Source organism: Somniosus microcephalus, chromosome 8 (assembly GCF_052327205.1).
Source record: "Somniosus microcephalus isolate GS21.2 chromosome 8, FLI_Smic_1.0, whole genome shotgun sequence".
Taxonomy (NCBI): Eukaryota; Metazoa; Chordata; class Chondrichthyes; order Squaliformes; family Somniosidae; genus Somniosus; species Somniosus microcephalus.
Window position 1 is genome coordinate 130,529,696 of NC_140994.1, and position 144,179 is coordinate 130,673,874.

Consider the following 144,179-nt stretch of genomic DNA (forward strand, 5'->3'; position numbering starts at 1 on the left):
CAAAAGGCCTTCCGACCTCCCGCTGGCAGGAAGTCCTCCCAGACATGCTCCACTCCATAAGGTCTCTGTTATGTACTGCCACTAACGCTACCCCTCGCGAAAAGATGTTCGTTTTCCCCCGGAAATCCACCTCGGGCATATCTCTACCCGCGTGGCTGACGTCTCCGGGGACAGTACTATTGCGGAAACACGTGAGAGGCCATAAAACGGACCCCCTTGTGGAAAAGGTACAGCTCCTCCATGCAAACCCTCAGTACGCCTATATCGAATACTCTGACGGGCGAGAGGACACTGTTTCTATAAAAGACCTCGCTCCCTCGGGGAGCGGAGAGAACGATGGGAGACTACCCGATGAAGACCTACACTACAAAGAGACAGGACGCCCAGAGGTATCAATACCCAACTTTAACCTGGAGGACACTGCAGATAACCTGGAAGACACTGCGGAGGCCCGGACAGCGGAGGAACCAGAATCCACTCCCCTAGAGGCACCCCAACCGGCTTTGCGCCGATCACTGAGAACTGCAAAACCTCCTGACAGACTCACTTATACCAACTTTTAAGAAACATCACCCCGATGGACTAAATCTATAGAAGGGGTGAATGTAATGAAATCTGTTTGTCTTGATCCTGTATTCGTTTTGCACTCATGTATATTACCCTCCCCCACTGTGTATAGTTTCACTTCCTCTTTCCCGACTAACCTGGGAGGTTCCAGGTCTTGGCTCTTGGCTCCGCCCCTGACTTCTCTTACATAAAGATCCCAGGATCTGTATGACTCATTCCTGTGAACCAGTCGGCGTGTTGAGATGTTAGCTCTGATCTTAGTGATTAAAAGCCAACTTGTTTAAGTCTATAACTTCTAGTTTTGTGGTTATGGAAGGCCCATCACAAGGGTAATTAAGGATAGTATTCGACTAAAAACAAGGGCATATAAGGTAGCCAAATCTAGTGGGAGGATAGAGGATTGGGAAAACTTTAAAAGACAGCAAAAAATAACTAAAAGATTGATTAAGAAAGGGAAGATAGATTATGAAAGTAAATTAGCAAAAAATATAAAAACAGATAGTAAGAATTTTTATAGTTATATAAAAAGAAAAAGGGTGGCTAAAGTAAATGTTGGTCCCTTAGAGGATGAGACCGGGAAATTAATGGTGGGAAATATGGAGATGGCAAAAACACTGAATGAATATTTTACATCAGTCTTTACAGTAGAAGACACTAAGAATATCCCAACACTGGACAAACAGTGGGCTATGGGGGCGGGGGGGGGAGGAGCTAAACACGATCAAAATCACTAAGGAAGTGGTACTCGGTAAAATAATGGGACTCAAGGCGGATAAATCACCTGGACCTGATGGCTTACATCCTAGGGTCTTGAGGGAAGTGGCGGTAGGGATTGTGGAGGCATTGGTAATAATTTTCCAAAACTCCCTTGACTCGGCAAAGGTCCCGGCAGACTGGAAAACTGCTAATGTAACACCCTTATTTAAAAAGGGCAGCAGACAGAAGGCTGGAAACTATAGACTGGTTAGCCTAACATCTGTGGTAGGTAAAATTTTGGAGTCCATTATTAAGGAGACAGTAACAGGACATTTGGATAATCATAATTTAATAGGACAAAGTCAGCATGGTTTTATGAAGGGGAAGTCATGTTTGACAAATTTGCTGGAGTTCTTTGAGAAAGTAACGTATAGGGTGGATAAAGGGCAACCACTGGACGTAGTGTATTTAGACTTCCAAAAGGCATTTGACAAGGTGCCACACAAAAGATTATTGCTTAAGATAAAAAATCACGGGATTGGGGGTAATATCCTGGCATGGATAGAGGATTGGCTATCTAACAGAAGGCAGAGAGTTGGGATAAATGGTTCATTCTCAGACTGGCAATTAGTAACTAGTGGTGTTCCGCAGAGGTCAGTGCTGGGTCCCCAACTCTTTACAATCTATATTAACGATTTGGAGGAGGGGACCGAGTGTAACATATCAAAGTTTGCAGATGATACTAAGATGGGAGGGAAAGTAGTGAGTGAGGAGGACATAAAAAACCTGCAAGGGGACATCGACAGGCTAAGTAAGTGGGCAGAGATTTGGCAGATGGAATACAATACTGGAAAGTGTGAGGTTATGCACTTTGGCAGGAAAAATCGTAGAGCAAGTTATTATCTTAATGGCAAGAAACTGGAAAGTACTGAAGTACAAAGGGATCTGGGGGTCCTGGTGCACGAAACTCAAAAGGTTAGTATGCAGGTGCAGCAAGTGATTAAGAAGGCCAATGGAATGTTGGCTTTCATTGTTAGGGGGATAGAATATAAAAATAGGGAGGTATTGCTTCAGTTGTACAAGGTATTGGTGAGACCGCACCTGGAATACTGCGTACAGTTTTGGTGTCCATACTTAAGAAAGGACATACTTGCTCTCGAGTCAGTACAAAGAAGGTTCACTCGGTTAATCCCGGGGATGAGGGGATGGACATATGAGGAGAGGTTGAGTAGATTGGGACTCTACTCATTGGAGTTCAGAAGAATGAGAGGCGATCTTATTGAAACATATAAGATTGTGAAAGGGTTGGATCGGGTGGATGCGGGGAAGATGTTCCCGATGATGGGTGAAACTAGAACTAGGGGGCATAGTCTTAGAATAAGGGGCTGCTCTTTCAAAACTGAGATGAGGAGGAACTACTTCACTCAGAGGGTGGTAGGTCCATGGAATACGCTGCCCCAAAAAGCTGTAGAAGCTACATCATTACATAAATTTAAAACAGAAATAGACAGTTTCCTAGAAGTAAAGGGAATTAAGGGTTACGGGGAGCGGGCAGGAATTTGGACATGAGTCTAGGTTCGGATCGGTCATGGCCCTGTGGGTAGCGGAGCGGGCCCAGGGGCCGTGTAGCCTGATCCTGCTCCTATTTCGTGTGTCTAATTCTGTTAGATTCAGGAGATGGTTCTGTGATAGTGGATTGGCGGTTAGGATCAGATCAGCCATGATCTTATTGAATGGCGGAGCAGGCTCGAGGGGCCGATTGGCCTACTCCTGCTCCTATTTCTTATGTTCTTATGTTCTTATGTAATGTGGGCCCTTTGAAAACAGATGCAGGTAATATTGCAAATGAAAATAAGGAAATGGCAGACTTGTTGAATAATTACTTCGTGTAAGTCTTCACAGTAGAGGAAGAGGATAATATACCTGACATTCCAAGGGAACTAATAATAAGTGCCAACACAAAATACACATTCCAACCCAAATTTATGAATGAAATCATGCCATATTGCATACAAACTTAAACTAATCACCTTAGCGCCTGTCTTCCATTTACCTTTGCCTGTGCTAGTGCTCCTACGCAGTTATACCCCAGTGGCTGCAGCATGGCTGGTGAAAGGCTGCTGACTTTCAATGGAAGAGACTGCAGATGGCCTTGGAGGATGACCTCGAGCAGCTCTGGGCCGAGAAGGCCCGGCTTCAGACTGCACCATCTCGACAGCAGTCTGGGCTGGCCGGCTGGCTGATGGGCAACACCAAGGGCACTGGGAGAGTGGCAGAGGTGGCATCACAAATGCTGTCATTCTGAGAGAGGACACCGGATTCGTGCTCCAGGGAGCCACTGCCAATCCCCCAGGGCAGCGCCTCTGCTATCCTATTAATCTGTTGGAGGAAAGATTGCTGGACTGCTGTGACACCCTGCAAGTCTCTTTGAACAACCATGTTGGCAGCAGTCTGAGCTTGCATGGCAACAAGCTGACTTTGCATGACAGCAGTCTGAGCTTCCACTACAGAACTCAGACTTTTGGTAGAAGCTACTTGCGTTGCAATGGAAGCTGAGACATCGGCCATCAAATGCTGCATCGTGGTTGGGTCCACAGGTGTGTTGATGGTGTTGGCCATCAGTTCCATGCTGGAAATGATGGGCTCAAAGCTCTGCGTAAAGTCCTGTGCCAAGTTGGTGCCGGATTCCTCCATGCTCCTTGACATTCAACGCAGTCTTTTTGACAGGCTTCCTAATGCACCAAGCATTTTGTTGTGTACACCCATCGGCCTTCTTCTGTAGCCTGGCCCATCGGAGTGCTCATCTGAGTCCTCTGCAGCAGAACTAGTGTCCAACATTGCTCTCCAGTGAGCTACTACCTGTGCTATCCTTGCCTTCTACCCTGGCTACAGCGCACTTGTGCCCGGTGTCTCACCACGTTCAGATCCTGCCTCTATGCTGTCCTCTAAGATATGCGCAGTGTCAGTATCTGAGCTGGTGGCTCCGAGTGTGAAATCAAGTGATGGTGTGTCTTCATCAGCACTGTCTTCTTGGTGTTTATCCACTGCCTTGGCAGGTTGCAATTCTTGGGTACCTGAACAGAAAAAGGAACAAGGGAGAGATTGTGGTGAGGGGAGAGGGGGAAATTAAGAAATGCTTGCTTACACCACCTGCAGCTTGTAAGTCCGAAGAGATTATGGGATGAGGGGGAAATGGGATGTGAGAAGGAGGATTAGGTATGAGGATACCGTTGTCTTCAATGGATTCAGCCCTGCCCCTGGCCACGGCCTCAGCAATGACTCTTCCCATAATGGCCAGCACCGTCTCCTCCATGGGGGTTAGAACGTGCAGGTTCACCTCTCCCCCTCCAGTTAGTTCCTGCTGTCTCTGGTTGTGCACCAGCTTCTCCTGCAAGACAGAGGGAAGTGCATCAGTGAGTGTCATGCAATATGTTTTGGTGATGTGGCTGTCAGGATTGAATAGCTGGCAGTGTGTGCGAGCTGTGAGATGTGGGTGTGAGGCTTGCAACAGTGCTAAGTGTGTGAGGGTGAGGTGAAGCATATGAATGTTAGGTATGACTCCTGATTGATAGATTGTTGGTAGGTGAATGATGGGGGTGTGGTGAATTGAGCAGTGGCTGAGGCTAGTGGCACAGTTGATAGGATATGGCATTTGAAGATGCTTTCACTGACCTTGACCACTCGTGGAAGGTCATTAAACTTCTTGCGGCACTGCATCCAGGTCGTCAGGGCTAAACTCCTGGCATTGACCTCCACGGCTGTCTACTCCCACTGCCTTCTCATCCTGCGGATACAGGACATCTCTCCTCCTTTCCACCTCCTCCACCAAGACCTCCAGTGCAGCATTGGGAAACTTTGGTGCATGCTCTCTCACGTGGTCAGCCGTTTTTGATTGTTGCACAGCACTATTCCGAATGATCTCATCACCTGCTGCAGCCACAATGCACCTTCCCTTTAAGAGGTGCAGGCTAGCTTTAAGCAGTGCAGGTTAGCTTTAAGTAGTGCTAGCAAGTAATGATATTGGGCCTCCTGCTGGTATATCTAATGACAGCACGATTAGCGATGGCTGCATGCAGCAATCATTACAATGAGCAGGCAGTAGGAAGTTGGCATGCTGGCTGCATTACATAGAACGGGTGCAGGGTAGTCGCGCATCGCGATCCCCATGCCTGTTTTCGGGGGCTATCCAGTTTAGCCAATATTCCAAAAGAGGTCATGGGCACTTTGGATCCCATTCTTCTGGGCCCTTTCCCCACAAGGCTGCTAGACCTTGCCTCAATTACTGCAAGATCCTAAAGCGCCCCCATATGCTGCCAGACATTGACTGTTCCTCTACCCCCACCCCAGTTCCCAATGTACCCAAACCCCCTGCCCAAACTTGCTGGAGCCCAGGAGCTGGGATTTTCACACACACTCCCAGATCCAAGGACCCCTTCCCAGGGCTCACAAACACCTCAGCTGCATTCCAACCACTCCCAAATCACAGGAACAATCCTAATGCTCCCAGTCCCTGGGACCTTCCTCATCAATGAGCCCAGATCCTAGGACCACTCTCCCATTGACTCCAGAACCAGTCGCAATTATCTCAGAACCCTCCTCTGCAGTGCACCCATCCCTTAGTATTCACAGATCCTAAGCCTCCCCCCGCAAAGTACTGTTAGACCCTGGGAACTCACCTCAGTACTGTTAGACCCCTTCCCAGGGTTACCCCAATGCTGATAAATTATTGGCGCTGGTATTACTACTTGGCATAGCACTCCAGTTCTTACTAAACCTCTGACTGTCAATGACACAAATATATATACACACCCAAGGGACCTGTATGTGGTTGAGAAGTCAAAGTTACAATGATGGATATTGTTGAAGCTATTGTGGGAGGAAGAACAAATTATCAAATGTTCCTCCAATTTTGTCTCTTCCATCCTGCTGCCTTGCTGAGCTATAGAGGCACAGATCCCCGCAACCTCCTACTGCTAACATTAACCTAGGCAGTAAGCAGTGGATGGCTATTTGACCACGTGGGGCATAACATGCCAAGCCCAATCCTAACCTCGTCTGAGGCCCAAACTCACCAGTTGTAGCAAAGGGCAATCAGGAGCCGAGGTTTCACTTGTTTCTCCTTCTCCTAGCCCAGGGCGCTGAAGCCGAAGGCCAAGCCTGGGCCGTGCCTTTACCCGCTGATGCAGCAGGCCACTTGTTTTTCTAATCATTTGCAGTCAGTAGTGTATTCTGGAGATTATGTCAGGAGAAAAATAAAATTCTGCTGTGTTTATACCGTACCAATTTTGTTCCAATCTAAACCAACATTTGTCCCAATAAACATCCCACATGATGGATGTTGTCATTTAAACCACTAGCCCGATCTCCTGTGTTTTTCCATCGGGGGTTATTTATTGGTGTAGAGAATTGCAGTCTGCTTTGTCCCTTTATTCTGAACCAATATTTCTCTCTCAACCAACATAACAAAAACAGATCATCTGGGCATTTTCACATTGCTGTTTGTGGGAGCTTGCTGTGCGCAAATTGGCTGCCGCATTTCCCACATTACAACAGTAACTCCACTTCAAAAGTACTTCATTGGCTGTAAAGCGCTTTGAGACATCCGGTGGTCATGAAAGGCGCTATATAAATACAAGTCTTCCTTCCTTCCTTCATTAGAAGGTACATGTTGACAAATGGGGTAAGAAAAAAATGATTATTACTCAATTTAAAGCCATAATGAATAAGTACATATGACTCAAAGGAGCAATCTATCCGCAGTGTCCGAATGCAAAGGTTACGGCCTAACACAGGGGACAGTGAGAGAGGAGCCTACTGAAGCATGGCATTGGCTGCATTAATAATCTCCAACGCTTGTCATGCCAGCTCTGACCTTGCTGCGAGTAAATGGGGTGGAACTCTAAGCTCACCAAACCTCCAGAAGTTGCGGCTTCCGCCTCAGTTTCTAAAGCCCTAGCAACGTTACCTCAGGCAGCCATGTTTTTTGGCTGAGCAACTGAGTCAAGCCTACCCATATAGGCCCACAATGGCTTGTATTTTCTTCTTCTTTTGCTAACGAGCCTGAAATCACCTTTGCTAACGATACAGGTAGACTATCCTTTATCCGAAAACCTCGGGACCAGCCGTGTTTCGGTTTTCGGAAAATTTCGGATTTCGGAAGGTATTTTATAAGACTGGGAAATTTGTCAGGGGTGGGGGTCGGCGGTCGGGGGTCGGGGTCGGCGGGGGTCGGGTCGGCGGGGGGTCGGGTCGGCGGGGGGGTCGGCGGGGGGGGTGGGGGTCGGCGGGGGTCGGGTCGGCGCGGGGGTCGGGTCGGCGGGGGGGTCGGGGTGGGGGTCGTGCGCACGACTTACGCTGAACGAAAACACTTTCGGTTTTCAGAGGATTTCGGTTTTCGGAAGTGCAGATAAAGGATACACTATCCCTTATCCGAAAGGGTGGGGGTCGGCGGGGGGTCGGGGGTCGGGGGGGGAGAAAAGAATATCGGACAGGCCGCTGTAGCTATCGGACGGGCCGCTGTATTGTTGGGTTCACTCTCCCGGTACCTCCTTCACACTGCCCGGCTCGGCCTGCAATCTCCTACCCAGGCGGGAACTCAGTGACCCTCTGCCCTGCTCAGCGTAAGTCGTGCGCCACTCTGGTCATGTCGTGCGCACGACTTACGCTGAACGAAAAAACCTTCGGTTTTTAGAGGGTTTCGGTTTTCGGAAGTTCGGATAAAGGGTAGTCTACCTGTACAAGGAAATAGGCCAGAAACAGACACAAATTGTAGCTTGCCATCGACAGCACAAATTGGCATGGGGTTGGCGATCTTACTGACTGAGGCTTAGCACAAGGAGATAATTGGAACAAAGTAAATACCACACAGTGCCACCATTGAGACTCAACAAAGATTGTAATTATACTAACCTCCGCAGCCAATGAAATTGCCTAAATTTCAATACCTGTCCTTTAATACATGTTACTGGTGAGTTTATTCGAATCCAGATATTTGTTTAGCCAACCAGAGGATGCGGATTCCCAGTGGAATCCTGCATTTAAATCCTGATCACTTATTCAACATTCAGAGTACCATCACATTTGTTTAATTTTCTCTTATTTTCTCCACCAGCAACTCCCCGCACCACCCTTCCCCTCCCCTCCCCCGACACCCGCCCCCGCTTCCCTTCTGAAAGTACCAACTTGCCGAGTTATGGTTCCACAGGTGCTGGTGAACCCGTGGAATGGCTATTCTTCATGTGTGAGCCAAGACAGCATGCGACAACAGGCTGTTCAGCTGTGGAAGACACCACACAGCCAGGCCTGATTCTGTCCCCATTGAATGACCTTTGACCTCCTTGGTCAGCTGTGTAAATTCTGACTTTTTTTCCCCCCCTCTTTAATGAAATGTCAGCCATGGCTCAGTGGTAGCACTCTCACCCCTGGATCAGAAGATTGTGGGCTCAAGTCCCACTCTGGACTGGCACTCCGAAGCAGTACTGAGGGAGTGCTGACTTTCGGATGAGACGTTAAACCGAAGCTTTATTTGCCCTTTCAGGTGGACATAAAAGATCCCCAGGCACTATTTTGAAGAAGTGCAGGGGAGTTCTCCCCAGTGTCCTGGCCAATATTTATCCTTCAACTAACATCGCCAAAACAGATTATCTGGTCATTACCACATTGGTTGTAAAGCACTTTGGGATGTCCTGAGGTTGTGAAAGGCGCTATATGAATGCAAGTCCTTTTTTTTCTTTTACCTGACTGGCAAGTCAAGTGGGTTGCTAACTGGTTGGATATCCAGTGCAGCCAAACTCCAATCAGTCACGCCCAATGTAAGCTCATTTATTGGGCAAGATCTAACTGTTGGCATCCATTTTACATGTTATAAACATCTAACAGGCCACACCCACAACACTGGACTGAACTGACCAATCCAGAACCAGACAGGCAACAATCCTGTTGTAAGGTGAAGGACTGTTTAACCTCCATGTTAACTGCAAATCAGTTGGCCTGGAATGAAGTAAGCCAAGAGGATCTCAATGGAGAATGCCTGCTTCTTAACAATGCTGGCAATACCATCAGCTCTTCCCAGCAAAGAAAGTGCTGTCGACCCAATGACAACTTGCATTTATATAGCACCTTTTTAACATAGTAAAACGTCCCAAGGCACTTCATAGGAGCGTCATCCTACATAATTTGGCACTGAGCCACATAAGGAGATATTAAGACAGATGTCCAAAAGGATCGCCTTAAAGGAGGAGAGGTAGAGAAGCAGAGAGGTTTAGGGAGGGAGGGAATGCCAGAGCTTAGGGCATCGGCAGCTGAAGGCACGACCGCCAGTGGTGGAGCGAAGGAAATCGAGGATGCGCAAGAGGCCAGAATTGGAGGACTGCAATGCTGGGTTGTAGGGCTGGAGGAGGTTACTGAGATTGGGAGGGGCGAGGCCATGGAGGGATTTGAAAACAAGGATGAGAATTTTAAATAGACCACAGACAGACTGCCAGAGCAGTTATGCTTACTGTAGTATTATGAAGTGGCTATGCTTTAATGCAATGCCCTTGGCTTCATCCATTCCCTCAGATCATCTGCTGCACAGTTTAGCGGCAGAGGCAACATGCGCAAATGTTTTTTTAACAAATCAACTGACTGCTGAGAACACCAATTACCAAGACTTTACATTGGGTGAGGTACCAGTTATTCTCGCTGCTTAAATGTTCTCTTGTAAAATTGTCATCGTCAGCAGTCAATGTGATTTATTTTTCTCCCACCACCGCTCATTGTTTCCAGCTTATCTTTGGCCTTCTGTGTGGTCTAAGCTTTCCCCGACAAGATGGGAAATGATCCACTCCCTCCCAGCCCTTTCTATCCAGTCTCCTGGCAACTGGTCTCAGTATATTTCAAGCAGTTTCCAAGCATTGGCCGATCTCCTGTGGTGTTGCTCATAGGTAGTCAGGAGCATGGTTTCAAGGTTTAACTGCTAACCTGGCCTGTTGCTAAAAGGTCAGCACTTTAGTATTCCTTGGAGAAACATGGTCTAAATTGGCAAATACAGCACATCACAAGTGGTTATAAACTCTTGAGGCCATTCAAACCACAATTGTTTGCTACATGTAAATTTCAGGCTCCAGATCAATGACCATCTCTCTTTCTCCCATTTTTATGGTTGGTTTTGCATCTGTAACAAAGCATTTAGACATGTTTTATCTGGAGCTTGAAGCACATGAACTAGGCATGACTTTATTTAATGTCTGTAATGATGACCCGAAGTGCAACTGTGGCCATGAGTCCCAGACCATGGAACACATCACATCAACCCACCCGCTACGATCTGTTGCAGAAGGCACCTCATTTCTCCACTCGGCATCTCAGGAGGCTATTGAATGGATAGCCAAACTAGACATCCCATTATAAGCTTATCCCATCATACGAAACAACAACAAAAATGTCTGTAATATGTTGAGTCCTAGAGTTTCCTCTACTAAACCTCTCATTTTCAGATGGTCCTTGAGTGATGCTCCAAGGTAAATAGGGTAGGGAGGCCTACCGCTGAACCTCCGTCCCTAAAACTGGCCTCCAAACTTATTCTCCCTCCCCCCATTGTCACGGATGTCAGCCACCCCCCTCCCCCACCTCCCCCACTGCCTGCCTGTGGCGGTGAAGGGGAGACGGGGGGAATGGGTCTTGGGACCCTGAGCCAATTTCCCGCTCTTCCCTCTTCTACACTGCTGACACACAAGAACAGAAGAAATGGTGTTAGGGAAATTGATGGGATTGAAGGCCGATAAATCCCCAGGGCCTGATAATCTACATCCTAGGGTACTTAAGGAAGTGGCCCTAGAAATAGTAGATGCATTGCTGGTCATCTTCCAAAATTCTATAGACTCTGGAACAGTTCCCATGGATTGGAGGCTAGCTAATGTAACCCCACTATTCAAAAATGGTAGAGAGAAAACAGGGAATTATAGACCGGTAAGCCTGACATCAGTAGTGGGGAAAATGCTAGCATCCATTATTATAAAAGATGTAATAGCAGAGCACTTGGAAAACAGTGACAGGGTCGGACAAAGTCAACATGGATTTACAAAAGGTAAATCGTGCTTGACTAATGTACTGGAATTTTTTGAGGATGTAACTAGTAGAATAGATAAGGGAGAACCAGTGGATGTGGTATATTTGGACTTTCAGAAGGCTTTCGATAAGGCCCCGCATAAGAGATTAGCGTGTAAAGTTAAAGCACATGGGATTGGGGGTAAGGTACTGACTTTGCTAGAGAACTGGTTGGCACACAGGAAGCAAAGAGTTGGAATAAACGTGTCTTTCTCCGAGTGGCAGGCAGTGACTAGTGGGGTACTGCAGGGATCGGTGCTAGGACCCCAGCTATTCACAATATATATCAATGATCTAGACAAGGGAACTAGATGTAATGGGCTCGATTTTGTTAATGGGGAGCTTTTGGAGACGGGACTCCCACTTTTTGGGTTGTAGTCCCGCCTCCATCGACTTGTGACCAACCCACGCTATTTTCCCTTGATTGACCTTGTTAAGCCCACCCAGCGGGCTCAGCAGGCCAATTAAGGGACACCTGGTTACTGGTGACGTCAGCGATTGACATTTCATCTGTCAAGAGCTTTTGACAGATGAAGAATCAACGTTTGACAGCTCTGTGAAGCTGTCAATCACTGACAATCTGTCTTCTAACTTGAGTCCTTCTACTCAGACTCAGTTAGAGAGCTCTCCAGACCAGAAAGCAGAGGCTGCAGCTTTTGACAGTTCAGCGGCCATTCTGCTTTCTGTGCTGGTGAGCTGAGGGACTCCTGAGAACCGAAGGAAGGAAGCCTGCAGGAGAAAGTAAAGGTAAGTAAAGCTTATTAAAACACTTTACACTTACCTCTGCACACATGCACCCATCACTCACCTGCACAACGGACATCTTGACCCCTCCAACCCCTGCAGACCGACGATCCGCCTCGCTAACTTGGCGTGGCTCGGAGCCGTCGGACAGCCCACACTTCAGGGCTAAAAATAGGGATTAGGCAAAAAACTGCCTGTTAACTACCTGTTAACAGGCAGTAAATTGGCACTAATCCCCTTCCCGCCTTGGGGAGGCGGCTCCCAGCACAGGTCGGGTACCCGCCTCCTCGGACATTGGCACGGAGGCGGGTTGGGGGCGGGATGGATTCCTGCCCCCCGATTCTGCAATTTTTCCACCACTCCCGCCTCCAAACCCGCCTCCTCGGGGCTTGGAAAATCGAGCCCAATATCTCCAAGTTTGCAGACGACACAAAGCTGGGTGGGCATGTGTGCTGTGAGGAGGATACCGAGAAACTCCAGTATGATTTGGACAGGTTGGGTGATTGGACAGATGCATGGCAGATGCAGTATAATATGGATAAATGCGGGGTTATCCACTTTGGTGGCAAAAACAGGAAGGCAGATTATTATCTGAACGGCAGTAGATTGGGAGAAGGGGAAATGCAACGAGACCTGGGTGTCCTTGTGCACCAGTCGCTGAAGGTAAGCATGCAGGTGCAGCAGGTGGTTAAGAAGGCAAATGGTATGTTGGCCTTCATAGCGAGAGGATTCGAGTACAGGAGCAAGGATGCCTTGCTGCAGTTGTACAGGGCCTTGATGTGACCACACCTTGAGTATTGTGTGCAGTTTTGGTCGCCTTATCTGAGGAAGGATGTTCTTGCCATGGAGGGAGTGCAGCAAAGATTCACCAGACTGATACTTGGGATGGCAGGAATGACGTATGAGGAGAGATTGGGCCGATTGGGCTTATACTCGCTGGAGTTTAGAAGAATGAGAGGGGATCTCATTGAAACTTATAAAATTCTAACAGGACTAGACAGACTAGATGCAGGAAGGATGTTCATGATGGCAGGGGAGTCCAGAACCAGAGGTCACTGTCTAAAGATAAGGGATAAGCCATTTAGGACTGAGATGAGGAGGAATTTCTTCACCCAGAGAGTGGTGAACCTGTGGAATTCTCTACCACAGAAGGCAGTTGAGGCCAATTCATTAAATATATTCAAGAAGGAATTAGATATATTTCTTAAGGCTAAAGGGATCAAGGGATATGGGGAGAAAGCAGGGACAGGGTACTGAATTTGGATGATCAGCCATGATCTCATTGAATGGTGGAGCAGGCTGAAGGGGCCAAATGGCCTACTCCTGCTCCTATCTTCTATGTTTCTATGTAAAGAAGTTGTGCAGAGGAGATTGGTGTGGTGGATGGGGGAGCTGTGATGACTGGAAGACTCACTGACATGTAAGAAATGGCCATCTCTCTGTTTCGCTATCCATTCAAATACCTCAAGCACTGATGTTGAGCTCATGTTCAAAGCCCCTTCCGCATTTCATTCAGCATTATCTTGGGGACTTCTGCCCCCTTCTTCATTAGCCTCACTCATTTCTGGTGCTGCACTCCCGATGAAGAGCTGAGATACTGACGGGAGCCTGCCCTACTTACATAGTGGACCCTGAGCCAGAAAAAAAGGTGACAGCAGGGTTGGGCAGACAGGCAGAAGTCCTACTCTGATCCAATTCTGATGGGAGGAGAAAAATCCAAGCCTTGAAGTCTTGCAGGCATCACGCACCACTTGTAAGAGTCACACCTACGTCCTGTCACACTTGGTTGATAATAGCTCTATTCATATAAAATAGCATATCCTCTGACTCACCATGAGCAACTCCATGGGCGAGCTGCTAGTGTATAATAGATAGGTAATCTCAAAGAGTGCAAGCCAATGGGTTCACAGTCTATTCCGTGTACATTTTGTGCTGTGCTAGGTATGACACTTCCTCTCTCCACTGCTACACACCCCATTTTATCCCCTCCTTTCTGTCTCTGTCATTGGCTTAATGGATAGATGCACCTTGCGCTGATGTACTGAGCAATACAAAGCTGGAAGGTCCCAGATTTTGGACTGCACAGAGTGAGCTGATCTCAGCTGGGTTGTTGTTGGGTTATATGCCTTATTGCGAGAAGGCGGGATGGAAGGGAGATAGTTAGGATGGAAGGGAGGAGAGAGATAGGGTGTAAGGAAGTAGAGTATCACCATCAAGATCAGTATCCCTTCAGATTCCAGATGACATCATCAGCATGAACAAAAATATTCAATCAAAAAAAATCAAGATTACAAAAAGGATGTTAAAATAAATTAGAACAAAATTTTAGACAAAAGATTTTATTCGTGAGGCTCTCCTAACTTTTATTTAAAATGATCTCTGAAATACAATACAGATGCTGCCTGCTTGTCCATCTGAATCACTGACGGGTTTGAGGCTTGTAGTACAGGACAGATCGTGATCAGGCTCAACAATGTTCCTAAATAAATACAAAGCAGTGCATTAGCCCTGAGCAGTTTCACTTCAGACAGAAACCACAGAATGCTGCGTTATTTATGTCCACAATACAAAGCACAGCACTGAGTGTACATTATGAAAGGGTTTGAAGCTTGTGAAAGACAGTTAAGTATCAGGAACCAGCTACAATACAGTATGGGGACCAGTGAAGCGGAATGAAGCTCTAGCACAGGCTGGTGTCTCATCACCTCTTGTGCTGTCAACAGGCATACCAATCTCTAGTGCTTTTTTAAAAATGTTATATTTTTTTCCTAATTTTTCTCCCTGCTTAAGTGGGTAGCATTCTCGCCCCTGAGTCAGAAGGTTGTAGGTTCAAGCCCCACTCCAGAGACTTGAGCACATAATTTTGGGTGACACTCCAGTGCAGTACTAAGGGAGTGCTGCACTGTTGGAGGAGCTTTCAGGTGAGACATTAAACCGAGGCCCCGTCTGCTCTCTCAGGTGGATGTAAGATATCCCATGTCACTATTCGAAGAAGAGCAGGAGAGTTCTCCCCAATGTCCTGGACAATGTTTAACCCTCAACCAACATCACTAAAAACAGATTATTTGGTGATTACTTCAGTGCAGGACCTTGCTGTGAACGTTTCATACATTACAACAGTGACTACACTTCAAAAGAATTTAATTGATTGTGTAACGCTTTGGTACATCGTTGGGATGTGAAAAGAACAATATTCTTGTAAGTTCTTTCTTATTTTCCTGAAAGCTCTGACTCAGGCTAGGGTACAGTTCCTTTGCATTGATATATTGCCCAAAAGACCATTCTTCATGCATTAGTCTAGACACTGAGGGTTGATTTTACTCCTACCCACCTGGATGAAACCAGGTGGGTGGGCATTTAAAACCACCCAGGTTACTTACTCACCAGAAAGCTGCTAAGATATCGCAGTCTGTGAATTTAACCCGCTCCCCTGAGCAGGCGGAAAGGACATCTGCCCAATGCCAGCAGGCTTCTTCCGAACATATGCATGCCGGGTCCCAGTGACGTCATTGGGACCGGCTTTAATTATAACTCAAGCCTCAGCGAGGAAGCGGTGGGATTTAAATGAGGCCCGGGAGTTAAAATAGCCTGGGCCTTGCTTCTGGACAATAGTTCAGTTTCCAACCAACCCACCCGCCCGCCCAAAACTCACCCGGAATTAAAAACGGGGCCTGAATGTGAAGAGCCTATTTGATCATGGAAGGAACACGTTCGAGCCCGTTCCTGTCTCGACTCAGTGTCCACACATGCTCACTGATTGGATAGTGATCAGAAACAGGAGCCCAAGTTGATTACATTACCTAGTCTAGGAACATGGGAACAGCAGTAGGCCATTCAGTTGCTTGAGCCTGTTCCGCCATTTAATTAGATAATGGGTGATCTGTATCTCAACTCCATCTACCCACCTTGGTTCCGTTACCTTTAATGCCTGGCAAAAATCAATCAATCTCAGTTTTGATTTTTTCAATTGACCCCGAGCCTCAGCTGCTTTATGGAGGGTAGAGTTCCAGATTTCCACTACTCTTTGTGTGAAGGAGTGCTTCCTGACATCACCCCTGACCGGCCTAGCTCTAGTTTTAAGGTTATGTCCCCTTGTTTGGGACTCCCAGAGGAAATAGTTTCTCACTATCTACCCTATTGAATCCTTTAATCATCTTAAACACCTCAATTAATTCACCCCTTAATCTTCTATATTCAAGGGAATACAAGCCTAGTCTAAGCAATCTGCCCTCATAATTTAACCCTCTGAGCCCCGGTATCATTCTGATGAATGTGTGCTGCACCCCCTCCAAGGCCAGTATATCCTTCCTGTGGTGTGGTGCCTCAACATTACAGTAAAAACAACTCAACAGTATAGCACCTCTTGAATCGGTACCTAAATGGGTGGTGGGATGAGACGAATATTAGGCCCCTAAGCCTCCACGTTGAACTCACCTCCTGCCCCCACATGTACAAGCTCACTTTCTTTTTTTTTATTCTTGGGAAGTGGGCATCGCCGGCAAGGTTGGCATTTTTTGACCATCCCTAGCTGCCCTTGAGAATGTGGTGGTGATCGGCCTTCTTGAACCGCTGCAGTCCCATGTGGTGAAGATGCTCCCACAATGCTGTTAGGTACAGAGTTCCAGGATTTTGACCGAGTGCCAGTGAAGCCTCATGGGATATTTTACACACAAAGACTGAAAAACACCTGAAATGCACTCCGGGGTAGAGTCAGAGAAGAAAACCCTGGAATTATTTAAGAAGCATTTGGATAGTGTGATGGGGAAAAGACCGTAGGGTCTTTCTGGATGATTGAGCTAAGATGGGTCTAATGTCCTTCCTCATCTGTGCCCATGTAATCTTGTGAGATGCAATGATTCATCATTCAATACAGAATTTATCCAGTAAGTGAAGGAGAATGAATATTCATAAGGTACTAAGCACTATTTGCGTGGGTTCCTCTCACTGTCAAAATTCCATATTCAGGAACTTCACATCAAGTAATGTGTTTTCAACTCAAAGTCATGCAAAATCACCTTTTACTTTCATTATTAAACTAATTGGCCTAGAAATTAGGTTTGCCTCCGCCAGGGCTTCTGCGCCCGAAATTTTGCGCCCGCGATAATTGCCACTGCGCCCGCCAAAAATTCAGCTGCCCCGCGCCCAGACGGCTGCGGGCGCTAATGGAGGGTTTCAGCGCCTCACTATGGGCGCTGAATGCAGGTTTGCGGCGCTAATCCCCCGCTGCGGCACCCGATGCGGTGCGGCAGGCTGGGGTACTGCAGGCCTCCTCCTTCTGTTAAGGAGGAGCTGCCTGCAGCCGACTGCTGACCGTAATGCCACGGGCGAGGCGGCCGCAACTGAATTTGGGCGTCTGGCCGCGTTACCACGGCAACCGGGACGCTGCGCACACCGATGACGTCATCGGTGCCGGCGCAGCGCTACCGGCTAACGCCGATGGTAGGGCCCAACGCAATTTCGATCGCGGCTATAATTCCGGCACAAGGCCCTCTAACGCCTCTAATTGGGCGCTAACCCCACCGAATTTCTGGGCCATTATGTTCTACTTAGGACTATTATAAATTCAGAAGGTGGCTTAAAATCTTCTGCAGAGAGACATAGAAAGATTAAGTGAGTAGGCAAAACTGTGGCAGATGGAGTTCAATGTGGGGAAGGAAGTGTGAGGTCATCCACTTTGGATTCAAGAAAGACAAATCAGAGTAAGTTCTTAATGGCAAGAGATTAGAAACCTTGGAAGAACAAATGGATTTGAGTTTCCAGGTTCACTAATCACTAAAAGCTAGCACATAAGTACTATAAGGAAGCAGGGTGGATGGTTGAACTACATTTTAGAAAGCAAACATGGGATTAATAAGTTTTGTATGATACAACATTAAATTAGAATAAGTTTCGGTTGATGTAGTCTGAAACCAGTTTGATCACATTGTATGGGCTACTGACCATTTGATCACAACTTGAGGGCTATTGATCAAGGGAAGTAAGGGCAGATGGTAAGATTATGATCTTTACACAATCTTCTTCTTCTTCTTCTTAGGCAGTCCCTCGAAACCGAGGATGACTTGCTTCCACATTAAAAATGAGTTCGCAGGTGACCGATGAGTCCAATGCGGGACCTACAGTCTCTGTCACAGGTGGGGCAGACGGTGGTTGAAGAGGCGGGTGGGTGGGGTGCTTGGGTTAACGTGTGCTCCTTGCGCTGCCTGCGCTTGGCTTCCGCTTGCTCCCGGCGAAGAGACTCGAGATGTTCGGCACCTTCCCGGATGCTTCTCCTCCACTTTGTGCGGTCTTGGGCCAGGGATTCCCAGGTGTCAGTGGGAATGTTACATTTTTTCAATGAGGCTTTGAAGGTGTCCTTGAAGCGTTTCCTCTGCCCACCTGGGGCTCTCTTGCCATGCCGGAGCTCCGAGTAGAGCGCTTGTTTTGGGAGTCTCGTATCGGGCATGCAGACAATATGACCCGTCCATCGGAGCTGATTGAGCGTGGTCAAAGCTTCGATGCTGGAGATGTTGGCCTGAGCGAGAACACTGACGGTGCGCCTATCCTGCCAATGGATTTGCAGGATCTTGCGGAGGCAGTGTTGGTGGTACCTCTCCAGTGCTTTGAGGTGCCTGCTGTACATGGTCCATGTCTCTGAGGCATACAGCAGGGCGGGTATCACTGCTGCTCTGTAGACACAATCTAAAGGCGAGTTGCATATTAATTAAGTGGGTGTGCATACAAAGTAAAGTGAACAATACAAGACGTGATCATGGAGTTGCTGAACCTGAGCCATTGGGTGAACAATTGACTGGGCAGAAAGGGAGACAGGATATAAACTGGGACAAAGATAGGAGTTGTAGTGTATGTACCTTGAAGAAGGAACTATATTCTGCAGCCCCTGTATACTGCAGTACCAGTAGTGACCACCCCTGTATATAAGCCTGTGTAGTAACTTTGTATAGTAGTTCCAGTTTTGTCTCCATTCAGTAAACACCTGTTATAACCAACTTCTGCAGTCCATGTCTCAATTACATACGGACGTTACATTGGTGACGAACGGATCCGAACTTACCTACAGTTCTGCACCACCTCACGGGGATCCATCCCTGAAGCGAAGTTGTTAGAGGTCGAGGCCAGAAGGAAGAAATCCAAAAAAAGAAAAAAAAACAAACAGAAGAAACGGGCGTCGACCGTGGGCAACCGCCCTCTGATTCATCCAATTCGAAGATTTGCAGGAGAGGCTGTCGAGAGCTCGGCTTCGTTCTCCAGTCTATGGTGTTCCAGCTAATCGGGCTGGTGGCAGGTAGTACACTGATCCTTCCTGGGCTGCGGCGGGCTAGAGCTCGATCGGGTGGCTTTTCAACGGGGCCGAGCAGCGTTGTCGGGAAGAGGAGAGAGAGAGAGAGGGTGGAGCACACAGGGCGCGGCCGGTGCTACGAAGCCGGGCAGTGTACAGACCCGAGAAGAGGGAGGAAAGTGTCCCACAGGGTCTGCTCTGACGACGGGAACAGTAATTAAAATTAAAGAAATTAGAAGCGCAGAAAGCCGCGAGGAGCTGCAGTTTGCCACAGGGACCGCGGAGAGCCGCGTTGGCAGCAGTGCGAGGGGAAGTGCGCGAAGACCATAGGGCGTCGCCATCAAGGCATAAAAACGCCAGCAACAGCGCTGGCAGCAGCGGAAAAGACAGAAAGCGCGGGAGGCGCCATCTTAATCCAGCGGGGAAGAAGGCAAAGCGCGGGAGGCACCATCTTAGATCTCCAAGATGCCGAAGACTGGCAATATCACTGCCTTCGATAATGCAATAGAAGACTGGACCACGTATGTGGAAAGAGTCGAAGTATATTGCAAGGCAAATGAAGTAGCCGATGAGAAAAAGGCATCGGTACTACTAAACTTAATGGGCGCAAGAACGTACTGCCTATTGCGGAACCTGATCACTCCAGTCAAACTGATGGAGAAGAGTTTTAACGAAATTGTTGATATCCTACAGGAACACCTAAATCCTACACCGCTGCTGATAGCAGAAAAATTAAAATTCCACAAGAGAAATCAGCATAAAGATGAGAGCAATGCTGATTACCTTACGGAACTACGCAAGCTATCAAAACACTGCCAGTTCGGAGCAGGACTGGCAGATACCCTACGGGACAAATTTGTCTGTGGACTCCTGAGTGAAGGAACCCAGAAGAGGTTACTCTCAGAGAAAGAGCTGCCGCTAGATAAGGCTTTCAGCGTGGCAGTATCGTACGAAGCAGCAGCAAGGGGAGCTGCGGAAATACAGCAAAAGCCACAGGAATACGGCACCCATGAAATGACACGGGGATTTGAAAAATGTTATCGCTGCAGCAGAACAACCCATGACCAGAAGGACTGCTGGTCCAAGGACAAAACATGCAGGCAATGCGGAAAGATGGGACACATTGCACGAGTTTGCAGGTCCGGGAAGAAGACTAACGACAACAAAAAGACTACTAAGGAAAAGTACAGGAAAGTACAAAAGATGACGGACAGTAGTTCCGAAGACCAGAAGAGCGATAGTGAATCCGGGAAAAAGAGACTAAGCTGTCTCAAACTACACAATGTAATCACAAAAGAGGATCACCGAACCATTTGGGTCACCCTCACGATAGCAGGGTCCCAAGTCAAAATGGAATTGGATACAGGATCAGCCCTGACTGTCATGAATCGACGAGACTACGAGCAGCTATTCTCACACATACCCTTGAAAGACACATCCATTGTCTTGAAGACATATACGGGGCAGAAAGTATACCCCAGAGGGAAAATAAGGGTGCCTGTCGAATACAATGGCAAGGAAATACAGAAATTGTATCTGTACATACTGCAAGATGGTGGACCACCGTTATTGGGACATGAATGGATCAGAAAGATAAGTTTAGACTGGCACTCCATTCAGGCACTGACTGTGGCTGGTAAAAAGGATGACGACGTCACATCTGGACGATTGTCAAAAATCTTGGCTAACGCTAAAGAGGTATTTCAACAAGAACTGGGAACTCTTAAAGGCGTAACTGCCTCGATAAAAATAGAAGAGAATGCAATTCCCAAGTTTTTCAAAGCAAGACCGGTACCGTATGCAATTCGCCCAGCCGTCGAGGCAGAGCTGGAGAATCTGGAGAATGCAGGCGTGTTAACTAAGGTAGACTGGAGCGAGTGGGCGACACCCATCGTTCCTGTCATGAAGAAAACGTTAAACAATAAGTCTGAGGAGCCAAGGAAGGTTCGCATCTGTGGGGACTTCAAGGTGACCCAGTCCTTCACACAGTACAGTATCCTCTTCCAAGGATAGAAGATATTTTCACCTCACTATCTGGAGGGAAACGTTTTACAAAAATTGACCTAGCGCAAGCATATTTGCAGATGGAGGTTGAAGAATCCTCCAGGAAATATCTCACGATAAACACTCACAAAGGTCTTTACCAGTATAATCGACTGGTATTCGGAGTTGCATCAGCTCCGGCTATATGGCAAAGAGCGATGGAACAAGTCCTGCAAGGGATTCCAGGGACTCAGTGTTACTTGGACGACATCCTAGTGACAGGTGAAAATGACAGTGAACACCTTGCCAACCTAGAGCAGGTGCTCACTAGACTAAGAGAACATGGGCTACGAGCCAATCGCCCCAAGTGCGAGTTTTTTAAGAAACAAATATCGTATTGTGGCCACGTGATTGATGAAGAGGGGTTACATAAATCCCCTGACAACATTGAAGCGGTAGTTAAGGCTCCAGCGCCTGAAAATGTGTCGCAACTGAGGTAATTCCTCGGATTGGTGAATTACTACCATAAGTTTTTGCCGAATTTGTCCACAATTCTGCACCCACTGAACGCCCTGCTACAAACTGGAGTAGCATGGAAATGGAGCGATGAATGTAAGCGGGCCTTTCAGAAGTGTAAAGGCCTGATCACTTCAAGAGAAGTATTGGCTCACTACAACCCATCACTACCGATAAGACTGGCGTGTGATGCGTCTCCCTACGGCGTTGGAGCGGTACTGTCACATAAATCCCTTGATGGTTCAGAGAGGCCGATAGCTTTTGCGTCAAGCTCGTTAACTGCAGCCGAGCGTAACTATGCCCAGATTGACAGAGAGGCCCTCAGCCTGGTGTGGGGGGTGAAGAAGTTCAATCACTACCTGCACGGACAGAAATTTACTCTACTAACTAATCATCAACCTCTTGTCTCCATTTTCAACCCTAAGAAGGGCATCCCGATAATGACAGCACAACGGCTACAAAGGTGGTCCCTTTCCCTAGGGGCACACCAATATGACATCGAGTACAAAGGAACTAAACAGCATGGGAATGCTGATGGATTGTCGCACCTACCGTTGCCGACGGTGGAAGAAGCACCTGCAGTGGATCCTGTGGAGATATTCCACTCGACCATAGTCGAATGTCTACCTGTGACGAATGCAAACATAGAAAAGGAAACACGAAATGACCCGACACTCTCCAGGGTCTATGATTTAACGGTGAAGGGATGGCCAGCACATGGCGAACCACTGTTGAGAAGAGAACAGCTGTCAGTGTGCCGAGGAACCTTGATGTGTGGATCCAGAGTAGTAATTCCACCCAAATTGAAGGATAGAGTGCTCAATGAGCTTCATGAGGGTCATCTGGGAGGGGTAAAAATGAAGAACTTAGCCAGAGCGTTTGTGTGGTGGCCGGGAATCGATAGAGAAATCGAAGAGATGACCAAGAGCTGTACAGGATGCCAGAAGGTCCAAAACGCCCCACCACAAGCCCCTCTACATCCATGGGAGTGGCCCTCATCTCCATGACAAAGGGTACACATTGATTTTGCTGGTCCATTTATGGACTCGATGTTTTTAATTGCGGTGGATGCACATTCAAAGTGGCCAGAGGTAATAAAAATGTCCTCAACCACCACAGAAAAAACTATCACAGTCTTACGAACCATATTCGCCAGAAATGGGCTGCCTGAACAGATTTGCTCCGACAATGGGCCACAGTTTGTGTCTGAAGAGTTCCGGAGGTTCTTAAAGAACAATGGTGTTAAGCATTACACATCCGCCCCATATCATCCAGCCACCAATGGATTGGCTGAGAGGTTCGTTCAAACATTCAAGAAGGCTATCAAGGCAATGTGTAATGAAGACATACCCCTACAACACAAGGTGGATAACTTCTTGTTTGCCTACCGGAATGCGACACATGCGGTTACCAACCAAACTCCAGCCATGATGTTCTTCAATCGAAGACTAAGATGCTGCTTGGATTTGGTTAAGCCAAACATCAGAAGAAATGTGGAGAACAGGCAGTTTCAGAATATGAATGAAAGGCCAACCAGGAGTTTCAAGATAGGTCAACCAGTTTTAGCCTGGGACTACCGCACAGAGAAATGGCAGCCAGGAACGATCTGCACATGGCAAGGACCTCTAATGTATACCGTGGACGTTGGAGAGAGCATTGTAAGACGCCATGCTGACCAGATTCTAGAGTCACTGGAAAACGTCAAATCTACACCACGATCCTATACACCTGGTGATGAAACCGAAGTACCAATTGCATCTACCTCAGAATCGGTGATATTGGAAGCAGACGAACCAAACAACGACGTTGATCCCGAATCAACTTTGCCAGAAGAACCTGATACCCCAAAGAGGCGTATCCGGACAGAATCAGGAAGCCTCCTCAAAGACTGAATTTATAATTGATTAACTTCAGCTAATGTATATAGCAACTGTAATTGTAAATATGTTATTTAATTATTAATCGAATGTTATGTACTGTTTAGCTAAAAGGGGAGGAATTGTAGTGTATGTACCTTGAAGAAGGAACTATATTCTGCAGCCCCTGTATACTGCAGTACCAGTAGTGACCACCCCTGTATATAAGCCTGTGAAGTAACTTTGTATAGTAGTTCCAGTTTTGTCTCCATTCAGTAAACACCTGTTATAACCAACTTCTGCAGTCCGTGTCTCAATTACACATGGACGTTACAGGAGTCATTGTACAGAATCGCACACCAGGAAGAGGCAGAGTTTCTAGTTCTACCCAGAGGAGTGGGAAATACCATTTTGCTTAGTCCTCTGTACTATTGTGAAAGTGATTGTATTTACTTTACTTATTCCATCATCCAGTAAAGTCAACACATAACCAATATTACCTCGAATGCTTACAGTACGAAAATTAATCAAGAAGGCTAATGGAATGTTGGCTTTTATCTCAAATGGACCAAATTACAAAGGGGAGGACATCATGCTTCGGTTGTACAGTGCCTTAGCCAGACCCCATCTGGAGTATTGCATTCAGTTCAAGGCATAGCACCTCAGGAAGGATCTTCTTCTTCTTAGGCAGTCCCGCGGTGGGGCAGACGGTGGTTGAAGGGGTGGGTGGGTGGGGCGCTTGGGTTGATGTGCGCTCCTTCCACTGCTTGCGCTTGGCTTCCGCTTGCTCCCGGCGAAGAGACTTGAGGTGTTCGGTGCCTTCCCGGATGCTTCTCCTCCACTTTGTGCGGTCTTGAGCCAGGGATTCCCAGGTGTCAGTGGGGATGTTGCACTTTTTCAAGGAGGCTTTGAGGGTGTCCTTGAAGCGTTTCCTCTGCCCACCTGGGATATATTGGCCTTGGAGTGGGTAGAGCACAGGTTCACCAGAATGGTACCAGGGCTTAAAGGATTAAATTATGAGGGCAGGTTGCATAAATTTGGCTTTTATGCCCTTGAGTTTAGAAGATTGAAGGATGATCCAAGTGAGGTGTTTAAAAGGATTCGATGGAGTAGATACAGAGAAGCACTTTCCTCTGGTGAGGGAATCCAGAACTGGGGGCACAATCTGAAAGTTAGAGCTAGGCCATTCAGGAGTGAAATCAGGGAGCACTTTTTCACACAAAGGGTAGAGAAAATCTGGAACTCTCATCCCCAAAAGGCTGTGGATGCTGGGGTCAATAGGAGCTTTCAAGACTGAGATCGATAGATTTTTAATGGGTAACAGTATCAAGGGATATGGAGCAAAGCCAGGTAAATGGAGTTGAGGTTCAGATTGGCCATGATCTAATTAAATGGCGGAACAGGATTGAGGGGCTGAATCATCGCCTCCTGTTCCTATGTTCCTATTCACTCCCATATATTTTAATAAATTGTCACTGGAAATAGTTTAAATTTGTTGTTCCTTGACTTTTTACTTCTCTCCCTATTAACAAAGATATATTTCCACACCAGCATCATTGCCCCTACACATACAGCCAACTCATTCTGTGATTCAATTCACTCCCTGCACTATTAATAAAAAAAAATCGATATTTGCACTGATAAATTGTGGAATAAATATAAATTTAAACCAGGCCTGAAGACAAACTATTATACAAAAAAAGTATTTTTGGAACATGTACTGGGGGATGAGTAGAATTGGGAATTAATCTGTGTCTCAGTGAAAAGACAACAAAACACCTCACCTGTTCCTAATGTTCCTATTGAACCATAGCCCAGGAAGATGACTTCAAGAGAGGAAAGGAATAAGATTGGGTCAGAAATTTATAAAATTAGAGACATACAACCAAACTGGCAAAAGAAAAAGAAATCTCACAATGAAATATTTACCCCAGTGAGTTGGATCACAGATAGAGCTGATTTGATAGATCTTTTCATTGCTAACTGCCGACGTGACATCAGCCGTCTCCATTTCTCTGCTCCCCTCACTCACTCCAACCTACCTCCCTCTGAACTTGCAGCACTCCGTTCTCTCCGATCCAATCCTAACATTATCATTAAACCTGCTGATAAGGGTGGTGCTGTTGTTGTTTGGCGAACCGACCTCTACCGTGCGGAAGCTGAACACCAACTCTCCAACACCTCCTCCTACCTCCGCCTGGACCATGACCCCACTAGCAAACATCAAGCCATTGTTTCCAAGTGTGTCACTGACCTCATCTCCTCTGGAGATCTTCCCTCCATGGCCGCCAACCTCATAGTCCCCCAATCCCGCACAGCCCGCTTCTACCTCCTTCCCAAGATCCACAAACACGACTGCCCTGGTAGACCCATCGTTTCAGCCTGTTCTTGCCCTACGGAACTTATCTCTTCCTATCTCGACTCTATTTTTTCTCCCCTTGTCCAGTCTCTTCCCACCTACATTCGCGACTCTTCCGACGCCCTCCGTCACTTTAACAGTTTCCAGTTTCCTGGCTCCAACCATCTCCTTTTCACTATGGATGTCCAATCCCTCTACACCTCCATCCCCCTCCAGGACGGCCTTCGGGCACTCTGTTTCTTCCTTGAACAGAGGCCCAACCAGTCCCCATCCACCACCACCCTCCTCCGCCTGGCTGAACTTGTTCTCACATTGAACAACTTCTCCTTTGACTCCACTCACTGCCTCCAAATTAAAGGTGTTGCTATGGGAACCCGCATGAGCCCTAGCTATGCCTGCCTGTTCATGGGATATGTGGAACATTCTTTGTTTCAGTCCTACTCAGGTCCCCTCCCTCACCTCTTTTTCCGGTACACCGATGATTGTATTGGTGCCGTTTCCTGCTCTCGCCCTGAACTAGATAAGTTCATTCACTTTACTTCCAATTTACACCCTTCCCTCACCTTCACATGGTCCATCTCTGACCCTTCCCTTCCCTTCCTTGACTTCTCCGTCTCCATTTCTGGCGATCGGCTTTCAACAAACATCCACTACAAGCCCACCGACTCCCACAGCTACCTGGACTACACTTCCTCCCACCCCACTTCCTGTAAGGACTCTATTCCATTCTCCCAGTTTCTCCGTCTCTGCCACATCTGTTCTGACGATGCCACCTTCCATACTAGTGCTTCCGACATGTCTTCCTTTTTCCTCAACCGAGGATTCCCCTCTACCGTGGTTGACACGGCCCTTGACCGTGTCCGTTCTATTTCCCGCACTTCTGCTCTCACCCCTTCCCCCCGCTCCCAGAACCACGATAGGGTTCCCCTTGTCATCACCTTTCACCCCACCAGCCTCCACATTCAACGGATCATCCGCCGCCATTTCCGCCACCTCCAACGTGATCCCACCACCAAACACATCTTCCCCTCACCTCCCCTTTCAGCATTCCGAAGGGACCGCTCCCTCCACGACATCCTGGTCCACTCCTCAATCACGCCCAACAGCCCTTCTCCTTCACCTGGCACCTTCCCGTGCAAGCGCAGGAGATGCAACACATGCAGTTTTACCTCCTCTCTTCCCACTGTCCAGGGCCCCAAACACCCCTTCCAGGTGAAATAGCGATTTACTTGTACTTCTTGCAATTTAATATACTGTATTTGCTGCTCACGATGTGGTCTCCGCTACATTGGGGAGACCAAACGCAGATTGGGCGACCGCTTTGCGGAACACCTCCGTTCAGTCCGTACGGTTGACCCTGAGCTTCCGGTCGCCTGTCACTTTAATTCACCGCTTCACTCCCACTCTGATCTCTCTGTCCTCGGGCTATTGCATTGTTCCAATGAAGCTCAACATAAGCTCGAGGAACAGCACCTCATCTTTCGATTGGGCACTTTGCAGCCTGCCGGACTGAGTTCAACAATTTCAGATAATTATCCCTGCCCCTATTTTTCATGCAGTATGATTTTTGCCATTCCCATTTGCAACATTTTATCTTTCCTGCCTCTTACAAAAGTACAGGGTGTTCTTTCAATTCCTTCCTCCCCTCCTAACCCCCCGCCCCCCCCCCCCCGCCCTCCCCATCTTTGCACCTGATTAATATCTGTTACATCTCCAGCTTTTTCCAGTTCTGATGAAGGGTCCCAGACCTGAAACATTAACTCTGTCTCTCTCTCCACGGATGCTGCCTGGCCTGCTGAGTATTTCCAGCATTTTCTGTTGATATTTCAGATTTCCAGCATCCGCGGTATTTTGCTATTATATTGATAGATCACCTTATTGAGGTGTAATTAACCTTTAAGACTGCAGCTCTCCTAATACATACATGTGCAGCTTAAATCACGAAGGGTGTAGTGATACTTTCTGATGAACAAGATCTAGGAATAGATTATAAATATTCAGAAGATGTGCATCGCCTTGGTAACAAAACTCAATTCCCCGTTTCTACATTTTTACTGTCTGTTTAATTTTGATTCATCAGTACATTTGCACGAGTGCAAAGTGACATTCGATACACAAGGACATTCTGAAATGTGGGAGGCAGCTCAACAGTTTGGCTGTACTAACACCAAGAGATGGGAGACCATGTCAAAGAGTTTGTCTCACACTGCTTGGGTGTAACACAGGAAGCGCGATACCAGCAATCTAGTGTGAACCCAGGATTAGAATTTTAACAGTACGCGTGATCGGATGTTCTTGCTGAGTTGGCTACTAAAATTAGTCACATGTCAGAACTATTAGCAGATAAAACTACAGATGAATAGTGGGAGGTGTTCAAAGAAGTATTTGACGGAATACAAGACCTGTACCTACCCCTAAGTGGGCAAGAGCTCTACTTGTGTAATTAAACAACCTTGGTCAATAAGAGAAGTGAGAGACAGAGTATAAAACTAAAATAAAGGGCTTATACAAATGCAAAGAACAAAGAATGTAAATGGTTAAATTATAAGGACAGGTTGCATAGACTAGGCTTGTATTCCCTTGAGTATAGAAGGCATAGAAGTGGGGTAACAAGGGTCCAGTGAGAATGAGGAACTTAAAGAAATTAGTATTAGTAAAGGAATAGTACTAGAGAAATTAATGGGTCTAAAAGCCAAAAAATCCCCATGACCTGATGGCTTACATCCTAGGGTTTTAAAAGAGCTGGCTACAGATATAATGGATGCATTGGTTTTGATCTTCCAGCATTCCCTAGATTCTAGAATGATCCCTGCGGATTGGAAGGGAGAAAATGTAACCTCGCTATTCAAGAAAGGAGAGAGAAAATAGGTAACTATAGACCAGTTAGCCTGACATCAGTGGTAGGGAAAATGCTAGAATCTATTATTAGGGACTGGTAACAGGACACTTAGAAAATTATAATATGATTGGGCTGAGTCAACACGGATTTATGAAAGGGAAATCATGTTCGACAACTCTGTTAGAGTTTTTTGAGGTTGTAACTAGCAGGGTAGATAAGGGGGGACCAGTGGATATAGTGTATTTGGATTTTCAGAAAGCATTCGATAAGGTGCCACACAAGAGGTTATTAAACAAAATTAGGGCTCATGGAATTGGAGGTAATATATTAGCATGGATTGAGGATTGGTTAACGGACAGAAAACAGAGAGTAGGAATAAATGTGTCATTTTTGAGTTGGCAGGCTGTATCTAGTGGGGTACCTCAAGGATCAGTGCTTGGGCCTCAGCTATTTATAATCACATGACTTAGATGAGGGGGCCGAGTGTAATGTATCCAAGTTTGCTGATGATACAAAGCTAAGTGGGAGAGTAAGTTGTAAGGAGGATGCAAAGAGCCTGCAAAGGATATAGACAGGTTACGTGAGTGGGTAAGAACATGGCAGATGGAATGTAACGTGAAGAAATGTGAAGTTATCCACTTTGGTAGGAAAAATAGAAAAGCAGAATATTTTGTAAATGGTGAGAGATTGGGAAATGTTGGTATTCAGTGGGACCTGCGTGTCCTTGTACACGAATCACTGAAAGTTAAAATGTAGGTACAGCAAGCAATTAGAAAGGCAAGTGGTATGTTAGTCTTTATTACAAATGGATTGGAGTATAAGAGTAAAGGGCCCAGAAATTTGGTGGGCTGCGCCACCAGTTAGCGCCTAAAGAGGGCACTCAGTGGCTTTAGCGCCACTGGCCACGCCTCCCGCGATATTTAGCTGGGGCGCTAATGGCGGCATTAGCCTGTTGCGCTGCGCCGCCACCGATGATGTCATCGGTGTGCGCAGCGCCCCGCTACCGCCCGATCCGATATTCGGTTGCGCCCGCCTCTGTAGCGCCGTTCGCAAATCGCGCCCGGTTCACGGGGCCTACCTGTGGCAGCAGTGGCGCAAATTAAGGTGGAGGTGCGGGGCGGCTGTTTTTTCGGCGGCGGCCTGCCAGCACCTCCGTCCCCGGCCTCCTGATCTCCCCCCGCAGCAGTGCCGGCTGTTTTCCGAGAGCCTGGCACTTCTCCTCGGTGCCGGGCTCTTTTGCCGGCACTCGCAATCTCTGATCGCGCTGGTGCAGGCCCCCCCCCTTTAAGAATGGGAGGAAGGCCTGCAGTACCGCAGCGCGCCATGCCGCAGCGTGTGGCGCTGCGGCACAATGCGCTGCGATATTCAGTTTCAGCGCCCTAAGAGGGACGCGGAGTGCCTCGAGCCTCGCCCCGTGTCCCTCTTGGGGCGTTTAAGCTGAATTTTCGGCGGTCGCAACTGCTCCGATCGCTGCACTAATTCTGGCGCCCAGGCGAGCTTGGCGCCCCGTTTGCGGCTCCACCGAATTTCTCCCCCAAGAAGTCTTACTGCAATTACATAGCGCCTTGTTGAGACCACACCTGGAGTACTGTGTACAGTTTTGGTCTCCTTACCTAAGGAAGGATATACTTGCCTTAGAGGGAGTGCAACACAGATTCACCAGTCTGATTCCTGGGGTGGGGAGATTGTCCTATGAGGAGAGATTGAGGAGACTAGGCCTATATTGCCTAGAGTTTAGAAGAATGAGAGATATTGAAACATATAAAATTCTTACAGGGCTTGACAGGGTGGATGCTGGGAGACATTTCCCATGGCTGGGGTGTCTAGAACCAGGGGTCACAGTCTCAGAATAAGGGGTTGGTCATTTAAGACTGAGATGAGGAGAAATTTCTTCACTCAAAGGGTTGTGAATCTTTGGAATTCTCAACCCCAGAGGGCAGTGGATGCTCAGTCGTTGAGTATGTTCAAGACAGAGATTGATAGATTTTTGGATATTAATGGAATCAAGGGATACGGGGATAGTGCGGGAAAGTGGAGATGAGGTAGAAGATCAGCCATGATCTTATTGAATGATGGAGTAGGCTCGAAGGGCCGAATGGCCTACTCCTGCTTCTATTTCTTATGTTCTTATGTACCAGAGGAACATAAACCCTCAAGTGTCTCACTGTAGTTTGGCTCAGTGGGCAGCACTCACACCTCTGAGTCAGAAGATTGTAGATTCAAACCCCACTCCAGGGGCTTGAGCATGTGACCCAGGCTGACATTCCACTGCAGTACTGAGGGAGAGCCACGCTACTGGAGGTGCCATCTTTGGATGAGATGTTAAACTGACACCTGTCGGGCTTCTCAGGTGGATGTAAATGATCCCATGGCACTATTCAAAGAAGAGCAGGGATGTTTTCCTTGTGCCCTGGCCAATATTTATCCCTCAACCAATACTGAAAACAGATGATCCAGTCATGATCTCAGTGCTGTTTGAGAGAGCTTGCTGTGCGCAAATTGGCTGCCGCATTTCCGACATTACAACAGTGACTACACTTCAAATGTACTTTATTACTGGAAAGCGCTTTGGGACATCCTGAGGTCGATAAAGGTGCTATATAAATGCAAGCCTCTTTCTTTATAATAATTTCATAGAATCATAGAATGATACAGCACAGAAGGAGGCCATTTGGTCCATTGTGCCTGTGCTGGGTCTTTGGTAGAGCTATCCAATTAAACCCATTCCCCTGCTCAATCCCCAATGTTGTCCCTAATTTCCCAAGTAAGTATCCAATTCTCTTTTGAATGTTACTACTTGAAAAGGAAAAATGTGCAGGGCTCTGGTGAAACGGCAGGGGTGTGCGGCTAATTGGACAGCTCTTTCAAAGAGCTGACACAGGCACGATGAGCTAAATGGCCTCCTTCAGTGCTGTAAGATTCGATCAATTTGGCATCGTCAAAGAGGACAGAGTGGGGAATGGTGGTGATTTAGAGTGCAGTACCCTGAATCTATCCCATGCTGCACCTAACCTGGGTGTACTTGTGGCTAATGAATGTAAAAAGACACAGAAAGCTGTTCCATTCACCTTCACAAGCATCCCTTATCATCAGAGAACAGAGAAAGAGAGATAACTGGAGGGGGAAGAAAATTGTATTTTACATGGCTGTAACTAGGAATTGAGAATTCTGGTAGAAACGCATTATTCAAACAGACAGGCATTCTGAACAGTTCTCAATCACATTTCATTTGTCCAAAGTCTTAATCCTTTGTTAACTGTACTATGCTACTCCTAACTTGAATAGGATTGTTTGTGTTGTGAAAGGTTGCAAAGTTTAATCCTTTGCTGTTTTTCTAAACTGGATCCCTGTGTTGATTGTGGATTTGCTTTATTTTACCTAATCCTCTGGTTCAAATGCTCTTTTCCTGCCCAACTACTTTGATCAGTTCTAGCTTGGATTGTCAGACTGGGTTTAAGGAAAGAAGAGGGGACAACAGCTCCTGATAGCAGGCATCAATGCTTTCTTTCTGTTCATAAACGAAAGAACTGGCATTTATATAGCGCCTTCATGACCTCAGGCTGCCCCAAAGTCCTTTACAGCTAATTAAGTACTTTTGAAGCATAGTCACCGTTGTAATGTAGAAAACACAGCAGTCCATTTGCGCACAGCAAGGCCCCACAAACAGCAATGTGATAATAACCAGATCATCTGTTTTTTGTGATATTGCTTGAGGGATAAATGTTGGCCAGGCCACCAGGGATAACTCCCTTGCTTTTCTTCAAAAAGTGCCATGGGATTTTTTACGTCCACCTGAGAGAGCAGACTTCTCTTCCACAAAAAATCACACCTTCGACGGTGCAGCGCTCGCTTAGTACTACACTGAAGTGTCAGCCTACATTATGAGCTGAGGTCTCTGATGGGGCTTGAACCTACAACCTTCTGTCTCAGAGAGGAGAGTTCTGCTACTGAGCCAGGGTGACACTTATGTAAGGAATGAGGCAAAGAGCAGTGGCTCTGTATTTTTTTTGAGTCAATCTCCTGTGAACCAAATCCCAGTCTGATACCCTGTTAAGAATCAATTCCTGCCCCATTCCAGTGGCAGTGTGAATCCTTGTCTCAGTCTAATTTATATCATGTTATAAAAAAAAAACAACTATTAGCACTTTGCCTCTTGTTTAGAAGCTTGATATTTACTGAGCTTCATAGTAACAAGAAGCAAAATTTATAGAGACTTGAAATGTCATCCTAGGTCATCAAAGACAACTATTCTAAATTCAACATGGAGTTCTTTCTTTTTTTCTCTCTCTGGTGGTAGATTGAAAGCATATTGTCCGGCAGCCCTCCCAGCTGTTCATGGTGGATGGCTTGCAGAAACCAAAAAACAACTCCAATCAGAAGCAATGTTTCCTTTAATTTCTTTTGGGTGCGCGGCCATTCAAAATAACGCGCATGCGCGGTTTTCCGATTTAAAAGCCGGTGAGCCGGCTGCACAGCCGCACAGTTTAAAGGGAACATTGATCAGGAGCTTTGTTTTATGAAGTCAGATGATTTTCTCAAGAGTCAGAGAGAGACCTGGAACATACACTGCAGCGGTTAACATCTTGTTTCCATGGCAACACAAAGACCTGATTGCTCTGTGTTGCACTCATTTTTTAAAATGAACTTCAAGCTCTGAACTCCATTTAAAAATATGCTTCTAAAATTTTTCGAATGGTAGTACATAAAGAATCACATAGCATCTGCAGCACAGAAACAGGCCATTTGGCCCAACTGGTGTGTGCTGGTGTTTATGCTCCAAGCCTCCATCCACCCCTCTTCATCTAACCCTATCAGCATATACTTCTTTTCCTTTCTCTCTCATGTGCTTATCTAGCTTCCCCTTAAATGCATTTATGCTGTTCGCCTCAACTACTCCACGTGGTAGCAAGCTCCACATTTTTACCACTCTTTAGGGTAAAGAAGTTTCTCCTGAATTCCCTATTGGATTTAATGGTGACTATCTTATATTTATGGCCCCTAGCTTCTCTACGTCTATCCTATCAAACCCCTTCATAATTTTAAAGACCTAATTTTAAGTTAATTAATTTTACAGTGAGCTCATTGATTCTATTATACTAGAAATTACAAGACAAGTCAGGGGGAGCCTTGTATTTAAACAGAGTTTGCTGGCAGCCTAATTATAAACAAAACAGGAAAAAAGAGCACAGGAAAGAATAAAATAAGGGAGGACATTGATGGCAAGGGAATAAATAAAGTTATAGAACAGGAGTCTGAAAATATGGTTAGACACAAAGTGAGAGGAAATCCTATTAAAAATAAGTTAAACTGTCTGTACAGCAATGCACACAGTGTCCGTAATAAAAGAGGGGAGCTGGAGGCAATCACGCATTGCGAGGAGCCAGACATAGTAAGGATTACTGAGACATGGCTACAAAAAAATCAGGACTGGGAATTAAACATTGCAGGATATAACATATTTAGAAAAGATAGGGAGGGAGAAAGGGGAGGTGGAGTAACTACTTATTAGGGATAACATCATGGCAGTAGAAAAAGGTGACGCAGATATCAGCACGACAAAAATAGAATTCATATGAATAGAGATTGAAGATAATAAAGGATCAATCACACTAATAGGCGTAGTCTATTGACCACCTAATAGTGGAAGGGAGGTGGAGGAAGAAATAGGCAGACAAATTAGGGAAATTAGTAAAAAACATAGAATAATAATCATGGGGGCTTTCAACTACCCCAATATTAATTGGACAGAAGAGGTCGGTAAAGGGATAAGGGAATGAAGTTCCTATAATGTATATAGGACTCCTTTCTAACCCAATATATAAAAAGCCCAACAACGGAAGATTCGCTATTGGATCGAATAATGGGGAATGAATCAGAGCAGATAAGAGAAGTAAAAGTATGGGAACATATAGGCAATAGTGACCATAATATAACACGCTTGAAGCTGGTAATTGAGAAGGACATAAGTATGATGAAAACCAGGTTAATAGATTGGAGAAAAGCTGATCTTGACAGGCTGAGAATAGAACTTGGGGGGAAAAAATGGGCAATAATATTGGCAAACAACGATGTAGAACAGCAATGGGAAACATTTGAAAGTGTTCAACAGAGTGCAGGAAAAATATATTCTGCTAAAAGGAAAGAACAAGCTAAACAAGAATGAGACTCCATGGATGAATAAAGCCATAAGGGAACAATTGAAGGTAAGGAAAGAGGCATACATTAAGTACATAGACAGCAGGGGAATGCATGATAAGGGAGAATATGAAGAGATTAGAAGATAAGTAAAAAAAAAACAATTAGGGAGACAAAGAGGAACTATGAAATTAAATTATCAAGGAACATAAAACAGAATAGTAAAATATTTTATAGGCACATCAATAAAAAAAAGAAGGTTGGGATGGGAATAGGGCCATTAAGGGATAGACAGGATAATACCACAGGTAACGATAGAGAGATGGCAGAAATTTTAAATAATTATTTTGCTTCAGTTTTTATTAGGGAGATCGAACAGGTAGATATGACATTGGATGATGAGGTTAGTAATGAGATAAGTGCATTTAAAATAAAAAAGGGGATATATTAAATAAACTAATCAAACTCAAAGAGGATAAAACCCCTGGTCCGGATGGATTGCATCCACGCATTTTAAAAGAATCTAGGGAAGAGATAGCAGAGCCATTACTATGCATATTTAATAATTTGTTAGAAAAAAGTGTAGTGCCAGAGGACTGGCGGATAGCTAATGTAATACTGATATTCAAGAAGGGAGATAGAACATGTCCAGGGAATTATAGACCAGTCAGCTTAACATTGGTGGTAGGAAACATAATGGAATCCCTACTAAAGGAGAAAATGGAAGAACATCTAGAAACCAAAAATATAATAATGAATAGTCAGCATAGATTTCAAAAGGAAAGTCTTGCTTGACCAACCTTATTGAATTTTTTGAAAAGGTAACCGAAAGTGTAGACAATGGTAATGCAGTAGATGTAATTTATCTGGCTTTTCAAAAGGCCTTCGATAAGGTACCCCATAATAGACTGATGAACAAGGTCAGAGAATGCGGAGTCAGGGGACAAATAGCAGAATGGATTGCTGGCTGGCTTCAGGACAGAAAGCAGAGAGTAGGAGTAAAGGGTAGCTGTTCACAGTGGCAGAAGGTGGGTAGTAGTGTTCCACAAGGATCAGTGCTGGGACCATTGTTGTTCACAATTTACATTAACGATTTAGACTTTGGAATCAAAAACATAATTTCTAAATTTGCGGATGACATCAAATTGGGGGGATAGTCAATACTGAGGAGGACTGCAACAAATTACAGGAGGACATTAATAAACTTGCAGAATGGGCATATAATTGGCAAATGAAGTTCAACACAGGTAAATGTGAAGTGTTACATTTTGGTAGGAAGAATAGGGAGGTCACTTATGACTTAGAGGGTGCGAGTTTAGGTGGGGTCGAGGAACAAAGATCTCGGGGTACAAATACACAAATCAATAAAAGTTGCGACACAGGTTAGCAAGGCCACAAAAAAGGCAAACCAAGCACTAGGGTTTATATCTAGAAGTATAGGATTGAAAAGTAGGGAAGTTATGCTAAACCTGTATCAAACCTTGGTTAGACCACACTTAGAGTACTGCGTACAGTTCTGGTCGCCATATTATAAAAAGGATATAGAGGCACTGGAGAGGGTCAGAGAAGATTTACAAGGATGATACCAGAAATGCGAGGGTATACATATCAGGAAAGGATGAACAGGCTGGGTCTCTTTTCTCTTGAAAAAAGTCTGAGGTGTGATCTAATAGAAGTCTTTATAATTATGAAAGGTTTTGATAGAGTGGATACAGAGAGAATGGGCTTGATTTTCATTGTGCCGTGGAGTCAGGATTGGAGGTGTGCGGGGGGTTAAAATCCCGAAATCGGGAGTCCCGACCCCATCCCGCCCCCAACCCGCCTCCATGCCAGTTTCAAAGGAGAAGGGTACCCGCCCCGCACTGGGACCCGCCTACCCGAGGCGGGAAGGAATTAGTGCCAATTAACTGCCTGTTAACAGGTAGTTAACAGGCAGTTTTTAGCCTGATCCCTATTTTTAAGGTTGAACTGTGGGATTCCCGGCAGCTCCAAACCACGCCAAATTAGAGTCAGGCCGTCGGGTTGAAGGGCTTGGAGGGGTCGAGATGTCGGTGTTCAGGTGAGTGATGTGCATGAGTGCAAAGGTAAGTGTGTTTGGTGTGTCTAAATTGATTAAAGAAGTGTAAATGACCTTTTCTTACCTTTTCAGCCTTCCTTCCTTTGGGTTCCGGTCCCTCATCTCACCGGCACAGAAAGCAGAATGGCTGCGAACTGTCAAAAGTGGCAGCCTGCAGCTTTCTGTGCAGGAGAGATTTCTAACTGAGTCTGTGGAGAAGGACTCAGGTTAGAAGTAAGACTGTCAGTGTTTGACAACTTCAAACAGCTGTGAAACGCTGATATTTCATCTGTCAAAATCTCTTGACAGATGAAATTTCAGTCTGTGACGTCACCTGTTGCCGGGTGGCCCTTAATTGGCCTGCTGAGCCCGCTGGGCGGGCTCAACAAGGTCAATCAAGTTAAAATCACGTGGATTGGCCGCATCTTGATGGAGGCGGGACAACAACCCCGAAAGTTGTTGTCCCGCCTCCAACCCGACTCCTGAATGAAAATCCTGCCCAATCTTTCCACTTGTGGGGAAGAGCATAACTAGAGGCCATCAATATAAGATAGTCACCAAGAAATCCAATAGGGAATTCAGAAGAAACTTCTTTACCCAAAGAGTGGTGAGAATGTGGAACTCGCTACCACAGGGAGTGGTTGAAGTGAATAGTATGGATTCATTTAAGGGGAGGCTAGACAAGCATATGAGGGAGAAGGAAATAGAGTGTTATGCTGATTGATTTAGATGAGGAAAGATGGGAGGAAGCTCGAGTGGAGCATAAACGTCGGCATGGATTGGTTGGGCCGAATGGCCTGTTTCTGTGCCATATATCCTATGTAATCCTTTGTAATGGAATTAGTTAGAAAGGAAGACCATTGAAGCAAACTGTATAAATGGAGTTGAGATCATAAAATGAGTTTCTGGAGCTAGAAGTAGAGTTGCTAACTCTCCCGGATTGTCCGGCAATCTCCAGGAATGAAAGATTAATCTCCTTGACATTGCTGTGAGCAACCTGGAAGAAAAGTCAAAGGGGAATCAAAAATTATATCAGCGATGGGGAAGAAAACCTGTTTGACTGACAGTGAAGAATCATCCAATCGTGTAACAAAGAGTCAGTTCATTTTCCAATTGACGTGGGAAGGCGGTGCGCCCTGAGGATGGACGTGTCGGGCAACCAATGGCATGAGTCTGGGGGTGGGATGGTTGCAGGCTGGAGATCATGTCCAACCAGAGCTGGCAACCCCAGATTGAAAGGATTGATGAATATGCAAAGAAGGTTGGTAGCTGGTGTAGAGATCTATCAGAAATAGACAGGCTGCCTGATTAAAGATAAGATCACAGTGTACCGTTCTGGTCACCACAGTACAAAAAGGATAGTGCGGCTATTGAAAGGATACTGAAGAGAGCAACCAGAGTGATTGAGGGGATTGTATTATGAGGAAGAGATTATGTAAATTGCATATGTTCTCACTGGAAAAGAGAAGTTTGAGAACAGATAACCAGGGTTGGCACTTCAATGCAGAGCAAGCATTGTCTTGTCTCAACCACTCCTATTGTAAAGCGTTCCGTGCACCAACAGACACATTTGTAAGGACATTTTTCCTAATCTCTCTCCTCACTCTCTTAGTGATATTTTAAATCACTTTTGAAGTGCAGTCACTGTTACGTAAGTAAGTAACATTCGCGCCACAAATGTGCCAGGCAATGGCCATCTCCAACAAGCGAGAGTCTAACCACTGCCCCTTGACATTCAACGGCATTACCATCGCCGAATCCCCCACCACTCAAAAAGCTCGACACCATCCAGGACAAAGCAGCCTATTTGATTGACACCCCATCCACCACCTTAAACATTCACTCCCTCCACCACTGGCGCACTGTGGCTGCAGTGTGTACCATCTACAAGATGCGCTGCAGCAACTCACCAAGGCTTCTTCGGCAGCACCTCCCAAACCCGCGACCTCTGCCACCTAGAAGGACAAGGGCAGCAGGCGCATGGGAACACCACCACCTGCAAGTTCCTCTCCAAGTCACACACCATCCTGACTTGGAAATATATCGCCGTTTCTTCATCGTCACTGGGTCAAAATCCTGGAACTCACTCCCTAACAACACTGTTCCTGTGTAGAACAAATAGAATCACTTGAGGTCTAGTATTAATTCGCTGATGGATTAGTTTAATTTCAGATTAATTAGTAATTAATTACTGATTATTATTTATGTATAGCGGATACTTATTTAATGCAAATTGGATCCGTTTACTGCCAGTTTCCTTCACTTACCTTATTTTGCCCAAGAGCAAAGAAATAATACATTTGTACAAGGCAATGGTTAATCTGCAGTTATAATAAGTTTGTAGTATCCCATTATAGAAAGGACATTAAAGCCATAGAAAGCATATAGCGTAGATTCACCAGGATGATGCCAGAGATGGGATACTACAATTCTGAGGAGGCTTGAGATATTAGGACTATTTCCACTGGAGCAGAGAAGGCTAAGAGGAGATTTAAAAGAGGATTCCTCAACCACAGGAAATAGACTTTTGCTATTCACTCTTATCAGTCTTAAAAACCTTGATTAAAAAAGAGTTTAATTGGTTATTTATCGCATTACTGTTTGTGGGACCTTTCTGTGCACAAATTGGATGCCGCATTTTCCTACAGTACAGCAGTGACTACATTTAATTGGCTTTGAAGTGCTTTGGGACATCCTGAGGTTATGAAAGGCGCTATACAAATGTAAGTTCTTTCTTTTACCTTGTGAATAGGACATTTTTCTGCTTCCCACCTTGGCCATCCGGTGGTTCCTCTGCGTGAAATTGCCGATGCAATGCCAGCAAATGCCGAATTACGGGCAGTTCTCTGCTGCGGACTCCTGTCCACTAGGAGCTGGACTGAGACTGACCAAACTCATTTCACATAATTAACCAGCAAAAAGACAGGCTAAGGAAATGTCTCCTTTTGTTTTTAATAACAGAACAAGGTGTTCATCTACCGGGGGAAGGCGTATGAGCGGAGAGAAGATTTTCAAGGACAGTTGATGACCGAGTTTCCAAACTCAGAGAGGATGAACACGACGTCAGCTCCTCCAAGCAACATCAAAAACTCCCCTGGACAGTGTATCCTTTGAGGCTGGTGGTGATATAGGGGGTGTCAACGGCTGGATTACAATCTGCTCCTTACCCTACAGTCGGGTACTTTTGCGGAGAGATGTTCACATGTCCGTTATTGTTCTTTGTTTTTTAAACACTATTGAAATAATTGTTTGGAAGATGTTGGGGTAGATTTTGTGGTCTGAAGCTCCCGGCAAAGGAGCCTCCCCCAAAGGGAGCACCTGATAAAGACAATCTGGCACGGAGGTCAGTGCACTGGATCCACAGCACTGCCGGGATTTCCAGTGATTCCCTTTTAACAAACAGAAAATCAGGAGCTCTGCAAGTTAGACACGCCATCGTCTGCGTGCAATTCTGTTTCCGTTAGCACACTGGAGGACAGCCTTGCAAAATTGACCCTGTATTCTGTTAACAAAATCATCATTATGCAAATACACTCAGGAGAACAGCTCTGAGAGGTCAGCAGGTATATGCACTGCAGTGTGTGGTAACTGACACATATGGATCAGGAAGGTCCCCAGTTCAATCCTCTGGGGTATTACTAACTCAACACATCGCAGTCAGGGCATTAATAGGAGGGCTACATTTGGCACTCAGAGTAAACAGATTGCAGCTTGCTGTGGATATGGAGAAACTGTTTCCACTTATGGGTGAATCCAGAACAAGGGGCTATAAATATAAGATAGCCACTAATAGATCAAATAAAGAATTTTACACAGAGTGCTGAGAATGTGGAACTCGTGGCCACATGGAGTGGCTGAAGCTGAGAGCATTGATGCATTTAAAGGGCAGCTTGATGCATATATGAGGGAGAAGGTAATAAAGCGATTTTGGTGGTTGCAGGGTGGGAAGAGGTAATTAGAGTGGGATAAGACTCGCGAGGAGTATAAACACTGGCATAGACCAGTTGGGCTGAATGGCCTGTTTCTGTGCTCCAGATTCTATGTAATACTCGTTGTGCCAGTCCACTGCAGTTCACGTGGATATACCAGTGAGCTGTGCCAGTGTAATGCCAAAGACCCTTTCCCCCTCCCCTTCCTGGTGAAGAGGAAATAGTAAAGGACTGCAAGACCGTCCAAATCAATGGTATTGAGGTCCCATCAGTTGTCACCCTTGGCAGCCTCATCTCCTGGTCAGCTATGAGATGTTGACCAAGCCAGGATTCAGTGCCCTTCCACTCAAGCAAAGCTGTAGCAAGTGAACACTATTAGGATACAGGAATACCCCAGCTTCTGTACAGTAAGTGAAAGGATCCAGAGCCTATTAAGCTAGACCTCTTGGTCCTACTGTCTATTTTCACTTCCTGTGGGGAGGTGCCAACCTTTCCATTGGGCAACAGCCCACAGTGGGAATGATTGAAATCAGCTGCTTAACCGTGAGGAGAACTGCATGTCATCACTCTGTACGATGTTACGGAGAGCAGCTGTCAGCCAAGACATTGGTTGAGATTGTGGCCCTAACAAAATTACCAGCAACAGCAGACTGAAAGACAAGGAGGTCATTAAGGGGGTAGAATCAGAGAGAGGCTGTAACAAATCAAACAGGAGGAAATTGGTCTCAGCCTTTATAATTGGTTCAATGACTTGTCGCAGTGTTAATTACATGTAAGGGTTGGTCAAAGGTTTCCATTTAGTGCCTGTTAAATTCCAGTTAGTTGTAACTAGTTGAGCACTAACCAGGCTTAACGACTCAGATGAGCTCTGCTATTTTGTGAATTCTGCAATAATAATGACTGTGATGAGCAGTTTTCTGGCACCAACTGTGCAGTTTGGAGAGACAGATCCAGTTCGCTATTTGGCTCAGTTCCCCAGCGGAGCCACGTTGAGCAGCCTGACATCGAGCAAGGCTGTGGTTTCCCCTCTGTTTTCGTGAGGAGGGGGAGGAGACATTAGGATGGAAAAAACAGACCGTGGTTCTCTACCAGTGGTGTTTCCCTCCTAATTATATAGAATGCACATAACAGAAGCAGGCTATTCGAACCAACTGGTCCATGCTGATGTTTATGCTCCACATGAGCCTCCTCCCACCCCTCTTCATCTAACCCTATCAGCACAAACTTCTATTCCTTTCTCCCTCATGTGTTTATCTAGCATCCCCTTAAATGCATCCATGCTATTTGCCTCAACTACTCCTTGTGGTAGCAAGTTCCACATTTTAATCACTCTCTGGGAAAAATAAATTCTCCTGAATTCCCTATTGGATTTATTAGTGACTATTGTATTTATAGCCCCTAGTTTTGGTTTCCTCCACAAGTGGAAACATCTTCTCTACGTCTACCCTATCAAATCCTAAAAACCTCGACCAGGTCACCCCTCAGCCTTTTCTTTTCTAGAAATAAAGAGCCCTAGCCTGTTCAGTCTTTCCTGATTGGTATAACTTCTCAGTTCTGGTATCATCCTTGTAAATCTCTTTTGAGCCTTCTTCAGTGCCTCTGTATACTTTTTGTAATATGGAGACCAGAACTGTACACAGTATGCTAAATGTGGTCTAACATTACGTTTAACATAACCTCTCTGCTTTTCATTTCTATCCCTCTAAAAATGAATTCCAGTTCTTTGTTTGCTAATGACCAATCAAAGAGCACAGGGTCAGCGGTCCAAAGAGGTCTACCCCCATTTATAGTAATTTCAAATGTCAGCTCACCACATAAATTTTACACTAATTTGGGAGTCACATTCAAATAGGCCATGGGGTTGATTGGAGTGGGAAATGGAAATGTCACACTAATGCAGTTGGAGGGTGCTCTTGTGAGACTGGAGTGCACTACTGAGGAAAATTACAGTGAGCTATATTCAAGGGAAGGCATGAGCAGCATTCCCTCCCCAGACATAGGTATCCCAAGTACAATCAATGATGTCGTCATCAGTGAAACACAAGTAATAGACCAGCTAAGTGGACTCAAAAACAAACAAATCACCAGGGATAGATGGTATTTATCCCAGAGTGCTGAGAGAGACTAGGGAGGAGATTTGTGAAGTATTGACAATCATTATTAGGGAGCCATTGGACGAGGAGCTACCAGAGGATTGGAAACAAGCTAATGAGGTGCCTATATTTAAAATAGACATAGGCAACTACAGCCCAACTAGTCTTACTTCCATTCCATGTAAAATAATGGAACTGATCATCACAAGTAAACCTGTACAACAATAGCCCAGTTAGCAGCAGACAACATGGATTCAGAAGAGGAAAATCGTGCCTCATCAACCTCATCGACTTCTTCAAGTGGAGTGTGATAAGCCTTACAAAGTATCTCAACTTCCAAAAGGCTTTTGACAAAGTTCCACTTGAAAAGCTATTAATTAAACTCAAAGCTGTGGAGATTCAGGGTAAAGCCTGGTAATGAACAAGAAGCTGGTTGAAGGGTAGGGAATGATTACTTATTAGAGCAGTTCTGTTATAGTGGGGTGGGGGAGCTTTGAGTGGGGTACCTCAGGCCTCAGTGTTGGGACCACTGCTGTTTCTAATTTACACCAATGATCTGGATTCAGAAAATCAATGTTACATGGACAATGATACCAAACAAGGAGGAGGAGTAGAATTGGAAGAGGCAGGTCAGAAGTTACAGAATGAATTGGAAAAGAATAATCAATCGGACAGAACAGTGACAGATGAAATTTAGTGCGGACAAATGTAAAGTACTGCGCATAGAAAGAAAAAAGGCTCAGCACACACACTCCCTAAATGGTGTTGAAATAACTGAGGATGAAACTGAAAGAGACCGAGGAGTCATCGTAGACTCGATGTTAAACATGTCCAACCAATGAAGAGCAGCATCAATAAAGCCAATAGGATATTGAACTACGTAGTCAAAACAGTAGAATATAAATCAGAGCAGGTAACGATCCAACTTTCAGTGGTCTAGTCAGGCCGCATTTTAAATACTGCATCCAGTTCTGATCGCCAAGAAATGAGAGATATTCGAGTACTGGAGGCAGTGCAGAGGAGAGTCACGAGGCTGATCCGCAGAGCAGAGATCTGAGTTATGAGGAAAGGCAACAAACACTTAGGCTTTCCAGCCTGGAATAGAAGACACTTAACAGGCTTAAATAACTGTTAAACATCTCTATAATTTCTCCAAACTTATCTACAGATAAATCCACAGAGAAAAAGTTAATGCACAATATGGAGTGTACACACAGCCACTAAAGGGACACATCTCATTTACCAAAGTCCAAAGATGTTAGGCAGAGTTTAGCAGAGTTAAGGTGAAGGAAAACTCCCCCCCCCCCCCCCCCCCGCCAAAGTGAATGCAGGGGTTCTGCCTGAGTGTAACCCACATAAGCAGTGCAGTTTACCAGCATGTTACACTAATGAGCGTCCCACTGCTTGTCCAAGTAGGACCATACTACTCTGTAGGGCATTGGCTTGTAGCGTTACCTGTTGCTGTGAAGATCCCAGTCCTCAGTAACAATACCCTTCCAGATTCCACGAGTGAGCCAGGCTGGTCAATTACCAATGGTAGCCTAGAGAACTATCTGCCTGGCACAGGTGTGCAACTACCGTGCCTGCCCACGGTGGGTTGACTCAGTTCCACTTTTTTATTGCCAGCGAACTTGCCCCTATAGGCACCCAACCTAACACCTGAGAAGAGTCAGCAGTTGACCATTTGGTTCCAAGTCCATTTTAGAGAGAAGATATATGGCGTCCTAATATAGTGGGCCAAGTAATATTGCGCACAGTAACTTCTAGTTGCAAGAATCTGATCTGACAGGTTATTTTGAACATCAAGTTCATTACCTGCCCTAGAATTAGTCGTTGTTCACTACCAGAACCCTCAATCACACAGCTGGAGACCAATTAGATCACATAGTCCACTAATAAATCCCACCAAGAGCAGGAATGCTGAGGAACACTAACTACAGCAGTTGCTACATACTACTTACTATATCCTTAACCTGACTCTCATACAGTCATTCAGTGTTTCACTGTCCAACCAGTCCTAGAGGAACAGCCCCGCTTCAAGAACAAGCCAGTGCCAGACCAGGTTATCAAGTAAGTATGACAGCAGTTCAATGGTACTCGTAATATAGTGCAGGGGCTACTTGTGTCCTGTCTCTGCCTTACCTGTGGCCGGCTCTCAACTATCATTCACTTGGATTGAGAAGCACTCATTTTGGTTTATACAAGTCCTCAAGGGGTCCACATATTTAAATGGGCTTGTGACTTGACTCATTCTTTTTGATCATTGTTCATGCCCTGACCATTGCCCCAATGCTGACAGCTCTGTCTTGGCAGGCTTGCTGATCCTCGCCTCTCTGAAGCTTCACTCATGACCTTTTTATGTGTGGGATGGCACCGGAGTTGGGATTCAGTGATACCCCTCTTCTTCTCTTACTGTCTGCTGAGAAAAAGCAAGGGAGTGTTGTTAGGAGGCAGTGGTTATCCATCAGCAGTAGGCTGAGACATAGGGCCCCATTCATTTAATAGAGGGAGCTCTTATGTTGGGGTTGAGGCCCATTGTTGGGGCAGGGTAGAGGAAGCTTTACCCCACACATGGCTGTGCTTTCCCTGATCTGGGGTAATTGCTGATGAATGGGTTGCCTGAAATGTTCCATCCTCCAACACTGACATCCCTCGCTTTTGTGAGTAGAAAAGCTCAAAAACTCTGGTTAAAGCTGGATTACTGGCGTAACTTATAGCAAAGTTTCAAATCTGTTCGGCGGTGTGATATCTATCAAATCAAAAGAGCTTAAAGCCATTGCATTACATTATCAAACCTCCAACTGGGTTGACTAACATCAACAAGAATTAAGCAGGCTGGTTTCATCGTTGACTCTGCCCATATGGTTTGAGTTCCCATCAGAAACACCGGCACAACACACACCTAGATAATCTAATACTACCCACATTACAGTGGCTCTCTCCTGGTCCTGGGGAAATTACCTATGGAGAGTGGCAGGTCAGGGATGAATTTTGCCAAACTGAAGCTGGATGAATGCTCTGATGACCTTTGGGAGTATTTTTTGTGGACTGTTCCCTCAGTAGATTAAATGGGTCGGATGGAGCATATGATGGGTTGAATTGTACATGGTTCACGCTGGTGGGTTTCCGTTTCCCTGGAATCAGAGAATGCGATCCTCAGACACCGCTCAAAATCTTCAATTCCCAAAGTCGGGAAGACCTGAGAATTTGAGCAAGTGTAAAGCAGTTGGACCATACAGGGCAGGAGAATTGGAAATAGAAACAGAAAATGCTGGAAATACTCAGCAGGTCAGGCAGCATCTGTGGAGAGAGAAACAGAGTTAACGTTTCAGGTCGATGACCTTTCACCAGAACTGAGGGGGGGGAGGGAAATTGAGACAGCCGAAGTCACGCCAGCAATTCTCAATGAAAAGATCGAGAGGGGGCAAGAGGACAGAAGGAGGTGGAATGAGAATTCTGAAGACAGGAGATATGGGGGATGCCTCCTGGCCAAAGAGGTGGGCATGACAGCAGAAAAGCTAGGCATCATGTTGAGCTTGGAATTCATTGAGGCGAGGGCTTAAAGGGATGAAGTAGGGTTGCCAACCCTCTAGGATTGACCTGGAGTCTCCAGGAATTAAAGATTAATCCCCAGGACACTGCTGTGAGCAAACCAGGAGAAAAATCATAGAGGCATTAAAAAAAAAAGTGTGTCTTTTTTAATTAACATTAAACACTTTTGTTCATTCGTTATAAAAAATACTGGAGATAGAAAAAATGGCTGTTTTTTCGAATGATAGTCAAGAACAATTCAATCGGATAAGGAAAAGTCTGTTTGCTTTCCGATTGGTGTGGGAATGTGGGGGCCGCGAGGGGTGTGTCAGGTGAACAATAGCGGGAGCATGGGGGCGAGGCAGTGGGAGGTCATGTGATGACGTCTACTGGAATACATCCAATCAGAGTTGGCAACCCTAGGATGAAGCTGAGGCCTTTGCTGAGGACTGATGCTTCGAGGAGGATGGGGTTTGGTGGGTCAGAAGAGCTTTTCTCATTCCATGCTTTTGCATACACCTCCAATCCTCTGTACGTGGCTTCTGTGCCAGAAATTCGACGTAGGCAGGCTTGTTTCTCATGGGCCCTGCCAAAGTAGGCCATCTTAACATTTTGTGCAGCAAGTTTGATCACGGTGTTCATACACACTTTCACCAGGAACGGTTTGAACTTTTAAAGCTGCGCTGCCCCCTTGTGCCCATTCTACAAAATATATTTCAGAACTGTACCTGTTTTACTTCAGGAAAAATCACTGGAAAATGCAAGTATTATGTCCACGTTGCACAGTTTCTGGGGCCCGCAATTTGAAATGCCGCAAGCCCTTTACAGCTGGTTTCTGTGTCGAACTTCACTTAATGGCAGAAGTCACTGCTGTCATGTTACAGAGTCTGTAGAAAGCTTTGTCCAATTTATACAGACCTTACGGGGGCGAAATTCGGTTGGTTAGCGCTGCCCATTTACCGCCCCTGCGCAGCGATCGTAGCACCGCTCGCGATATTCGGCTGCCGGTTAGCGGCGGCGCTAAACAGTAGCGCCACAATCTCCTGTGTCCGGAGGTTGTGACGTCATCCATGTGTGCAGCGCCCTGGATGCGAAATTGAGTCGCGCCCCCTGCTCCAGCGCCTGGCGGCAGGAACGACAGCAACAGGGGGATGGTGTACAGTTGGATGGGAGCTGGGGGAGCACTATTTAAAGGCGCGCACTTCCTGCGTTCTCCTGTCGGCAAACTATTCTGCCTACGCTCGCTCAGAGAGGGAGAGACAGCCTTGAAAATTCCCGGGGCAATGGCCTCCTGCCAGGGTGTGGGAACAGCAGTGCCTGTCACCGTTCGACTGCCACGACCAGAGCCTCCAATGCCTGGTCACCGAAGCGGTGGGCTCTCTCCCCAGGCCTCCAATGCCTGGTCACTGAGGCAGGCTCTCTCCCCAGGCCTCCAATGCCTGGTCACTGAGGCAGGCTCTCTCCCCAGGCCTCCAATGCCTGGTCACTGAGGCAGGCTCTCTCCCCAGGCCTCCAATGCCTGGTCACTGAGGCAGGCTCTCTCCCCGGGCCTCCAATGCCTGGTCACTGAGGCAGGCTCTCTCCCTGGGCCTCCAATGCCTGGTGACTGAGGCAGGCTCTCTCCCTGGGCGTCCAGTGTCTGGTCACTGAGGCAGGCTCTCTCCCTGAGCCTCCAATGCCTGGTCACTGAGGCAGGCTCTCTCCCTGGGCCTGCAATGCCTGGTCACTGAGGCAGGCTCTCTCCCTGGGCCTCCAATGCCTGGTCACTGAGGCAGGCTCTCTCCCTGGGCCTCCAATGCCTGGTCACTGAGGCAGGCTCTCTCCCTGGGCCTCCAATGCCTGGTCACTGAGGCAGGCTCTCTCCCTGGGCCTGCAATGCCTGGTCACTGAGGCAGGCTCTCTCCCTGGGCCTCCAGTGTCTGGTCACTGAGGCAGGCTCTCTCCCCAGGCCTCCAGTGCCTGGTCACTGAGGCAGGCTCTCTCCCTGGGCCTGCAATGCCTGGTCACTGAGGCAGGCTCTCTCCCTGGGCCTCCAATGCCTGGTCACTGAGGCAGGCTCTCTCCCTGGGCCTCCAGTGTCTGGTCACTGAGGCAGGCTCTCTCCCCAGGCCTCCAATGCCTGGTCACTGAGGCAGGCTCTCTCCCTGAGCCTCCAATGCCTGGTCACTGAGGCAGGCTCTCTCCCCAGGCCTCCAATGCCTGGTCACTGAGGCAGGCTCTCTCCCCAGGCCTCCAATGCCTGGTCACTGAGGCAGGCTCTCTCCCCAGGCCTCCAATGCCTGGTCACTGAGGCAGGCTCTCTCCCCAGGCCTCCAATGCCTGGTCACTGAGGCAGGCTCTCTCCCCAGGCCTCCAATGCCTGGTCACTGAGGCAGGCTCTCTCCCCAGGCCTCCAGTGCCTGGTCACTGAGGCAGGCTCTCTCCCTGGGCCTCCAGTGACTGGTCACTGAGGCAGGCTCTCTCCCTGGGCCTCCAGTGCCTGGTCACTGAGGCAGGCTCTCTCCCTGGGCCTCCAGTGTCTGGTCACTGAGGCAGGCTCTCTCCCCAGGCCTCCAGTGTCTGGTCACTGAGGCAGGCTCTCTCCCTGGGCCTCCAATGCCTGGTCACTGAGGCAGGCTCTCTCCCTGGGCCTCCAATGCCTGGTCACTGAGGCAGGCTCTCTCCCTGGGCCTCCAATGCCTGGTCACTGAGGCAGGCTCTCTCCCTGGGCCTCCAATGCCTGGTCACTGAGGCAGGCTCTCTCCCTGGGCCTCCAGTGCCTGGTCACTGAGGCAGGCTCTCTCCCTGGGCCTCCAATGCCCGGTCACTGAGGCAAGCTCTCTCCCTGGGCCTCCAATGCCTGGTCACTGAGGCAGGCTCTCTCCCTGGGCCTCCAGTGTCTGGTCACTGAGGCAGGCTCTCTCCCTGGGCCTCCAATGCCTGGTCACTGAGGCAGGCTCTCTCCCTGGGCCTCCAGTGTCTGGTCACTGAGGCAGGCTCTCTCCCTGGGCCTCCAGTGTCTGGTCACTGAGGCAGGCTCTCTCCCTGGGCCTCCAATGCCTGGTCACTGAGGCAGGCTCTCTCCCTGGGCCTCCAGTGCCTGGTCACTGAGGCAGTGGGCTCTCTCCCTGGGCCTCCAGTGCCTGGTCACTGAGGCAGGCTCTCTCCCTGGGCCTCCAATGCCTGGTCACTGAGGCAGGCTCTCTCCCTGGGCCTGCAATGCCTGGTCACTGAGGCAGGCTCTCTCCCTGGGCCTGCAATGCCTGGTCACTGAGGCAGGCTCTCTCCCTGGGCCTCCAGTGCCTGGTCACTGAGGCAGGCTCTCTCCCTGGGCCTCCAATGCCTGGTCACTGAGGCAGTGGGCTCTCTCCCTGAGCCTCCAATGACTGGTCACTGAGGCAGGCTCTCTCCCTGGGCCTCCAATGCCTGGTCACTGAGGCAGGCTCTCTCCCTGGGCCTCCAATGCCTGGTCACTGAGGCAGGCTCTCTCCCTGGGCCTCCAATGCCTGGTCACTGAGGCAGGCTCTCTCCCTGGGCCTCCAGTGCCTGGTCAGTGAGGCAGTGGGCTCTCTCCCTGGGCCTCCAATGCCTGGTCACTGAAGCAGGCTCTCTCCCTGGGCCTTTGCAATGCCATCACTGTCTCAGTGCAGGTTTGAGGCCCCCTCCAGGACCAGGTCACAAGCAGCAATGAGAAGGGTGCGGCTGTGCAGGATGCTTGAACCTCCCCCGGTATGTCTGATTAGGTGCGATTCACAGTGCCTGGCCTTGGGTAGCGCTCTGAGGTAGTGTCCCGCTCCCCGACGTTAGTGCCCTAAGAGGGGTGTGTGGCTCTTGATTTGGCGCTGCAATCACCTCCAGGGGCATTGGAGGTGAATATCGCGGTGTCCGGTGATAATTCTCCGCCCGGTCGATGTTAGCGCCCCAAATGGGCGATACTGAATTTCTCCCCCTACAGGTCTTAAACGGTAGACTGGAAACATTACAGTTTAAGACCAGTAAGAGTCATAATGGCAGTATCACTACCGCTGTGTAAAGGGTCTGTGTTAGCACTATCCCTGTGTAAACAGGCTGTGTTAGCACTATCCTGTGTAAACGGGCTGTGTTAGCACTATTCCTGTGTAAAGGGTCTATGCTATCACTATCCCTGTGTAAACGGGTTGCATTAGCACTATCCCTGTGTAAATGGGCTGTGTTAGCACTATCCTGTGTAAACGGGCTGTGTTAGCACTAGCCTGTGTAAACGGGCTGTGTTTGCACTATCCCTGTGAAAAGGGTCTGTGTTAGCACTAACCCTGTGTAAACGGGCTGTGTTAGCATTATCCCTGTGTAAACGGGCTATGTTAGCACTATCCCCATGTAAATGGGCTGTGTTAGCACTATTCCTGTGTAAAGGGTCTGTGTTAGCACTATCCCTGTGTAAACCAGCTGTGTTAGCACTATCCCTGTGTAAATGGGCTGTGTTAGCACTAACCCTGTATAAACGGGCTGTGTTAGCACTATCCCTGTGTAAACGGGCTGTGTTAGCACTATCCCTGTGTAAAGGGTCTGTGTTAGCACTATCCTGTGTAAACGGGCTGTGTTAGCACTATCCCTGTGTAAACGGGCTGTGTTAGCACTATCCCTGTGTAAAGGGTCTGTGTTAGCACTATCCCTGTGTAAACGGGCTGTGTTAGCACTATCCCTGTGCAAATGGGCTGTGTTAGCACTAACCCTGTGTAAATGGGCTGTGTTAGCACTATCCCTGTGTAAACGGGCTGCATGGCCTACCCCTTATCCTTAGACTGTGACCCCTGGTTCTGGACTCCCCGACCATCAGGAACATCCTTCCAGCATCTAGTCTGTCCAGTCCTGTCAGAATTTTATAAGTTTCAATGAGATCCCCTCTCATTCTTCTAAACTCCAGCGAGTACAAGCCCAATCGACCCAATCTCTCCTCATACGTCATTCCTGCCATCCCAGGTATCAGCCTGGGTAATCTTCGCTGAACTCCTTCCATGGCAAGAACATCCTTCCTCAGATAAGGCGACCAAAACTGCACACAATACTCAAGATGTGGTCTCACCAAGGCCCTGTATAACTGCAGCAAGACATCCTTGTTCCTGTACTCAGTGTTAGCACTATCCCTGTGTAAAGGGTCTGTGTTAGCACTAGCCCTGCGTAAAGGGTCTGTGTTAGCACTATCCCTGTGTAAAGGGTCTGTGTTAGCACTATCCCTGTGTAAACGAGCTGTGTTAGCACTAACCCTGTGTAAAGGGTCTGTGTTAGCACTATCCCTGTGTAAAGGGTCTGTGTTAGCACTATCCCTGTGTAAACAAGCTGTGTTAGCACTATCCCTGTGTAAATGGACTGTGTTATCACAAACCCTGTGTAAATGGGCTGTGTTAGCACTATCCCTGTGTAAATGGGCTGTGTTATCACAAACCCTGTGTAAATGGGCTGTGTTATCACTATCCCTGTGTAAAGGGTCTGTGTTAGCACTATCCCTGTGTAAAGGGTCTGTGTTAGCACTATCCCTGTGTATACGGGCTGTGTTATCACAAACCCTGTGTAAATGGGCTGTGTTATCACTATCCCTATGTAAAGGGTCTGTATTAGCACTATCCCTGTGTAAAGGGTCTGTGTTAGCACTATCCCTGTGTAAACGGGTTAGTTCAGTCTCCGTTTTCCTGCCCCAACAGAAACCTTCCATTTCAAGTCCCTTATTCACCCACACTGGGGAAAGCACACTACATGCTGGCGACATTGTACGTTTTACCAGCAGTACATTCCCTCGCGATTGTGTAGATGTGCACATAGTCTTTCCACTTAGTAAAATCAAAAAAGCGACTCTCGGCCGCACACAGCCCCTCCCATTTGGGACACCATTGAAGTGGCTGTGTATATTCTCCCTTATGTAATGACACCATTACTCTCAATGTGTTGTACTGGACACAGGGAGAGTGGGAGAGGACACAGGGAGAGCAGGAGAGGACACGGGGAGAGCAGGGGAGGACATGGGGAGAGCAGGGGAGGACATGGGGAGAGCGGGAGAGGACACGGGGAGAGTAGTACAAGTATGGATATGGGGAGAACGATACATGTCTAACACATGGACAAAGGGAGAGCGGTACATATATCATACTGAAGGGATAATTACTTGTCCCTTTAGGGCTACCCCAGATCAGGCCTATTCCCCAGATGTTCACTTTCAACTAAAGTTTGAGGTAGCCGAATCCTAAAGACGCTTAATTGGGTCTAAAGGTCCAGACTATCTCCCTAAAGGAAAGGAACAACCTGAAGATGTTACCGTCCTCCAGATAGCACTTTTAATAAGTTTAGCTAGACTGTAACGTTCCAGATATTATGAAGGTCCGGAAAACTCCCCCAGAATTCTGCAACTCCTCACCAAAGAGCGTACAGAGATTGAGTTCGCGAGTTTGATACAGAAGTACTATGTGAGACAATTCTAAAAATATATAGATTTATTAAAGAACCGACATGTAATTTACAGTTGGTGATTCAATTGCAACATTAACAGTTCCAAATACAAAAAGCTTACAATTCTATTATCAGAGATCCTTATTCTCAAATCTTAACTTCGTTAGTTTTACAGTTCTTAGTTTATTCCAGGATATCCACCAAAATCAAATGCAATACCTTGATCTCCGAGATACAAAGAGTTGAAGACTTACAGAGTTAGCTCTAAAGCCGAGAATTGCTTTGCCCCTTTACAGCGAATCTATCATCCCATTTGAAAGTTCAATTTTTATACCCTTTTGTAGTGGTATTTCCTTTGAAGTTTTCTGCTGATGTAAACTAATTATCTCTATTCATTTTTCTGCTGACCCCTGCTATTTTTTACAGTCAGTTCAGCTGGTAGCATTAAGAATCGTGTCTCTACCTTTAGATGTTCGAAGCTTATCATAAAAACGGTGTGACAGCAGATGTTTCTATTTGATGTCATTTTTACCAAGGTCTTCTATTTGTGTCTTTTTACGACGTGTAAATTAAAAACACCTCAACCGGGTGCACCATTGTCTTCTTTCCAAGGCTTCAGACTTTCAGAAACCTCCAACCTCCTGTTTCAATAAGGTTATTGATTCCGTGTCAACAACTTATCTTATCTCAATAGCCTGACTGCTGTTTACAGCTTCTCCATTGTTAAGTTTTTAGATTTTCAAGCCCAGTTTGTCATGTTACAAAGGCCAGAATTCTTTCATGGACTGGTGTATTTTTCTGAATATAACTTATTCCTTCACAACACATAGAGATTGACATGGAGAGCGGTGCATGTATTGCACATGGGCACTGGTTCCATGCTCCCCTTTCTTTACCACACCTGGCCAATCAATCGTCCACTGCACCCCTTCCCTCTACAACTTCCTTCCTAAATCCTTCCCTCTTCCCAGCTCATCCTGCTTTCAAAGACCTTCTGAAAACAGCCCCGCTCTTTTGTCTCCAATTGCCACTTCCCCTTTCCCCTGACCCTTCTACACCGTGTCCCCCTCTCCTCCCTATAAAGCACTCTCAGCTTTTGTGCTTACGTGACCAGCACTGCGGAGACCTCAGTTATTGCCGTGAGCTCACTCCCCCGTCGTGATAACATTCAGTGAAAGTTGGTGAAGCAACTTTCACCCGCAAAAGCACCTCAAGAGTGTAGACACACCATTAATATTCAACAGGCTCGTATCATGGTTGACTCACTCCACTGCCCCCGAGGCTCAGCTCTGTGACTCCAGATAGATTTGTGATGTACTTTCTCTGTTGCTTTATTCCTCTATTTATCGCAGTAATGAGTTAGTTTGGATGTAGCCGAGCAGCGTTAACAAGCTTTAACATACCATGTGAATCAGAGACAGTAACTCCACAGCTACAGTATGAATGACAGGATTACAGCAGTGTATCAAAATAATGATTAAATTGAAAAGAGAAAAAAAGCTCGAGCCTACCAACATCATGATTTTTCCATTATCATCACATTATGACATGGTTTCTGGCTTTGGAACTGATGGGTTAGAAAACTGACACAGATTATGTTGATAAAATTCAACAATAACAACTTGTATTTATATAGCGCCTTTAACGTGGTAAAACATCTCAAGGAGCTTCACAGGAGCGTTATAAAACAAATTTGACTCCAAGACACATAAGGAAATATTAGGACAGATGACCAAAGGCTTGGTCAAAGAGGTAGATTTTAAGAAACGTCTTAAAGGAGGAAAGAGAAGCAGCGAGGCAGAGAGGTTTAGGGAGGGAATTCCAGAGCTTATGGCCTTGGCAGCTGAAGGCATGGCCACCAATGGTGGAGCGATTAAAATCAGGGATGGCACGGTGGCATAGTGGTTAGCACTGTTGCCTCACAGCGCCAGGGACCCGGGTTCAAATCTGGCCTCGGGCAACTGTCTGTGTGGAGTTTGCACATTCTCCCTGTGTCTGCGTGGGTTTCCTCCGGGTGCTCCGGTTTCCTCCCACAGTCCAAAGATGTGCAGGTTAGGTTGATTTGGCTATGATAAATTGACCCTTAGTGTTAGGGGATTAAATACATGTGGTTACAGGGATAGGGTGGGATATGTGTCGGTGCAGGCTCGATGGGCCAAAATGGCCTCTATCTGCACTGTAGATTCTGTGATTCTGTGATTCTGTGATGCTCAAGAGGTCAGAATTAGAGGAGTGCAGATATCTCGGAGTTTTGCGGGGCTGGAGGAGATTACAGAAATAGGGACGGGCGAGGCCATGGAGAGATTTGAAAACAAGGATGAGAACTTTAAAATCGAGGTATTGCTTAACTGGGAGCCAATGTAGGTCAGCGAGCACAGGGGTGATAGGTGAACGGGACTTGGTGCGAGTTAGGACACAGACAGCAGATTTTGGATGACCTCAAGTTTACGGAGGGTAGAATGTGGGAGGCCGGCCAGGATTGCGTTGGAATAGTCAAGTTTAGAGGTAACAAAGGCATGTTTGAGGGTTTCAGCAGCAGATGAGCTGAGGCAGGGGCAGAGTCGGGCGATGTTCTCGAGGCACTTCCTCCTTGCACTGCGACTCTCCTTACACTCAGGCCCATAGGTGAAAAGATAATACAGCAAGGAGCAAGAGAAGGCCACTCAGACTACAAAGGACAGTTGTGACTTGGTCCATTAAAAATCTACCCTGTTGTGAACTCTACCCTTCCTCAGTTAAAGTTCTGTATGAATGCTCTTCCCCCAATGGTAATCAAACAAGATTCCACAATATTTATCCATCCCCACCAATCAATCATGTCCTTCTGCCAACTACAAAAATACCCAATGCTCTCTAAAGGTTTGATGGGTGACTGACCAACATTTACTATTCTTACCCCTACACTAAAGGGTTAATGGGTAAATACCCCCATTCACTGTATTACCACTACTCTAAAGGACTGAGGGTGAGTACCCCCATTGCCTGTACTTATCCCTACTCTAAAGGACCGAGGGTGAGTACCTCCATTGCCTGTAGTTACCCCTATACTAAAGGGCCGATGGGGTGAATACCCAACATTCACTGTACTTATCCTTGTACTAGTGGTACACCTAAAGTTAAATTGATCTGGTAACCCATCTATTAATGAAGCTAGGCTGCCTGAGTAAGAGGAGAGGGGAGTACAAGGGTTAGTTACTCTATGAGCACTTATAGTGTTGTGCGTCATTGTGCGAGTCACTTTGTGTCTTTGATTTTCCCAGCTTCTACAAGGCAAATTACGTGCAGAAGTTTCAGTACTCGCGGCCGGTCCAGAAGGGAACGATGGATCCAGACAATGAATTTGCCGTAAGATATCTATTAATTTTATTAATCTGAAATGAACAGAGCAGTAAGAAAAGCAATATTGTTGTAATTATTCAGACTGAAGAGAGGCCTTTGTTTGCGGCACCAAATCTGGTCATCATGAGTGGAAAGATTAGATGCTGAGCACAAAGCATTGCAAAGGGAAATGGAGAGGAAAAGATTCTCTCCTCCATCCTATTGGGGGCAGCAGTTCATGTATTTATAATTTTTTAATAGCACTTTTGTGGCTATTATACTGTCATCAGGTGTGATACCCAAAAAAATACATTGCGTTGGAAGTAAAACCAGGGGTGGGGTCACGCCACCTGTCTCCTACGTACTCCATGATCCTCCTCTATTACATCAATGGCCCCCTCGATCTGCTGCTACGGAAACGGTAAAGTAACATTATGGCCTACAGTGGAAGAAACCTTTTTGGTGCTCCATTGTTAGACCATCGTTGGTACAAACAGTACGTACATCATTCTGTCGAGACAAAAGGCATAATCATTATTTGAGAACATGATATTCATTTAGCCCATCAAATTCATTTTTTTATGTCTTACAGTCAATGTGGATTGAGAGGACCTCCTTTATCACAGCTTATAAATTACCTGGTATTCTGCGTTGGTTTGAAGTCAATTCCATTTTTACTGTGAGTACAATATCCCTCAGAATGACACTATTGTCTTAACTTGTTCTTAATATGCACTGTTGGGATTCAACCCTTTGGTTGGAATTTTCCCCAGGTAGGCGGGTTGGGGCGGAACAGTTTGAGGCAGGCAGGAAACCCAGGAGGCCAGGTTTCCCACAGGCCCTGCCGATTTTACCGAGAGGCCTTGGATTCCTGCTCGCAGCCAGCCAGCTTTAGAGGCTCGGGGTCCGGGAACGCAGAAGGGGGTCGAGGATCACCGGTCGGGGGGGGTCGAGGATCGCCGATCCAGGTGGTCGAGGATTGGGGGGAGGGGTGGGGTGGGGTGGGGGGGGTGGGAGGTCCGTGATCAGGGGAGGGGAGGATCGGGGATCGTGGGGGAGGTCGGCCAGGGATCGGGTGGGCAGGGCCGGAGGATCAGGGTGAACCTCCTCATCATTGTAGGGCGGACGGGGGAGGCCTGAGGTGGGTGATCAGAGGCCTCGTGAGGGGTTCTCCGTTCACGGGGGTGGGTATGGTTGGGTCCTGGGATCCAGGGGGTAGATATAAAGCCACTTACCTCTTGGATGCAGCAGTTCCCGCCTTGGTGTAACTGCCGGGTTTGACGAATTGTGTGAAACCCGTCCTCAGGCAGTTAAATTCAAAATGGAGGGGAAAATAGAGGCTTGCAGCCTCATTATAATATTTAAATTGGCGTAACGCACCCTGGGAGAGGGTTGGTCGCCCACCTACCCATCCCATCTCCGGGAAAACCGGAAGTGGGCAAGTTGGGGGCAGGATCAAGTCAGGAATCCCATTTTTAACAATTTAACTGCCCACAAGCTCCAAACTCGCCTGTTTTTTTTAGTGGGAAATACCGGCCTTCATCTTTTGATAAGAAACTCCACACTCAACTGGTAACTGAGCCCCCAAAAACCCCAGAAATGACACAAGGTCAGCTCTGGACTCATTTGAATCCAAGTATACCCATTGTTACCATACCCCTGAGAGAACACACACCAGTACTGTATCAGTGAGAGAACACACACCGGTACTGTATCAGTGCGAGAACACACACCGGTACTGTATCAGTGAGAGAACACGCACCAGTACTGTATCAGTGTGAGAACACACACCGGTACTGTATCAGTGTGAGAATACGCACCGGTACTGTATCAGTGTGAGAACACACACCAGTACCGTATCAGCGCGAGAACACACACCAGTACCGTATCAGCGCGAGAATACACACCAGTACTGTATCAGTGAGAGAATACACACCGGTACTGTATCAGTGTGAGAACACACACCAGTACTGTATCAGTGAGAGAATACACACCGGTACTGTATCAGTGTGAGAATACACACCAGTACTGTATCAGTGAGAGAATACACACCGGTACTGTATCAGTGTGAGAACACACACCAGTACTGTATCAGTGAGAGAATACACACCAGTACTGTATCAGTGTGAGAACACACACCAGTACTGTATCAGTGAGAGAATACACACCGGTACTGTATCAGTGTGAGAACACACACCAGTACTGTATCAGTGAGAGAATACACACCAGTACTGTATCAGTGTGAGAACACACACCAGTACTGTATCAGTGAGATAATACACACCGGTACTGTATCAGTGTGAGAATACACACCAGTACTGTATCAGTGTGAGAATACGCACCGGTACTGTATCAGTGTGAGAACACACACCAGTACTGTATCAGTGAGAGAATACACACCGGTACTGTATCAGTGTGAGAACACACACCAGTACTGTATCAGTGAGAGAATACACACCAGTACTGTATCAGTGAGATAATACACACCGGTACTGTATCAGTGTGAGAATACACACCAGTACTGTATCAGTGAGAGAATACACACCAGTACTGTATCAGTGAGATAATACACACCGGTACTGTATCAGTGTGAGAACACACACCAGTACTGTATCAGTGAGAGAACACACACCAGTACTGTATCAGTGAGATAATACACACCGGTACTGTATCAGTGAGAGAATACACACCGGTACTGTATCAGTGTGAGAACACACACCAGTACTGTATCAGTGAGATAATACACACCGGTACTGTATCAGTGTGAGAATACACACCGGTACTGTATCAGTGAGAGAATACACACCGGTACTGTATCAGTGTGAGAATACGCACCGGTACTGTATCAGTGAGAGAATACACACCGGTACTGTATCAGTGTGAGAATACGCACCGGTACTGTATCAGTGAGAGAATACACACCGGTACTGTATCAGTGTGAGAATACACACCAGTACTGTATCAGTGAGAGAATACACACCGGTACTGTATCAGTGTGAGAACACACACCAGTACTGTATCAGTGAGAGAATACACACCGGTACTGTATCAGTGTGAGAATACACACCAGTACTGTATCAGTGAGAGAACACACACCGGTACTGTATCAGTGAGAGAATACACACCGGTACTGTATCAGTGTGAGAATACACACCAGTACTGTATCAGTGTGAGAATACGCACCGGTACTGTATCAGTGTGAGAACACACACCAGTACTGTATCAGTGAGAGAATACACACCGGTACTGTATCAGTGTGAGAACACACACCAGTACTGTATCAGTGAGAGAATACACACCGGTACTGTATCAGTGTGAGAACACACACCAGTACTGTATCAGTGAGAGAATACACACCGGTACTGTATCAGTGTGAGAATACGCACCGGTACTGTATCAGTGTGAGAACACACACCGGTACTGTATCAGTGAGAGAATACACACCGGTACTGTATCAGTGTGAGAACACACACCAGTACTGTATCAGTGAGAGAATACACACCGGTACTGTATCAGTGTGAGAACACACACCAGTACTGTATCAGTGAGAGAATACACACCAGTACTGTATCAGTGTGAGAACACACACCGGTACTGTATCAGTGAGAGAATACACACCGGTACTGTATCAGTGTGAGAACACACACCAGTACTGTATCAGTGAGATAATACACACCGGTACTGTATCAGTGTGAGAATACACACCAGTACTGTATCAGTGTGAGAATACGCACCGGTACTGTATCAGTGTGAGAACACACACCAGTACTGTATCAGTGTGAGAATACGCACCGGTACTGTATCAGTGTGAGAACACACACCAGTACTGTATCAGTGAGAGAATACACACCGGTACTGTATCAGTGTGAGAATACGCACCGGTACTGTATCAGTGTGAGAACACACACCAGTACTGTATCAGTGAGAGAATACACACCAGTACTGTATCAGTGTGAGAATACGCACCGGTACTGTATCAGTGTGAGAACACACACCAGTACTGTATCAGTGAGAGAATACACACCAGTACTGTATCAGTGAGAGAATACACACCGGTACTGTATCAGTGTGAGAATACGCACCGGTACTGTATCAGTGTGAGAACACACACCGGTACTGTATCAGTGAGAGAATACACACCGGTACTGTATCAGTGAGAGAATACACACCGGTACTGTATCAGTGAGAGAATACACACCGGTACTGTATCAGTGAGAGAACACACACCAGTACTGTATCAGTGAGAGAACACACACCAGTACTGTATCAGTGTGAGAATACACACCAGCACTGTATCAGTGAGAGAATACAATTGTTAAGATTAATTCATATGGAATCAAATGGAATTAAGAGGAAAGTGGCGGTATGGATACCCAGTTGGCTCAGTGACAGGAAGCAGAGGGTGGTGGTGGATGTTTTTCAGACTGGGAGGTGGTTTGCAGTGGGGTTCCCCAAGGGTCAGTTTTGGGTCCATTACCCTTTTAATTTTTAATTTAATTTTTATAAACGACCTAGACTTGGGTGTAGGGAGAAGCATTATAAAGTTTGCAGATGATACGAAACTTGGAAACGTAGTAGATATGGGTGTGGGAAGTTATAGGGCTAAAAATTGAGTGGGCGCTAACTTCGCGGGGAAAAATTAGCACCACCGCGCCGGAAGTTGAGTGGTTGCGCCCCAAGAGGGAAGCGGGGTGCTACTGGAAGTGCCCCACATCCCTCTTGGAGCGCTGCGAGTCAATATCGCGGCGCTATGTGCCGCAGTATTATAGGCCTTCTTGCCCTTAAAGGAGAGGGGCCTTGCGCAGCGCGACTCGGGGCCCAGCTTGGCCCCCGGGGATCGGGAGTGCCGGCAAAAGAGCCCGGCGCGCAAGAGAAGTGCCGGGTTCTTGGAGCACAGCCGGCACTCCTCGGGGGGGGCAGTTCAGGAGGCCGGGGACAGGAGCGCAGGCAGGTGCTGGCAGGCGGCCAGCAACAAAAATGGCCGCCCCACACCTCACCTTTAAATTGCGCCTCCCCGGCCGCAGGTAGGCCCCCCTAACCCCGTCGGACATAGCGTCCAGTGGTAAGTCAGGGGGTGCTCCCGAAGATCGCGGCCGGGGCGTGAGTGGGGCGTCATCGCCGGCGGTGCAGCGCCACAGGGCGCTAACGGTTTTCGCTACCGCTAACCTCCCGCTGAATTTCGTGGGAGGCGTTGGCGGCAGCGCGCCTGGGTGCTAGTTGCTTTGTGTCCCGTTAGCGCCCTCTTAGGGGAGACGCAAAGCAACCCAATTTTCCTCCCATAGATTATAAAAGCAAGGAGATCATGCTAGCTGGAGTATTGTGGACAATTCTGGACACCGCACTTCAGAAAAGGTGTAAAGGTTTTAGAAAGGGCTCAGAGGAGGTATACCAGGAATGTTACCAGGGATGAGGGTCTTCAGTTATGAGGAGAAGTTGGAAAAGTTAGGATTGTTCTCCTTGGAACAGAGAAGGTTAAGAGATTTTCAAGATGATGAGAGGTTTTGATAAAGTAGAGAGGGGAAAACTATTCCCTCTAGCGAGGGGGGTCAATAACCAGAGGTCACAGATTTAAAATCATTGGCAGAAGATCAACAGAGGACACGAGGAGAACATTTTTCACTCAGAGAGTTGTCAGGATCTGGAACACTTTACCTGAAAAGGTAGTGGAAACTGATTCAATCAATAATTTTAAAAGGGAGTTGGACAGGTATTTGAGAATAAGGAACTTACAGGGTTACGGACAAACAGTGTGGGGTGTGGAACTAAGCATAACTGCTCTTTCAAAGAGCCAGCACAGGCATGACGAGCCAAATGGCCTCCTTCTGTGCTGTAAGACTCTATGATCACCAAACCACCAATGTAGACATGGATGACCTTTTTACCTGGTGTTTATGACATGTTAGAAATATGAGGCTGGGCCATTGTTGAGAATCTTTTTTTTATTCATTCATGAGATGTGGCCAGCATTTATTGCCCATCCCTAATGACCCTTGAAAAGGTGGTGATGAGCCACCTTCTTGAACTCCTGAAGTCCATGTGGTGAAGGTAGGGAGTTCCAGGATTTTGACCCAGTGACGATGAAGGATCGGCGTTATATTTCCAAGTCAGGATGGTGTGTGACTTGGAGGGAAACTTGGAGGTGATGGTATTCCCATGCACCTGCTGCCCATGTCCTTCTAGGTGGTAGAAGTCATGGGTTTGGGAGGTGCTTTTAAAGAAGCCCTGGCGAGTTTCTTGTGGATGGTACACACTGCAGCAATGGTGCACCGGTGGTGGAGGGAGTGAATGTTTAAGGTGGTAGATGGGGCGCCAATCAAGCAGGCTGGTTTGTTCTGGATGGCGTCGCGCTTCTTGAGTGTTGTTGGAGCAGCACTCATCCAGGCAAGTGGAGAGTATTCCATCACACTCCTTACTTGTGCCTTGGAGTCAGGAGGTAAATCACTCACCGCAGAATACCCAGCCACTGACCTGCTCTTGTTGCCACAGTATTTATATGGTTGGTCCAGTTAAATTTCTGGTCAATGGTGACCCCCAGGATGTTGATAGTAGGGGATTCAATGATGGTAATGCCGTTGAATGTCAAGGGGAGGTGGTTAGTGTTGTATCCGTGTGTTAATGGAGACACGGAATGCAGGAGTTGGTTTAACAGGTGTTTACTGAACAAAGTCTGGAGGTGAACTAAAAGATACAAGACGCTATACAGGCTTATATACCCGAGTGGTCACTACCAGTATTACAGTACACAGGGGCTCTTAAAGGTACATACACTACAGTTAGACTCTCCCTTGTGGGAAATGGTCATTGCCTGGCACTTGTGTGGCGCTAATGTTACTTGCTGGTTGATGTTGTACAACTGACAGATTTGTTTTTGCAAACTTACATCAGCTGGTCTGGGGAGGAGGTAAGACCTGTGCTGGTCGAAACTCTCCTCCTTTCAGTGTAAACTCTTGTGTCTTTATCTGCCTAAGATTCCCTTTGATTCTCAATAGCTTAAGGGTCTGAAGACAATTGCAGCATACTTCATGCTATTTAGCTGAGATCAGTTAATTCAGCTTTGAACATGGAGTCCTTCCTGATCTCTATGGCTGAACTCCACTCTGCACATTGCATTTATCCAGTGAGGCATCAAGGAGCACCATAACTCCTTTGAGAGTGTACAGTCTACAACACAGTTTCCTTAAACTAAAGGATACAAAAACGATTGGCGTGTGTTAATCTTGGATAATGACTTTCTAGATCTTTCCTTCTTGAGTGATTCATCCTACGTTCCCCAATGTAAAGAGTAAAACCCCAGTAATTATTTGTTTTTGTTATTGCAGAGCACCATCAGCCCCCTGGAAAATGCAATCGAGACAATGGAGAAAACCAATGAGAAGATCCTTACCTTGATTAACCAATACCAGAGGGACGATAAGCTTCCCATCAACCCTCTCTCCATGTTGCTCAACGGTATTGTGGATCCAGCGGTCATGGGTGGATTTGCTAAATATGAGAAGGTAAAGAGGACGTTGATTTATTTATTCATGCCTTCAACAGCTAAGAGTCAAAACCAGCATAGGAGGTAATTCTGACAGGGTCCACTCCAGCTAAGGAGCCTCACTGGAGAGGAGACCAAATCAAGAAAGGGGGAGAACATAATAAGGCCTAATCTGTGATTTACACTCCCATTAAGCACGGCTCCACAACTGTACTGTATCAGTGTAAGATTATACAGCTGTACTGTATCAGTGTGAGAATATATACCTGTACTGTATCAGTGTGAGATTATACACCTGTACTGTATCAGTGTGAGATTATACACCTGTACTGTATCAGTGTGAGATTATACACCTGTACTGTATCAGTGTGAGATTATACACCAGTACTGTATCAGTGTGAGATTATACACCTGTACTGTATCAGTGTGAGATTACACACCTGTACTTTATCAGTGTGAGAATATACACCTGTACTGTATCAGTGTGAGAATATATGCCTGTACTGTATCATTGTGAGAATATACACCTGTACTGTATCAGTGTGACATTATACATCTGTACTCTATCAGTGTGAGATTATACACCTGTACTGTATCAGTGTGAGATTATACACTTGTACTGTATCAGTGTGAGATTATACGCCTGTACCGTATTAGTGTGAGATTATACACCTGTACTGTATCAGTGTGAGAATATATGCCTGTACTGTATCAGTGTAAGAATATACACCTGTACTGTATCAATGTGAGATTATGCAGCTGTACTGTATCAGTGTGAGATTATACACCTGTACTGTATCAGTGTGAGAATATACGCCTGTACTGTATCAGTGTAAGAATATACACCTGTACTGTATCAATGTGAGATTATGCAGCTGTACTGTATCAGTGTGAGATTATACACCTGTACTGTATCAGTGTGAGAATATATGCCTGTACTGTATCAGTTTAAGAATATACACCTGTACTGTATCAATGTGAGATTATGCAGCTGTACTGTATCAGTGTGAGATTATACACCTGTACTGTATCAGTGTGAGATTATACGCCTGTACTGTATCAGTGTGAGAATATATGCCTGTACTGTATCAGTGTGAGATTATACGCCTGTACTGTATCAGTGTGAGAATATACACCTGTACTGTATCAGTGTGAGATTATACGCCTGTACTGTATCAGTGTGAGATTATACACCTGTACTGTATCGGTGAGATATTATACACCTGTGCTGTATCAGTGTGAGAATATACACCTGTACTGTATAAGTGTGAGATTATACACCTGTACTGTATCAGTGTGAGATTATATGCCTGTACTGTATCATTGTGAGAGTATTCACCTGTACTGTATCAGTGTGAGAATATACGCCTGTACTGTATCAGTGTGAGAATATACACCTGTACCGTATCAGTGTGAGATTATACGCCTGCACTGTATCAGTGTGAGAATATATGCCTGTACTGTATCAGTGTGAGATTACACACCTGTACTGTATCAGTGTGAGAATATATGCCTGTACTGTATCAGTGTGAGAATATACACCTGGACTGTATCAGTGTGAGAATATACACCTGTACTGTATCGGTGTGAGATTATACACCTGTACTGTATCAGTGTGAGAATATACGTCTGTACTGTATCAGTGTGAGAATATACATCTGCACTGTATCAGTGTGAGAATATACGTCTGTACTGTATCAGTGTGAGAATATACATCTGCACTGTATCAGTGTGAGAATATACACCTGTACTGTATCAGTGTGAGAATATACGTCTGTACTGTATCAGTGTGAGAATATACGTCTGTACTGTATCAGTGTGAGATTATACACCTGTACTGTATCAGTGTAAGATTATACACCTGTACTGTAACAGTATGAGAATATAAACCTGTACTGTATCAGCGTGAGAATACACACCTGTACTGTATCAGTGTGAGAATATACACCTGTACTGTATCAGTGTGAGAATATACACCTGTACTGTATCAGTGTGAGAATACACACCTGTACTGTATCAGTGTGAGAATATATGCCTGTACTGTATCAGTGTGAGAATCTACACAGGTACTGTATCACTGTGAGATTATACACTTGTACTGTATCAGTGTGAGAATATATGCCTGTACTGTATCAGTGATATTATACACCTGTACTGTATCAGTGTGAGAATATACACCTGTACTGTATCAGTGAGATTATTCACCTGTACCGTATCAGTGTGAGACTATACACCTGTACCGTATCAGTGTGAGATTAGACACCTGTACTGTATCAGCGTGAGACTAGACACCTGTACTGTATCAGTGTGAGAATGTATGCCTGTACTGTATCAGTGTGAGATTATACACCTGTACTGTATCAGTGTGAGATTATACACCTGTACTGTAACAGTGTGAGAATATACACCTGTACCGTATCAGTGTGAGATTATACGCCTGCACTGTATCAGTGTGAGAATATATGCCTGTACTGTATCAGTGTGAGATTACACACCTGTACTGTATCAGTGTGAGAATATATGCCTGTACTGTATCAGTGTGAGAATATACACCTGGACTGTATCAGTGTGAGAATATACACCTGTACTGTATCGGTGTGAGATTATACACCTGTACTGTATCAGTGTGAGAATATACGTCTGTACTGTATCAGTGTGAGAATATACATCTGCACTGTATCAGTGTGAGAATATACACCTGTACTGTATCAGTGTGAGAATATACGTCTGTACTGTATCAGTGTGAGAATATACGTCTGTACTGTATCAGTGTGAGATTATACACCTGTACTGTATCAGTGTAAGATTATACACCTGTACTGTAACAGTGTGAGAATATAAACCTGTACTGTATCAGCGTGAGAATACACACCTGTACTGTATCAGTGTGAGAATATACACCTGTACTGTATCAGTGTGAGAATATACACCTGTACTGTATCAGTGTGAGAATACACACCTGTACTGTATCAGTGTGAGAATATATGCCTGTACTGTATCAGTGTGAGAATCTACACAGGTACTGTATCACTGTGAGATTATACACTTGTACTGTATCAGTGTGAGAATATATGCCTGTACTGTATCAGTGATATTATACACCTGTACTGTATCAGTGTGAGAATATACACCTGTACTGTATCAGTGAGATTATTCACCTGTACCGTATCAGTGTGAGACTATACACCTGTACCGTATCAGTGTGAGATTAGACACCTGTACTGTATCAGTGTGAGACTATACACCTGTACTGTATCAGTGTGAGAATGTATGCCTGTACTGTATCAGTGTGAGATTAGACACCTGTACTGTATCAGTGTGAGATTATACACCTGTACTGTAACAGTGTGAGAATATACACCTGTACTGTATCAGTGTGAGATTATACACTTGTACTGTATCAGTGTGAGATTATACGCCTGTACCGTATTAGTGTGAGATTATACACCTGTACTGTATCAATGTGAGAATATATGCCTGTACTGTATCAGTGTAAGAATATACACCTGTACTGTAACAGTGTGAGAATATACACCTGTACTGTATCAGTGTGAGATTATACACCTGTACTGTAACAGTGTGAGAATATATGCCTGTACTGTATCAGTGTGATATTATACACCTGTACTGTATCAGTGTGAGAATATATGCCTGTACTGTATCAGTCTGAGAATATACGTCTGTACTGTATCAGTGTGAGATTATACACCTGTACTGTATCAGTGTGAGATTATACCCCTGTACTGTAACAGTGTGAGAATATACACCTGTACTGTATCAATGTGAGATTATGCAGCTGTACTGTATCAGTGTGAGATTATACACCTGTACTGTATCAGTGTGAGATTATACGCCTGTACTGTAACAGTGTGAGAGTATATGCCTGTACTGTATCAGTGTGAGATTATACGCCTGTACTGTATCAGTGTGAGAATATACACCTGTACTGTATCAGTGTGAGATTATACGCCTGTACTGTATCAGTGTGAGATTATACGCCTGTACTGTAACAGTTTGAGAATGTATGCCTGTACTGTATCAGTGTGAGATTATACACCTGTACTGTATCAGTGTGAGAATATATGCCTGTACTGTATCAGTCTGAGAATATACGTCTGTACTGTATCAGTGTGAGATTATACACCTGCACTGTATCAGTGTGTGACTATACACCTGTACTGTATCAGTGTGAGAATGTATGCCTGTACTGTATCAGTGTGAGATTATACACTTGTACTGTATCAGTGTGAGATTATACACCTGTACTGTAACAGTGTGAGAATATACCCCTGTACTGTATCAGTGTGAGATTATACACTTGTACTGTATCAGTGTGAGATTATATGCCTGTACCGTATTAGTGTGAGATTATACACCTGTACTGTATCAGTGTGAGAATATATGCCTGTACTGTATCAGTGTAGGAATATACACCTGTACTGTAACAGTGTGAGAATATACACCTGTACTGTATCAGTGTGAGATTATACACCTGTACTGTAACAGTGTGAGAACATACACCTGCACTGTATCAGTGTGAGAATATATGCCTGTACTGTATCAGTGTGATATTATACACCTGTACTGTATCAGTGTGAGAATATATGCCTGTACTGTATCAGTCTGAGAATATACGTCTGTACTGTATCAGTGTGAGATTATACACCTGTACTGTATCAGTGTGAGATTATACCCCTGTACTGTAGCAGTGCGAGAATATACGCCTGTACTGTATCAATGTGAGATTATGCAGCTGTACTGTATCAGTGTGAGATTATACACCTGTACTGTATCAGTGTGAGATTATACGCCTGTACTGTATCAGTGTGAGAATATATGCCTGTACTGTATCAGTGTGAGATTATACGCCTGTACTGTATCATTGTGAGAATATTCACCTGTACTGTATTAGTGTGAGAATATACACCTGTAATGTAACAGTGTGAGATTATACACCTGTACTGTATCAGTGTGAGAATATCCCCCTGTACTGTATCATTGTGAGAATATACACCTGTACTTTATCAGTGTGAGATTATACACCTGTACTGTATCAGTGTGAGATTATACGCCTGTACTGTATCATTGTGAGAATATTCACCTGTACTGTATCAGTGTGAGATTATACACCTGTACTGTATCAGTGTGAGATTATACGCCTGTACTGTATCAGTGTGAGAATATACACCTGTACTGTATCAGTGTGAGTTTATACACGTGCATTGATTCAATGTGAGATTATACATCAGTGCAGTATTAGTGATAAAAAAAATCTAAATTTTAAATATAAAATATGTTTATCTATTTCAATTTGTGATCATTTCTATAATTTTGAAACAAAATTTGCAAAGGAAGAAATAAATAGCGCTTTTTGGAAAATTCAGGAAATAGCCAGCATTTTAAGAATTGTCTTTCAGCACAGAATGAGTTTGAAAACACACACACAGGCATAATGTAAACAGTCTGGGATAAAATGTTTTTCTCTTGATGTGAGCTATTAAACTTCATTGATTGCAAATAACGCTGGGCAGGTGTACACAGATAGAGACAGATGAGGGCTTTGCAGCAATGGTTTCTTTCATGCCTCATTAAAGAGAGAATGAGATCCTATTGTAAATGATGAAAAATATGTTCTGTAAAAATTCAATAAAGCGCATCAAATGTCCTGTTAATGTTCAGGGAGCAGATACCACAGGAGCACTGAAAGAACATGACAGGGCTTGGTCAAGAAGTTAGCTGTGAAGGAAGGATTAGAGGGGTAGTGCAACTGATAGAATGCATCTAACCCTCTGACAAAATATATATTAACTTAAAGAGGGCCTTTCGCTCATGGTGTTGTAACTAACCATGGGTCACGTCAAGCAATGCAATTGGACTGAGGTGCCTAGTGATTTAAAACAAAGTCACCCTCCCCACCACCCCCACACACAACTATCATGCATACAAACCTACAAAACCAGCGAAAGCAGGCCAACACCTTTACAAAAAAAAGCTGGCACTGCCCAAAATAAACGAATCAACGGCCCTGAATATAAGCTTAGGATATGTGAAAACAAGTAATTACACTGCAAGTACAGTGGGACAGGGCCACGTAACATCAGCTGTAGAAATATCCAACATTGCTTCACTAATATTGGAAGATATACTCCATAAGTATCTGAAAGCTTGAATGGGAGATAAAAGTGCTCAAGGCACAAGATTTTGGGGGGAAAGAGAGGGGATAAACACCCCCCAAAAAATTGTTTCTTGACATTCATTTAGCAGTATTTTGCAATCTGGAATGGGCATGAATCGTAAGGGACATTTGCTGAATTTTATTGAACACTACCCTCTATTTCCCATTTTGAGAATGAATCTACCCGCTTCATATTTTAAGATTGTTTTTCTCTGAGTCAGTGTGAAAAACAAAAGTTCAATCTACTTTTTTTAATTGAAAGCCTAATCACAAATCGGCGGTATAAACCTGCATCTGACTAAAAAAAGAACGCAGTCTGTTTAACACTGGCTGTCAAACACGGACAGCTGCTGATTATTTAACTGGAAGGCAATGTTTGGTTGTAGCTCCATGTTTAATTGTTGCGCCTTTTCAGGCTTTCTTCACAGAGGCCTATTCACGAGAACACCCAGATGATTGGGAAAAACTGGTTCGACTCAAGGATCTCATAGCATGGCAGGTAAGAATGACACATTGATCCCATGTGGACCAAATCCCATCAAACTCTCTGTATGGAATTCAAACAACCAAACCCATTCATACTTTCTATATGGAATCCCAAATCCAAAGCCTATTAACACTCTCCATATAGAATCCCAAATCCCAAACCCATTCATACTTTCTGTATGAAATCCCAAATCCCAAACCCATTAACACTCTCCGTATAGAATCCCAAATCTGAAACCCATTAACACTCTCCGTATAGAATCCCAAATCCCAAACCCATTCATACATTCTATATGGAATCCCAAATCCCAAACCTATTCACACTCTCCATATAGAATCCCAAATACCACACCCATTCACACTCTCTGTATAGAATCTAGAATCCCAAACCCATGCACATTCTCCGTATAGAATCCAGAATCCCAAACCCATTCACACTCTCCGTATAGAATCCCAAATCCCACGCCCATTCACACTCTCCATATAGAATCCCAAACCCATTCACACTCACCATATAGAATCCCAAACCCAGTCACACTCCGTATAGAATCCAGAATCCCAAACCTATTCATACTCTCCGTATAGAATCCAGAATCCCACACCCATTCACACTTTCCATATAGAATCCCAAATCCCAAACCTATTCACACACTCCGTATAGAATCCAGAATCCCAAACCCAATCACACTCTCCATATAGAATCCAGAATCCCAAACCCATTCACACTCTCCGTATAGAATCCCAAATCCCAAACCCATTCACACTCTCCATATAGAATCCGGAATCCCAAACTGATTGACACTCTCCATATAGAATCCCAAATCCCAAACCCATTCACATTCTCCGTACAGAATCCCAAATCCCACACCCCTTCATACTCTCCATATAGAATCCCAAATCCCACACCCATTCACACTCTCCATATAGAATCCCAAACCCATTCACACTCTCCGTATAGAATCCCAAATCAAACACCCCCTCACACTCTCCAAATAGAATCCCAAATCCCAAACCCATTCACACTCTCCGTATAGAATCCCAAATCCCACACCCCTTCACACTCTCCATATGGAATCCCAAACCATTCACACTCTCGGTATAGAATCCCAAATCCTGCACCCCTTCACACTCTCCATATAGAATCCCAAATCCCAAACCTATTCACACACTCCGTATAGAATCCAGAATCCCAAACCCAATCACACTCTCCATATAGAATCCAGAATCCCAAACCGATTCACACTCTCCATATAGAATCCGGAATCCCAAACTGATTGACACTCTCCATATAGAATCCCAAATCCCAAACCCATTCACACTCGCCGTAAAGAATCCCAAATCCCACACCCCTTCATACTCTCCATATAGAATCCCAAATCCCACACCCATTCACAATCTCCGTATAGAATCCCAAATTCAAACCCATTCACACTCTCCATATAGAATCCCAAATCCCACACCCCTTGACACTCTCCATATAGAATCCCAAATCCTTTCACACTCTCCGTATAGAATCCCAAATCCCACAACCCTTCACACTCTCCAGATGGAATCCCAAACCCCAAACCATTCACACTCTCGGTATAAAATCCCAAATCCCACACCCCTTCACACTCTCCATATAGAATCCCAAATCCCAAACCCATTCACACTCTCCATATAGAATCACAAATTCCAAACCCATTCACACTCTCCGTATAGAATCCCAAATCCATTCACACTCTCTGTATAGAATCCCAAATCCCACACCCCTTCACACTCTCCGTATAGAATCCCAAATCCCAAACGCATTCACACTGATCATATAGAATCCAGAATCCCACACCGCATCACACTTCCCATATATAATCCCGAACCCATTCACACTCTCCATATAGAATCCCAAATCCCAAAACCATTCACACTTTCCATATAGAATCCTAAATCCCAAACCCATTCACACTCTGCGTATAGAATCCAGAATCCCAAACCCATTCACACTCTCCGCATAGAATCCCAAATCCCAAACCCATTCACACTGCGTATAGAATTCAGAATCCCAAACCCATTCACACTCTCCGTATAGAATCTCATGGCACACCCATTGACACTCTGCATATAGAATCCAGAACCCCAAACCCATTCACAATCTCCATATAAAATCCCAAACCTATTCGCACTCCGTATAGAATCCAGAATCCCACACCCATTCACACTCTCCATATAGAATCCCAAATCCCAAACCCATTCACACTCTCCATATAGAATCCCAAATCCCAAACCCATTCACACTCGCCGTATAGAATCCCAAATCCCAAACCCATTCACACTCTCCATATAGAATCCCAAATCCCAAACCCATTCACACTCTCCATATAGAATCCCAAACCCCAAACCTATTCACACTCTCCGTATAGAATCCTAAATCCCAAACCCATTAACACTCTCTGTATAGAATCCCAAATCCCAAACACATTCACACTCTCTGTATAGAATCCCAAAACCCACACCTATTCATACTCTCCATATAGAATCCAGAATCCCAAACCCATTCACACTCTCCATATAGAATCCCAAATCCCAAACGCATTCACACTCTCCATATAGAAACTAGAATCCCAAACACGTTCACACTCTCTGTATAGAATCCCAAATCCCACACCCATTCACACTCTCCGTATAGAATCCACAATCCCATACGCATTCACACTCTCCGTACAGAATGCAGAATCCCACACCCATTCACACTTTCCGTGTAGAATGCAGAATCCCAAATCCATTCACACTCTCGATATAGAATCCTAAATCCCAAACATATTCACACTCTCCATATACAATCCAGAATCCCAAACCCAATCACACACTCCATATTGAATCCAGAATCCGAAACCCATTCACACTCTCTGTATAGAATCCCAAATCCCAAACCCATTCACACACTCCATATAGAATCCCAAATCCCAAACACATTCACACTCTCCATATGGAATCCCAAATCCCACACCCATTCACTCTCTCCATATAGAATCCAGAATCCCAAACCCATTCACACTCTCCGTATAGAATCCCAATTCCCAAACACATTCACAATCTCCGTATAAAATCCCAAATCCCACACCCATTCACACTCTCCGTATAGAATCCAGAATCCCAAACCCATTCACACTCTCCATATAGAATCCCAAATCCCAAACCCATTCACACTCTCTGTATAGAATCCCAAATCCCAAACCCATTCACACTCTCCATATAGAATCCCAAATCCCAAACCCATTCACACTCTCCGTATAGAATCCCAAATTCCAAACACATTCACACTCTCCATATAGAATCCCAAATCCCAAACCCATTCACACTCTCTGTATAGAATCCCAAATCCCAAACCCATTCACACTCTCCGTATAGAATCCCAAATCCCACACCCATTCACACTCTCTGTATAGAATCCAGAATCCCAAACCCATTCACACTCTCCATATAGAATCCCAAATCCCAAACCCATTCACACTCTCGGTATAGAATCCCAAATATCACACCCATTCACACTCTCCGTATAGAATCCCAAATTCCAAACACATTCACACACTCCGTATAGAATCCCGAATCCCACACCCATTCACACTCTCCATATAGAATCCCAAACCCATTCACACTCTCCATATAGAATCCCAAATCCCAAACCCATTCTTACTCTCCATATAGAATCTCAAATCCCACACCCATTCACACTCTCCGTATAGAATCCAGAATCCCAAAACCATTCACACTCTCCGTATAAAATCCCAAATTCCCACACCCATTCACACTCTCCATATAGAATCCCAAACCCCAAACCTATTCACACTCTCCGTATAGAATCCTAAATCCCAAACCCATTAACACTCTCTGTATAGAATCCCAAATCCCAAACACATTCACACTCTCTTTATAGAATCCCAAATCCCACACCCATTCATACTCTCCATATAGAATCCAGAATCCCAAACCCATTCATACTCTCCATATAGAATCCCAAATCCCAAACGCATTCACACTCTCCATATAGAAACTAGAATCCCAAACACGTTCACACTCTCCACATAGAATCCCAAATCCCAAACCCATTCACACTCTCGGTATAGAATCCCAAATCTCACACCCATTCACACTCTCCGTATAGAATCCAGAATCCCAAACCCATTCACACTCTCCACATAGAATCCCAAATCACACACCCATTCACGCTCCCTGTATAGAATCCAGAATCCCAAACCCATTCACACTCTCCGTACAGAATGCAGAATCCCACACCCATTCACACTTTCCGTATAGAATCCAGAATCCCAACTCCATTCACACTCTCCATATAGAATCCAAAATCCCAAACCCATTCACACTCTCCATATAGAATCCCAAATCCCAAACCCATTCACACTCTCCATATAGAATCCCAAATCCCAAACCCATTCACACTCGCCGTATAGAATCCCAAATCCCAAACCCATTCACACTCTCCATATAGAATCCCAAATCCCAAACCCATTCACACTCTCCGTATAGAATCCCAAATCCCAAACCCATTCTCACGCTCCATATAGAATCCCATATCCCACACCCATTCACACTCTCCGTATAGAATCCAGGATCCCAAGCCCATTAACACTCTCCGTATAGAATCCCAAATCCCAAACACATTCACACTCTCTGTATAGAATCCCAAATCCCACACCCATTCACACTCTCCGTATAGAATCCAGAATCCCAAATCCATTCACACTCTCCATGTAGAATCCCAAATCCATTCTCACTCTCCATATAGAATCCCATATTCCACACCCATTCACACTCTCCGTATAGAATCCAAAATCCCAAACCCATTCACACTCTCCGGATATAATCCCAAATCCCACACCCATTCACACTTTCCATATAGAATCCAGAATCCCAAATCCATTCACACTCTCCATATAGAATCCAAAATCCCAAACCCATTCACACTCTCCATATAGAATCCAGAATCCCAAACCCAGTCACACCCTCCATATGGAATGCAAAATCCCAAACCCATTCACACTCTCCGTATAGAATCCCAAATCCCAAATCCATTCACACTCTCCATATAGAATCCAGAATCCCAAATCCATTCACACTCTCCATATAGAATCCAGAATCCGAAACCCAATCACACTCTCCGTGTAGAATCCAGAATCCCAAACCCATTCACACTCCATATAGAATCGCAAATCCCGAACCCATTCACACTCTCCATATAGATTCCCGAATCCCAAACCCATTCACACTCTCCATATAGAATACCAAATCCCAAACGCATTCACACTCTCCATATAGAATCCCAAATCCCAAACCCATTCACACACTCCGTTTATAATATCAAATCCAAAACCCATTCACACTCTCCATATAGAATCCCAAATCCCAAACCCATTCACACTCTCCGTATAGAATCCAGAATCGCAAACCCATTCACACTCTCCATATAGAATCCCAAATCCCAAACCCATTCACACTCTCCATATAGAATCCCAAATCCCAAACCCATTCACACTCTCCGGATATAATCCCTAATCCCACACCTATTCACACTTTCCATATAGAATCCCAAATCCCAAACCCATTCACACTCTCCATATAGAATCCCAAATCCCAAACCCATTCACACTCTCCGGATATAATCCCTAATCCCACACCCATTCACACTCTCCGTATAGAATCCAGAATCCCAAACCCATTCACACGCTCCATATAGAGTCCCAAATCCCAAACCCATTCACACTCTCTGTATAGAGTTCCAAATCCCACACCCATTCACACTCTCCATATAGAATCCCAAATCCCGCACCCATTCAAACTCTCCGTATAGAATCCCGAATCCCAAACCCATTCACACTCTCCATATGGAATCCCAAATCACAAACCCATTAGCACTCTCCGCATAGAATCCCAAATCCCAAACCCATTCACACTCTCCATATAGAATCCCAAATCCCAAACCCATTCACACTTTCCATATAGAATCCCAAATCCCAAACCCATTTACACTCTCGGTATAGAATCCCAAATCTCACACCCATTCACACTCTCCGTATAGAATCCAGAATCCAAAACCCACTCACACTCGTCATATAGAATCCCAAATCCCAAACCCATTCACGCTCTCTGTATAGAATCCAGAATCCCAAACCCACTCACACTCTCCGTACAGAATGCAGAATCCCGCACCCATTCACACATTCCGTATAGAATCCAGAATCCCAAATCCATTCACACTCTCCATATAGAATCTAAAATCCCACACCTATTCACACTCTCAATATAGAATCCAGAATCCCAAACCCAATCACACTCTCCATATTGAATCCAGAATCCCAAACCCATTCACACTCTCTGTATAGAATCCCAAATCCCAAACACATTCACACTCTCCATATAGAATCCCAAATCCCACACCCATTCACACTCTCCATATAAAATGCCAAACCCCACAACCATTCAAACTCTCCGTTTTGAATCCCGAATCCCACAACCATTCACACTCTCCGTGTAGGATCCCTAATCGCACACCCATTCACACTCTCCACATAGAATCCAGAATCCCAAATCCATTCACACTCTCCATATAGAATCTAAAATCCCACACCTATTCACACTCTCCATATAGAATCCAGAATCCCAAACCCAATCACACTCTCCATATTGAATCCAGAATCCCAAACCCATTCACACTCACCGCATAGAATCCCAAATCCCAAACGCATTCACACTCTCCATATAGAATGCCAAATCTCAAACCCATTCATACTCTCCGTATAGAATCCCAAATCCCAAACCCATGCACACTCTCCATATAGAATGCCAAATCCCAAACCCATTCACACTCTCCATATAAAATCCCAAACCCATTCACACTCTCCATATAGATTCCCGAATCCCAAACCCATTCACACTCTCCATATAGAATCCCAAATCCGAAACCCATTCACACTCTCCATATAGAATCCCAAATCCCAAACCCATTCACACTCTCCGTTTAGAATATCAAATCCAAAACCCATTCACACTCTCCATATAGTATCCCAAATCCCAAACCCATTCACACTCTCCGTATAGAATCCAGAATCGCAAACCCATTCACACTCTCCATATAGAATCCCAAATCCCAAACCCATTCACACTCTCCGTATAGAATCCCAAATCCCAAACCCATTCACACTCTCCGTATAGAATCCAGAATCGCAAACCCATTCACACTCTCTGTATAGAATCCCAAATCCCAAACCCATTCACACTCTCCATATAGAATCCCAAATCCCAAACCCATTCACACTCTCCATATAGAATCCCAAATCCCACACCCATTCACACTCTCCATATAAAATGCCAAACCCCACACCCATTCAAACTCTCCGTTTTGAATCCCGAATCCCACAACCATTCACACTCTCCGTGTAGGATCCCTAATCCCACACCCATTCACACTCTCCATATAGAATCCCAAATCCCAAACCCATTCACACTCTCCATATAGAAACCAGAATCCCAAACTCATTCACACTCTCCATATAGAATCCCAAATCCCACACCCATTCACGCTCTCCGTATAGAATCCAGAATCCCAAACCCATTCACACTCTCCGTACAGAATGCAGAATCCCACACCCATTCACACTTTCCGTATGGAATCCACAATCCCAAATCCATTCACACTCTCCATATAGAATCCAAAATCCCAACCCTATTCACACTCTCCATATAGAATCCAGGATCCCAAACCCAATCACACTCTCCATATGGAATCCCAAATCGCAAACCTATTCACACTCTCCGTATAGAATCCCAAATCCCACACCCATTCTCACACTCCATATAGAATCCAGAATCCCAAAGCCATTCACACTCTCCATATAGAATCCCAAATCCCAAACCCATTCACACTCTCCGTATAGAACCCCAAATCCCAAACCCATTCACACTCTCCATATAGAATCCCAAATCCCGAACCCATTCACACTCTCCGGATATAATCCCAAATCCCACACCCATTCATACTCTCCGTATAGAATCCAGAATCCCAAACCCATTCACACTCTCCATATAGAATCCCAAATCCCAAACCCATTCACACTCTCCATATAGAATCTAAAATCCCAAACCTATTCACACTCTCCATATAGAATCCACAATCCCAAACCCAATCACACTCTCCATATTGAATCCAGAATCCCAAACCCATTCACACTCACCGTATAGAATCCCAAATCCCACACCCATTCACACTCTCCATATAGAATCCAGAATCCCAAACCCATTCACACTCTCCATATAGAATCCAGAATCCCAAACCCATTCACACTCTCCATATAGAATCCCAAATCCCAAACCCATTCACACTCTCCATATAGAATCCAGAATCCCAAACCCATTCACACTCTCCATATAGAATCCAGAATCCCAAACCCATTCACACTCTCCATATAGAATCCCAAATCCCAAACCCATTCACACTCTCCGTATAGAATCCAGAATCCCAAACCCATTCACTCTCTCCATATAGAATCCCAAATCCCGAACCCATTCACACTCTCCATATAGAATCCCAAATCCCAATCCCATTCACACTCTCCGTTTAGAATATCAAATCCAAAACCCATTCACACTCTCCATATAGAATCCCAAATCCCAAACCCATTCACACTCTCCGTATAGAATCCAGAATCGCAAACCCATTCACACTCTCCATATAGAATCCCAAATCCCAAACCCATTCACACTCTCCGTATAGAATCCAGAATCCCACACCTATTCACACTTTCCTTATAGAATCCCAAATCCCAAACCCATTCACACTCTCCATATAGAATCCCAAATCCCAAACCCATTCACACTCTCCGGATATAACCCCAAATCCCACACCCATTCACACTCTCCGTATAGAATCCAGAATCCCACAGCCTTTCACACTCTCAGTATAGAATCCAGAATCCCACACCCATTCACACTCTCCATACAGAATTCCAAATCCCAAACCCATTCGCACTCTCCATATAGAATCCAGAATCCCACACCCATTCACACTCTCGGTATAGAATCCAGAATCCCAAACCCATTCACACTCTCCACATAGAAACCACAATCCCAAACTCATTCACACTCTCCATATAGAATCCCAAATCCCAAACCCATTCACACTCTCCGTACAGAATGCAGAATCCTACACCCATTCACACTTTCCGTATAGAATTCAGAATCCCAAATCCATTCACACTCTCCATATAGAATTCACAATCCCAAACCTATTCACACTCTCCATATAGAATCCAGAATCCCAAACCCAATCACACTCTCCATATTAAATCCAGAATCCCAAACCCATTCACACTCACCGTATAGAATCCCAAATCCCACACCCATTCACACTCTCCATATAGAATCCAGAATCCCAAACCCATTCACACTCTCCAAATAGAATCCCAAATCCCAAACCCATTCACACTCTCCATATAGAATCCAGAATCCCAAACCCATTCACACTCTCCGTATAGAATCCAGAATCCCAAACCCATTCACACTCTCCGTATAGAATCCCAAATCCCAAACCCATTCATTCTCTCCATACAGAATCCCAAATCCCGAACCCATTCACACTCTCCATATAGAATCCCAAATCACAAACCCATTCATACTCTCCGTATAGAATCCCAAATCCCAAACCCATTCACACTCTCCATATGGAATCCCAAATTCCACACCCATTCACACTCTCCATATAGAATCCAGAATCCAAAACCCATTCACACTCTCCGTTTAGAACATCAAATCCAAAACCCATTCACACTCTCCATATAGAATCCCAAATCCCAAACCCATTCACACTCTCCGTATAGAATCCAGAATCGCAAACCCATTCACACTCTCCATATAGAATCCCAAATCCCAAACCCATTCACACTCTCCGTATAGACTCCAGAATCCCACACCTATTCACACTTTCCGTATAGAATCCCAAATCCCAAACCCATTCACACTCTCCATATAGAATCCCAAATCCCAAACCCATTCACACTTTCCGGATATAATCCCAAATCCCACACCCATTCACACTCTCCGTATAGAATCCCGAATCCCAAACCCATTCACACTCTCTATAGAGTCCCAAATCCCACACCCATTCACACTCTCCATATTGAATCCCAAATCCCACACCCATTCAAACTCTCCGTATAGAATCCCGAATCCCACAGCCATTCACACTCTCCGTATAGATTACGATCAAAAATCCCTGTGTAATCCAATCGGAACAGAGATGCTAACCAACTGCAAATTTAAGCTGATTCTTACAGACTCCCATTGGTAGGGGATTTGCTGTTAAACTGCCGGCACACCTGCTCCAGTGCAGTTGCCTACTAGTTTCATTGCACTGGTTTACATTCACATCCTTGGCACTTGCAAATATTTCCTCAAACAGTGTCCTCATATTGGTCCATCAGTGACTCTTTGCAAAGCCCTTCGATGTAATGGTGCCATTACTCAATATCAGTGTGGAATTCCAGTAGCCCCATCCCCGCACGGCCGGTACTGATGCGTACGGTATCGTGGGTAGAATTTGCAGACGATAAAATGACACCAAATTATGTGGCTCAGTACGGGTGATTTGAAATCGAATCCTCAACCAGCTCAACACGAACAGGGCATAAGTGGGCATCTTAGGGTTGCCCACTCTGCACGGACGTATTCCTGGAAGTTTCATCACATGATCTCCCGCCTCCAACTGCCCCTCATATTTTTTATATCCCCCATATTTTTTATAATAAGCAAAAGTGTTCAAAGAACAAATGAAAATAAAGACAGCATTTTATTTTAATGTCCCTATGATTTGTATCCCGGGGTTGCTCGCAGCAGTGTCTGTGAGATTAAACATAAATTCCTGGAGACTCCAGGGCAATCCTGCAGGGTTGACTACCTTAATCCTTCAACCAGGATCCACTCTAAGGCTTGCCGGGTGGGAGAACAGGTCCGAAAATTGGGGCTACAGTGTTATAGCCCTATCTCTGGGAGCCTTGGTGAATGCTTCCTTCAGCGTCTAACTACACCAGTGAAAAATATTTTCCTAAATATTTGCGATATTGTTTGGCTGGCTCACATTGAATTGTGCAGTGAATGCTTCCACAGGATGTGGCTCTCAGATTTGCAAGTTTTGTATTTTAGGCCTAGTTTTTGCATATCATCAAAGCAGATTTCTGGGCCAATGAGTTTTGCCCTTTACTCTACCATCCCTCTTCCAATATACTGCAGTATATTTCCACTAGGTGGCAGTTGGCGACTGTCGTTTGCCATTATACTCTTCAGGATAAAATGAAACTATTGTATGTTTGCCAGTTGGTTTAAAGCAGTTACGCAGTACCATTCAGTCATGATCCTAACTAATGTCTTGCTCAAACGCTACTCTCTCCGTGATGAGGCAACATTCCGCAATATGGAATGATGGGACGTGGCCCTGCACCCGTGATTCCCAACACGGGGAGCCCCAGATTTCAGTTCTGGCACTGAGAACTGTTAGCAGGCCTTTCTGCACAGTACGGTAGCCGAGTGGATAGGGTGCTGGACAGGCCCCACATAGGTGTTGAGTTCCACTCCCACCGAGGCAAGTTGTGAAACTGTGGTGATTTATGGGTTGAGACCATAGAAAAAAAAATTGTCCATGAAACAACAACAACTTGTATTTATAAAGCGCCTTTAACATAATAAAACATCCCAAGGAGCTTCACAGGAGTATTATAAGACAAAAGTATTTGACACTGAGCCACATAAGGAGAAATTAGGGCAGGTGACCAAAAGCTTGGTCAAAGAGGTAGGTTTTAAGGAGCATCTTAAAGAAGGAAAGAGAGATAGAGAGGTTTAGGCAGGGAATTCCAGAGCTTAGGGCCCAGGCAGCAGAAGGCACGGCCACCAATTGTTGAGCGATTATAATCAGGGATACTCAAGAGGGCAGAATTAGAGGAATGCAGATATCTCGGGGGGGTTGTGGGGCTGAAGGAGATTACAGAGATAAGGAGGGGCGAGGCCATGGAGGGATTTGAAAACAAGGATGAGAATTTTGAAATTGAGGCGCTGCTTAACCGGGAGCCAATGTAGGTCAGCGAGCACAGGGGTGATGGGCGAATGGAACTTGGTGCAAATTAGGACACGGGTAGCTGAGATTTGGATGACCTCAAGTTTACGTAGGGTAGAACGTGGGAGGCCAGCCAGGAGTACATTGGAATAGTCAATTCTAGAGGTAACAAAGGCATGGATGAGGGTTTCAGCAGTAGATGAGCTGAGGCAAGGGCGGAGACGGCGATGTTACAGAGGTGGAAATCGGCGGTCTTTGTTATGCTGTGGATATGTGGTCGGAAGCTCATTTCAGGGTCAAATATAACAGCAAGGTTGCGAACAATGTGGTTCAGCCTCAGACAGATGTTAGGGAGAGGGATGGAGTCAGTGGCTAGGGAACAGAGTTTGTGGCAGGGACCGAAAACAGTGGCTTCGGTCTTCCCAATATCTAATTGGAGAAGGAGTCTGACAATTTAGAGACCGTGGAGGTATTGAGAGAAGAGGTAGTGAGATAGAGCTGGGTGTCGTCAGCGTACATATGGAACCTGACGCTGTGTTTTCGGATGATGTCGCCAAGGGGCAACATGTAGATGAGAAATAGGAGGGGGCCAAGGATAAATCCTTGGGGGACACCAGAGGTAACGATGCGGAAGTGGGAAGAGAAGCTGTTGCAGGTGATTCTCTGGCTACGATTAAATAGATAAGAATGAAAGCTGTCAGATTGTCATAAAAACCCAATTGGCTCACGAATGTCCTACCTGGTCAGCCCCACAGGTCATTTCAGTCACTCACTATGTGGTTAACTTAATGCCTTCTGAAATGGCCTTGCAAGCCAACCAATTGTAAAAACAATCACTACAAAGTATTACAAAATATTTACAGCACAGAAACAGGCCAATCATCCCAACAGGTCTGTGCTGGTGTTTATGCTCCATATGAGCCTCCTCCCACCCTTATTCATCTCACCCTATCAACATATCCTTCTAGTCCTTTCTTCCTCCTGCTTATCTAGCTTCCCCTTAAATGTATCTATGCTATTCGCCAAAATGTACTACCTCACACTTACCTATATTGAAGTTAATTTGCCAATTACATGCCCATTCTGTAAGTTTATTAATGTCTTCCTGTATTTTGACGCAGTCTTCCTCTGTATTAACTACACCCCCCCAATTTGGTGTTATCTGCAAATTTTGAAATTGTACTTCCGATTCTCGAGTCCAAATCATTTATGTAAATGGTGAAGAACTGTGGTCCCAGCACCGATCCTTGTGGAACACCACTTCCCGTCATTTGTCAATGCTATGATGAAGGCCACTATCTCAGGACAACGAGGGATGGTCAATAAATGTGGCCTTGCCAGTGTCACCCATATCCCAAGGTATATAGGATCAATAATTCTGCTTCAATTGGACTTTCACGCGCCTTTCATAGAGCTGAGCTAACCCTGCCTCCTGATACCTTCCCTTGCCTCCTTCCTCGAGGAACATTCAACATCCCACCGCCAGACAAAAGGACACGGGGCAGGGCAGGGAGGGCCAGGCTGCAAATGTTTCTTGTGCTGTTTTTTGAGTACCAATGTGCTAAGAATTCCTCCTCTTTCTCTTCACAAGCTCCCGCTGCTTGGAGCAGGAATAAAACTTCACGGGAAAAGGGTGTTGGATGATCTTCGGCCATTCCACGACCGGATGGAAGAATGTTTCAAACAGTTAAAAATCAAAGTAGAGAAGGAGTATGGAACAAGGGAGCTGGTAAGTGGGCTGGAATCAAGGTACTTTAGTTCCCTTCTGCTGAAGGAGAGGAAATGAGTATCCCCCATGGCCTTTCCTCTTTACTGAATTTTGTGTTTCTTAACGCACACTGGATGAGGGGGAGAAGAAGTAGCATGGTTGCAATTTCCCCCCCCCTCCCAGATGCAGGAAGTTTTCTACCTTCCTCTCCTGAAAAGGGTGATCCATTATATTAACAAACTTTGACTACTTTTTAATTATTGGCTAAATTAGGACATAGTTCAACATGCCGATAGGCCACAAGCCTGCCACCACCTCATTCGGTTTTGCTATTTTTGAAGATATAAGTAGAGCTTTCTTGATTTTAGTAATGAACGTGTCAACATGTTTGTATGAAATTCCTCTGCCCACTATTTTAACAAATTCATCGCTCAACAGGCTTTTAATGGGCTAAAGATTTTATTAAAATAATAGGGAAAGGAGTTTCTCACAAATGTAACCAAATTGCGCACAGTAAGATTCCACAAATCAACACAGGATGAATAAATAGTTAATGGCCCGTAATTTCCGATTGGAGGCTTCCTGCATGCGGATGCCTCCTATATTTTAAACAAAAATTAAATTTTTTGAAAAAAATAATTAAAGTTTTTTATGGGGCTAAAAATAAACTTACCTTTTTTAAAAGTATTTTAAAATTATAAATGAGTGAAATTTTTTTTTTTTCTTTTTGCAACTCTTGTGCCTGATTTTACCAGGCATAAGATTTCTAAGGGTTTTCAGCGGGCGGAGGTTCTCCAGAAAGTGAAATCTCCCCCCGCAGAGGCCCTTCTCCAGGGCAGACGTCCAATCTGTCAAGAGCATGCCTGAAACCGGCATTTCCGATGTCCCTACAGGTGTGTACACAGCACGTACACACCCGTAGGGATCGGAATATACGTCCCATTGGTTTTTTTTTGGTGGTGTTGGTTAAGAGATGAATATTGGCCAGGGCACCAGAATCTTTAACATCCACCTCAGCTGGGCATTTTTTTGAACTCTCATTGGAAAGCCAGCACATTCGTCAATGCAGCACTGAGAAGATTGAGGGATAACATTTCTCAGTGAAAACCCTCTCTTCCCATCAGTTAACACTAAGTGTCATGTGAAGCAAAGCCATCGACGGAAGATCCAACCTCCAATGCCGATTGTATCACTCTAAAGCCAACAAAGATCACTGCCCACTAAGACACTCCAGACATAGCTTGTTGCCTGTATAAATAAAGAACGAACTTGCATCAGTATAGCGCTTTCATGACCTCAGGACATCTCAAAGCACTTCACAGCCAATGTATTTTTGAAGTGTAGTCACTGTTGTAATGTAGGAAACGTGGCAGTCCATTTTGCGTACAGCAAGGTCCCACAAACAGCAATGAGATAAATGACTGGATAATCTATTTTATAGTGATGTTGGTTGAGGGATAAACATTGGCTAGGATACCAGGAGAACTCTCCTGTGAATAGTGCTATGGGATCTTTTACATCCACCTGAGAGGGCAGACAGGAGCTCGGTTTAATGTCTCATCTGAAAGATGGCACCTCCCACAGTGCGGCACTCCCTCAGTACTGCACCAGGAGTGTCTGCCTAGATTATGGGCTCAAGTCCTGGAGGGGGACTTCAACCCACAAACTTCTGACTCAGGGGCGACAGTGCTACCACTGAGCCAAGACTGACATATAATGCATCTCTTAATTTCATGTGCCTACATTCTTTCCTGAATTTGTCTTGCAGCCAGATTTTGATGAGAGACGGACAAGCCGGCCAAGGTCCATGATGAGATCCTATCGGCAAGTGTCCATGATCTCCCTTTCCTCCATCAACACCGAATGCAACACACCAACCAAAGTGACTGGTGATAGGTGAGGCACAGACACCGACTTCACTGCCGACGGTTGAATCCACAGTTATTGATCATCCTTGATAAGTAGCAAACTCCTGTACCTGTTAACCTCTCAGAACTGAGACCCAACCTATCCCTCACTCCCACCTTCTCACCCTATCCTTGGTAGCTTTCTCTAGATATGCATCTAATTACTTCTTAAACCTATTGATATCATCCACTTTGATCTCCTCTTTGGATGAAGAAAGTCCCGCCCCGCACCCCCGCCCTCCAACTTTGCTACTAACTCCTAACTGCCTAAATTTTGAACTTCTTTGCATTTGAAGAACATTCCCAGATCTATTTTATCAGTGCTCAGGTTCTACCATGTGGAATGGATGCGCAGCCTAACTGCTGAACAGTAAATAATGGAGTCAGAGTATTGGAGTCTGCATTATGTGGACAGGCCGCGACCGTTAAAAGTGTAGCTGCTTCCCAGTAACTTTGAGTTTGTCCGATGATAGCAGAGCCATGCAGACCAGGAAGGTCCCAGGTTTGATTCGTGCTGTGAGCTAACTCATCTCGACTGGAACACAGCATTTGGCCTCAGGTGTTGTACTAAGTGGCACAGATCAGAAGGTGCCTGGTTTAATTTTTGTTTATTAGTTCTTGGGATGTGGGTGTCGCTGGCAAAGCCAGCATTTATTGCCCATCCCAATTGCTCTTGAGAAGGTGGCGGTGAGTCGCCTTCTTGAACCGCTGCAGTCTGTGTGGTGAAGGTACTCCCACAGTGCTGTTAGGGAGGGGGTTACAGGATTTTGTAATGAGGCCTGGAGCTGAGTGCTCCTGCCAGAAACCAAACTGAACATCAGTAAGCAGGTTATTGATAGCACTGTCGCTGACACCTTCCATGTTCTTCTGCACTTCTCATTGAACCAGGGTTGGTCCCCTGGCTTGATGGTAGTGGTAGAGTGAGGGATATGCCAGATCATGAGGTTACAGATTGTGGTGGAATACAATTCTGCTGCTGCTGATGGCCCACAGTGCCACATGGATGCCCAGTTTGGAGCTGCTAGATCTGTTCTGAATCTAGCCCATTTGGCACGGTGGTAGTGCCACACAACACAATGGAGGGTGACCTCAGTGTAAAAACAGGACTTCGTCTCCACAATGCCTGTGCAGTGGTCACTACTACCAATGGTGTCATGGACAGATGCATCTTCGACAGGTAGATTGGTGAAGACGAGGTCAAGTAGGTTTTTCCCTGGTGTTGGTTCTCTCGCCACCTGCCGCAGGCCCAGTCTGGCAGCTATGTCATTCAGGACTCAGCCAGCTGGGTCAGTATTGGTGCTACCGAGCCACTCTTGTTGATGGACATTGATGTCCCCCACCCAGAGTACATTCTGTGCCCTTGCAGTGCTTCTTCCAAGTGGTATTCATGGAGGAGTACTGATTCATCAGTTGAGGGAGGGCGGTAGGGGGTAATCAGCAGGATCCTTGCCCCATGCTTGACCTGAAGCCATGAGATTTCATGACGTCCAGAGTCAATGTTGAGGACTCCCTGACTGTATACCACTGTGCCGTGGTCACCTCTGGTGGGTCTGGCCTGCCGATGGGACAGGACATACCCAGGGATGGTGATGGAGGAGTCATACATTGGCTGAAATGTATGATTCTGAGAGTATGACTATGTCAGGCTGTTGCTTGACTAGTCTGTGGGACAGCTCTCCCAATTTTGGCAGATGTCCCCAGATGTTAGTGAGGAGGACTTTGCAGGGTCAACTGGGCTGGGTGTACCGTTGTCGTGTCCGAAGTCGATGCCGGGTGGTCCATCCGGTTTTATTCTTATTATTGCTTTTCATAGGGGCTTGTTACAACTGAGTGGCTTGCTAGGCCATTTCAGTGGGCAGTTAAGAGTCAACCACATTGCTGTGGGTCTGGAGTCACATATATGCCAGACCAGGTAAGGGCAGCAGATTTCCTTCCCTAAAGGACACTAGTGAAGCAGATGGGTTTTTGCGACAATCCGATAGTTTCATGGTCACCATTACTGATACTAGCTTTTTATTCCATATTTTATTTAATTACGTGAATTTAAATTCCCAGTTGCCATGATGGGACTTAAACTCAGGCCTCTGGATTACTAGTCCAGTAACATAACCACAATGCTACTGTTCCTTATCTATAGAGTGCTGTAACTGGCTTCCATGGCCCTCAACTAGAGGGGAGGGAGGGGGCTGGAGATCATTGAGGTCCCTTATTTCTTTACAGTGACCTTTCCTGAACCTGGAAAGGGTGTGTGTGTGTTTATTAGGTTAAAGCAGGATTAAGGTTAGTAGTGATGCCCCCCAAAGTTAAATAGACTCCATATAGTCACCATCTAGCCTCACAAAGGAAGAATGACCACGGGCAAAGAACCAGAGGAGGAAAAAAATTGAGGGAAGGCAAAAGAAAACATCACTTGTACCAGGACTGCCCCCAACACGCACTCAGTGAAATGCTGCAAATTCTGGCAAATAATTAACATCAAAATATTTTAAAATATCCAATGGACTAACGGTGTACACAAGCAATCATATCTTAATAGACACTGAATGAAAACAAGATAGGTTTGGTGTAAAGCTACAGACCCATCCATTGTTCTCGAGGTAGATGCAGATGAGAGAGGCTTCTTGGCCCACACATTTGGAACAAAAGATTTAGATTTTCCCCCCATCATATATAATGTGTGTGGATCTAAAGTTTGTGTCTCCACTACCTTGCTTAGAAGATTATTCCAGGTCTCGATTGTTCCTTCTGTGAAAAAGTTCTTCCATGACAATTCTTCAACATCACTTTCACCAGTTTTAATTCACCTCGCCTTGGGCTGGAAAAGACATTGTCCAGACATATTATGACTATTAGATGCTTAATCCAGTTGATTAACTGCAATGTCCCAGGATACAGATTGTTGTGGGATTTCTCTCTACCCCAAAGCAGACGGAGACGAGCGTGTACTGGTTCCAAGCGATCTTTATTCAAGCACGTGCAGGGAGAGGCCCTCTCAGCCTAAGCTGAGACGGGAGTCTAATTTTTACATTCGAGCAGTTGGCTTATATACAATCTTACATCTTGTTTCCTTCACATCTTCAGGACTTGGCCAATTAATTGTCCAAGTCACGTAGAATTAATCACATCTCCACAAAACACATCTTGTTTATCTCATTTGCCCTGTTTCCACATCTGCCATTGTTCTATCCAATTTACGTACGCTTAACCTCATCTTCGCAAATCACATTTTGGCGGCCCATTGTATGGCTTCCTTGATTCTTTTACTCCCCCAATCATCATGTAATATGCTTTTTCCAACTGACTTTGTTCTGCCAGACTTCTCCTTTATTATATCAGCCAGCTAGTCAGTTAAGCTGCTAATCTAACTTTTAACCTCTTCACAGATTAAATGATTTTACTGCTTTTAAAATCAAATGACTAAGTTCAATGCTTACCTCACACGAGTGTTCCTTGTGTCACTCCAGCAGTGCGATTCCAGACAGTCCCAGACCAAGGACACCAATCCCCAGGACTGAAGAAAAGATACCGGATCGAGCCATCAAGGAGGAAGGGGAGATCAAATTAAGGAGGGAGAGAAAGAGGCAGAAGAGGAGCAGCGTGGTGTTTGCAGACAGCAAGGCAGAGCCTTCAGACTCTAAGCGGGTAAGCAGCACGTGAAGCTCACGTTACTGAAGAAGCATAGAGCAGCAAAGAAAAACTAGCCCATAGACAGCCGTGCAGCTCTACCAGGTTCTAAGCTGGACAGTGGCATCATAGAACCATTGATGTCTACAGCACAGTAGGTAGCCGTTCGGCCCATTGTGCTGACTCTTTGCTAGAGAAATTTAAGACGAATCCCACTGCCCTGCACTCTCTCCATAGCTTTGTATCTTCCTCTGCTTCAAATGTTTGTCCGATTTTCTGTGAAAGGTGCAATGGCCTCTGCTTCAACCATTCCCTGTAGCAAAGCATTCCCTGCTCCCGCAATTCTGCATGTAAATATATTTCTCCTAACCTCTCTCTCTTATTGATGATTTTTAAACTCACTTCCCAGAGGCAATGAGTAGGATTTATTGAAATCCTTGACAGCTAACACTTCCACACCTTAATGAGACAAAGAAGTAAGTGGACAAAATGGACACAATTTTTTATTAAAATGATGTCGAGTTGACGTCCTTGGCTTTGCCGCACTGACCGTACAGTCCAAACTCGGTGGATGGCGACCCAAGGGCGTCACCCATTGTCACCGCCCTCCCTGCAAACCCACATCCATGCATTCCCTGCACGCTGCCTCAGTCGAGCTTGCACTCCCTGTTCTGAGCCACCTGTACATCACACATGTCTACAGCCCAAAACCTGATGCAGTTACGCTGTAACAGAGCACCTCGAAGGAGGTCCACGCCAACCATATCATTGAGCCTAGATTTCTCAACCACCAAACATCAACATGAAAAAATGGCACCTGAGCCCCAACTTCTCATTTAATTTATGAATTAAAGTTTCAGTGATGAGTTCTGTCTCCCCATGTGGGTTTAATGTGTCGGCTGGAAGAGACTTGTGTTATATCTAATCACTGATGGATTTGAACAGTGGAGATACACAGGAAACTTTCTGATATCCAGCACTGACGGGACCGAGCTGGTGCCGTACCATCAAAAGTGCCGGACATATCAGCATAATGTTGAAACATACCGAACTGAAAAGCTCCATGTGAATCAACAAACCCTGTTGCTTAGCAACAGCTTCAAAACAGTCGGCTGCAGCTGCAAACGTCTCTAGCTTAAGCTGTTGCTATAGCTACAGACCTTGCAGTGCCTGACTGGGGGGAAAAAAAAGCAACGAGAACTAAAAAAACTTATAGAAAACGGCTCCTGATTTTTGCCGTTAGATCGAGTATTCCGGACATATAACCTCCGGATAAACCAAAGTTTCCTGTAATTTATAGATCATCAGACTAAAGCCCAAATGACAGCTCGATGTGAGCTGAATTCTCCAGCCTCATATTCTCTTTGATATCTTTAAGTTTCTCTTTTGACAATGTGTGTACAAATGTCTAAATCAACGGAAAAATACTAGCAACGTTTAAAAACACAGCTGAGTTTGGGGCAGTCTCAACCAGTTCTTACTGGAATTGGTTGGGTCACAGCTCAAAAACCTTCTTCCAAATTCAACACTGCTTGACAATCTGACTCAGAGGCCACAGTTTGGTTAGTGTGGGTAATGGGGAATTGCCAAATTGCTGCAACAGGGGGCACTTTACTGAAGCTGGGCTGGGGCACATTGTTAGTGCAATGTAGAGGGAGCTTTACTCTGTATCTAACCCATGCTGTACCTGCCCTGGGAGTGCTTGATGGGACAGTGTAGAGGGAGCTTTATTCTGTATCTAACCTGTGCCGTACCTGCCCTGGGAGTGTTTAATGGGTCAGTGTAGAGGGAGCTTTACTCTGTATCAAACCCGTGCTGTACCTGCCCTGGGAGTGTTTGATGGGACAGTGCAGAGGGAGCTTTACTCTGTATCTAACCTGTGCTGTACCTGCCCTGGGAGTGTTTGATGGGACAGTGTAGAGGGAGCTTTACTCTGTATCAAACCCATACTGTACCTGCCCTGGGAGTGTTTGATGGGACAGTGAAGAGGGAGCTTTATTCTGTATCTAACCCATGCTGTATCTGCCCTGGGAGTGTTTGATGGGTCAGTGTAGAGGGAACATTACTCTGTATCTAACCCGTGCTGTACCTGCCCTGTATTCTGTAAAAGTATCCTCCGGACTCAAAGGAAAACCGTAAACAATGCATGCAGGGCAGAACTAGGCCAATATCCATTAATAATCACTATCCAAAAAAGAGCCACCAAATTTTGGAAACACCTAGAAATGAGCAACCCCCAATGCTATCATTACGAAGCCCTGAAATGCCAAGAGAGGACCATAAAGAAGAATACCCTCAGTCAACTAGTCCTGGGACTCATGAAGTAACTACTAACACTACTAACAATAACCAGCCCCAGGACAGTGACAGCGTAACACAAAGAATGCAACCCAACACAATCGTCGCTAAGCAAAAGGAAAAATATCTGTCATATTGGGCAGAAACAACAAAAACCCAAAGCAAACTCAATTGCTACTTGGCCCTAAACAGACAATACAACATGGCTGATTACCTGACCATGGTAAAGGATAGCAAACTGAGAAAAACTTTGACAATGTACAGACTTAGTGAACATAACCTGGCGATCGAAAAAGGTAGACACAGACAGACCCGGCTACCAAGAGAGGACAGGATATGCTCTCACTGCAGTCAGGGAGTGGTGGAGACAGAGATGCACTTCCTCACAGCTTGTAGAAAATATCAGGGCATAAGGGAGAATTTCTACCCAAAATTCACAAAAATATGCCCGGAATTCAGAAATTTGAATGACGACCAAAAACTCCCATACCTACTAGGGGAAGAGAGAAATTGCGTAACACTAGCGGCACACTATGTTACAGCTTGCCATAAACAGAGGGACAACCACTAAATATAAGAAAAGAGTATATATAAATTATATGAAAGTATATTTATACACTCAGGGATATATCTGTTTATACACTGTATGGATAGATCTGTATTTTTGTGAACAAACATGAATGTTTTCCGATGCTTTGGCAACATAAGATGTAACTTGTCATGCCAATAAAGCGATTTGAATTGAATTGAATTGAATTGAATTGAGTGTTTGATGGGACAGTGTAGAGGGAGCTTTATTCTGTATCTAACCTGTGCTGTACCTGCCCTGGGAGTGTTTGATAGGTCAGTGTAGAGGGAGCTTTACTCTGTATCTAACCTGTGCTGCGCCTGACCTGGGAGTATTTGATGGGATGCACAGGGAGCTTTACTCTGTATCTAACCCGTGCTGTATCTGCCCTGGGAGTGTTTGATGGGACAGTATAGAGGGAGCCTTTTTTGGTCTCCTTATTTAAGGAGGGATATACTTGCATTGGAGGCAGTTCAGAGAAGGTTCACTAGGCTGATTCCTGAGATGACACGGTTGTCTTATGAGGAAAGGTTGAGCAGGTTTGGCCTATACTCATAGGAGTTTAGAAGAATGAGAGGTGATCTTATTGAAACATATATTATTCTGAGGGGACTTGACAGGGTAGATTCTGAGAGGATGTTTCCCCTCGTGGGTGAATCTCAAACTAGGGGGCATATTTTCAGGATAACGGGTCGCCCATTTAAGACGGAGATGAGGAGGAATTTCTTCTCTCAGATGGTCATGAATCTTTGGAATTCTCTACACCAGAGAGCTGTGGAGGCTGAGTCAGCGAATATATTCAAGGCAGAGATAGACAGATATTTGAGCTACAAGGGCGTCAAGGGTTATGGGGAACAGGCAGGAAAGGGGAGTTGAGACCAAGATCAGATCAGCCATGATCTTATTGAATAGCAGAGCAGGCTCGAGGGGCCAAATGGCCTACTCTTGTTCTTATTTCTTATGTTCTTATTCTGTATGGAACCCGTGCTGTATCTGCTGTGGGAGGGTTTAATGGGACAGTGTGGAGGGAGCTTTACGCTGTATCTAACCTGTGCTGTACCTGACCTGGGAGTGTTTGACGGGATGTACAGGGAGCTTTACTCTGTACCTAACCCGTGCTATATCTGCTGTGGGAGGGTTTAATGGGAAAGAGTGGAGGGAGCTTTACTCTGTATATAACTGCACTGTTCCTGATGTGGGAGCACTTGTTGTTGACACAGTTTGTCTGAACTTGATGAACACTGTACTCTTCCCCCATCAACCCCCCCCCCCCCATCCTGCCATCCTATGTTTACCTCATGAGTTTTTTTTGTCATTTTCAGTTGTCAAGGAAGCAGGAGTTCAGGAGTGACACCAACCTGTCGGACAATGTTGAGAAGCGCCCAGCTTCAATGCTCAAGCAGATGAGCTTTGCCAGCAGGTCCGTGCCGACAATCCCAGGTAATGTGCAGAGAAACTGTGGGATCTACACAAGGTTACTGTGAAAGAAAACATCTCATCTCCTCAACCACGTTCTCTCCAGTTAGCAATGTAGGCATTTCTGGACAGAAAAGAAACCAAGGTCCATCTAGCTCGTCTTCTCCCATCCTGGTACTCGCATGATACAATGAGAATGGAGTTGTTGACTAATCACAGCAATCAATCTCTATCGATTAGTCTAAAACAGAACCAGACATGACATGAGGAAAACCCCAGTGGTGAAGAGCTTTGGGAACCGTAGGTCCAAAGTCACCTTTTTCCTCCCAAGCATGTTAGACTTACCAATATGTTTACATGGCATGTCTCAAATTACTCATATACTATATCCCAGTTAATTCCACTAGCTGATCCAAGACCAATTGCATTTTAAGCAGTGATTCAACTAAGTCATTCATCAATTCCATCCATCTTTATCCAGATTTAAATACCGTCAAACAATCTGCTGTTTAATACTAAGCTTGAGGGATAAACATTGGCCAGGTCACTGAAGAGACCTCCCCTGCTCTTCTTCAAAAAAGTGACATGGGACCTTTTAAATCCACCTGAGAGAGCAGACAGGGCCTTGGTTTTACATCTCATCTGAAAGACAACATTCCCTCAGCACTGCACTAGAGTGTCAGCCTGGTATTTTGTGCTCAAGTCCCTGGAGTGGAACTTGAACCCACACTTTCTGGCTCAGAGGCGAGAGTGCTACCCGCTGAGCCACAGTTGACACCAGGTGTAACCTGCCATACAGCAGTGTCCTAGTACAGTGCCAGAGTCCAAGTAGCCTGTATCGCTGTGGTATGCCGCCAGGTTTTTAATAGCCCCAGAAGCTGTCGATTTACTTAGAACTGAGGAAATTTTTCCGAATACTTTCCCTTTACCGGGACTGAAGTCTTCAATATTTTTCGAATCCTTTCCAGCTCTGATTTTTGCAGTGGCAAATGGAGGGGAGGAACAAACCTTTGAGGAGAACGCGATGAAGAGGATGAGTCAACCGATGTTTGCGCTCACCCCCGATGAGAATGATGGAGAGAAAAAGAGCACCCCCAAAAGTAAAAAACCTTCGTTCTTTAAGACACGGGTGAGTCTTTTGTTATTTTGGACTGGGTTCATGGAATGCTCAATCCTTAACAAGTGACAATGCAACTAACAGCTATCACACTGAATATCACTCTGTATCTACCTTATCGAATCCCTTTATCATTTTAAACTTCTCAATTAGCTTGCCCCTCAGCCTTCTAAACTCAAGGGAATACAAGCCAATACAAAAGCAAATACAATGCAACCTCTCCTCATAATTTAATCCTTAAAGTCCTGGTGATCATTCTGGTGAACCTGTGCTGTACCCCACCGAGGCCAACATATCCTTCCTGAGGTGCGGTGCCCAATATTGAAAACCCCTGGTCTGTACTGAGTTAGCTGATGCCAGCTGTGGTGGTAGGGGTGCTATAATTAGTCTTAGCTCCCTTAAGCTAGCGAGAGAGTGAGAAAATCAGCCAGGGTTCTAGCTCCTGATCGCTGGTCCAGTCTGTGGTCACTGGGCCAGGACCAGGGCCAGCTTAGCCTCAGCCGTGATGTCCCCACTTCAGTTGACCACCTCCCCCACTCACGCAGTCAGTGATGGCGCCACAAGACAACCCAGCATGAGATGAGAAAAATAACTTCAATGAGTCCAATTCAAAAGATATGTCAACGAGAAGATTAAAAATAAAATTGGACGGTTGCCAAGTGGAATTAACCAGAATGAAGCATCAGTCTGAGTCAGCAAAATCAACATTTTCTTAATCCTCATTGCTAATCAGTGCGATCTCAGCACTCGGGTCAATCAATGCCAGTTACCTGTGCAGTTGTTCTGAGCTACTTTTACACTCACCTGCCCCACGGCCATGGCTAGGGCCCAAAGCCCAGGCCTTGGACACCCAACTCCAACCCCACTGTGCTAGAATTTTCTCTGACTGGGTGCCGAGAAGGAGCCATCTTTCATGGGTCTTCCAGGCCTCCAGTCTTAGCGGGCCACTCAGCTGGCGGTCGACTGGCACGAAGGTCTGTGCGCTTCAGGATTGGACTTACATGGGTGTCGTCCTCCCACGGGCCGGGGCCAAACCCGCCCGCTCAGCGGAAACAGGCGGTCAAAATAGCCGCAGCGACTTACTCCTTGCCTTCCTGTTGGAATTTTAACCTGCTGTGCTGAGCAGGTGAGTGGGAGATCCACTAAAAGGCAGGAGGGTTCTGTTTTAAATACACAGACCAGGCTCCGATGGCGCTATTGGGGCCTGACTGCAGATTTAACCCCATACGTGTGCGAGGAAGTCATCATGGTTTCCTCGACAGGCCAGCCTGATGGCAAACAGGAGCGGGGCCAGAGGAGACCCAGAAAATTAAGTACTTTTTCTGGGGGGGGGGGGGGCGGTCCTTGTGGGCCCATAGGAGCAAATGTGCTTCACAAGGAAACTTTGGAGCTCCCCTGCCATGGGTGTCCCTCCTCCTCCCCTGGTGGCCTCCAATACCCCTTCTAGCTACTTACCTGACTTCCGGGGACTACACCGTCAGGTCCCCTCCCCACCCATGGCAGCATAATGTCGCCTGAAATCGCTACTGCTTCCCACCGTGTTCAAGCAGGAGTCTGACCCAGGCCATGCAGCTGAGGCCTCGGAAATTAAGATGGTTGAAGCAGAGAGCATTGACGCATTTAAGGGCAGTTTGATGCATACATGAGGGAGAAGAGAATTGAGGGATGGGGGGAGGGGCAGGGTGGGAAGAAATAATTAGAGTGGGAGGAGACTCGTGTGGAGTGTAAACCTGCTGGGCCGAATGGCCTGTTACTGTGCTGCAGATTCTATGTAATTGCTAGACTCAAGGTCTTGGCTCTTCTCTTTGGTTTCTCATGATGTTGAGGATAAATGTATAAATGCCGGCATCTGGAATCAAAACTGTCACGTCCTTCACTTTAGCTTAATCTTCACATCAGAAATCTAACACCAGACTATTTCTTTTCTCACTCCCCCCCCACCCCCCGCCCTATACAGCTGACTTCAAAAAGCACAGAAGACAACAAGTAGCCTGGGGATAAGCTCTCCTGCGTGAATCTGTGAAAGGAGGCTCATCGGTACGGAGAGCACGGTTCCGAGGGCTGAAGAAGTGGTGGGACATCCACCATGGTCATCGCATTGCAAACAGACCCCACTCTGAATGTTGGTGCACGATTCTCATGACTCATGGAAACCTTTTCTTTGTTTTTAAAAGCCCTCGTTTTCAGTAGCATTGGTCCTGGTCTATCGGGATTCTCCAGAATAAATCATTATAAACAGTTTTAGCATACTTTGGCCTTTTGAGCGGCAGCCATCCTCCAAAGGCAGCAAGGGTTGCCACAGCTAAACGGCAACAGGAAGCACTCATTTGCGCACTTGCAAGCAATGAATTCCTGCAGGCCCCAGGGCTTTGAAGGGTGAAGCCAATGTGAAGACTCGCTGCTGTTTCATAGCCTTCATTTCTAAGCTGAGTCCAAAAATTGCTAATGTCCATTTATTGCTATGCACTGATTAAAGTGTTACTATCAGATCACGGGCAAGGTGACATTTTTGTAATCCCTGTCTCTCGGAGTTTTTACTTGAGGTCATCGGCCGCGCTTTCAGAGACCGGCGGGGCTTTTTAAAACTTGGGCTCGACACTGCATCCAGTTCTGGGAAAGCAAGATCTGTGCACCATTCGACCAACTTAATAGTCAGACCAGGCAGCTGGTCACCTTAAGAACAATGGAACATAGGAACAGGAGTAGGCCATCCAGCCCCTCGGGCCTACTCTGCTATTCAACTCCATTTACCCACCTTTGCTCCATATATCTTAATACCCTTATCTAACAAGAATCTATCAATCTCAGTCTTGAAAGCTGCAATTAATCCCCTCCGTCCACAGCCTTTAGGTGGAGAGAGTTTAGATTTCCACTGCCCCTTGTGTGAAAAATTGCTTCCTGGTTTCCCTCCTAAATGGTCTAGCTCTAATTTTAAGATTGTGTCCCCTCGTTCTTGATTTCCCCACCAGAGGAAATAGTTTCTCTGTATGAACCCTATTGAATCGTTTTAACATTTTAAACACCTCAATCACCCATCAATCTTCTATAAACAGAATACAAGCCAAGATTATGCAACCTGTTCTCATAATTTAACCCTCTAAGCACCGGTATCATTGTGGGGATAACACTTTTAATGGGGACCCACAGACAGTAAGCAGCTGGGTATAAGACCAGTTCCCTTATCCAGATGGCAGAATCACAGACACACATATGTTTCTGTTGGTTCCTGAAACCTCGGCTTGGTTATACAGCGGAATGCAGGAAAATGCGAATACGGTGCTGCTAAACTGTATAATGCAGTGGTACGGTAGCATAGTGGTTATGTTACTGGACTAGTAATCCAGAGGCCTGGACTAATAATCTGGAGACGTAAGTTCAAATCCCACGATGGCAGCTGGATAATTGAAATTCAGTTAATTAAATAAATCTGGAATAAAAAGCTAGTAGCAGTAATGGTGACCATGAAACTACCACAATGTGGTTGCTGCTGAAATGGCCCAGCATGCCACTCAGTTGTACCAAACCACTACGACAAAGTCAGCACTGTGGGAGTACCTTCACCACAAGGACTGCAGCGGTTCAAAAAGGGCAATTAGGGATGGACAATAAATTGTCAGCAATGTCCACATCCCATGAACGAATAAAAAAAAAAGCATCTCAAGACTAATAGGGCTCCAGCACTTGCAAGTTGTACATGGTTTATTGGAAGCAGCTAATGGAATAGGTTAATAGCCTTTTTGCATGTATTGCTATGGGCTTAAATCTGAAAGAAAAGAAAAAGGCTCAGTTTTATATAGAGCTTTTAATGAGTTGAAGGACATCCTAAAGCCAATTAAGTACTTTTGAAGTGTAGTCACTATTGTAATGTAGGAAACACGCATAGCTAATTTGCGCACTGCAAGTGCCCACAAACAGCACAATGATGAGATGAACTGTTTTGATGTTGGTTGAGGGATAAATATTTGCCAGGACACCAGGGAGAACCCTCCTGATCTTCTTTGAAATAGCGCTATGGGATCTTTTACATCCACCTGAGAGGGCAGCCTGGGCCTCGGTTTAACATCTCATCTGAAAGACGGCACCTCTGACAGTGCAGCACTCCCTCAGTACTGCACTGGAGTGTCGGCCTAGATTATGTGCTCAAGTGTCTGGAGTGGAACTTGAATCCCTACAGCCTACTGACTCAGGGATGAGAGCTAACACTGAGCCATGGCTAACAACTGCTTTATTTTCCTCACTGCACCTAGTACTGCTACTGTTAAAATGCTTCCCTTCTCTTCACATTCTTCCCTATGTGGAAGGGAAGAAACAACACCCAGGGAGAGTAATGTACATAGCGTTTAGACACGGAAAGGAGGGAGAGAAGGAGTGATGACCCAGAGTTAGTAACGTGCATAGACAATAAATTATGGGCTGGGGAGCGGGGGAAGAAGAGACCCCAAAAGACTAAAGTGTGGGGGAAGGGAATGACGGAACGGACGGGGGTGGGGGGGTGGGGGGGGTGGCAGCGGAAGAGAGAATGAACACAGACATGGAGACCCAGAGAAAAACATCAGGTTCAATTAACATAGTGAGAGATGTGTACCTAGATAATATTATTGGCGATGTTAGTGGATGAATCTAATTGTGTTTGTTTATCACTGTTCTGTCGGCTGTTAATGCTAAAATAGCAAATGGAGGAGTCATACGGAGGATTTTAGTGATTTTAGGATATGGAGCTTCACAGGAGAAGCGTCTTTCATAGGAGAAATCCTACCTTGATGTGGTAGTGTTACACATATTAACCTGCTAAGCAGGTTGGCTGAGTGGTGCATGACTCCATCACTTGCACTTTTTAAAAAAATCTACAATTTTTTTCCACTACAGGATCGCTGTAGCTTTTTATTCCTGACTACTAGTCAACTGGATTGAAAAATTGCTGAAGTGTTTTTGAGCCTCTCTCCTGAGCCACCAGGTACTCTCCCAGAGGGTGCATATGCGTGAGTGTGTAGTCGACGTGAGATGGAAGCTGCCAGATACAAACAGCTTCATCCGAGACCGTTAACAGAACATTAAGGCAGCAATCTTTACACATTGGCTCTTGGTCTCCCAGCACCTCAATATTGAAATTCTCATCCTTATGTTTAAATCCCTCCCCGTCTCTAACCTCTTCCACCCCCCGACCCCCACCCCCAAACTCTTTCTCTAATTTCAGCCTCTCATGCATTTCTTCACCTCGCCATTGGTTGCTCTGCCTTCAACCGCCCACTCTGGAATTCCCTTCCTAAACCTCACCGCCTCTCCACCCCCCTCCCCTCCTTACAGATCTCCTTTAAAAGCCCTCTTATTTGACCAAGCTGTTGGTCGCCTCTTCCTAATCTCTCCTCCTTCGACTCCGCATCCATTTTGTGATTACGCCTCGGTGATGCGTTTGGAGACGTTTTTCTACGTTAAAGGTGCTACATAAAGGAAAGTTATTGCTGTTGACATTACATAGGATATACGGCACAGAAACAAGCCATTTGGCCCAACCAGTCCATGTACCGTAGAAGTATTACTGATGGTCCGAGTGGAGCTGAACTGTCTGTGTGTGTGGGAGAGCAGAGGGGTGAGGGAGGAGTGTATATAACTAAGGGTTATAACCCCAGGCGATATATATATGGAAAGTAATGGATGCACATCAGGAAGGCAGAAGTCTTTTCCATCACCGTAGCTCCCCCATGACATCAGTGCTACTTAATGCTTGGATCGAGTTGGTAATATAGAAGGGAGGAAGTCATCCTCAGTCAGGCTGTAATAGTAGCTGCACTTAGTGTATTTGTGTCACACACACTCAGGGGCAATGAACTGGGATCAAATGTCAGCCACTAAAGCCGTCTGTGTCTTCCTTCACATTAAGTGGATAATTTCGTCCCCTTCCTACCTTTCTGAATGGAGAGGCTGAGATTGGGTAGCTATTTTAAAGGTGCATTGTGTGGTCTACTGGCTAGCTGAAGTGAGGCCTGTATATTTACCACATCAAACAAGGCCACAACATGGGTCCCTCGTTACTGTGGTTTGATGGTATCACAGTTCATGCCCACAGTGTTAATCTACTTCTAATAGGAATTCTCTGTTATACCTTTCAATTCATAGAATCTTACATCTCAGAAGGGGGCCATTCGGCCCCTCATGCCTGTGCTGGCTCTTTGACAGAGCTATCTAATTAGTCCCACTCCTCTACACTTTTTTCACAGTCCTCCAATTTTCTCCATTTCATGTATTTATCCAATTCCCTTGAGAAAGTTACTACTGAATCTGCTTCCTCCACCCTTTCAGGCAGTGCATTCTAGTCCATAACAAGAAGCTGTGTAAAAAAGTTCTCATCTCACCTCTGGCTCTTTTATCCATTATTTTAAAGTGGTGTCCTCTGGTTACCGATCCTTCTGCCAGTGAAAACAGTTTCTCTTTATTTACTATCAAAACCCTGCTTTAGAATTCAAGGATATTCTGCTAGGTGTATTATTCCTGTGCTGCAGCACTGATAGAATGGCCAACAGTGGCCAGCTGGACCAATGCTACAGAAAATGGTCATTAACCCTCAACCTCTTTGCTGCATCCCACCCTCTCTCTCCCTCTCCCATTCCATGCACATTTTGCCTATTTTCGTATTCATAATTTGTTTTACTGGTTCTGTCAAATTGTCTCCATTCAGAAATACCAGTGCTGGTAACCTCATTGCTGACATGTTATGAGGGAGATGTGGAAAGAATTTATGAATGGAGAGAGACAGCAACCATCCCACCAATGAGGCACAAAGCATTGTAGCAGTGACCACTTGCAATATTAGTTCTATTTCTCTGTAACCTGCCATCAGAAAATGTTTTAAAAACCCTCAGAATATTCAAAAGGTAAATTTTCCATGTGAATTAGAAGAATGAGAGGTGATCTAATTGAAACACATAAAATTCTTGAGGGGCTCAACTGAGTTAGTGCTGAGAAGATGTTTCCCCCGGCTGGGGAATCTGGAACACAGGGTCACAGTCTCAGAATAAGGGGTCGGCCATTTAGGACTGAGATGAGGAGAAATTTCTTCACTCAAAGGGTTGTGAATCTTTGGAATTCTCTACCCCAGAGGGCTGTGGATGCTCAGTCATTGAGTATATTCAAGACAGAGATCGATAAATTTTGGGGAATTAAGGGATATGGGGATAGTGCGGGAAGGTGGAGTTGAGGTAGAAGATCAGCCATGATCTTATTGAATGGTGGAGCAGGCTCGAAGGGCAAAATGGCCTACTCCTGCTCCTATTTCTTACATTCTTATGTTCTTATGAATGCCCCAGGTACGGTGCCCCTGGGCTACACGCTGGCCATTTATCGATTGTTGCTCCCGGCGCGCAAGGCTCCTAGCTATATAGGGTTGCCAACTCTTGCTGGATATAATCCTGGAGGTTACATCACAAGACATCTCCCTCAAACTGCCCCACCCCCATGCTCCCCCCATTGGTCGCCCACCCTGTCCATCCTCATGCCGCAATACCTTACCACACCAATTGGCAAACAAAGAGACTTTTCTTTCCCAGCACCAACATTTTTATGACTAATGAACAAAAGTGTTCAAATCATTTTTTTTAATACCCCTATAATTTTTCTCCAGTGTCCTGGAGATTAATCTTCAATTTCTGGAGACTCCAGGGAAATCCTGGAGGGTTGGCAACCTAGGCTGGGAACGTGCAAGTGGAAAATTGTGTCATATTTGCAAGCCATATGCCTTCAGGTTATTATGATTATCTATTATCCCTGTGCCTTCGTCACAATATAACGTAAAAGCAATAAATCTGAATACTTTTCCCCCTCCTGCTGGCTTGAAGGCCATGCCTCAATCTGGTATAGAATCCTATCAAGGCTCCCAGCTGCCCTACAGTCACGTGCAAACCTAGAAGGCAAGTGTCAACAGCTATTCTCCTGAGGAAACCATCACAGCCAAGCCTGATCATCCAAGTCCAAAGATGTGCGGGTTAGGTTGATTGGCTATGATAAATTGACCCTTAGTGTTAGGGGGATTAAATACGTGGGGTTACGGGGATAGGGTGGGATATGTGTTGGTGTAGGGGTTACGGGGATCGGGTGGGATATGTGTCGGTGCAGGCTCGATGGGCCGAAATGGCCTCTATCTGCACTGTGGGGTTTCTGTGATTCTGTGAAGTTACGCCCGCACTCACACTCCAGCAGAGGTCACTGGAAAGCAATCAGGAGCAGGAACTCCCAGGCTGATTTTCCCCCTCCTTAGCCCACAGCTACTAAGACCAATTGTCGGTCACAGTACAAACTAATCTTTGAACCTCCTGGTCTGACTGGCCCAGTTATACACCAGGGCAGGCCGACTGCTAAATGAGCCACAGCAGGAGGTTGAAATTTAAAAGCTTAACATAGAATCAATAACCTCAAGGTTCTGCTGTCATTCCAAAACCATTTGTTCGTGCAGTTTATGATTAATTCAGAACCAATGTATTGAATTACCGCCTTATATTTCACCGAGACCTGCTACCATCTCGTGCCTCTGCTCCCTGTGCTGTAAGCAGTATTCCAATGAACCCGTAATTGGCCAATGATGTTTGATACCTACAGACCATTGCTGAAGTGTTGGATAAATACAAGGTTGCACTAAATTTCCAAACACCAGAAAAGACAAGGCTTCAGAAATGGTTTGGTGCAGAGGTTAGTCTCATATTCAGCCTACGGGAAGATACAATCCAACCAGACAATCTGCTTAAGATTTGTACCAACTCTCTCCAGTGCAGGTTTTTTTTAACTCTACTGCTTTCAGGTACCGAGAGGTAAGGATCAACCAAGGCTGAAAACTTTTCTAAACAATTGGTTTTATTAACATTAAAACACAACAGTTTTACAGATAAGTGTAAAAAAAGCAGCTGTTGTTGCTTCACTAAGGTTAACACAACAGTTAGTCTTCAACAGTCTGAAGTAGTCACAATATCCATAATGCTTTCAAACTTGGTCAAACCTCCCAGCATGCCTTCTGATTTCAGTCAAGTTTAACAGCTCTGTGTTCTATTCTTTGTTGTTAACACTTTTAACCAAATTCTGCTCTTTTAGCAAGTATTCCTGGGTTTCTAGCCCATCTTTTTAGTTTTCCTTAATACTGGTCTATATTGAAAAGTCCAAAATCCTTCACCAGCATGGAACTATTTTGCAATGAATCTCTTAACTGCCAAGACATTCAGGCCCAGTCTCAGCTATCATGCATGCCTGTGTGTACAGTTGTTGGACCAGTAATCTAGACGTTCAAATCCCACCATGGCATTTGAATTCAGTTTTAAATATCTGGGAATAAAAAGCTGGTATCAGTAAAAGTGACCATGAATCTGTTGGATTGTCGTAAACACCCAACTGGTTCCGTAATGTCCATTAGGGAAGGAAACCTGCCGTCCTTGCCCGATCTGGCCCATATGTGACTCCAATCCCACACCAATGTGGTTGACTCTTAACTGCCCTCTGAAGTGACTTAGCATTAGCAAGCCACTCAGTTTTATCAAAAACCACTACAAAGAATACACCTTCACCACACGGATTGCAGTGGCTCAAGAAGGCGGCCCACCACCATGTTCTCATGGCAACTAGGGATGGGCAATAAATCATCCCCACATCCCGAGAATGAATAAAAATTTGAAGTGAAAGTTATGGGCTCAAGCACTATCGCAGGCATTTTTCAATGTGGAGAAGCTTCCTTTGTAATGAGATCATTCCAAGGCCAAGCCAAAAAATGTGCAAATGTGCTTTTTGCGGCAGGAGCACGCACCCAGACAGCAAATCGCTCGCAAATGTGGTCGGCCTCCAAGACCAGGAGAGGCAGCGAGTCCAGCAGAGAAGTTCAAACAAACTGAAGGAGAGATAGTTGTAGTATCCACATATCGATGGTGCCCCACTTATCGAGTTCCCAATAAGGAGGCAGAATTAGATGTCTCCACATGCCGTGGTCACTCTCTTATGTACACCTGTGAACATTTTGAATGTCGTACGCCTCTGGTTTGGGAACCGGGTGGGTTAAACATTGGCCTCGTCGCCACTTGAACATGGGTTCACATCCAGTCCACACTGATGGAGCAAAAGTCTCTGCTGGCTGTAACGGTACTATGTGAAATGAGTTTGGTCAGTCCGAATCCAGCTTCCAATGAGCATGGCCTACAGTGCAAAAACTGCCCCTAATTGCCTGGCACAAATTGGCAAATGTCACTCAGAATAGTTGGTGTGGGAAGTGGAAAAATGCCACACTGGTACGGTAAACGGTGCTCTTCTGAAGCTAGAACAAAGTGGACGGAGCTTTGCTCTGCATCTGACTGTGTTGTACATAACCCGAGAGTGCTGGATTCTGACATAGGGTGCATGAATTGGAAAGTGGTTCATTCCCCATCCCTAACATCTCTTATCTCGATGAGCACAAAAACATATCAGAAATTAGAAAAACAGAGCCAACATTCTATCTCTGCAAGCATCACTTTCTGAATTAACTCAAACCTTTGGCAATGATCACTTCCCCTGCACTCAACTTGTTTCCTTTGTACCAAAATATGCCTCTCCAAAAAAACAGGCCAACAACCCCCAAGACAGCTCCACCCTTTCTAGAACAGTTCCGAGATTTCAATAACTCATACAGGAATGTTTGAAAAGGAACAGAAGAGGTAAAATAAGCTAAACTCCATTGAAGGGGACAGTTGGTATCCTCACTAATGGATTATTTCTCACAGTAAAGGCTTTAACAATATTGATAACTACAACAAAAAGGAAATCCTAAAAAATTACAGAGGCCTCCTGCAGAAGGCATGGTAGACCTGAGGCAAAGTTAATTAACTCATTCAAAAAGGAGCTGGAGAACTGTCTAGCTGGCAGTGGGGGGAGATTATAGCGATAGGTGATTCAGATAAAAGTGATAGTAGGTTGGGGCTCCAATTCATTCCAGGCCTATTCTAATGTTGAGCAAAAGAAAAGCAAACATTGTTAGAGTAATAGGTGCATAAAACTGGCATTTCATACAGATACATCATATGTTCATCTGCATCATACGTTCATCTACATATGTTCATCTACATCATACGTTCATCTACATCATATGTTCATCTACATCATATGTCCATCTACAACATATGTCCATCTACATCATATGTTCAACTACATCATATGTTCATCTACATCATATGTCCATCTACATCATATGTCCATCTACATCATACATTCATCTACATCATATGTCCATCTACATCATATGTTCATCTACATCATATGTCCATCTACATCATATGTCCATCTACATCATATGTCCATCTACATCATATGTTCAACGACATCATATGTTCAACTACATCATATGTCCATCTACACCATACGTTCAACTACATCATACGTCCATCTACATCATATGTTCAACTACATCATATGTTCAACTACATCATATGTTCAATTACATCATATGTTCAACTACATCATATGTTCATCTACATCATATGTTCATCTACATCATATGTTCAACTACATCATATTTTCATCTACATCATATGTTCATCTACATATGTTCAACTACATCATATGTTCAACTACATCATATGTTCAACTACATCATATGTACAACTACATATGTTCATCTACATCATATGTTCACCTGCATCATATGTTCAACTACATCATATGTTCAACTACATCATACGTTCATCTACATCATATGTTCAACTACATCATATGTCCATCTACATCATATGTTCATCTACATCACATGTCCATCTACATCATATGTTCATCTACATCATACGTTCATCTACATCATATGTCCATCTACATCATATGTCCATCTACATCATATGTTCAACTACATCATATGTTCAACTACATCATATGTTCATCTACATCATATGTCCATCTACATCATATGTTCATCTACATCATACGTTCATCTACATCATATGTCCATCTACATCATATGTCCATCTACATCATATGTTCAACTACATCATATGTTCAACTACACCATATGTTCATCTACATCATATGTCCATCTACATCATATGTTCAACTACATATGTTCATCTACATTATATGTTCAACTACATATGTTCATCTACATTATATGTTCAACTAAATCATATGTTCAACTACATCATATGTTCATCTACATCATATGTTCAACTACATCATATGTTCAACTACATCATATGTTCATCTACATCATATGTTCAACTACATCATATGTTCATCTACATCATACGTTCATCTACATCATACGTCCATCTACATCATATGTCTATCTACATCATATGTTCAACTACATCATGTGTTCATCTACATCATATGTTCAACTACATCATATTTTCATCTACATCATATGTTCATCTACATATGTTCAACTACATCATATGTTCAACTACATCATATGTTCAACTACATCATATGTACAACTACATATGTTCATCTACATCATATGTTCACCTGCATCATATGTTCAACTACATCATATGTTCAACTACATCATATGTTCAGCTACATCATACGTTCATCTACATCATATGATCAACTACATCATATGTCCATCTACATCATATGTTCATCTACATCACATGTCCATCTACATCATATGTTCATCTACATCATACGTTCATCTACATCATATGTCCATCTACATCATATGTCCATCTACATCATATGTTCAACTACATCATATGTTCAACTACATCATATGTTCATCTACATCATATGTCCATCTACATCATATGTCCATCTACATCATATGTTCATCTACATCATATGTCCATCTACATCATATGTGCATCTACATCATATGTTCATCTACATCATATGTTCAACTACAACATATGTTCAACTACATCATATGTTCGACTACATCATATGTTCATCTACATCATATGTCCATCTACATCATATGTTCAACTACATATGTTCATCTACATTATATGTTCAACTACATATGTTCATCTACATTATATGTTCAACTACATATGTTCATCTACATTATATGTTCAACTAAATCATATGTTCAACTACATCATATGTTCATCTACATCATATGTTCAACTACATCATATGTTCATCTACATCATATGTCCATCTACATCATATGTTCAACTACATCATATGTTCATCTACATTATATGTTCAACTACATCATATGTTCAACTACATCATATGTCCATCTACATCATATGTTCAACTACATCATATGTTCATCTACATCATATGTTCAACTACATCATATGTACAACTACATATGTTCATCTACATCATATGTTCACCTGCATCATATGTTCAACTACATCATATGTTCAACTACATCATATGTTCAGCTACATCATACGTTCATCTACATCATATGTTCAACTACATCATATGTCCATCTACATCATATGTTCATCTACATCACATGTCCATCTACATCATATGTTCATCTACATCATATGTTCATCTACATCATATGTCCATCTACATCATATGTCCATCTACATCATATGTTCAACTACATCATATGTTCAACTACATCATATGTTCATCTACATCATATGTCAATCTACATCATATGTCCATCTACATCATATGTTCATCTACATCATATGTCCATCTACATCATATGTCCATCTACATCATATGTTCATCTACATCATATGTTCAACTACATCATATGTTCAACTACATCATATGTTCAACTACATCATATGTTCATCTACATCATATGTCCATCTACATCATATGTTCAACTACATATGTTCATCTACATTATATGTTCAACTACATATGTTCATCTACATTATATGTTCAACTAAATCATATGTTCAACTACATCATATGTTCATCTACATCATATGTTCATCTACATCATATGTCCATCTACATCATATGTTCAACTACATCATATGTTCATCTACATTATATGTTCAACTACATCATATGTTCAACTACATCATATGTCCATCTACATCATATGTTCAACTACATCATATGTTCATCTACATCATACGTCCATCTACATCATACGTCCATCTACATCGTACGTTCATCTGCATCATACGTTCAACTATATCATACGTTCAACTACATCATATGTTCATCTACATCATATGTCCATCTACATCATATGTTCAACTACATATGTTCATCTACATTATATGTTCAACTACATATGTTCATCTACATTATATGTTCAACTAAATCATATGTTCAACTACATCATATGTTCATCTACATCATATGTTCATCTACATCATATGTCCATCTACATCATATGTTCAACTACATCATATGTTCATCTACATTATATGTTCAACTACATCATATGTCCATCTACATCATATGTTCAACTACATCATATGTTCATCTACATCATATGTCCATCTACATCGTACGTTCATCTGCATCATACGTTCAACTATATCATACGTTCAACTACATCATATGTTCATCTACATCATATGTCCATCTACATCATATGTTCATCTACATCATATGTTCATCTACATCATATGTCCATCTGCATCATATGTCCATCTACATATGTCAGCTGTGGCTCAGTGGTAGCACTCCAGCCTCTGAGTTAGAAGGTTGTGGGTTCAAACCCCACTCCCTGAAACTTGAACACATAATCTAGGCTGATACTCTGAGGGAGTGCTGTACGTCTTTCGCATGGGATGTTAAACCGAGGCCCCATCTTTCCTCTCAGGTGGACGTAAAGGATCCCATGAGACTATTGGAAGAAGAAGTTCTCCTAGGTGTCCTGACCAGCATTTATCCCTCAACCAACAACAGATGAGTTGGTCGTTTATTGCGATTTGTGGGACCTTGCTGTGCGCAAATTGGCTGCTGCGTTTCCTACAGTGCAACAGTGACTACACTTCAAAAGTACTTCATTGGTTGTAAAGCACTTTGAGATGTCCTGAGGTCGTGAAGAGTGGAATAGATATGCAAGTTCTTTTTTTCCTTCATTATATGAGGGAAAAGTTGGGGCCAGCTTCATCAGTCCTTCAAATTCCTGACTTTAAGGAGCAATATTCTTTGTAACAGCTTTTGCTGCACCTTCCTGCCCAGTTTATTTGTGCAAGTGTTTCTGCTGCTGTTTCGAAACAATTAGACTCTTTATAGCAACAATCTATTCACAGAATCACAGAATCACAGAAACCCCACAGTGCAGATAGAGGCCATTTCGGCCCATCGAGCCTGCACCGACACATATCCCACCCGATCCCCATAACCCCTACACCAACACATATCCCACCCTATCCCCACGTATTTAATCCCCCTAACACTAAGGATCAATTTATCATAGCCAATCAACCTAACCTGCACATCTTTGGACTGTGGGAGGAAACCGGAGCACCCGGAGTAAACCCACGCAAACACGGGGAGAATGTGCAAACTCCACACAGACAGTCGCCCAAGGCTGGATTCGAACCCGGGTCCCTGGCGCTGTGAGGCAACAGTGCTAACCACTATGCCACCGTGCTGCCCACGGCATAGTGAAAACATACTTAAAAGAAAAGAAACATTAATAATACTTTTTTATTGACATGACAGCCTAGTGGATTTCAACAAGTCCCAATCAGCAATCACATTAGCACCTAATTTAAATGCATTCAGAGAATGGCCTAGAAATTCAGTTAGGGGCGCCCAGCTCGCCTGGGCGCCGGAATTACCGCTGCGCGCGGAGCCACTTGCGCCAGCGGGATATTCAGTTTCAGCATCCCAAGTGGAAGCCGGCCGCTAAACAAGGGTTTCGGCGCCCCGCTTGGGGCGCTGAAACTGAATATCGGCGTGCAAAGTGCCGCAGCGCCACCCGCTGCGGCACGGCAGCCTGCGGTACTGCAGGCCTTCCTCTCTCTCTTAAGGGGGAGGTGCCTGCAACAGCGCGATCCCCGCTCGCGAGTGCCGGCAAATGAGCCCGGCACCAAGGAGAAGTGCCGGGCTCTCTGGAAACAGCCGGCAATGCCGCGGGGGGGGGTGGGTGTAGGACGCCGGGGACGGAGGTGCGGGCAGGCGGCCGCCGAAAAAGCGGCCGGCCGCACCTCAACCTTAACTCGCCCCACTACCGGCTCAGGTAGGCCCCGTGTACCGGTCGCTGTTTGCGGCTGGCGCGGGGGAGGCGGCAGCAACCAAATATGGCCAGCGGGGCGATAGCGGGGCGCTGCGCACACCGATGACGTCATCGGTGGCGGCGCAGCGCTACTGGCTAACGCCGCCATTAGCGCCCCGCTAAATATCGCGGTAGGTTTGCACAGTGGCGCAGAAGCCCTCTTTGGGCACAAACTGGTGGCGCAGGCCACTGAATTTCTAGGCCAATGTGTTTAAATCAATATATCACATAAAAAGACCAACATTAGGGTAGAGAGAGAGAAACTATTTCCTCAGGTGGTGGAGTCCAGAACAAGGGGGCATTACCTTAAAATTAGAGCTAGGCCGTTTAGAGGTGATATCAGGAAGCACTTCTTCACACAAAGGGCAGTGGAAATCTGGAACTCTCTCCCCCAAAAAGCTGTTTTTGCTGGGGGTCAATTGAAAATTTCAAAACTGAGATCGATTGTTGTTAGGTAAGGCTTTTAAGAGATACAGAACCAAGGCGGGTAGATGGAGTTAATATACAGGTCATCTATGATCTAATTGAATGGCGGAACAGGCTCGAGAGGCAGAATGTTCCTATGTTCCTATTCCATCTGCCTTTTTAATTATTTTTGTACCTGTCCACTAACATTTAGTGATTTCTGTACATGGACCCCTAAATCATTCTGATCTATCTTTCTTAGGTCCAAAGTGGATGACCTCATACTTCCTCACATTAAACTCCATCTGCCACAGTTTTGCCCACTCACTTAATCTTTGCCTTCTCACTTAATCTTTGTCCACTCCCTGGGATCCGTGTGTCTGCAGTCTGACTGTATTCAAAGCTAAACCAGAACAAGTACTATACAGGGGGCGAAAAAGAAGACACAGGTCTTTAAGTATCTTGGAACTGGTGGAGAATGCTAGCTGCTTGGTGTTTAGAATAATGACATACCTAATGTTTACTGCCCATTTCTCTCAACACGTCAGCCTCTCAGAAAATAAAACTAAACAGCAGATAATGTGTTTGCCCTTGAAACATGAATTAGCTCACTTCAATTTACTGGTCCATTTTCTGATCTAATTGTTATTTACTTCCTCCCCTCCATCACAGCAGCCTCTTTTCTCCTCTTCCCATCATGAAGATAGTAATTTGTGCTGAATTACAGTTTCACTGGTGTTGGATAGCTCACCCAAATGATTAGTCCTCACGCCTGAGCCTAGATAGTGAGTGGCAGCAGGCTATCAAATTGCGGAGGGTATCATAGCTGAGCCTGATCATACCTCCACCCCTCCACACACACATTCTGCCGGTTATGCTCCTAATTCTTATGTTCTATGACGGGGGACTCACCCATCACTCCTGTGCTCACTAACCTACATTGGCTCCTGGTCTGGCATGCTTCGATTTTAAAATTCTCGTCCTTGTTTTCAAATCCCTCCATGGCCTCGCCCCCTCCCTATCTCTGTAAACACCTCCAGCCCTATGACCCCGCAAATATCTGCACTCCTCCAATTCTGGCCTCTTGCGCATCCCTGATTTTCATCGCTCCTCCATTGGTGCCCGTGCCTTCAGCTTTCCATAGAATCATAGAAAGTTACAGCACGGAAGGAGACCATTTCGGCCCATCATATCCACGCCGGCCAACAAAGAGCTATCCAGCCTAATCCCACTTCCCAGCTCTTGGTCTGTAGCCCTGCAGATTACAGCATCCCAAGTGCACATCCAAGTACGTTTTAAATGTGGTTAGGGTTTCTGGCACTACAACCCTTTCAGGCAGTGAGTTCCAGACCCCCACAACCCTCTGGGTGAAGAAATTTCCCCTCAAATCTCCTCTAAACCTTCCACCAATCACTTTAAATCTGTGCCCCCTGGTTTTTGACCCCTCTGCTAAGGGAAATAGGTCCTTTCTATTTACTTTATCTATGCCCCTCATAATTTTATACACCTCAATAAAGTCTCTCCTCAGCCTCCTCTGTTCCAAGGAAAACAGACCCAGCCTATCCAGTCTTTCCTCATAGCTAAGATTCTCTACTTCCGGCAACATCCTTGTAAATCTCCTCTGTACCCTCTCCAGTGCAATTATATCTTTCCTGTAATGTGGTGACCAGAACTGCACACAGTACTCTAGCTGAGGCCTAACTAATGTTTTATACAGTTGAAGCATAACCCCCCTGCTCTTGTATTCTGTGCCATGGCTAATAAAGGCAAGCATTCCGTATGCCTTCTTAACCACCTTATCTACCTGGCCTGCTACCTTCAGGGATCTGTGGACATGCACTCCAAGTTCCCTTTGTTCCTCTACACTACTCAGTGTCCTACCATTTAATGTGTATTCCCTTTCCTTGTTAGCCCTCCCCAAATGCATTACCTCACACTTCCTCGGATTGAATTCCATTTGCCACTGTTCTGCCCACCTGACCAATTTATTGATATCTTCCTGCAGTCTACAGCTTCCTTCTTCAGTATCAACCACACAGCTGATTTTAGTATCATCTGCAAACTTCTTAATCATACCCCCTATACTCAAGTCTAGATCATTGATATATACCACAAAAAGCAAGGGACCTAGTACTGAGCCCTGCGGAACCCCACTGGAAACAGCCTTCCAGTCACAAAAACACCCATCAACCATTACCCTCTGCTTCATGTCTCCGAGCCAGTTTTGAATCCAACTTGACACTTTGCCCTGGATCCCATGGGTTTTTAACTTTGTGACCAGTCTGCTATGGGGAACCTTATCAAAAGCTTTGCTAAAGTCCATATACACTACATCAAACGCACTACCCTCATCTACCCTCCTTGTTACCTCAAAAAATTCAATCAAGTTTGTCAGACACGACCTTCCCTTAACAAATCCATGCTGACTATCCTTGATTAATCCGGCCCTAAGCTCTGGAATTCCCTGCCTAAACTTCCCCGCCTCTCTACCTCTCTCTCCTCCTTTAAGGCGCTCCTTAAAACCTACCTCTTTGACCAGGTTTTTGGTGACCTGTCCTAACATCTCCTTAAGTGGGTAAATGCCAAAAAAATTTTGATAACTCTCCTGTGAAACACCTTGGGACGTTTTACTACTAAAGGCGCTATATCAATGCAAGTCATTGTTGTTGCTGGATGGAGATCAGTTGCCAGCCAGTTGTCGCCCCCTTACACTGCCATCCTGGGCGGTAACAGCTGGCTCAGCACAAGCCTGAGAGCAAACCTCGGACCTTCCTGTTCCACACTGGGCAGTGAGCCATTGAAGGAAGCTGAGATCCAATGATTCTGTTTAAGAGTTTTAGTCTCAGATATTGGTCACAAACTGGTACAATAACTTGGAATGAGCTGCCACAGAATTATTTACAACCACCAATATTGCACAAAAGGTCTAGTCACCTCATGCCTATCTCTTATTAATTGCCTACAACATGATGACTGGTTAAATCTATGCTTTGTTGACTTGATAACCAAAACCTAGTGAGCTGAGTGATCACACATGCTCGGTGTTCTCCCCGCAGTGTTATTTCTCAGATGTATTATAAATGATTAATAGGTACTGCCTGCACTTGCTGTATTATTAAAGTCAAAGCTCATCTCATCGTTTCCTTCTCTAACTCATTCTGACCCAGGACGTCAAAATTGTGGAACTCATCATTTCACTTCGTCTTCCTTTCTCCTACATGCTTGGCATCTGCTAACCATAACTTCTTGATTAAACTTATCACCTCCCCTTCTATTCAAGTGTTGGTCCCTTACCTTAGCTTCTCAATTTTGAAACCCTCTGAATGATTAATATGTTTACTTGTCTGACACTTTAACCACAGTATTGTATACCTTCAATCAGCAACTCTTTTAAAATCACACTACTATAAAGAATCCATTAACTTTAATATCCTTTGTTTTCCTACCACTGACTTGAATAATGGCATCATTAGGGGTGTATTGACATCATTGGAGGTATTGACTGGAAGTTATCAGACAGGAAGGTCCTCTGTTTGGTATGGTTCTGTCTTCTGGGTAAGCTCACAACTGCACCATGTGGGGAACTGCCAACTGCCCCTAACCCCCACCCTCATAACATTCTTGAGGGCAAATGCAGCTAGTGTTTAGGCCTTGTGGTTTCAAGGATAGAGCACCTGCTTCAAATCCCTTTGCTCAGCATAAAGTCTCTACCTGAATAATCTCCTTCAGTGAGGTAAGCGACCTGAAGTGGGTTCCAATCTATCTAGGTGCTAAATGGGGGTCAGCATTGCTGAGCAGTCAGTAATCTCAGAGAGGGAGAGAAGTAAAAAGTAATCGAAGTGTGATGTCACCAGAAAGCAGGTAAGGGATTGGTTGGTGAGTATTTCTCTCTTTTTTAAACTTTAACTCTGTGGTTTATACTTTCTAAGCTCTCTGTGGTGTAGCGGGGATTGTTGGTAAACCAGGGCGCTTATATATATCATTTAACTGTAGTGTAATTGGTGGGATTGATTTGTTTAATTTAATTTGAATTAATTAAAGGGTAAGTCATGGCAGGACAGCCCGGTGCCGTGGTATGCTCCTCCTGTGCTATGTGGGAACTCAGGGACACTTCCTCTGTCCCTGACAACCATGTGTGCAGGAAGTGTGTCCAGCTGCAGCTACTGACAGACCGCATTGCGGCACTGGAGCTGCAATTGGATACATACTGGACCATTCGCGATGCTGAGGACGTCGTGAATAGCATGTTTAATCAGTTGGTCACACTGCAGGTAAAGGTGGCACAGGCAGAAAGGGAACGGGTGACCAACAGGCAGGGTAGTAGGCGCAGGCAGGTCATGCAGGGGTCCCCTGTGGCCATCCCCCTCTCAAACAGATGTACCACTTTGGATACTGTTGGAGGGGATGGCTTATCAGAGGAAGGTAGCAGCAGCCAACTTCCTGGCACCAGGGGTGGTTCTGCTGCACAGGACGGGAGGAAAAAGAGGGGTAGAGCTATAGTGATAGGGGATTCTATTGTAAGGGGAATAGATAGGCGTTTCTGCGGCCGCAAATGAGACTCCAGGATGGTGTGTTGCCTCCCTGGTGCAAGGGTCAAGGATGTCTCAGAGCAGCTGCAGAACATTTTGGAAGGGGAGCGTGAACAGCCAGTTGTCATGGTGCATATAGGTACCAACGATATAGGTAAAAACTGGGATGAGGTCCTAAAAGCTGAATATAGGGAGTTGGAGGTAAATTAAAAAATAGGACCTCAAAGGTAGTAATCTCAGGATTGCTACCAGTGCCACGTGCTAGTCAGAGTAGAAATAGAAGGATATTTCAGATGAATACGTGGCTAGAGGAATGGTGCAAGGGGGAGGGATTCAAATTCCTGGGACATTGGAACCGGTTCTGGGGGAGGTGGGACCAGTACAAACTGGACGGTCTGCACCTGAGCAGGACCAGGACTGATGTCCTTGGGGGAGTGTTTGCTAGTGCTCTGGGGGAGGGTTTAAACTAAAATGGCAGGGGGTTGGGAACCTGAGCAGGGAGACAGAGGAAAGGGAAACAAGGATAGAAGCAAAAGACAGGAAGGAGAAAAACAAAGGTGGCAGTCAGAGAAATCAAGAGTTTAAATCAAACATGGCCACAGTAAATAATAATTCTAAAAGGTCTAACAGCATTGAAAAAACAAGCCTGAAGGCTTTGTGTCTTAATGCGAGGAGCATTCGTAATAAGGTGGATGAATTAGCAGCACAAATAGAGGTAAATGAATATGATATGATTGGGATTACGGAAACATGGCTCCAGGGTGACCAAGGCTGGGAACTCAACATCCAGGGGTATTCAATATTCAGGAAAGATAGGCAAAAAGGAAAAGGAGGTTGGGTAGCATTGCTGGTTAAAGAAGGGATTAACACAATTGTAAGGAAAGATATTGGCTCTGATGATGTGGAATCTGTATGGGTAGAACTGTGAAATACCAAGGGGCAGAAAACATTAGTGGGAGTGGTATATAGGCCCCCAAACAGTAATGCGGTGGGTGGGGATGGCATTAAAAGGGAAATTAGAGATGCGTGCAATAAGGGCGCAGCAGTTATCATGGGTGACTTTAATCTACATATAGATTGGGCTAACCAAATTAGTAACAATACTGTGGAGGAGGAATTCCTGGAGTGTATACAGGATGGTTTCCTGGACCAATATGTCGAGGAACCAACTAGAGATCAAGCCATCTTAGGCTGGGTATTATGTAATGAGACAGGATTCATTAGCAATCTTGTTGTGCGAGGTCCCTTGTGTTGGAGCGATCATAATATGATAGAATTCTTCATTAAGATGGAAAGTGAAGTAGTTGACTCAGAGACTAGGATCCTGAATTTAAATAAAGGAAACTATGATGGTGTGAGGCGAGAGTTGGGTAGGATTGATTGGGGAATGTCACTCAAAGGGTTGACGGTGGATAGGCAATGGCAAACATTCAAAGAACGCATGAATGAACTACAGAATCTGTTCATCCCAGTTTGGCATAAAAATAAAACAAAAAAGGTGACTCAACCGTGGCTAACAAGGGAAATTAGGGATACCATAAGATCCATAGAAAGGACATATAAATTGGCCAGAAAAAGCAGTAAACCTGAGGATTGGGAGCAGTTTAGGATTCAGCAAAGGAGGACAAAGGCATTAATTAAGAGGGGTGAAATAGAATATGAGAGTAAACTTTCAGGGAACATAAAAACTGACTGTAAAAGCTTTTATAGATATGTGAAGAGAAAAAGATTAGTGAAGTCAAGCATAGGTCCCTTGCAGTCAGAATTAGGGGAATTTATAATGGGGAATAAAGAAATGGCAGACCAATTAAATACATACTTTGGTTCTGTCTTCACAAAGGAGGTCACAAATAATCTCCCAGAGATGTCGGGTAACATAAGGTCTAATGAGAGGGAGCAACTGAAAGAAATCAGTATTTGTAGGGAAATGGTGTTAGGGAAATTGACGGGATTGAAGGCCGATAAATCTCCAGGGCCTGATAATCTACATCCTAGGGTACTTAAGGAAGTGGCCCTAGAAATAGTAGATGCATTGCTGGTCATCTTCCAAAATTCGATAGACTCTGGAACAGTACCCATGGATTGGAGGGTAGCTAATGTTACCCCACTATTCAAAAAAGGTGGTAGAGAGAAAATGGGGAATTATAGACTGGTAAGCCTGACATCGGTAGTGGGAAAAATGCTAGAGTCCATTATAAAAGATGTAATACCAGAGCACTTGGAAAACAATGACAGGATCGGACAAAGTCAACATGGATTTACAAAAGGTAAATCGTGCTTGACTAATCTACTGGAATTTTTTGAGGATGTAACTGGTAAAATTGATAAGGGAGAACCAGTGGATGTGGTGTATTTGGACTTTCAGAAGGCTTTCAATAAGGTCCCGCATAAGAGATTAGCGTGTAAAGTTAAGGCACATGGGATTGGGGGCAAGGTATTGACTTGGATAGAGAACTGGTTGGCAGACAGAAAGCAAAGAGTTGGAATAAACGGGTCTTTTTCCGAGAAGCGGGCAGTGACTAGTGGGGTACCGCAGGGATCGGTCCTGGGACCCCAGCTATTCACAATATATATTAATGATGATCTAGATGAGGGAATTGGATGTAATTCCTCCAAGTTTTCAGATGACACAAAGCTGGGTGGGAGTGTGTGCTGTAAGGAGGATGCCGAGAAACTCCAGTATGATTTGGACGGGTTGGGTGATTGGGCAGAAGCATGGCAGATGCAATATAATGTGGATAAATGTGAAGTTATCCACTTTGGTGTCAAAAACAGGAAGGCAGATTATTATCTGAATGGCAATAGATTGGGAGATGGGGAAGTGCAACGAGACCTGGGTGTCCTTGTGCACCAGTCGCTGAAGGTAAGCATGCAGGTGCAGCAGGCGATTAAGAAGGCAAATGGTATGTTGGCCTTCGTAGCGAGAGGGTTCGAGTACAGGAACAAGGATGTCTTGATGCAGTTGTACAGGGCCTTGGTGCGACCACACCTGGAGTATTGTGTGCAGTTTTGGTCGCCTTATCTGAGGAAGGATGTTCTTGCCATGAAGGGAATTCAGCGAAGATTCACCAGGCTGATACCTGGGATAGCAGGAATGACTTATGAGGAGTGATTGGGTCGATTGGGCTTATACTCGCTGGAGTTGAGAAGAATGAGAGGGGATCTCATTGAAACTTATAAAATTCTAACAGGACTAGATAGACTAGATGCAGGAAGGATGTTCCCGATGGCGGGGGAGTCCAGAACCAGGGGTCACAGTCTAAGGATAAGGGGTAAGCCATTTAAGACTGAGATGAGGAGGAATTTCTTCACCCAGAGAATGGTGAACCTGTGGAATTCTCTACCACAGAAGGCAGTAGAGGCCAATTCATTAAATATATTCAACAAGGAGTTAAATATATTTCTTAAGGCTAAAGGGCCCAAGGGATATGGAGAGAAGGCAGGGACAGGGTGCTGAATTTGGATGAACAGCTATGATCGCATTGAATGGCGGAGCAGGCTCAAGGGGCCGAATGGCCTACTCCTGCTCCTATCTTCTATGTTTCTATGTAAGCCATCCCCCCCCCATCAGTATCCCAATCTATATGTAGATTAAAGTCACCCATGATAACTGCTGCGCCCTTATTGCACGCATCTCTAATTTCCCTTTTAATGCCATCCCCAACCACCGCATTACTGTTTGGGGGCCTATATACCACTCCCACTAACGTTTTCTGCCCCTTGCTATTTCTCAGTTCTACCCATACAGATTCCACATCATCAGAGCCAATATCTTTCCTTACAATTGTGTTAATCCCTTCTTCAACCAGCAATGCTACCCCACCTCCTTTTCCTTTTTGCCCATCTTTCCTGAATATTGAATACCCCTGTATGTTGAGTTCCGAGCCTTGGTCACCCTGGAGCCATGTTTCCGTAATCCCAATCATATCATATTCATTTACCTCTATTTGTGCTGCTAATTCATCCACCTTATTACGAATGCTCCTCGCATTAAGACACACAGCCTCCAGGCTTGTTTTTTCAATGCTGTTAGACCTTTTAGAATTATTATTTACTGTGGCCATATTTGATTTAAACCCTTGATTTCTCTGACTGCCACCTTTATTTTTCTCCTTCCTGTCTTTTGCTTCTATCCTTGTTTCCCTTTCCTCTGTCTCCCTGCTCAGGTTCCCAACCCCCTGCCATTTTAGTTTAAACCCTCCCCCAGAGCACTAGCAAACACTCCCTCAAGGACATCGGTCCTGGTCCTGCTCAGGTGCAGACCGTCCGGTTTGTACTGGTCCCACCTCCCCCAGAACCGGTTCCAATGTCCCAGGAATTTGAATCTCTCCCCCTTGCACCATTCCTCTAGCCATGTATTCATCTGAAATATGCTTCTATTTCTACTCTGACTAGCATGTGGCACTGGTAGCAATCCTGAGATTACTACCTTTGAGGTCCTATTTTTTAATTTACATCCTAACTCCCTATATAAGCTTTTAGGACCTCATCCCAGTTTTTACCTATATCATTGGTACCTATATGCACCAGGACAACTGGCTATTCACCCTCCCCTTCCAAAATGTTCTGCAGCCGCTCTGAGACATCCTTGACCCTTGCACCAGGGAGGCAACACACCATCCTGGAGTCTCATTTGTGGCCGCAGAAACACCTATCTATTCCCCTTACAATAGAATCCCCTATCACTATAGCTTTACCCCTCTTTTTCCTCCCATCCTGTGCAGCAGAACCACCCCTGTTGCCAGGAAGTTGGCTGCTGCTGCCTTCCTCTGATAAGCCATCCCCTCCAACAGTATCCAAAGCGGTACATCTGTTTGAGAGGGGGATGACCCCAGGGGACTCCTGCACTACCTGCCTGTGCCTACTATTCTGCCTGGTGGTCACCCATTCCCTTTCTGCCTTTGCAACCTTTACCTGCGGTGTGACCAACTGGTTAAACGTGCTATCCACGACGTCCTCAGCCTCGCGAATGCTCCAGTATGCATCCATCCGCAGCTCCAGTGCCGCAATGTGGTCTGCCAGTAGCTGCAGCTGGATACACTTCCCGCACACATGATCGTCAGGGACACAGGAAGTGTCCCTGATTTCCCACATAGTGCTGGAGGAGCGAACTACGGGGCTGAGCTCTCCTGACATGACTTACCCTTTAATTAATTTAAATTAAATCAAATCAATACCACCAATTAAATGATATACTCAATGGCCCTTGTTTACCAACTGATCCCGCTACACCACAGAGGCACTAGAAACTATAAAACACAAAATTTAAGCTTGTAAAAAAGGAGAAAGAGAGAAATCCTCACCAACCAATCACTTACCTGCTTTCTGGTGATGTCACAGTTCGATTACTTTTTACTTCTCTCTCCCGCTCTCGGAGCTGGGATTGGTAAACCTACCTGGTCCTCTGCCGCCTCGGGGTCACGTTTAAATACTGCCGCCACCGCCGCTTCCCACACAGGTCTGCACTGCTGCCGCTCCAGGGCCTACCTGGTCCTCTGCCGCCTCGGGTCGTGTTTAAATACTGCCGCCGCCACTGCTTCCCACACAGGTCTGCACTGCTGCCGCTCCGGGGCCTACCAGGGGAAGGCAGCAGCAGCCAACTTCCTGGCACTAGGGGTGGTTCTGCTGCACAGGATATGAGGAAAAAGAGGGGGAGAGCTATAGTGATAGGGGATTCTATTTTAAGAGGAATAGATAGACGTTTCTGCAGCCGCAAATGAGACTCCAGGATGGTGTGTTGCCTCCCTGGTGCAAGGGTCAAGGATGTCTCAGAGCGGCTGCAGAACATTTTGGAAGGGGAGGGTGAACAGCCAGTTGTCGTGGTGCATATAGGTACCAACGATATTGGTAAAAACTGGGATGAGGTTCTAAAAGCTGAATATAGGGAGTTAGGGGGTAAATTAAAAAATAGGACCTCAAAGGTGGTAATCTCAGGATTGCTACCAGTGCCACGTGCTAGTCAGAGTAGAAATAGAAGGATATTTCAGATGAATATGTGGCTAGAGGAATGGTGCAACAGGGAGGGATTCAAATTCCTGGGACATTGGAACCGGTTCTTGGGGAGGTGGGACCAGTACAAAACGGATGGTTTGCACCTGGGCAGGGCCAGGACCGATGTCCTAGGGGGAGTGTTTGCTAATGCTCTGAGGGAGGGTTTAAACTAAAATGGCAGGGGGTTGGGAAACTGAGCGGGGAGACAGAGGAAAGGGAAACAAGGATAAAAGGAAAAGACAGGAAGGAGAAAAACAAAAGTGGCAGGCAGAGTAATCAAGTGCTTAAATCAAACATGGCCACAGTAAATAATAATTCTAAAAGATCTAAGAGTGTTAAAAAAACAAGCCTGAATGCTTTGTGTCTTAATGCAAGGAGCATTCGTAATAAGGTGGATGAATTAGCTGCGCAAATAGAGGTAAACGAATATGATATGATTGGGATTACGGAAACATGGCTCCAGGGCGGCCAAGGCTGGGAACTCAACATCCAGGGGTATTCAATATTCAGAAAAGATAGGCAAAAAGGAAAAGGAGGTGGGGTAGCATTGCTGCTTAAAGAGGGGATTAACACAATTGAAAGGAAGGATATTAGCTCTGATGATGTGGAATCTGCATGGGTAGAACTGAGAAATACCAAGGGGCAGAAAACGTTAGTGGGAGTGGTATATAGACCTCCAAACAGTAATGCGGAGGTCGGGGATGGCATTAAAAGGGAAATTAGAGATGCATGCAATAAAGGCACAGCAGTTATCATGGGTGACTTTAATCTACATATAGATTGGGCTAACCAAATTAGTAACAATACTGTGGAGGAGGAATTCCTGGAGTGTATACGGGATGGTTTCCTGGACCAATATGTCAAGGAACCAACTAGAGATCAGGCCATCTTAGACTGGGTATTATGTAATGAGAAAGGATTAATTAGCAATCTTGTGTGAGGCCCCTTGGGTCAGAGCGATCATAATATGATAGAATTCTTCATTAAAATGGAGAGTGAAATAGTTGACTCAGAGACTAGGGTCCTGAATTTAAATAAAGGAGACTACGATGGTATGAGGTGCGAGTTGGGTAGGATTGATTGGGGAATGTCACTCAAAGGGATGACGGTGGATAGGCAATGGCAAACATTCAAAGATCACATGAATGAACTACAGAATCTGTTCATCCCAGTTTGGCATAAAAATAAAACAAAAAAGGTGACGCAACCGTGGCTAACAAGGGAAATTAGAGATAGCATAAGGTCCAAGGAGAGGACATATAAATTGGCCAGAAAAATCAGTAAACCTGAGGATTGGGAGCAGTTTAGGATTCAACAAAGGAGGACAAAGGCATTAATTAAGAGGGGGAAAATAGAGTATGAGAGTAAGCTTTCAGGGAACATAAAAACTGACTGTAAAATCTTTTATAGATACTAGCTGGAGTGCCCGGTGGTGCCGAGGCTTTTTTGAGGGCATGTTGTTGTTGGACGAGAGAGAGAGAGCGACTGGGGGGAAGAGAGAGAGCGACTGGGGGGAAGAGGGAGAGCGACTGGGGGGAAGAGAGAGAGCGACTTGGGGGAAGAGAGAGAGCGACTTGGGGGAAGAGAGAGAGCGGCTGGGGGGAAGAGAGAGAGCGGCTGGGGGGAAGAGAGCGAGCGACTGGGGGGAAGAGAGAGAGCGACTGGGGGGAAGAGAGAGAGCGACTGGGGGAAGAGAGAGAGCGACTGGGGGGAAGAGAGAGCGACTGGGGGGAAGAGAGAGAGCGACTGGGGGGAAGAGAGAGAGCGACTGGGGGGAAGAGAGAGAGCGACTGGGGGTAGCGGGGAGGGGGAGAGAAGGGGGGAGAGAAGGGGGGAGTGGGGGAGTGGGGGGGAGAGGGGGAGGTGGGGGGTGAGAGGGGGAGGGGGAGAGAAGGGGGGGAGGAGGGGGAGAGAAGGGGGGAGAGGGGGAGGGGGGACAGAAGTGGGGGGAGGGGGGGAGAGAAGTGGGGGGGCAGAGGGGGGAGAGAAGGAGGGGAGGGGAGGGGGGAGGAGAGAGAGACACAGAGGGAAGGTGAGAGAGAGGGCGAGTGGCCCGCGGGCGCAAATGGAGCCAAGCCCCGGGAACAGGCGTGAGCCGGCTTGAGGCTGTGAGAGACGGCCAGGCCCGGTTGCCGGGCTAACCCTTCCCCCCCTTCCGAGCCCCGGCCGCCCCGCCCCGCACTCCCGAGCCCTGCCCCCCCCGCTCTCCCGAGAGCCCCACCCCCCCGCCCGAGCCGGCTTCAAGACCGCCGCGCGGGGAAGAGAGAGAGATGCCGTATCTCACCTGCTGACTTCCCGCGCTCTGTGCCTCGGACTTCTGTGTGTTGCCTGCTGCGCGCGCACCCTGTGCCTGTCCCGTGTCCCTCGTGGCCGACGCCGTTGCCCCGGGTAATGTGACGGGGGAGACTGGGGTGGGTGAGGGGGGGAGGAGCTTACCACAAGCCCTGGGACAATTACCTAGCTCGGGAGTGGCTGGGCAGGAGAGGCCCAGGCTTTGAGGCCTTACAAAAACGGGGAAAGGTAGGAAAAAGAATCAGGTTAGAGAAAATATTTAGAAATGAATTAACTTTTTTTTAAAACAATTTAATTAAAGCAATTTTTTTTTGCTTGAAATGTAGATTTGAAAAGAAACACGCAGAAAGTAGGAAAAAGAAATGAACAGTTTGGAATCAAGATGGCGGCCATGCACCTTGGTTCAGAAGGATAAGGCCCGCCCACATACGCATCGATTAGTCAACCGTCATGTCACTGAAGCGTAGGATTGGTCAACCATCCTGTCACTCGACTCTAGGAGGGCCCGCCTACACGCGCGACCAACCCGCCCCCGCGACGCAGCGATTGGTCGACCGTCGGGTCGCTCGACCGCACGATTGGTCGACCTCGGCGTCATTCGATGCTAATGAGCGTATAATGAGCGGAATTTTGAAGGTTTTTTGGATACCGCGGGCGCAACTTTTGTCTCAGCAAAACGTAAATACACTTCTGACCGTTCTGGAATCGTAAGCTTTCTTTTGATGTAACGCACGTGTAGGTACGCTCTATAACTTGAGAATGTATAGCCAGACAGACAGAAGGACAGACAGACATAGAAATCAGTATTTGTAGGGAAATGGTGTTAGGGAAATTGACGGGATTGAAGGCCGATAAATCCCCAGGGTCTGATAATCTACATCCTAGGGTACTTAAGGAAGTGGCCCTAGAAATAGTAGATGCATTGCTGGTCATCTTTCAAAATTCGATAGACTCTGGAACAGTACCCATGGATTGGTGGGTAGCTAATGTTACCCCACTGTTCAAAAAGGTGGTAGAGAGAAAACGGGGAATTACAGACCGGTAAGCCTGACATCGGTAGTGGGGAAAATGCTAGAGTCCATTATAAAGGATGTAATAGCAAAGCACTTGGAAAAAAGTGACCGGATTGGACAAAGTCAACATGGATTTACAAAAGGTAAATCGTGCTTGACTAATCTACTGGAAGTTTTTGAGGATGTAACTGGTAAAATTAATAAGGGAGAACCAGTGGATGTGGTGTATTTGGATTTTCAAAAGGCTTTCGATAAGGTCCCGCATAAAAGATTAGCGTGTAATATTGAGGCACATGGGACTGGGGGCAAGGTATTGACTTGCATAGAGAACTGGTTGGCAGACAGAAAGCAAAGAGTTGGAATAAACGGCTCTTTTTCCGAGTGGCAGGCAGTGACTAGTAGGGTACCGCAGGGATCGTTCCTTGGACCCCAGCTATTCACAATATATATTAATGATCTAGACGAGGGAACTAGATGTAATATCTCCAAGTTTGCAGACAACACAAAGCTGGGTGGGCGTGTGTGCTGTGAGGATGATGCCGAGAAACTCCAGTATGATTTGGACAGGTTGGGTGATTGGGCAGAAGCATGGCAGATGCAATATAACGTGGATAAACGCGAGGTTATCCACTTTGGTGTCAAAAACAGGAAGGTAGATTATTATCTGAATGGCAATAGATTGGGAGAAGGGGAAGTGCAACGAGACCTGGGCGTCCTTGTGCACCAGTCGCTGAAAGTAAGCATGCAGGTGGAGCAGGCGTTTAAGAAGGCAAATGGTATGTTGGCCTTCGTAGCGAGAGGGTTTGAGTACAGGAACAAGGATGTCTTGCTGCAGTTGTACAGGGCCTTGGTGAGACCACATCTTGAGTATTGTGTGCAGTTTTGGTTGCCTTATCTGAGGAAGGATGTTCTTGCCATGGAAGGAGTGCAGCAAAAATTTACCAGGCTGATACCTGGGATGGCAGGAATGACATATGAGGAGAGATTGGATTGATTGGGCTTGTACTCGCTGGAGTTTAGAAGAATGAGAGGGGATCTCATCGAAACTTATAAAATTCTAACAGGACTAGACAGACTAGATGCTGGAAGGATATTCCCGATGGTCGGGGAGTCCAGAACCAGGGGTCACAGTCTAAGGATAAGGAGTAAGCCATTTAGCACAGAAATGAGGAGGAATTTCTTCACCCAGAGAGTGGTGAACCTGTGGAATTCTCTACCAAAGAAGGCAGTAGAGGTCAATTCATTAAATATATTCAAGAAGGAGTTAGATATATTTCTTAAGGCTAAAGGGATCAAGGGATATGGAGAGAAGGCAGGAACAGGGTACTAAACTTGGATGATCAGCCATGATCTCATTGAATGGCGGAGCAGGCTCGAGGGGCCGAATGGCCTACTCCTACTCCTATCTTCTATGTTTCTATGTTTCTATGTAAGAGGCCTGTGTGAATAGCCTACGCCTTGAGCTAAAGAAACAGAGACGGGCACCAGCCTTCAGTTAAGCTTTGTCCCATGAGAAACATTGACTTTCTCCAAACCAGTACGGCAATAAACTGTGGTAGATTCCAATGGCTGTTCGTACTTTTTGGATGTGGTTTGACAAACTGATATTGGTTGGAGAGAGCCTCGTGTTAGGGTTTGTCATGACCAATGTGGTGCACTGACTCTCTTCAATATGAACAAAAGGGGTAGGTTTGCCAAGTAGAATTTTGTGATGATGGCGGCCTCTAAATGACGATGATGCATATGTTGCCTTCACACTTCTTGTGGTACGTTGTAGTACAGGGCACAATATGAGGGTACAGTAGCATAGTGGTCATGTTACTGGATTAGCAGAGGCCTGAATTAATAATCCAGGTCCTGTGTTCAAATCCTACCACAGCAGTGTGAGTTTCAATTTAAAAAGCTAGTATCAGTAAAAGTCACCTTGAAGTACATGGATTGTTGTAAAACTCTAACTGGTTCACGAATGTTCTTGAGGGAAGGAAACCTGCTGTCCTTACCCAGCCTGGATAATCACTCAGTTCCAGCAAACCACTTCAAAGAATAACAAGATCTTCACCACATGGACTACAGCGGTTCAGGAAGAAGGCCCACCACCAGTTTCTCAAGGTAACTAGGCATGGATAATAAATGCCGGCCTTGCCAGTGACGCCCACAGCTCAAGAATGAATTTAAAAGTTTCTGTACTAGATATCAGAAGTGTTGCATTTCCAACCGTGGTAGATGTCTTGTTTTGCACACTTTGTACAAAACTAATAAATTGCAGGACAACGGAGTATTACAGTTTAAACTCTTTTATGAAGCATCAGGTCTGTGATCTCAATCATACAGCACAAGGGGGACAAGATGGAGTCAGGACCCCTAGCCTGGGTCTTCCAAAACAATAGCAGTCCTTACAGATGCCTGCAGGCCAATGACAACTCAGCATGTGATCACATGTGAATGTAATAGGTATTCCTTACAGATGCCTGCGGGCCAATGATAATTCAATATGCAAATGTTACATCCCCTTTCTTTCAAAGGAAAAATGTTATATATTACTTTTAAACCTTTCTTCTACCTAATGTTCTCGGTAGCATAAACATATAAGTAAACTCAGCATTTAACTAGCGCTGAAAACATCTCAACGTTTCAATAACGATGTACAGCTTTTTTTTAGGGCAGCGATCCGCCTACATCCTTTGACAATTCACAAGTCAAGGATAACTCTAGGCTTGACCTCTCGGCCCGACCTTGTGTGGTATGGAACTGAGCATGCTCCTGAATCGGTCAACAAATCAGGTTCAGGTTTAGGTTCAGGAAAGTATGATGTGTTTTGTGTATTGCTCTGTTCATCACACTCTTTTGAACTGATCCTCTCGGAATGAAGTTTTTTTTTAAATTCATTGATGGGATGTGGGCGTCGCTGGCTGGCTAGGCCTGCATTTAGTGCCCATCCCTAATTGCCCTTGAGAAGATGGTGGTGAGCCGCCTTCTTGAACCGCTGCAGTCCATATGGTGTAGGTACACCCACAATGCTGTTAGGAAGGGAGTTCCAGGATTTTGGCCCAGCGACAGTGAAGGAATGGCGATACAGCTCCAAGTCAGGATGGTGTGTGGCTTGGAGGGTAACTTGTAGGTGGTGATGTTCCTATGCGTCTGCTGCCCTTGTCCTTCTAAGTGGTAGAGGTCGCGGGTTTGGAAGGTGCTGTTGAAGGAGCTTTGGCGAGTTGCTGCAGTGCATCTTGTAGATGGTACACACTGCAGCCACAGTGCGCCGGTGGTGGAGGGAGTGAATGTTGAAGGTGGTGGATGGAGTGCCAATCAAGCGGGCTGCTTTATCCTGAATGGTGTCAAGTTTCTTGAGTGTTGTTGGAGCTGCACTCATCCAGGCAATTGGAGAGTATTCCATCACACTCCTGACTTGTGCCTTGTAGATGGTGGAAAGGCTTTGGGGAGTCAGGAGGTGAGACACTCGCCGCAGAATTCCCAGCCTCTGGCCTGCTCTTGTAGCCACAGTATTTATATGGCTGGTCCAGTTCAGTTTCTGAGCAATGGTAACCCCCAGGATGTTGATAGTGGGGGATTCAGTGATGGTAATTGTGGTAAACCACTTTTATCTTTCACTATCGTTACACTATAGTTATCACTGTTGTATTGTTCTCACTGTTCTCACTGTTGTATCACTATACGAGGTCGCCTCTTGTCGCGCTGTTATACCTGGGCTGACCACCTCCGACTCCGCCCATGGCTCCACCTACCTGCCCAGGTATAAAGGTAGTCGACTGGCTGGTATTCCTCCTTGTTGGACCCGATCACCCACGAGGGTGGGCTCTGTTATTTAGTCAATAAAAACCTTTAGTTACGTTCCTAACTCGTCGCTTTTTATTGGACGAATTGATAGGTATATCAATTTTATTGACTAAATTTTAAAGATGTCTACTACTGACCAGCCAGGAGCCCTCCCAGAAGCACAGCCACAGCAGCTTTCAGACACCGGGCTACACCAGCCACACCAGCCGGCTTGGCTGCAAGCCCTCAAACCACCGTACCTGGATCTAAACCCACAGGCAGCAAACTTAGCCCTCAACTTCAAACACTGGCTGGACTGCTTCGAATCCTACCTGGAAGAATCCGGCGTCCCTCAGAGATCCAAACTAAGAGTTCTGAACGCCCAAGCGAGCCCGAGAGTATACGCACTCATCCAGGACACGACTACATACGAGGCCGCTATCAACCTACTGAAACAGCAGTGCCGGAGCCCGGTAAATTACATGTACACCAGGCACCTCCTCAGATCCCGCCCGCAACAACCAGGAGAGTCTGTAGCTGAATTTTTACGGGCGCTAAGAGCACTCGGCAGGAACTGTGACTTTAAAGCGGTGACGGCTATTGAAAATACGGAAGATAATATCCGCGATGCCTTTGTGAAAGGCCTACGGTCCGACTACTCACGGCAAAGACTGCTTGAAGCTAAAGACCTCGACCTGGACAAAGCTGAAGCCCTCGCTCTCTCTGTAGAGGTGGCCCATCAGGACCAGGAGGCGTTTTCCAGGTACTGCTCGCGACCCTGGGACTCGGGCCCGACCCCTACCGCAATACCCTTCGCAGCGCCGCCCCCGGGACCTACCTCAGCGTCGGCGTCCCGGACCCGACCGGGACCGCCACCCCCGGTACCGGCTCCGACATCGGGCACCCGCGATCGGGCCGCCGGCTGCTTCTTTTGCGGCCAGGAGAAGCACCCGAGGTCGCGCTGCCCAGCCAGGAACTCTACCTGCTCTACCTGCAGGAAGAAAGGCCACTTCTCTAAGGCCTGCAGGAGCGGATCTTCAGAGGCCAGCAGTGCCTCATGCGAACTGTGGGGGCGGCCATCTTCTTTCAAGGCAACTGAGGCCAGCATCCCCATACGTGAGTCATGGGGCGGCCATCTTTGATCAAGGCAACCGACCCCAATAGTGCCTCATGTGAGCTATGGGGGCAGCCATCTTCTCCGCCATTTTGTCCTACCGCGTGGGAGACGCCATTTTACCCACCACGCCCGACTGCCACCGGGCCCCCGGACCCGACGACCGCCTCGCCCGTAGACGACAACGACTCGCTTACCTTCACACTAGCCTCCGTCACTCTGGATCAAGCCCGCCCACACCACCTGTCCAAGTCGATGATGGACATCAAAGTAAACGGCCACGCCACGACCTGCCTGTTCGACAGCGGAAGCACGGAGAGCTTCATCCACCCAGACACGGTGAGCCACTACTCCCTCCCTGTCCTGCCAACGCGCAACCGAATCTCGATGGCATCGAGGTCCCACGCCACGGACATTAGCGGCTACTGTGTTGTGACCTTGTCGGTTAAGGGTACGGAGTATAAAAATTTTAAACTCCTCGTCCTCCCCCAGCTCTGCGCTGCCGTCCTACTAGGGCTGGACTTCCAATCCCACCTCCAAAGTGTAACCCTAGCATACGGTGGACCCCTCCCCCCACTCGCAGTCGACAACCAGCGAATGTTAAACCGCCCACCGCGTAACACCTGCAGCCTATCCACCCTCAAGGTGCCGCCACCTTCCCTGTTCGCTAACCTCACCCCCGACTGCAAACCCGTCGCCACCAAGAGCAGGCGGTACAGCGCTGGGGACAGAGCCTTCATTAGCTCTGAGGTGCGGCGCCTCCTGAAAGAGGGCATTATCGAGGGGAGCAACAGCCCCTGGCGTGCCCAGGTCGTGGTCGTTAAGACCGGCGATAAAAATCGCCTGGTCATCGACTACAGCCAGACCATAAACAGATACACCCAGCTGGACGCATACCCCCTTCCCCGCATATCTGACATGGTCAACCAGATTGCACAATACCGTGTATTCTCGACCATCGACCTTAAGTCGGCCTACCACCAACTCCCTATCCACCCTGAGGACCGCCAGTACACCGCCTTCGAGGCGAATGGGCGACTATACCACTTCCTTAGGGTCCCCTTCGGTGTCACCAACGGGGTCTCGGTCTTCCAAAGGGAGATGGACCGGATGGTTGACCAGAACGGACTGCAGGCCACATTCCCCTATCTAGATAACGTCACCATCTGCGGCCGCGACTGGCAGGACCATGACGTGAATCTGGAGAAATTCCTCCGTACGGCCCAACGGCTGAACCTCACTTACAATAAGGAGAAATGTGTGTTTAACACCTCGCGCCTTGCCATCCTTGGCTGTGTAGTAGAGAACGGACTCATCGGCCCCGACCCCGAAAGAATGCGCCCCCTCATGGAGCTACCCCTCCCCCACTGCCCTAAGGCACTTAAGAGAACCCTGGGGCTCTTCGCCTACTATGCCCAATGGGTGCCCAATTATGCGGACAAAGCCAGACCCCTCATGAAGTCCACATCCTTCCCTCTCACGGAGGAAGCGTGCGCGGCCTTCTCCCTCATCAAGGGAGACATAGCCAAGGCCACAATGCACGCAGTGGATGAGTCCATCCCCTTCCAAGTGGAGAGCGATGCATCCGACTTCGCCCTAGCCGCTACCCTTAACCAGGAGGGGAGGCCGGTGGCCTTCTTCTCAAGGACCCTACAGGGCCCCGAGATCCGACACTCGTCGGTCGAGAAGGAAGCCCAGGCAATTGTGGAGGCGGTACGGCGCTGGAGGCATTACCTGGCAGGCAAACGATTTACCCTCCTCACCGACCAACGTTCGGTTGCTTTCATGTTTAATAACAAGCTGAGGGGAAAAATCAAGAATGACAAGATCTTGAGGTGGAGAATCGAGCTATCCACCTACGATTATGATATCTTGTACCGGCCAGGTAAGCTGAACGAACCCCCTGATGCTCTTTCACGAATTACATGCGCCAGCGCGCATATTGATAGACTTCAGACCCTCCACAATGACCTCTGCCACCCCGGGGTCATCAGACTTTACCATTTCATTAAGGCCCGCAACCTGACCTACTCCATCGAGGAGGTCAGGACCATGACCAGGAACTGCCAGACCTGCGCCGAGTGCAAACCGCACTTCTATAGGCCGGACAGAGCAAGCCTGATCAAGGCCACCCGCCCCTTCGAGCGCCTGAGCATCGACTTTAAGGGGCCTCTACCGTCATCTGACCGCAATGTGTACTTCCTCAACATCGTTGATGAGTACTCCCGTTTCCCTTTTGCCTTCCCCTGCCCAGACATGACCAGCACCACGGTCATCAAGTGCCTGAACGACCTCTTCGCCTTGTTCGGGTTCCCGAACTATATACATAGTGACCGGGGCTCCTCCTTCATGAGCGAGGAACTCCGTCAGTTCCTACTAGCGAGAGGTATTGCAGCAAGTAGGACCACCAGCTACAACCCCCGAGGGAACGGCCAGGTGGAAAGAGAGAACGCGACGGTATGGAAGGCCGTCCTCTTAGCCTTAAAGTCTAAGGGCCTCCCAACCTCCCGCTGGCAGGAAGTCCTCCCGACAGCGCTGCACTCCATCCGGTCACTACTTTGCACTGCCGTTAACGCCACCCCCCATGAACGAATGTTTGTTTTCCCCAGGAAGTCGACTACGGGAACCACTCTACCAACCTGGCTGACCTCTCCGGGGCCCGTCTTGCTGCGAAAGCACGTGAGGGCCCATAAAACGGACCCCCTGGTCGAGAGGGTGAACCTCCTGCACGCCAACCCCCAGTACGCCTACGTGGCTTACCCAGACGGGCGGGAGGACACTGTCTCCTTACGAGACCTCGCACCCTCGGGCACTCCGGAGACACCACCTTTACCCCCCCCACCACCCCCCCCAATTCCAGCCCAGGTAGACGGCATGCCGGAACCCCACGAGCCTTCGCCGACCACGCAGACACCAGCATTAACACCGGATAATGCAGCACCGCCGCTGCGACGATCGGAGAGGCTTACGAGGCCTCCGGACAGACTGACATACCAGAACTGGTAGTACACTTCACCCCGCCGGACTCAAATCTAAACAAGGGGTGAATGTGGTAAACCACTTTTATCGTTCACTATCGTTACACTATAGTTATCACTGTTGTATTGTTCTCACTGTTCTCACTGTTGTATCACTATACGAGGTCGCCTCTTGTCGCGCTGTTATACCTGGGCTGACCACCTCTGACTCCACCCATGGCTCCACCTACCTGCCCAGGTATAAAGGTAGTCGACTGGCTGGTGTTAAATCTGTGAGTTGTTCAAGTAATTAATACTCAGACTTAATCAGTAACAATAAAACAGGTCTTTACTGGTTGGAGGTAGGGACTATACGTAGGTCTTTACTTCATGCCCACAGGCGGGAACTGAGGGGAGATCAGTACCCACAGTACTATTTATACCCCTATGGCCAGGAGTGGTACTGCGTATCACTACGCCCAACAAGTAGTGCAGTCCTGTCCATAGGTTCAAAGTAGCACACATATTACATACACAACATTCCTCCCTTCCGAGCTTTACAGTCATCTCCCCATTTAACATAACGTAATAACATATATACATATATAACTTCAGGTTTACATAACAGAATAACATAGATACATAGATAACTTCATGTCAAAACAGATCACAGATTCAGTCTCTGCGGAAAACAGTTCACAGATTCAATCTCTGTGGTGTAGTCGGTTCACGTTGCTGGAGTGACTCATTCAATAGTCCTTCCATGGATTTAACAGTTTGAACTTCCGAACTGAATTGGCTCCGTTCGGAGGGACCACGTGTGTGATCTGGTAGAGGTAATAATGGTTCAGATGGGTCATCTTCTGTTTCGACTTTTCCTTTTCTGCTTCTTGGAGACTCTCTGGGCTCCACTGTCAGCTGCCAGCTGCATGCGCAGTTCCTCCTTCTCTTCCTCCTTTTTCCGTAGTAGAGCCACCTTCTCCCGATGTTCCGTAGACTTTCGGTGCTCCTCCATGATTTCTGTATGGTGGGAGTCGAAGTTACAAGTTGGGCAGGACAGGACATAGTAATATTCGGTGTCGTCCTGATCTAGGCCAGCGAGAGGGTCTTCTATTTCCTCCATACCCAGCTGGGCGTTAGCCAGCTTTTGTTCCAAGTCCAGACATCTTTCCTGAAGAGACTTCTTCATGCGTACCTCTTCATCCAGCTTTTTCTGGGCTTTCAGCAAGTCGTTTACTAATGACCTCATTTGAGATTTTACTACTTCAACTTCTTTTGGAGATTGATTGATCGGACTATTCAATCCCTCTACCGGAGCAGCTGTTTCAGCGGTCTGTTGTTCTACGTTGACGTGAGTCAGCATACTTTTGGCATCCAAGGGCTGCTCTGTTGCAGTCATCTCAGTCTGTGTTGCCACCTCAGCTCTTCCAATAACCTTTGAGAGCTCCGAACCCCTTTCGTTTGAATATTGAAGTTCGTGTTCAAGTTTTTCCCATTTCAGAGTCCTGTCCTTCAGCATATGCAGGAGTTGGCTGACCGTTAACTCCTCTGACATCAGACGTTTTGTGTGCTCCTGTTCCATTTTCTCCATCAGCTGCTTCTGTTGTCTTTCCAGATTCTCCAACTCTATATCAAAGAACTCTTTCGTTGCATTCAACTCTTGCTCACAACGGCGAAGCATTTGTTCTAATTGCTGTTGTAGTTTGAAATGGAGTTGAGTTCGAGCCCGGTGTCCCTCAGAAATGGGCACATCAGTAGACTTGCCAGACTCAGAATCCACAGTTAAACTATGTTGTTGTTGCTCAGTGGAATTCTGTGCTGAAACTTTGTCTTTTGCACCTGAGTTGGGCTTACCATCATCCGTTCCAGAGTCTGGGCCGACTATCTTCACCGAGTTCTCACTCGTTATTGTTTGTAGGAAATGCCAGTCCATATTCATTTTCCTAATCCACTCCCGTCCTAGTAGTGGAGAACCTCCTTCAGATATCACATATAAGTCCATTATTTGACTGTCTTCGCCCTTGTGGACCACTGCAACCTCTATTTTCCCGATGGGGTACACTCTTTGCCCCGTGTATGTTTTCAATATAATCCCCGTATCCTGTAGGGGAATATGTTGGAATAACTTTCCGTAATCTTTCTTATTTATGACCGTCAATGCCGATCCAGTGTCCAATTCCAGTTTTACTTGGACTCCTTCCATCTGAAGAGTGACCCAAATTGTCTGGAGGTCTGCACCCTTACCAGCGTTGAGTACTCTTAAGCTAGCCAGTTCATTACAGCTTAAGCTAGCCAGTTCATTACTGCTAGCGTCTGAATCGGACTCCTGTTCGGTCACCTTGTGTACCTTTGCGTATTTTCCTTGCGGTGACTTCTTGTTGCTGGTCTTCTTCCCTGACCTGCATACTCTAGCTATATGTCCAAGCCTACCACAAGTTCTACATTCTTGGTTTTTAAACCAACACTGGTTCTGATCATGCGTTGTCTTTCCACAACGATAACATTTGCCAGAACTCACACCCAATTTGTGTGCACTGAGCTCCGGTGACCGTAGCTGCATTACTGCCGTGCCTCTCGCTGCGGCTTCGTGTGCTGCTGCCATAGTGACCGCCTTCTCAAGCGTCAGCTCATTCTCCTCGAGCAGTCGCTTTTGTGTATCCTGTTTAAATAAACCACACACAAATTTGTCTCGAAGTGCCTCTGTCAGTCCCGTTCCAAACTGGCAATATTTCACTAATTTACGCAATTCCAGCAAATAATCAGCATTGCTTTCATGCTGTAGCTGCCTTCTGTCGTAAAATTTAAATCGTTCCGCTAGCATCAGCGGCGTGGGGTTTAGATGATCTTTCAGGACAGTAACAATCTCATCGAACGTCTTATCCGCCGATTCATCTGGTGATAACAGGTGTTTCAATTGCCCGTATGTCTTCGCACCCATTAAATTTAATAATGTTAGAGCTTTATCTTGGTCACGAATTTTATTGGCCTTACAATAATTTTTTACTCTTTCAACATATATGGCCCAATCTTCGAGGTCACTATCAAAGGTACTAATATTCCCGTGTTTAGGCATTGTAGATTTGCAATTTCTCAGATTTTATTTTCTTTACTTGTTATCAAAGATGGCGGCTTCCCGCTCTTGCCGTCGTCCTCCGCCCACAAAATGGCAGTTTTCCCGCGCTTGGCGGTCTTCACCCGTCCCCCAATGCCGTCTCCCTTCAGCCCCCGAGTGCGGCCCTTATCTTCGCCGCGATCGCCCGAGTGCGGCCCTTATCAGCGGATGCGATCGCTGGATCGCGAAGCGGCTCTCGGCTCTTATCAGGAGATGCGATCGCTCCGTTGAAACGCCTCCCGCTCGAAGCGGCTCTCGCGCCCTATTCCTCCAGCTCCCCCAGCCCCGTTCGTGCGGCCAACGCGGTCGACTGCCTGTCGCGTCGCTGCCCGGCTCAGACAACGGCTTACCCACCACCAAGCTGGAGAAGAAGCTGACGGTCGCCGATGGAGGCTCCGAGGTCAGGATGTCTTCCAGTGGGGTGGAGAGGGTGGAAACCTCTCTGCAACGTCCTGGCTGTGGACGAAGCTGCCGTGGAGTGACTGCCGCAGGGTCCGAATCAGACTCGTCGCCAGTGTTAAATCTGTGAGTTGTTCAAGTAATTAATACTCAGACTTAATCAGTAACAATAAAACAGGTCTTTACTGGTTGGAGGTAGGGACTATACGTAGGTCTTTACTTCATGCCCACAGGCGGGAACTGAGGGGAGATCAGTACCCACAGTACTATTTATACCCCTATGGCCAGGAGTGGTACTGCGTATCACTACGCCCAACAAGTAGTGCAGTCCTGTCCATAGGTTCAAAGTAGCACACATATTACATACACAACAGCTGGTATTCCTCCTTGTTGGACCCGATCACCCACGAGGGTGGGTTCTGTTATTTAGTCAATAAAAACCTTTAGTTACGTTCCTAACTCGTCGCTTTTTATTGGACGAATTGATAGGTATATCAGTAATGCCATTGAGTGTTCTTTGGTGTTCAGGAGGTGCCTGCGATTGCGGCGGTACACCTGTCCTTCTGGGGTACGGACGTGATACGATCGCTCAGTGTCAGCTGGCTGGATGACGACTGCTGGCTTCCAGTAGTCATGCTCCTGGATTCTGACAGATTCTCCATTGTGCAGTGGCGGCAGTAGTCTAGCTGACCTGTCATAGTATCTCTTTTGGTGTTGCTGTCTCTGTACACGTTTTGCATGCACTTGCTTGCAGCTGACGACCTCTGGCTGCAGCTGCTGGTTGGTGCTTGGAAGGATTGAGCGAAGTCTGCGGCTCATCAACAGCTGTGCTGGTGACTTGAAGTTGTCAACCGGAGTGTTGCGGTACTCAAGGAGACTGATGTAGGGGCCTCTTTTGTCTGCTTTGGCTTTGTCCATGAGTGTTTTTGCAAACTGGACAGTTTTTTCAGCAAGGCCATTACTTTGAGGGTAATGTGGGCTTGATGTGACATGTGTGAAATCCCATGCCTTGGCAAACAACTCGAACTCTTTTGATTTGTATTGGGGGCCATTGTCTGAGACTAAAGTCTCTACCATGCCATGCCTGGCAAAGGCTGCCTTTAGCTTGTGGATCACAGCTGCAGATGTGGTGCTGTGAAGCTTGTCCAGTTCAAAAAATCTGCTGTAGTAATCAACAGTCACTATGTAGTCCTCGTTGTTCCATGTGAACAGATCCGTTGCCGCGACCTGCCAGGGCCTGTCTGGGATACGGTGAGGTATCATGGGCTCTTTGACATTCGATGGGTGGCGTTCTAGACAAATGGAACATTTTCCGACAATATCCTCAATGTGTTTGCACATTCCGGGCCAAAACATAATGTCACGTGCTCTTTGTCCAAACAGAATTGCATATAGCTCTTTCTTGATTTGAGCATAGTTGATTTCACTGTCTGTGAGAGATCTGGAAGCGTAGCCGATGGGCTTTCCTTCTTGCAGTAATACTGCACCTAGTCCGCACTTTGCCGCGTCCACTTCACAGAATCACAGAAACCCCACAGTGCAGATAGAGGCCATTTCGGCCCATCGAGCCTGCACCGACACATATCCCACCCGATCCCCGTAACCCCTACACCAACACATATCCCACCCTATCCCCGTAACCCCATGTATTTAATCCCCCTAATACTAAGGATCAATTTATCATAGCCAATCAACCTAAACCCGCACATCTTTGGACTTGTAGTCTGAACTCTTTGTTGGGGTCGAAGTAGGCAAGAACTGGTCCCGGTTCTCTGGTGATTAGGTCTTTCATTTTCTGAAATGCTGTGTCATGTTGTTTGTCCCACAGGAACTCATTGGATTGTTTGAGCAACTGATGCATGGGTGCATTAATTTTGGAGAGGCTCGGGGCAAACTTGGCTAAGTAATTAACCATGCCTAGTACTGTCTCTAGCTCTGCGCGGTTCTTCGGCGGCTTCATCTTCTTGATGGCGGAGATTTTCTCTGGATCCGGCTTAATGCCATCAGCTGAGAGGCGATGCCTGAAATAACTGATCTCGGTGGATCCGATTATGCTTTTCTTGGGGTTGAGCCAGATACTTTTCTCCCGTGATCTTTGTAGCATCGCACGGAGGTTCCTGTCATGTTCCTCTCTATTCCTGCCATAGATGAGGATGTCATCTACGATTGTGACTACTCCATCGAGGCCTTCATAGGTTTCATCGATCTTCCATTGGAATTCATCCTGAGCTGAGATAAGACCAAATGGTAAATGCAGAAATCGGTAGCGTCCAAATGGTGTGTTGAACGTTGTTAGCTTAGATGACTCTTCCGTGAGCTTGATAGTCCAGTATCCTGATCGTGCGTCCATTACACTGAAGTAACGTGCTCCCACTAGCTTGGGTATGATGTCATCTAGTGTTGGTAGAGGGTAGTGAGGGCGTTTGATAGCCTTGTTCAAATCTCTGAGACAGACTCTGAGCTTGCCTGTACGTGGTTTCTCAACCACTACTAACGTGTTGACCCACTCTGTCGGTTCTGTTTCCCGGACGATGATTTCTGTATTCTCCATGCTCTGCAGCTCCTCCTTCAGGCGACTACATAGAGCAAGGGGTATCCATCTCGATGGCCAAACCACAGGGGTTGCTGCTGGGTCAAGGTGAATAGTGCATTCACCTGGGAATAGTCCGATTCCTTTGAAAACATCAGCAAACTCCTCCATGGCTGTCTGCTTCTCAACTGGTGCTGTCAATGATAGCACTAGCTTGATGAGGTCCATGTCTAAACATGCTTTTAGACCTAGCACTGGAGGTGCTCGAGTGTCAACAATGTAAAAGTCCAACATCATGTCGCTTTCTTTGTACTTGCATTTCATCACACATGTGCCTTTTACAATGAGCTGGTCAGTCTGCGTGAGGTGGGCTGTAGCTCACACTCATCCTTCAAGCTGTGATACTCACTCAGAGGAATTACATTAACCTGAGCTCCAGTGTCTACTTTAAACCTAAGCTCTGTGCCCTGTTTTCCTATCTCAATATCGGCAAAGGCTTGCTCAGTCTCTGAAATCTGTTTTTTCTGTGACACAGAATCAATAAACAGTTCCTCTGCATTTGGCTCTGTGGAAGTACAGTTTCTCACTTAGACACAAAATGGCTTCCTGGGCATAGAATAAAAACTCAAATGGCCAACAGCATGATTCACTAATCAGTTTCAAGGGGATGAGACAATTTAGGAATGCTACATACGTACTCCTTATCTGTGACAAGCTTAACAAGGAGCCTCGTTTACCAAACAAATAGCCAAGGACAGGATAAGGTAAACATCGGCCCACAGGCTCAGTTGGTACAGTGGGAGAACAGAAGGATCCCATAATAAAGGATTAGTTAATCTTATCTCAAGGTATTTCTGTTCGTTATTCTAACGAAGCCTGGAATACGTTGTTTCAGTAATTTGCAAGGTCTGTGCCTTTGTAATCAGGTATGATTCAATACTATGTCATGTGGCATAGAAAGCCTGTTTTGTTTCTGTACTGTATAAATATGTTACAAATTCTGTATTACTTCGAAGAGGTCTGATGTAGCCTTTGACTACACAACCCTTCCCTTGCAAGCAAATAAAGCCTGTCTTTAACGATACTTTGTGTTTAAAGAGTCTTACTCGGGAGTCGAGACTTCGACAGCTCTCTATCTGTCATTTGGCTGTCACTCACTGTGTGTACTGTTTTTCCAAGAACAGTCCTGCAAACTTTAGCAAAGTGGTTCCGTTTACCACATTTAGCACATTGCCTTCCTTTGGCAGGGCAGTACTCCTTTTCTGCATGCCAGTTGTTTCCACAATATCCACAGTTTTTGAAGCATTTTATGTCTGTGTCGCCCATTTTTAGAACTCTCTCTGTTCTTTCTGTTCTGAAACACGCTCTCTGGGCGGTGTTCTTTGGTGTGTGTCTATTTACTGCATGCACTGTCTGTTCATGCGAGCTGTTCATGGTGCCAGTTATTGGTTTCAACTGTGCTTGGGCTATCTCGTGCGATCTAGATATGTCCAAACTTTGTCCAGCGTTAGCCCGGACCCAACATTCAAAAGTTTCTCTTTCACTTTAGCTGAATGTATTCCAAAAACGATGCAGTCTCTGACCATCTCATCTTTATCTTCTGCATATTCACAGTCTTTTACCAGTAGTTTTAACTCAGTCACGAACTGTTCAAACGACTCACTAGCTCCTTGTACTTTCTCCTGAAACTTGTACCTGGCGAATATCGTATTTGTCTTCGGCATCACATATGCTTCAAAACGGTCAAAATAACTTTTCATTACCTTTGCTTCATCCGCGGTGAGAGACCATGTGTTAAAAATGTCTCTCCCTTTTTCTCCGATCCACAGGAGTAGGTAGCTACATCTTTCTTCCTCCCCTTTGCTTTTCAATGGACCCGAGAACATCAATTCCACGTGTTGCTTGAACTTGCGCCATTCTCTATGTAAGTTCAAAGATTCCCAATTCATTCAAGGCAAGGGAGCTCCAACGATGTCCATTTTCAATCCCTGTTCTGACACCATGTCTTGTTTTGCACACTTTGTACAAAACGAATAAATTGCAGGACAATGGAGTATTACAGTTTAAACTCTTTTATGAAGCATCAGGTCTCTGATTTCAATCATACAGCACAGTGGGGACAAGATGGAGTCAGGACCCCTAGCCTGGGTCTTCCAAAACAATAGCAGTCCTTACAGATGCCTGCAGGCCAATGACAACTCAGCATGTGATCACATGTGAATGTAATAGGTATTCCAATGATAATTCAATATGCAAATGTAACAGTAGAGAAGTCAAACATTCAATTGGGGCAAGATCCAGCATAGGTGATTCGCATTCACTGAAACCAAATATGCTTGGAATAAGAAAAGGATATATCGAGGTCTTTCTCTCTGCAGGCCATGGGTGAGCTGTCCACACCTTCTAAAGCCTACATGGTGGGACTAATGGACTTGTGACTGAACTTTTCGCTGCAGCGCTTCGTTCGTCAGGAGATCACCTCGGGTGGCGAGGTCAGCGTGTCCAGTTCGCAGGCCCATGTGGTTTTCTGATCACTGAAACCAGGGCCAAATAAAATGGAATATTTAGCCTCGTTAATTGTCTCTGGTGGCACGCTACTGAACACAACTGTGCAAAATACCTTCATGCACTTTTTTGGACATAATTGTCACTGCATTCAGCTAACACACCAAATAATTCTACACAAACATGTTAAGCAGAGTTCTGCCAAAGGCAATTGATTCCTCAAATAAACAGCATTACAACAGTAACTACAATTCAAAAGTACTTCATTGGTTGTAAAGTGCTTTGGAATGTCCTGAGGTCGTGAAAGACACTATAGAAATGCAATTTCCTTCTTTCTTTTTGCTTCAGCATAGAAAGTTCAGCACAAAGGAGGAGGCCACTCAGCTGATCATGCCTAAAGTGTCTCCTCAAAGCCCAGTTTCTTGCTTTTTCCCCATACTATATCTTTCTTCAATAATATTCTAGTTCCCCCTTGACTTGGCTTCAACAGTCACTTGCAGTAGAGTATTTCATATACTTTAGCTGCAAATTTAATAGCGCTGAGGGGGCGGGTTTGGAGGCAGGTCCACTGTCAAAGTAGCAAAGATTGATGGTGGGGAGGAAACCCTGCTGTCAACCTGCCTCCACACGAGCCTCCCAGGTGTCGGGTCTGTCAGCGCAGAACTGACCCGACACCAAGCGGCGGGGGATACAATTCAGCTGCTTAAATGGCTTGTTAAGAGCCAATTTTTAATACTATTTTGAGGCTTACTTCTAATTTTACCTTCTCCCCCGTGGGTTACCCGCTGTTTGGGGAACACGCCAGCTCAACCTGGCGTGTTTTGAGTCTGCTCTGATGTTTCTGATAAGCTGACAGTGACAGAAGTGGTATCAAGGATGCCATGTTGCAGATGGTGAGTTTCAGAACACAGAAAATGTTGTTACTGCATTTTTAATACATATAGAAATTTCTTTATCTTACAAGTTTTTAGATCCAACTGTATGTTCAGTGCCACCTCATTGGAACAACCTCTCTCACCATTGACAGATCGCTTCTGTCATCGCACCTACAGCTGCTATCTATTGCAGCAACATCGGAGCCAATGAAACAATCAGATTTTGATCCTCCGAATCCTTCCACGATCAGCCCCAACACCAACATCACCAACCTCATCACCAACCTTCTCCGCCATCACTTGATGCTGCACTGGTCACAGGGCATCAGCCCCTGACAACATTGCTGCCCAGGAGGCCAGCGATGGCATCACCACAGCCAGATTTTCTTCACTTGACGCTGTAAACCCTGGCTGCCACATGATGCGCCAGGTTGACACCATCCCACACCAGCACAGTGAAGCATCCCTTTAATGTCCAAGCCATTCCATGCACACTCATCACTATAGTGGGGGGGGGGGGGAAGCTATGTATCAACAATCACTGGAACTCAGTAAGACACTTCTCAAGGTGTGCACAGATCTGTCCAATAAGGGGCAGTGTGGGAAAAATAGATTTCACTGTATGACAACACATTACCAGAAACTTCACATGGACATTGGCTAAACCTCTCAAGTGCCCACCCTTGTGTGTTGTTAGTTGGTATGCTTGCAGTAGAATGAGGGTGAGTGTGAGGGGTGGCTAGTGAGATGGGGAAGTGATAAAGTAGATAGAGAGGGTTGGATGGAGGTGCAAGGTACTTTGGTGTCCTGGGGAGGTCTCTTCCACCCTTGGAAGGGAAGAGAACCTCCCTTCATGCTGTGACTCCCTCCATAAACATATGGAGGGAGTCATTGGAGAGCCTGGGTGCAAGCGTTCACCTTTGTGCAGTGATTGCCTGTGTTTGCAGCACCTCAATGCTGCCAAACACTGACAGAACAACTGTCAATCTCCAATTGGACGAGGTCCCTTTAAGGAAACCAGCTGATGACAAGTCATCAAATGACGTCATCAGATCCGCTTCCTGTTAATTGGCCAGTAAGCTCGCAGGGCAGGCTTAACAAGGCCAATCAAGGGAAAATCACATCTGCAGAGCGGATGCAGCTAGGAGCGGGACCGGAACCCAGAAACCAGCTATCCCACCCCATCTCGCCTCCTCCATTAAATTTACGGCCTAACAGTCCAAAAGCAAGAGCCTATTTTCCTACTTTGTCTGCTTCTTCTGATGAAGAGGAATCACTTCTTAAACTTCTCGAGAAATTTTCAGGTCCAGTCAAGTGAAGGTCATAACTCAAAGCTTGGGCCTACTTCA

General features: G+C 45.7%; 1 protein-coding gene and 1 long non-coding RNA gene across 3 annotated transcripts; one reads left to right on the forward strand and one right to left on the reverse strand.

The window, feature by feature from the left end:
- Nucleotides 1-14,221: 14,221 nt before the first annotated feature.
- Nucleotides 14,222-40,080, reverse strand: LOC147113793 (uncharacterized). The gene is made up of 3 exons (XR_015079273.1): nt 39,855-40,080; nt 39,024-39,218; nt 14,222-14,572 (listed from the first exon to the last, which is right to left on the reverse strand). It is a non-coding gene; the product is annotated as an uncharacterized LOC147113793 (long non-coding RNA).
- A 15-nt stretch (nt 40,081-40,095) lies between these two features.
- LOC147113794 (dedicator of cytokinesis protein 2-like) lies at nt 40,096-97,756 on the forward strand. 2 transcript variants are annotated; one of them, XM_085995116.1, is made up of 12 exons: nt 40,096-40,216; nt 45,124-45,205; nt 56,323-56,407; nt 56,973-57,059; nt 63,700-63,876; nt 70,448-70,531; nt 84,195-84,332; nt 86,080-86,207; nt 89,683-89,860; nt 94,031-94,148; nt 95,093-95,253; nt 97,199-97,756. In XM_085995116.1, the coding sequence occupies exons 1-12, from the start codon at nt 40,138-40,140 to the stop codon at nt 97,229-97,231; spliced, it is 1,350 nt and encodes a 449-aa protein (XP_085851242.1). In that variant the 5' UTR covers nt 40,096-40,137; the 3' UTR covers nt 97,232-97,756. The 2 variants fall into 2 exon arrangements, with proteins under 2 accessions (XP_085851242.1, XP_085851243.1); XM_085995117.1 differs by having other exon boundaries at nt 89,686-89,860.
- Nucleotides 97,757-144,179: the final 46,423 nt, after the last annotated feature.

What these genes read in the sequence shown, in the direction of transcription:
- LOC147113794 (XM_085995116.1), top strand. Translation starts at nt 40,138, where the DNA reads ATGACCGAGTTTCCAAACTCAGAGAGGATGAACACGACGTCAGCTCCT. An exon ending in ATCCAGACAATGAATTTGCC is followed by an intron (nt 56,408 to 56,972) that starts GTAAGATATCTA and finishes TATGTCTTACAG; the next exon opens with TCAATGTGGATTGAGAGGAC. An exon ending in AGGATCTCATAGCATGGCAG is followed by an intron (nt 70,532 to 84,194) that starts GTAAGAATGACA and finishes TCTCTTCACAAG; the next exon opens with CTCCCGCTGCTTGGAGCAGG.